The sequence below is a fragment of the Salvelinus alpinus genome, chromosome 28 (genome assembly GCF_045679555.1).
Source record: "Salvelinus alpinus chromosome 28, SLU_Salpinus.1, whole genome shotgun sequence".
In the NCBI taxonomy this organism is placed as follows: domain Eukaryota; kingdom Metazoa; phylum Chordata; class Actinopteri; order Salmoniformes; family Salmonidae; genus Salvelinus; species Salvelinus alpinus.
In genome coordinates, this window is record NC_092113.1 from 5,475,160 (window position 1) to 5,619,338 (window position 144,179).

General features: G+C 44.3%; 5 protein-coding genes and 1 pseudogene across 27 annotated transcripts; 2 read left to right on the plus strand and 4 right to left on the minus strand.

Moving 5' to 3' along the window:
- Positions 1-863: 863 nt before the first annotated feature.
- Positions 864-3,516, minus strand: LOC139558028 (organic solute transporter subunit alpha-like). Its single transcript, XM_071373444.1, has 7 exons — positions 3,434-3,516; positions 2,966-3,117; positions 2,796-2,869; positions 2,495-2,650; positions 2,150-2,261; positions 1,741-1,993; positions 864-1,582 (listed from the first exon to the last, which is right to left on the minus strand). The coding sequence occupies exons 1-7, from the start codon at positions 3,495-3,497 to the stop codon at positions 1,164-1,166; spliced, it is 1,230 nt and encodes a 409-aa protein (XP_071229545.1). The 5' UTR covers positions 3,498-3,516; the 3' UTR covers positions 864-1,163.
- Positions 3,517-4,668: 1,152 nt separating this feature from the next.
- On the minus strand, positions 4,669-19,982 carry LOC139557015 (protein-serine O-palmitoleoyltransferase porcupine-like; annotated as a pseudogene).
- Positions 19,983-39,995: 20,013 nt separating this feature from the next.
- Positions 39,996-81,141, plus strand: LOC139557010 (myelin transcription factor 1-like). 14 transcript variants are annotated; one of them, XM_071371273.1, is made up of 24 exons: positions 39,996-40,078; positions 43,174-43,262; positions 53,948-54,042; positions 54,897-54,951; positions 55,074-55,104; positions 55,360-55,425; positions 55,592-55,839; positions 56,014-57,060; positions 57,162-57,281; positions 57,425-57,515; positions 57,692-57,817; positions 57,947-58,161; positions 64,440-64,648; positions 65,386-65,610; positions 69,549-69,703; positions 69,915-69,977; positions 70,324-70,392; positions 70,879-70,941; positions 71,064-71,147; positions 71,311-71,535; positions 74,079-74,170; positions 79,303-79,406; positions 79,583-79,726; positions 79,917-81,141. In XM_071371273.1, the coding sequence occupies exons 2-24, from the start codon at positions 43,223-43,225 to the stop codon at positions 80,058-80,060; spliced, it is 3,711 nt and encodes a 1,236-aa protein (XP_071227374.1). In that variant the 5' UTR covers positions 39,996-40,078; positions 43,174-43,222; the 3' UTR covers positions 80,061-81,141. The 14 variants fall into 14 exon arrangements, with proteins under 14 accessions (XP_071227374.1, XP_071227376.1, XP_071227375.1 ...); XM_071371275.1 differs by having other exon boundaries at positions 79,920-81,141; XM_071371274.1 differs by having other exon boundaries at positions 55,363-55,425.
- A 24,363-nt stretch (positions 81,142-105,504) lies between these two features.
- LOC139556993 (protein-L-isoaspartate O-methyltransferase domain-containing protein 2-like) lies at positions 105,505-122,488 on the plus strand. 7 transcript variants are annotated; one of them, XM_071371235.1, is made up of 8 exons: positions 105,524-105,709; positions 105,802-105,834; positions 113,459-113,567; positions 116,629-116,948; positions 117,119-117,221; positions 117,637-117,808; positions 118,425-118,548; positions 118,934-122,488. In XM_071371235.1, the coding sequence occupies exons 4-8, from the start codon at positions 116,642-116,644 to the stop codon at positions 119,356-119,358; spliced, it is 1,131 nt and encodes a 376-aa protein (XP_071227336.1). In that variant the 5' UTR covers positions 105,524-105,709; positions 105,802-105,834; positions 113,459-113,567; positions 116,629-116,641; the 3' UTR covers positions 119,359-122,488. The 7 variants fall into 7 exon arrangements, with proteins under 7 accessions (XP_071227333.1, XP_071227336.1, XP_071227339.1 ...); XM_071371239.1 differs by having other exon boundaries at positions 105,542-105,639; XM_071371238.1 differs by having other exon boundaries at positions 105,524-105,834.
- On the minus strand, positions 106,900-110,122 carry LOC139556994 (putative nuclease HARBI1). Of its 2 annotated transcripts, XM_071371241.1 has the most exons (11): positions 109,884-110,122; positions 109,620-109,796; positions 109,468-109,529; positions 109,299-109,385; positions 109,170-109,211; positions 108,928-109,101; positions 108,813-108,848; positions 108,160-108,714; positions 107,975-108,090; positions 107,767-107,878; positions 106,900-107,672 (listed from the first exon to the last, which is right to left on the minus strand). In XM_071371241.1, exons 8-11 carry the CDS (start codon positions 108,629-108,631, stop codon positions 107,302-107,304), a joined length of 1,071 nt encoding a protein of 356 aa, XP_071227342.1. In that variant the 5' UTR covers positions 108,632-108,714; positions 108,813-108,848; positions 108,928-109,101; positions 109,170-109,211; positions 109,299-109,385; positions 109,468-109,529; positions 109,620-109,796; positions 109,884-110,122; the 3' UTR covers positions 106,900-107,301. The 2 variants fall into 2 exon arrangements, with proteins under 2 accessions (XP_071227342.1, XP_071227341.1); XM_071371240.1 differs by having other exon boundaries at positions 108,160-108,848; positions 108,928-109,211.
- A 190-nt stretch (positions 122,489-122,678) lies between the features above and the next one.
- LOC139556990 (polycomb group protein ASXL1-like) lies at positions 122,679-144,168 on the minus strand. Of its 3 annotated transcripts, none has more exons than XM_071371227.1 (12): positions 143,568-144,168; positions 136,062-136,144; positions 135,594-135,714; positions 135,278-135,437; positions 133,623-133,753; positions 133,382-133,466; positions 130,457-130,579; positions 129,433-129,599; positions 129,110-129,206; positions 127,349-127,454; positions 126,203-127,190; positions 122,679-125,890 (listed from the first exon to the last, which is right to left on the minus strand). In XM_071371227.1, the coding sequence occupies exons 1-12, from the start codon at positions 143,622-143,624 to the stop codon at positions 123,179-123,181; spliced, it is 4,830 nt and encodes a 1,609-aa protein (XP_071227328.1). In that variant the 5' UTR covers positions 143,625-144,168; the 3' UTR covers positions 122,679-123,178. The 3 variants fall into 3 exon arrangements, with proteins under 3 accessions (XP_071227328.1, XP_071227329.1, XP_071227330.1); XM_071371228.1 differs by lacking the exon at positions 143,568-144,168 and adding an exon at positions 136,668-140,720; XM_071371229.1 differs by lacking the exon at positions 130,457-130,579 and having other exon boundaries at positions 143,568-144,166.
- Positions 144,169-144,179: the final 11 nt, after the last annotated feature.

Below are 144,179 nucleotides of genomic sequence, written 5' to 3' on the forward strand. Positions count from 1 at the left end.
CCGTCCTGTCTCCCTGTAGCGCTGTCTTAGGCATCTCACAGTACGGACATTGCAATTTATTGCCCTGGCCACATCTGCAGTCCTCATTCATCCTTGCAGAATGCCTAAGGCACATTCACGCAGATGAGCATGGACCCTGGGCATCTTTCTTTTGGTGTTTTCCAGAGTCAGTAGAAAGGCCTCTTTAGTGTCCTAAGTTTTCATAATTGTGACCTTAATTGCCTACTGTCTTGTAAACTGTTAGTGTCTTAACTGTTCCACAGGTGCATGTTCATTAATTGTTTATGGTTCATTGAACAAGCATGGGAAACAGTGTTTAAACCCTTTAAAAATCAAGATCTGTGAAGTTATTTGGATTTTTGAGTTTAGTTTGGTGAATAGGGGTTCTGCAAATGTTATCATAGTGGGGGGGGGGGGGCACCCTCAGCACCCCTACTTCCCGTGGATATGGGTATTATGACTCATACTGTGGTACTCTATTGCTATTCAATGCAGATCCGGTATGCAATTCCCAAAAATTTGAAGTGCCGGTACAGCGCTCCGGCACAAGTCAAGCACTGAGCCAGAGTTAACTACTTAAAATATTTTTTGTTGTAGTTTACAATATGAGACCTATCTTTGGTATCAATGCACTTCAGAGGGAAGGCTAGGCCAGAGGCGTATTGTGTGTGTGGTTTGAGAAGCTCATGGAGCAAATACCATCTACTCCAAGGAACAGATTCTATTAGTGTTTACTTTGTATTCAATATTAGATGAAATGTACCCATTAAGGTAATCAAATTCATTTCAAACTCCAAAGGTTTGTTGTAAGTTTTGAGAGAAGGCATGAGAGACTGATGAATACCTCTGAAAGTATTGTGCAATAGGCTTTAAAAAAATGTATTGGCTTTTTGAGATAACATTGCAAAACAAAATGTACTGAGCATGCTCGATATAAAATGTAGGCAAGCATTATGGGTAGAAAAAAAATATCCTACCACACCATTAGCTACCATCTTCATTCAGCTGAGGAATGAATAAATGCATGATCTCAGTCAATATACATAAAAATAAAAACTGGGCAAGGTACTCCCTCAAGCGGTGTGGTATCTCTCTTCCATTTCCTGGAGGGGACCCATGTTGCTCTCCTGTTAGGAGATTCCAGGACAGTCCATTCCATATTGTCAAACAACAGTAACATCCCTAGACTCCGCAAAGTTGATGTCAGCAGTAACAGTCAGCTTGGACAGCTCCAAAGTGGCACTTTCATCAGTTACCTTCTCTAGCATCATCTTTTGACGTCTGAGTTGAAGAGGGAAAGGGAAGCGATCCAGGGAGGCGTGTTCGATCTTACAGAGGCTGTCCTCACTGCTGTCACTGTTATAGTCGGGATTGGAGACACCAGCGCCACACCAGCCAGGCCAGGGGTTCTCCCTGAGTGGCACCACGTCCTCAGTCTGAACTGCCTTCTCCAGTATGCCTCTGTGGGGCCTCTCCTCCAACCCAAAGGCCTCCTCCGGACTGGGCTCCACCTTACGGAACGTGTGGCGGGCAAAGAGGCATATGCAGAACATCTCCACAATCACAGAGTAGTGGTAAATTACTGAGAGAGGAAGAGAATAAAAAAGATGAGGTTACCACCAATACATGTCACATTGACAATTTCCTAATATGCATTTCTCTCCACTGTTACAATATTGACATGGAGATGATATTGGGAGGGAGATGTATGGGGGATAAATTCCATCACGGTGCACTTACACTGGGAACGCATGAGAACAGAGAAGGGAGGGGAGCAGGGCACCACCTCCAGGGCCCCCATGGTCTCCAGGATTCCATTCTGAAGGCCACACAGCACCAACACTACAATGATACAGACAAACTTGGCCCTCAGCCCATAGCCAGGCAGAGCCTTTTTGGTGGCCTTGTAAAACAGCAAGTGGCCATAGAAAGACAGGAAGGTAGACACGCTTATGATGGCATTCACGTACACATTGGGATTGACAGAATCCACCTGTGAAAAATGACACGGGTATGGTTTAACAAACAGCAGCATCTACTTGTATAATTAACTCATTGACTTATTAACCACGGACTCACCTGGTTAAATTAAGGACAAACAGAATGGTTATAATGCAAATATGTATTGCAGTATATGCTTGCCACTCACACGTCCATAGTCATACTGCTCATCTGTCCAGAGGACCAGAGTGACAAAGAACAGGATGGTTCTGACCACAGACAGTTGAAGCACAGCAGCCATCATCCATCCCAGGCTGGTCCTATGGAGGGGTAGTGGGGTGGGGCGATTACGGCGATATATTGTGTATTTATCATTAATACGATACAGCCGATAATGGCAACTATATTGTGCATTTACCAATATTGCGATATGGGGCAGCTACAGCAATATATTGTGTATATCATTATCACGGTACAGCAATATCTTATGAATCTAACATTATCGCGATATAGATGTGCACACTGGGGAGGAGGACATCCATTGGTAAAGTACCTGTTGATCGCTATCATAGGGAGGCAACAGCAGCAGCAACATGGGAATGGATCTGGAGACACCTGCTCTCCAGCTAAGATCTCCAGCATGCGGGCCTTTCCCCCAAAGAAGTCTGTGATGAGCCCCATAAACTTTAGCAGAGTGATTGAGTGGTACCTTGAGAGAGAGAAACAGACAGACGAAGAGCTAGTTTGTTTTACTGGAGGTTTTAGCACAGAATGACGTGAATAATGTTTCCGTCAACTTTAAGTTTGTACGCAAACATAGTGATGGTGAAAAATTGGTTGTACTCGATACTTACAGAGAAGCTATGAAATTACAAAGTGAGGAGGAGCGAGGAACATACAGCGCAATGATGGAGGTTAAGCCAAAGACCTGACCGAAAGAGAATGAGTGAAGTTGGACAAAATTTACAAATACTTATCCGATTTAAAAAAAAACATGTGTGGCAAAAAGGAGGTGTCCCTTTACCGGGTACATGCCCAGTATCCACAGGTAGAGGCACCGGCGTCTGGAGGAGGGCACATGACGCAGGAAGAAGCCCACCTCTTCTAGGAACAGGGCCAGAATGATCACAGCAAAACCGGCAGGAATGATAAACAACCAGAGCTCATCCTTAACCACTGAGGACAAACACACAATACATGGTCTAGTGGTGGGACAGATCATATACAACACAGACTAGGAGGGCTGGTGTAGCAGAGGATGACTAAGTTATTACTCAGAATCTAAGACGGCAAACACTAATATTGCACATAGACAAAGCATTAAAAAAAGCATTGCGCAGTTTTGGGCATTTTTTCACTTTCTGGTGCCTTCAAGCACAGACCTATCACACTAAGGTGTCAGATCCAATGAACAAAAATAAATAAAATAATCTCTGGCCAGTCAATAACATAACCCATATAGTTTTTGTGAATGCATAAATGCTGGTCTTACCACTGAACAACTCCCATGACAGTGGGATCTCTGCTCCTAACCAGCTGCAATTGTCTCCTCTCATCTTCTCAGGGAGTACAGTTCTTACTACCAACAAACATCACACACGCCAGACTTATGAATATAACAGAATCCAGAGTAGGCTTTCTATAAAACCAGATATCCGTCACATTTTAGGAGGGACAATTAGATTTGAACAAACTGACCTCCTATAGAAAGACTGATTGTTTTTCTGTTCTCCGAAGACGGACACTTGGTGAGTGTCTTGTCAGTTCCGTGTTGAGGTGGTATCATTGTCTGAACGATTCCTTTCCGATAGCAGTGAGTAATGATTGGCTAAACACAGGAAACCGACAGGTAGGGAGCCAAGTCCACTCTGGAATGTGTCAACTTCTGTTGTTTCTGAACCGACCATGAGGGGGATCCAAACAAGCTACGTGGTGAAAATATTGTCTGAGACAAGAAATTATAGTAAATAGTCTTTGTGCGTGACACTTAATTGTTATAAGCATAGTACTCTTTTAAATACTTAAGATTAAAGCTGCAATATGTCATATTTTGGGCAACCCGACCAAATTCACACAGAAATGTGAGTTATAGATCTGTCCTTCTCATTGAAAGAAAGTCTAAGAAGCTGTAGAACTGTTTTATTTCTATGCTTCTGTCTTTCGTTTTTGCGTCTTTTACTTTCAGTTTTGTACACAAGCTTCCAACAGCTGAAAATTAAAAAAAATGGTTATGGAAGATATTTCACAGCGGTTTAGATGGTACAATGATTATCTACGCTATATGTGCTTGTTTTGTCACAACCTGAAATTAGGTGAACTAATCAAATTTGAGCAACCAGGAAATGGCAGAGCCATTTCTGCAGTGCAGCTTCATCTTCTCGATGTACTAACCATAATATTCATGTGGCATTTTAAATTATTCAATTTGCAGCAAAAGACTGTCCAATACTATGCAATCTGCCTGAGCCTTGATGAATAAATGCTGCAACTAGGAGGTGTGTTTTACCACCCATCATCAAATAAACCCTTCATTTATTCAAAAAATTGCCTTTAGTAGAAAAACAGATACAGTAGAAAAAAGTACCTCCATTGAGAACATAATGGATTATATAAACATCACTGGCCAAATATACTGTATAATGAAAAAATATATATTTCATTGTGCTACTGATATACACAGACACATACATATTCCTATAGCATTGTGTGTGATCAAACTACAAAGCCTTGAAAGAACAGTAGCCTTTACAGAAACCACTGATGAATCTTCAGCCTACCGCTGGTTCTCAATCTCAACAGTGTGATACATCATAACATTGAACTAGTGATTGACTGGTTCTTTAGTGTTTACCAAACAAACGAATACAGCAAGACCCCGGTAAACAAAGCAGCATTCTTCCAATCATGATGGAGTGGGACAATCATCCTGGCCCCACACTAAGCTACTCCGTGTCCATTAAGTCTTCACCCACACCAGCCCATACCAGGTAAGATGGCCCACCCGTGAGCTAAGGGTTCTTTTTGAACCAGTCTTCTGTTCAGTCCAGACCTTCTGTCAAATGAGATCACTGAATGAGGCGGTAGAATAACCAGCAGGCGAAGACCAGCCAGTGGCTGGCCCAGCTCAACTCTGACCACTTCTGAATGGTGTGGTTGGCCACATAACCCTGAGGAGGAAGAGGACGACAATGGTGAGTACATTTGTATGAGTAATACATTCATGCAGTTCACTGTTAATTATTATGTTCTCCGTTAACTTGGCCCCAGGCAGCAGTAGCAGTTCTTTGGTGTGTCTTACCTCCTCTGCAGCCAAGTTTTCTATGTCAGCGTCTAACAGGGAGCCAAGGTATGTCAGATGGAAGATGGCCATGGCACTGAAGGTCATGTTGATCCCATACACCCATAGCTCCTACAAGAGAAGCAGACCATTCACTACACCAGGGCGGTGTTCTGAATCCCCAACTTTCTCCATGCTATGTGCACTAGCTAGCTCACTCCCCCCACTTGGACCAATTCAATATAAATGATACGATGGTGCCGAAGAATACGGCTGACGTTTTACAATCTCCAAACCAATTGTGCAATTTGTTATTTTTTTGTGTTTTCTGTAACTTATTTTTTTAACTTGTGTACATAATTTTGCTGCTACCGTCTCTTATGACCGAAAATAACTTCTGGACATCAGAAAAGCGATTACTCATCGCGGACTGGAAGAAACTTCTTTCTTTAACAAGTCCGACGAGAAGGATATCCTGCTTTCACTGGAACAGGCCCAGATCCACGCCTTTTGCGTGAAGAAAAGACGCTGGAAAAGGGGACGCAGATCGGGGATCCTTCTGAGAATCCGGAGGCAAGCGAATGCCTTCCATTCTCCTTGCTAACGTGCAATCGTTAGAAAATAAAATTGATGACCTACTATTAAGATTATCCTACCAACGGGACATTAAACTGTAACATCTTATGTTTCACCGAGACGTGACTGAACAAATAAACTGACAATATAGAGCTCGCAGAATTTTCAATGCCCCGGCAGAACAGAGACGCTACCTCTGGTAAAACGAGGGGTAGGGGTGTGTGTCTTTTTGTCAATAAAAGCTGGTGCGCGATGTCTAATATTAAAGAAGTCAAGGTATTGCTCGCCTGAGGTAGAGTACCTTATGATAAGCTGTCGACCACACAATCTACCAAGAGAGTTCTCATCTGTATTACTCGTAGCCGTCTATTTACCACCATAAAGCGAAGCTGGCACTAAGACCGCTCTCAACCAACTCTATAAGGCCATAAGCAAAGAAGAAAATTCTTACCAGAAGCGGTGCTCCTAGTGGCCGGGGAGTTTAATGCAGGCAAACTTAAAATCAGTTTTACCAGCATGCCACGTGCAACCAGGGAACAAAAACAAAAAAACTCCACACACAGATGCATACAAAGCTGTCCCCCGCCCTCCATTTGGCAAATCTGACCACAATTCTATCCTCCTGATTCCTGCTTACAAGCAAAAACTAAAGCAGGAAGTACCAGTGACTCGCTCAATACGGAAGTGGTCAGATGACGCGGATGCTACACTACAGGACTGTTTTGCTAGCAAAGACTGGAATATGTTCCAGGATTCATCCAATGGCATCGGCTTCATCAATAAGTGCATCGATGACGTCGTTCCCACAGTGACTGTACGTACATATCCCAACCAGAAGCCATGGATTACAGGCAACATCCGCATCGAGCTAAAGGCTAGAGCTGCCGCTTTCAAGGAGCGGGAGACTAATCCCTCAGACGAACCATCAAACAAGCAAAGTGTCAATACAGAATTAAGATTGAATCCTACTACACCGGCTCTGACGCTCGTCGGACGTGGAAGGGCTTGAAAACTATTACGGACTACAACGGGAAACCCAGACGCGAGCTGCCCAGTGACGCAACCCTACCAGACGAGCTAAATGCCTTTTATGCTCGCTTCGAGGCAAGCAACATTGAAGCATGCACGAGAGCACCTGCTGTTCTGGATGACTGTATGGTCACGCTCTCAGTAGCCAATGTGAACAAAACCTTTAAACAGCTCAACATTCACAAAGCCGCTGGGCCAGAAGGATTACCAGGACGTGTACTCAAAGCATGCGCGGACCAACTGTCAAGTGTCTTCACTGACATTTTCAACCTCTCCCTGACCGAGTCTGTTATACCTACATGTTTCAAGCAGACCACCATAGTCCCTCCCTGTGCCCAAGAAAGCGAAGGTAACCTGCCTAAATGATTACCGCCCCGTGGCACTCACGTCGGTAGCCATGAAGTGCTTTGAAAGGATGGTCATGGCTCACAACAGCATCCTCCCGGGAAACCCTAGACCCACTCCAATTCGCATACCGCCCCAACAGATCCACAGATGACGCGATCTCAATCGCACTCCACACCGACCTTTCTCACCTGGACAAAAGGAACACCCATGTGAGAATGCTGTTCATCGACTACAGCTCAGCGTTCAACACCATAGTGCCCACAAAGCTCATCACTAAGCTAAGGACTCTGAGACTAAACACCTCCCTCTGCAACTGGATCCTGGACTTCCTGACGGTCCGCCCCCAGGTGGTAAGAGTAGGCAACAACATGTCTGCCATGCTGATCCTTAACACTGGAGCCCCTCAGGGGTGTGTACTTAGTCCCCTCCTGTATTCCCTGTTCACCCACGACTGCGTGGCCAAACACGACTCCAAAGTCCTGGATGTGACAAACACAACTTCGTTGGGTGTCCACATCACCAACAAACTATCATGGTCCAAACATACCAAGACAGTCGTGAAGAGGGCACGACAAAACCTTTTCCCCCTCATGAGACTGAAAAGATTTGGCATGGGCCCCCAGATCCTCAAAAGGTTCTACAGCTGCACCATCGAGAGCATCCTGACCGGTTGCATCACCGCCTGGTATGGCAACTGCTCGGCATCTGACCGTAAGGCGCTACAGAGGGTAGTGCGAACGGCCCAGTACATCACTGGGGCCAAGCTTCCTGCCATCCAGGACCTATATAATAGGCAGTGTCAGAGGAAAGCCCATACATTTGTCAGAGACTCCAGTCACCCAAGTTATAGACTGTTTTCTCTGCTACCACACAGCAACAGAGCAGCAAGTCTAGGATCAAAAGGATCCTCAACAGCTTCTACCCCCAAGCCATTAGACTGTTGAACAATTTATAAAAATTGCCACAGGAAAATTTACATTGACACCCCCCGCCCACTGCTGCTACTCGCTGTTTGTTACCTATGCATAGTCACTTTGCCCCCACCTACATTGTGACGGCCCTGAATATTTCTGAACCGTCTCAGTGCTTCCCCTTTAATTCCCCATTAAATAGCCAGCATCAGCTGCGCAAAGGTAAAGTTGTGATTGAGACATGAATGAGGATGTGTACTACCTTCAGGTCATGAAGCTTCGCTATTACGTTTGTTTGTTGCCTTACAGTGTGTTTTGTAGCCTTAAAACGAGTTTACCCAGGATTGGATCCACTCTGTGCGTCTGTGGACTACAACTCTCCGTTGGTTTTCGTGGCCTTTTCTCCGCTGGAGATCTGTTGGCGGATTATCTGACTGACCGACTGACTACAACTTTTTGTACACGGTATTTCATTTGTTTGGGGTGATGTATACTGTGATTTATCTAGTTGTTAAGACGTATTATTCTTTGATTAGTCTTTGATACGCTTTATAGTTGTGTTGCAAAATAAGTGTAATTTTGAGTGTATGAATATACTGGGTTTACGCTACGGACAAACGTTGCGTGACTAAGGTCACTTGAGTCACTGAACTTATTTACCGGGCTGGACTCTTTTTATGCCCGAGGTACAGGACATTTCTAAATGAACATAAGTGCATTGATTTGTTATATTGTGTGTGGGGGTGTGTGATCATTTATGTTGTTAATACAACTACGCAAAAGAATACACTTGTTTGAAGTTCTTTCCAATGTTTTAAGGGGTTTATGAAAAGTATATTTCCATCTTGACTTTTATATAAGTCCTTTGTATTGGTGTGACTTGACGGACCAGATGGGACTCATTCCCTCCCAAACTAAAAGGAGAAACCCATGCTTTCTCTGGTAGGCACAACCTACCTGGCACCCCTATAAATAACCTCAAGTCAAAACCGTTACATAAAAAATGGCACCCCAGATGGGACCTCAACATTGAGAACTAACCCAAGCAAATCTTTTGTGTGGAATTAAAACAATGGATTCACCCCAAGAAAATGTGCTCATCCATATTCTACCTGTCAATGGGAATACACAGGGCCATTCTGACCACCGAGCCAACAATACAAATCATAATGTGAATGGAAATAATGGAGTTGATTTGGGCCAGAGCCCTGGGAATCTGAATGCTCGGTCTGGACCACAGGACACAGGAGGTCTAACTAGTAACTCACTTATTGACATGGATCTGTGTGGAAGTACTGAGCTAGCCCTTCCTCTGACGCCCAACCTTCCTCCATTGTCTGGTTTATCTCCAGAGGTTGTAGTCTTACAACTTCAAGGTGACATCCTTGATATTCGTCGGACTCAACAACACCTCCAAACTCTAATCCACAATAAATTCAAATGTCTGAGTGAAGAGCAACAACAGAGTGCCATGGAATTCAGAAACTCACTGAGTACTCTAACCCACACTCTGACAGAGCTCAGTGAGAGTGGAAGACGGGATGTTACTGGTGCCATGGACAAGCAGTTTGACTACCAACAAAGCCAACTCACTGCCACTCTCCAGTGGCGCCTGCAACATCATCACACTGAGGTCCTCAAGGACGTCAATTCTGTTTTTTCTCCCCTGGTAAACACTGTAGACCACTTGCAGACAGCGCTCTCTAATTGTGTTAAAATGTTGGATGATGTGTCTGTTGACATGGCCTCCATTAGGCACCACTCCTTGCACAGAGCTTCTCTGGTGTCCACTTCTGTTCAGACCACTGAGGGCCAAGCTGGCACCTCAGAACAGCCAAGACAAGGCTATGCTGCAGCCACCCCTTGCAGGATGCAATCCACCATGCATCCTGGTGTTCATTTTCATGGTCCGATAACTCCTTCACCCTCTACTTCATCAATCCCTCCTAACTCTTTTGTTCATGGTGATTTGAGTAGACGTCATGTGGGAGCGATGCCCATTAAATTGCATTTCCCACCTTTGGGGAAAAAGGATGACAGTCCTGATCCGCTAATGGATCTGGAAAGATGTGTGGCAGTCTTCTCTGCCGTTGCTCCGGTACCACTAACCCTGGGTAATCCTTCTGATGATCTCCTTTTACAGGCTGTAAGAAGAGCTCAGCTGGAACAGCCAGAGGAGTTAAGGCTGTTGGAACAGCTGCAGAATAATGCTGATGTGTGTACTTCAAAGCTAGGACGCACCGGACTCCTGAAGCACAAAATATTCCTTACACAGGAAATGCCGATCAAGCAAAAGCCATATCGTTTGTCCCCAGCGAAGCTAATCATCCAAAAGGGACTCATTAATGATATGTTGACACAAGATATAATAGAACGTTCCTCCTCTCCCTGGGCTGCTCCTGTTGTCCTCATTCCAAAAAAGACCGGTGGTCTTAGATTTTGTGTGGACTATAGGAAGACCAACAATGTTTCCCAGACTGATGCCTATCCTCTTCCCACCATCCACGAGATCCTGGAGTCATTGTCTGGCGCTGTTGTGTTCACTACCCTTGACCTCAATAGTGGCTATTGGCAGGTTGAGATGGACCAGGAAAGCAAGGACAAGACTGCTTTTGTCTGTGCTGAGGGCTTGTTTTCCTTTAAGGTGATGCCTTTTGGATTAAAGAATGCACCTGCCACTTTCCAAAGACTCATGGAGATTGCGTTAGGTGAGCTCAAAGGGAAGATATGTTTCGTCTACCTGGATGATATAATTATCTACTCCCAGAACAGAGAGCAACACTTTCAAGATCTTCAAGCAGTGTTGGACAAGCTTAGAGAAGCTGGTCTGACATTGAATATGAAGAAGAGCAACTTCTGCCAAACCTCCCTGAAGTTCCTTGGCCATATTGTGTCTTTTGACGGCATTCATGTGGATCCTGAAAAGACCAAGGCTGTACAAGACTTCCCTGTGCCAACCACACTCAAGGCCCTTCAACGGTTCCTTGGGATGGCTGGATGGTACCATCGGTTTGTGTGGAACTTCTCCCAGGTGGCAGAACCCCTCAACGCGTTGAAGCGAAAAGGAGCGAAATTCCGATGGACGGCAGAGTGCCAGACCTCCTTTGAAACCCTGAAACGACACCTCGTCACACCTCCCATTTTGGGTCATCCCAACTTTGATTGGCCTTTTGTTGTTTACACTGATGCAAGTGATGTTGGACTTGGTGCTGTCCTAGTCCAACAGACTGGACTTGGTACTGAAGAAGTGCTAGCGTTCGCCAGTCGGACATTGAATGGAGCAGAACGGAACTACTCCACAACCGAGCAAGAGTGCCTTGCAGTTGTCTGGGCTTTGGAAAAGTGGAGGTACTACCTGGAGGGAAGACACTTCACTGTGGTCACTGACCATTCCTCCCTTGTGTGGGTGTTCAAGACCAACAAACCAAGCACCAGGCTCATCAGATGGGCTCTACGGTTGCAAGAGTTCACCTTTGCAGTAGAATACAGGAAAGGAAAATACAACACTGTTCCAGATGCATTATCCAGAGCTCCTGCTTGTGGTAATGGTGGCCCTCATCTTACATGTGCTACTGTCCTGTCTAGCAGTCGAGACTCACCCAAAACTGACTTTCCCATCTCTGATGAGGTCATTTGGAAAGCCCAACAGGATGATCCAGAAGTACAGGCTTTGTACCAGACTATCCTGGAAGATGGAGAAAAGATGGTCAACCCTACCACAAAGCTGACCATCATTGAAGACAAAGTCTACCGAGTTGTACAACTACCTCACAGAACACTCTACCAAATGTACATACCTGAAACTCTACGCCTTCAACTGCTTCAACATTTCCATGAAGACCCATTAGCTGGTCATTTGGGCAGGTTCAAAACCTACAAGCGTTTGCAAGCATTACTGTACTGGCCCCATCTGAGCATGGATGTGAAGTCACATATCCGAAACTGTCAGGTTTGTCAAATGTACAAACCAGAAGGTAGAAAACCTGCTGGCAAGTTGCAGCAAACTGTGGTTACCCGACCTTGGGAAATGTTAGGAGTGGATTTGATGGGTCCATTTCCTAGAAGCTCCAATCAGAATGTGTACATGCTTGTTTTTGTTGATTACTATTCCAAGTGGGTGGAGCTCTTTGCCCTGCGTCAGGCCACAGCAAGGACAGTCTCTAACATCCTTACGAAAGAGATCCTGACTCGCTGGGGAGTGCCTGACTACATCCTGTCTGATCGAGGTTCCCAATTTGTCTCTGATCTCTTTGAGGAGACCTGCCAAAGATGGAACCTGAGACAGAAGTTGACCACGGCCTATCACCCACAGACCAACCTGACTGAGAGAGTAAATCGAACCTTGAAGACAATGGTTGCTTCCTATGTAGGGACCCAGCACAAACACTGGGACAAGCACCTTCACGAGTTTCGATTTGCCCTGAATTCTGCTGTGCAAGAGTCCACTGGAGTCACACCTGCAGAGCTGAACCTAAGTCGTCCCCTCCGAGGACCCTTGGATATGGTGCTACAGCCCCAGCAGCTTACTCCAGACGCTGCTTGCTATGACCAGGTAGTCCATCTCCACGACTTGAGAGCTCTTGTCTCGAAGAACATGATCCAGGCTCGACTCAAGCAGAAGAGAAACTATGATAAGAACAGACGAGACATGCAGTTCCAGCTTCGTGATCGGGTGTGGCTTCGCTCTCATCCTTACTCGAAAGCTGAACAATTCTTCTCGGCCAAGCTCGCTCCTAAATGGCAAGGACCATATAGGATTGTGGAGCAGATGGGCCCTTTGAACTACCGAGTGGTGAAAGAGGACACAGGTGAAGATATGCGCGTTGTCCATGTCTCACGCCTTAAGGCCTGTTACCCCTCGGCTGAGGAATTGGAGGAGATTGAGCGCCACAAGGTCCTTGATATCTTTGAAGAGGAAAGTGAGGAGACTTTTCTCGGATTCCCAGACCCAGAAGTCTCACGCCTTAATGCCTGTGACCCCTCAGCTGAGGAGCGTGAGCGCCAAAAAGTAATGAATATTTTTGTAGAGGAAAGTGATGAGGAGACCTTTTTCGGTTTCCCCGACCAAGAGGTGCCTTCCCGGGCAATGGTCGGCTTTTTCCAGGGGAGGGGGTGTGTGACGGCCCTGAATATTTCTGAACCGTCTCAGTGCTTCCCCTTTAATTCCCCATTAAATAGCCAGCATCAGCTGCGCAAAGGTAAAGTTGTGATTGAGACATGAATGAGGATGTGTACTACCTTCAGGTCATGAAGCTTCGCTATTACGTTTGTTTGTTGCCTTACAGTGTGTTTTGTAGCCTTAAAACGAGTTTACCCAGGATTGGATCCACTCTGTGCGTCTGTGGACTACAACTCTCCGTTGGTTTTCGTGGCCTTTTCTCCGCTGGAGATCTGTTGGCGGATTATCTGACTGACCGACTGACTACAACTTTTTGTACACGGTATTTCATTTGTTTGGGGTGATGTATACTGTGATTTATCTAGTTGTTAAGACGTATTATTCTTTGATTAGTCTTTGATACGCTTTATAGTTGTGTTGCAAAATAAGTGTAATTTTGAGTGTATGAATATACTGGGTTTACGCTACGGACAAACGTTGCGTGACTAAGGTCACTTGAGTCACTGAACTTATTTACCGGGCTGGACTCTTTTTATGCCCGAGGTACAGGACATTTCTAAATGAACATAAGTGCATTGATTTGTTATATTGTGTGTGGGGGTGTGTGATCATTTATGTTGTTAATACAACTACGCAAAAGAATACACTTGTTTGAAGTTCTTTCCAATGTTTTAAGGGGTTTATGAAAAGTATATTTCCATCTTGACTTTTATATAAGTCCTTTGTATTGGTGTGACTTGACGGACCAGATGGGACTCATTCCCTCCCAAACTAAAAGGAGAAACCCATGCTTTCTCTGGTAGGCACAACCTACCTGGCACCCCTATAAATAACCTCAAGTCAAAACCGTTACAACATGTACAGATTACCTCAACTAGCCTGTACCCCTGCACACTGACTCGGTACCGGTGCCCCCTTATTATAGCCTCGTTATTGTTATTCTTATTGTATTACAGCATACTTGGTAAATCTTTTTTCTTCTTGAACTGCACTGTTGGTTAAGGGCTTGTAAGTAAGCATGTCACGGTCAAGTCTACACTTGTTGTATTTAGCACATGTTGCAAATAAAGTTTGATTTGAATATGCAATTAACAATAGGGTCTCTTATGGAATGCACTGTCAAAATATGAAATACAAACATGGGTGTTAAACAGTCCTGGATGTGACAAGCATGTACCTTCTGGTGCTGATGGCGGCAATCGGTGGGACACTGTTTGGACAGGATACAGGCACTAAAAATGGCTGCCAGCCTCTCCCTCAGAACTGACAGAAGATGGCAAGACAACTAAGGTGATGCCAATGCAAAACCAGTGAGCAGGTGAATGTGAAAAGCAGATAGGAGAAGTAACTTTACCATGTTCCACATAAGTGATGAAGCCCAGAGACAGCAGCACGGCCCCAAGATGGAAACTCAGGCCCTAGAAGAAACAAAATGTCAGATTGGCTTCACAACAGAGGAAGCAGCTCAACCAACACTTCACTTTGGCTTCAGCCAGAGGGATCAGGCAGGGACATTTTCAAAATCGGATAAAATCTTACTAAAAACACAGAGCAGTATTCAAGTGCGATGGTGACCTTTGAGTCATCACATAAGATGAATTCACTGAGTTGGTTGACTCATACTCACATGTAGCAAGGCACTGGCTGTGTAAGTCACAATGATGGATGGAAATGTGCCAAGTTTCAACGCATTTTGAAAACATCTGTATAACAAAATGGGGGAAAGACACAGTAAACAGTTGACATTTTAATATCGCAAAAACATTCTAACCTGGTTTGGTTAAACAGGGCCTATAGTTTTAACATTTCTATCTAATCTAGAGGCCGACCAATTAAATCGGCATGGCCGATTTAATTCGGGCCGATTTCCAGTTTTCATAACAATAGGTAATGGGCATTTTTGGACGCCGATTATGGCCAATTACATTGCACTCTGTGGCGGATGAATCAGAATTAGTTGGGTAACATAGATAAATAAGATGTTTTATCTGCATAATATGCTTATGTGAGATACTTGTCATTAGAATGTATCCTTTTGGACTATAGTGTTGGCAGTTGCACTTTTTTCTTAGCTGGGGCTCAGTCATTTGGGGCCCAGAGAGGGGAGAGGTCAGGCTTGTCTTTTACATGTCTCTGGTGCTATGCAGAATATCAGAAAGGGAAGAGGACAGGATGGAACATTGTCTTCATTGGTGAATGTATCTGTTAAACCATGTGAAGGGATGGCGTGATTAAGGGGGAACCAATTACTTGTCTCCTCTATGTCTGTGCGCAAGTCACTCCCCTCAGTGAGCTTGTCTAGGAGTGGAGTCAAGATGGGGTTTACTTGAGATGGGAGTATCTAGAGTTGACAATTGAGTTATGCCTTGGATGAGGTAATGTTTTTGTACTATGAAGTACCAGGAACGAGATTAGAACCTCGTCTTAGAGACCAAAGTGAACGATATTTTATAGCGAATGCTATCTGGCTATGAGATACTCCTCTCTCAAGTAAAAGTCTTTCTTTGTGAACTGTTCCTAAGATCTGTGGTTCGTCATGTAAGTTGAGAGGGGTGTATCTTGGCTATAAAAGATCTTTGTATTCTTCTGTAGGGAAGGGCTATTGTAAGGGCTATTCAAAGGGCTATTGTAAAGCTCATATTATTAAAGATGAAGTTTAAGTATAACGCTGACTGGTGTGTGGTTTGTAACTCTCCTCATTTGGTAATACAGGAAATTGCCACGACAACTCCACGAGGAGATTGCGTGGCAGGCTGACCACCTGTTACGTGAGTGCAGCAAGGAGCCAAGGTAAGTTGCTAGCTAGCATTAAACTTATCTTAACATAATCACTAGTTAACTACATATGGTTGATGATATTACTAGTTTAACTAGCTTGTCCTGCGTTGCAAATACTCAATGCGGTGCCTGTTAATTTATCATCGAATCACAGCCTACTTCGCCAAACGGGTGACGATTTACCAAGCGCATTCGCAAAAAAAACACTGTCGTTGCACCAATGTACCTAACCATAAACATCAATGCCTTTCTTAAAATCAATACACAAGAGTATATTTTTAAACCTGCATATTTAGTTAAAAGAAATTCATGTTAGCAGGCAATATTAACTAGGGAAATTGTGTTACCTTTCTTGCGTTCTGCGAAAGCATAGTCAGGGTATATGCCGCCTGGCTCGTTGCGGTCTGTGTGAATACCATTTCTTCCTAACAAAGACCGTAATTAATTTGCCAGAATTTTACATAATTATTACATAACATTGAAGGTTGTGCAATGTAACAGCAATATTTAGACTTATGGATGCCACCCATTCGATAAAATACGGAACAGTTCCGTATTTCACTGAAAGAATAAACTTTTTGTTTTTGAAATGATCATTTCCGGATTTTACCATATTAATGACCTACGTCTCGTATTTCTGTGTGTTTATTATATTATAACTAAGTCTATGATTTGATATTTGATAGAGCAGTCTGACTGAGAGGTGGTAGGCAGCAGCAGGCTCGTAAGCATTCATTCAAACAGCACTTTCCTGCGTTTGCCAGCAGCTCTTCGCAATGCTTGAAGCACAGTGCTGTTTATGATTTCAAGCCTATCAACTCCCGAGATTAGGCTGGAAATACTATAGTGCCTATAAGAACATCCAATAGTCAAAGGTATATGAAATACAAATGGTATAGAGAGAAATAGTTATTATAGGACTACAACCTAAAACTTCTTACCTGGGAATATTGAAGACTCATGTTAAAAGGAACCACCAGCTTTCATATGTTCTCATGTTCTGAGCAAGGAACTTAAGCGTTAGCTTTTTTACATGACACATATTGCATTTCTACTTTCTTCTCCAACACTGTTCTTGCATTATTTAAACATTTACATTACATTTACATTTAAGTCATTTAGCAGACGCTGTTATCCAGAGCGACTTACAAATTGGTGCATTCACCTTATGATATCCAGTGGAACAACCACTTTACAATAGTGCATCTAACTCTTTTAAAACTTCTTCAGGCTGCAAGCCCGGCACCGGGCACAATATGACAACAGCCACTTCAAGTGCAGGGCGCGAAATTCAAAATCAATTTTTTTAAAATATTTAACTTTCACACATTAACAAGTCCAATACAGCATTTGAAAGATAAACATCTTGTCAATCCAGCCAACATGTCCGATTTTTTAAATGTTTTACAGAGAAAACACCACATATATTTATGTTAGCTCACCACCAAATAAAAAAAAAAGAGGACAGACATTTTTCACAGCACAAGTAGGATGAAGTAGCATGCACAAGCCAACCTAACTAACCTAGAACCAACCTAAATAACCTAGAACCAACCTAAATAACCTAGAAAAAACTACCTCAGATGACAGTCCTATAACATGTTACACAATAAATCTATGTTTTGTTCGAAAAAGTTGAATATTTTAGCTATAAATCAGTTTTACATTACTGCTACCATCTTAGCCACCATCATAGCTACAGTCAGAAATCGCACGGCAGTAGCCAGAGAAAACAGACACCAACGTCAACTACTAATTTCACATCAGAAAAGATTTCAGAAAAATATATGGTGGATAGCTAATGAAAGAGAAAGATCTTGTGAATACAGACAATATTTCCGATTTCTGAAGTGTTTTACAGCGAAAACACAATATATCGTTATATTAGCTTACTACAATAGCTAACACACAGCAGCATTGATTCTAGTCAAACGCTAGCGATAGCACAGTTCGACAGATATATTAAACCAAACATTCATTATTTATTTGAGGCTAAATTGATCTTTATTGATGTATTATATTAAGTTAAATTAAAAGTGTTCATTCAGTATTGTTGTAATTGTCATTATTACACACAGACATATATAAATAAATAAAAATCATACGATTAATCTTTTTTTGGTCCTCCAATAATCTGTATCGGCGTTGAAAAATAAATTGGTCGCCCTCTAGTCTGTTTATAATAAATTGAGTTGTAATAATGCTTACATATGTTGAGCCAGCGAGACATGGGGATGTTCCAGGAGGTCACCACTAGCCCCATGGACCTGGGCAACTCCACATTGAGAGGCTTAACCACTTTCAGATCCCTAAAGACACATTTTGTGCATGCATGGATATGCACATGCAAGCACACACATTATTTTCACATTACTTACCTAAACTAATATTATAATAGGCACATACACATTGCGTTACTATCCAATCACAATATTGCAATTATAAACATACCCTTAGTTAAAAGGGCAAATTGATAATATACTGACTGAACCATAGATTTTATGTATTGAACTCACCATTTAACATTGTCATTGTCTTCAGTAAAACCTACTCCTGCTAGCACAGTTGTACTTTCGCTAAGGTGGCCTACAAAGTAGTTACTGAAGTGGAAGGATACAGCATTCTCATAGGCGTGGAGCCACCTGCACACAGGGGAAAAACAGACAAGATAACTCTAAGATACTGTTTTTAGCCTTTTCTCATTTCAGCATTATGCACTGACGCCATCTTGAAGTGCGATCTACTAGGCTAGGACTTAACTACGGCCAGTGTTTGTCTAAAGAACTTTCTTTGTCACGATAACCCTTACCTTGCTTTTGTGCCTCTTGGAAGCAGAGAAAGTAAAATAAAATGGAAATCACTAACAAAGTTGTTCTACATTCACATGTCGAAACAGCCCTGACAGAGATGGCATGACCAAGGAATTGCTCAGAGAAATGTGCACTCACGTGCGCAGTCCTCCGCCCCCGTGGATTGGAATGAAGTAGGGGAAGAGGTATGGGGCGATGCAGTTGGATATCACCAAGCACACCTGGCATTTGACCCAGCTCACTGAAAACTTCTGGAGCCAGGCCAAACTCTAGGGGACAGAAAGACCATGTAAAAAATGACAGATTTTAGCAGCCATTTTGACTTAAGCAGCTATATTGATCTAAATATAGTGAAAAGTGGTGTCATCTTTTTGCACAAGCACAAACAATTAGTAAATATGGACCAATATGTTATAAGCCTATATGTGAAACGTAAACTCAGGTACTATCCAGGCATCTAGTTAGCTTTCTTTCAACAAGTTCACTGAGAACACATTTTTTCACCTCTTCAGCTGTGGCTTACCAGCTTGTGGCTCTCAATGGCCTCTTTGTAGCTTGAGTAGCTGACCCAGGGCCCAAAGATGACAGTGCCCACAAAGAGAATGTAGCCTGTGAACTCCAGAGGATTGGGAACAGCAGGCATGGTGCCTCTGTCCAGGTCAAAAGCCAGAGAAATGCCCTTCATGGCCACCACCATCTGAGAACCTGGGGAATTGCAGATGACAGGCAAAGCATGCACAGTGGTTCCATCAGTAAGGTCTCGAATTCAATGCTACAGGAGGATGCCTGTGGCTGAAACTATAAAATCATACTTGTCTCACACTGCCTTGCCATCCAATCATTCAATATATTAAAGTGTGTTATCAAATGTAATGCTTCATAGAAATTCTTGAAAATAAGTTCTGATTTTGGGACAAATATGGTCTTTGCAGGACATTTACCTCTAATTTAATGCCAGGTCACTGTGTCAATCATATGTAGCTCTCTGTAAGAAAACAATATGAGAAAACAGTTAAGTGGAGGATGGTGCCAGCACCAATGCCTATCATACAGTATTAACTATAGATGGAGTTAATTATTCATTACCCCATGAGTAGATAGATGAGGATGGTGGCGGAGAGGAAGATTCCTCGGCTGCTGAAGTAGCGGTTGAGGAACAAGGCAGAGTAGCGGAGCAGTAACACCCACACCATGGACTGCTCAAAGAACAGGTAGAGAGCATATCGACCTGCTGCCACTGAGCCCAGCTGTTTCACAGAGGACGAGAGACCTACTGGGGGACAGGCAATACTAAATACAGGTATACCAGGCCTGCACCAAAGGTTTTTGTAGAAATTGGGCTGCTTATAGGTCTAGGTATGGGACTTCTTTATCTGTCATCATTACATGTGTCCCATACACAGAAGATGGCTTCATGGCAAAGTATAAATTACATGACTCAGTCTTTGGCCGTGTTCCCCCTGCTCAGATGTTGCATGCGTCAACCAATGGTCACGTGCCACTTCATTTACTGAGCCGTTGGGCACCAGACTGCTACAACATAGGTATTTTATTTATCAGCTAAACACATCCTATCCAGGCGTTGTAAAATCTGGCATGCGTGCGTCAGCAATGCCTGGGCTTGAACTGTATTCCCAAAGTTGGGCATATCATCTGTGTTATCCCCCTATTACAGTCACACCCGTTGCTGACGGGTGTATAAAATCGAGCACAATCTCCATAGACATTGTCAGTAGAATGGCCTTACTAAAGAGCTCAGTGACTTTCAACGTGGCACCGTCATAGGATGCCAATTTTCCAACAAGTCAGCTCATCAAATTTCTGCCATGCTAGAGCTGCCCTAATCAACTGTAAGTGCGGTTATTGACAAGTGGAAACGTCTAGGAGCAACAACGGCTCAGCCGCGAAGTGGTAGGCCACAGCTCACAGAACAGGACCGCCAAATGCTGAAGTGCGTAAAAGGCCTCTGTCCTTGGTTGCAGAGCTTACTACCGAGTTCCAAACTGCCTCAGAAGAGTGGAGGCTGTTATAGCAGCAAGGGGGGGGGGGACCAACTCCATATTAATGCCCATAATTTTAGAATGAGATGTTCGACGTGCAGCTGTCCACATACTTTTGGTCATGTTGTGTATCATGTTATTGGTCAAGTGAACTCACCCAGCCTACAGAGAAGTCGACAGAGCAGGCAGAGGAGCAGAAGCTGCCAGACCTGTTCCAGACCTGGGACGTAGGCAGAACACAGCTCTCCCCTAGCTCTTGGAAGAACTCTATCCTGCTGAACTCCATGGTGTAGCCTCAACTATGCCTGGCTCTCACTGGAGAAACATGAAAACAATGTAGCTGTAAGTGAGTGATCAATGTTAAAGTCACAATATGGCACAGCGGTTTAAGGCCATGCATCTCAGTGCAAGAGGCGTCACTACAGACACTCTGGTTCAAATCCAGACTGTATCACAACTGGCCGTGATTGGAGTCCCATAGGGCGGCGCACAATTGTTCCAGCGTCATCCGGGTTTGGCCGGTGTGGGTCGTCATTGTAAATAAGAATTTGTTCTTAACTGACTTCCCTAGTTAAATAAAAGGTTAAATAAAAAATAAAGGTTAAATAAAAAATAAAGTGTAAGATTTCCTACTGTTCAATAGTCAATGTAATTTCAATTAATGCCCTGGCTTTCTTGCGTATAACTTATTATGCATTATAAGTTGGTATAGTCCCAAAATGTGGCAATTCTTTCCATTGTATACAGCATATCCATGCATTTACATAGAAAAAAAACAAAAAGTCCCTTGTCTGTCACAAATGCTGAATAAAGTTATATTTGAACTTACTCTGCCGATTGTCCCGTGGGGTGGGTCCTTCAGCTGGTTGAAATTTTAAACAAAATATACATAGGAAAGTATTATTAAACCGAATTCAAAACATGGGTCTCTGTGTGTGGCAATCACGATGTGTTTGCTCATAACCTAAGGCATGTGCAAAAGAGAAGTACATGTACGCGACGCATGCATACAAACCGAAGTCTTTACATGGTTTTGCACATGTGCCAGGTGATAGACATTTTAACCGCAGTACCGGCACTCTGAAAAATTGGTTAAATTATAATTTCCTGTGGATATTTTGTCTAACATTTCAAACAGCTGAAGGACCAACCGCACAGACAACCCAACCGGTAGATAATTGGTAGCACAGTCTGATCTATTAGGCAAGATACCTCATCCCCAAATTATTACTTACCCTCTTGCACCCCAGTATCTCTACTTGCACATCTATCACTCCAGTATTAATGTTAAATTGTAATTATTTTCGCCTCTAGGGCCTACTCTTCTACATTTGCACACAATGTACATACATTTTTCTATTTTTATTTTGTTTTATTGACTGTACGTTTGTTTATGTGTAACTCTGTGTTGTTTTTGTCGCACTGCTTTGCTTTATCTTGGCCAGGTCGCAGTTGTAAATGAGAACTTGTTCTCAACTGGCCTACCTGGTTAAATAAAGGTGAAATACATTTTTTATTAAAAAACACAACTGCCCCTAGGTTGTATAATCATGTTTTTGTGTTGTCAATAATGTACAATGCGAGTCAATTTTCCCAGCCACATTCCTGTTACAAAAGTGTCAGGGTCAAACTGTTGAAATGAAAAGATTGTTCCTCTAAAAACGTGGTCATTTTTAACCTGTCTAGCCCCGGGGTTCCACTAGCGGAACCCCCCCCCACATTCCACTGAAAAGGCAGCGCGCGAAATTCAAAAAATATTTTTTAGAAATATTTAACTTTCACACATGAACAAGTCCAATACAGCAAATGAAAGATAAACATCTTGTGAATCCAGCCAACATGTCCGATTTTTTAAATGTTTTACAGCGAAAACACCACGTATATTTATGTTAGCTCACCACCAAATACAAAAAAGCACAGACATTTCTTTCACAGCACAGGTAGCTTGCACAAAACCCCCAAATAGAGATAGAATTAGTCACTAACCAAGAAACAACTTCATCAGATGACAGTCTTATAACATGTTATACAATAAATCTATGTTTTGTTCGAAAAATGTGCATATTTCAGGTATAAATCATAGTTTTACATTGCAGCTACAATCACAAATAGCACCGAAGCAGCTAGAACAATTACAGAGACCAACGTGAAATACCTAAATACTCATCATAAAACATTTATGAGAAATACATGGTGTACAGCAAATGAAAGATAAACATCTTGTGAATCCAGCCAATATTTCAGATTTTTTAAGTGTTTTACAGCGAAAACACAATAAAGCATTATATTAGCTTACCACAATAGCCAAAAACACAACCCATTTATCAGCAGCAAAAGTTAGCGATCGCAAAAAAACAGCAAAATATATATAATTTTTCACTAACCTTGACAAACTTCATCAGATGACAGTCCTATAACATCAGGTTATACAATACACTTATGCTTTGTTCGAAAATGTGCATATTTAGAGCTGAAATCCGTGGTTATACATTGTGAAAACGTAGCAACTTTTCCCCAGAATCCCAGAATCCCAGAATCTCCGGATATATTTCTGACACTCACCTAATCTGACCAAATAACTCATCATAAACTTTACTAAAAAATACATGTTGTACAGCAAATGAAAGATACACTAGTCCTTAATGCAATCTAAAATAACTTTAGTACGACATACAGCTTACGTTATAGTGAGACAGCGCCTGCAATGAGGGCGGAAAATAGTACTAAACATTTTCCACAGAAATACGAAATAACATCATAAATGGTTCCTACTTTTGCTGAGCTTCCATCAGAATCTTGTACAAGGGGTCCTTTGTCCAGAACAATCGTTGTTTGGTTTTAGAATGTCCTTTTCTCCTGTCGAATTAGCAACCAAAGCTAGCCAAGTGGCGCGAAGCTGTCCATCATCACCAAACGCAGAGAACGGAAAAAGCCAAAACTCCCGATAAACTTTCAATAATCTGATAAAACTATATTGAAAAAACATACTTTACGATGATATTATCACATGTATCAAATAAAATCAAAGCCGGAGATATTAGCCATCTATAACGAAAGCTTTTCAGAAGGCAATCCAGGGTTCCTTCCCGCGCCTTGCTGAACAAAGGAAATAGTGGTCACGTCATTCCAAGAGCTCTTATTCGACCTCAGATCAAGCTAGACACCCCATTCCACCTCTCACTGCCTCTTGACATCTAGTGGAAGGCGTATGAAGTCCATGTATATCCATAGATTTCAAGCAAATTAATAGGAAGGCCCTGGAACAGAGCCTCGATTTCAGATTTTTCACTTCCTGACAGGAAGTTTGCTGCAATATGAGTTCTGTTTTACTCACAGATATAATTCAAACGGTTTTAGAAACTTGAGAGTGTTTTCTATCCAATAGTAATAATAATATGCATATTGTACGAGCAAGAATTGAGTACGAGGCAGTTTAATTTGGGAACGATTTTTTCCCAAAGTGAAAACAGCGCCCCCCTATCCCAAAGAAGTTCTAGGTTTTTTGCTGTTATGTCAGTGGTTGCGGGGTTGGCAAAAATAGCAAACTTTCTCTGACTTGCAGCATATTTCTCGAGATAATGTTGCAAGGCAGAGGCAGCAACCCATTGAAAAGTAACGTAACCTAGCTAGTAGAGATTTACTCGTGCCAACACTCGATATCTGAACACGTGTTTAAAAAAAAAACACGCCAACATTAACTTAACTTTAAACTTGAATGAGTTGTCTAACGTGGCTAGCGATTGACTATAAAACATGCAGACGCAGTGGAATGCTAGGTTAGCAAGCCAGCCAGAGCTCACCTGAAATGTTTTCACTTGTCTGATACGCGTCGTACTCGCCCTGTAGCCTATATAAATTACTACGACAGCAATGTCCGCGCTCACTCGTCTACTGAACACGAAGCAATTTTATAATAAATATCTTCAAAAACATGTTTTGAAATTATGCAAAGCATCACCTTGAAAAACATTTGTTTACCGTACACTGGCTACACTGTCCAACATGGGACAGTACGTCACAAATTATAGAACAGCAAAAAGGTTTTTAAATCCCAAACCGTCCCTACCAACTCGCTCGGAGGGCCCTCCGTTGTCACGTGTTGCCAACGAAACTGAGGGTGACTTCAAGAGAGTGGCGAGGGCATCAAACATCTCGAAGGGATCAATAAACTCAAACTTCAGTCGTGACTTGAATGATGCAATTCATGTTCCAATTTTAAAGAATAAAACGAGCATGCATTCAAATGAACAAGTCCCCCTTTCGTTGCACAATATATAATCCTCAGTAACAGTTAAACATTTAATTTGGGAGGTATTTCATCTGTTACATGTGTCTCAAAATCAGACAAACAAATGCACGTGGTATATAATAAGGCACACCTCCATTTTTGTAGGCACTAACTCCTCCATGGTTAGTTGGACAAAGCCTATGGGAAAATGAATAGAGTTTTGTAGGGTTTAATTTAGGGATGCATGATATATCAGTGAACATATCGGAATCTGACTATTTTAGCTAAAAAAGCCAACATCGGCTAAAAATGCCAACATTGATATCAGCCCGATGTCTAGTTTAACAGCGATGTGCAAAGCCGATGTTAAAGCTGATGTGCATACCTATATAACGTAGGTACATGAGTAGGTACATGACGTAATGACGCCATGTAACATTTTGCGCTACACGTGCAACACAGCATTCCTAACCTAGCCCACAACGTCTGCTGTGTGGATAGAGCAGTCAACAAGTTGAGCAGTCATTTGAAAGAGTAAGAACATTTCAGCGAGACAACTCATTTGAAAGAGTAAGAATATTTCAGCGAGACAACTCATTTGAAAGAGTAAGAACATTTCAGCGAGACAACTCAAAGACAAAATCCATTAATGGCAAGATAATGGAATTCATTGCCCTTGACAATCAACCGTTCTCTGTCGTGGGTGAGGTCGGCTTTCGCTGACTGGTCGAGCACCGGTATACACTACCAAGTGCGCTATTTTTCAGATGTTGTGTGCGATTTTTCAGATGTTGTGTGCGATTAGCTTCACGACTGACATTTGGACCAGCGATATCAGCCCCATGAGCATGCTGAGTCTGACAGCACAGTGGGTCGTCAAGGATTTTGTACTGAGGAAAGTCGTATAGCATGCTCATGAATGTGCTGGTTGTCATACCGCTGCTGCCATTTCAATGGCATTTGAGAACATGTTTGAAACTTGGAAACATGAACACACTAGCTAGGTCCATTCGAACAACTGACTCAAGAAATAAGCTCATAAACTGCGCCTGCAGCAGACGTGATACCCTCTGTCATGGCATTGAAACGCCTGCTCAACAAAACTGCCGACACAGGCTATGAACAAGCAATTCGGTGGCATTCTCTCTTTACTATGTTGCCACCATGTTCGATGCTATGTACAAGGAACGCTACTTCGATGCAGACAAGAAACAGGGTATACGTGAAATGTTACATACATAGCTGGACAAGATGGAAACGGACACAGTTACAGTGCGCACCGAGGAAGAGAGGCCACGGACAGACAGAGCTGAAACTTCACTGCTTGACATGTATGATGAAATCCTAGTTGAGAATGAAACGACTGAACAAATGAACAACGAAACAACACAGCAAGTAAGTGAAAGAAATAGGTTTTGATTATGTTTTACTGGTAATGGGGACACACGTAAATGCCAACAAAATACATTTTGGGTCGGTGTGCTGTGTGTGTGTGTGTGTGTGTGTGTGTGTGTGTGTGTGTGTGTGTGTGTGTGTGTGTGTGTGTGTGTGTGTGTGTGTGTGTGTGTGTGTGTGTGTGTGTGTGTGTGTGTGTGTGTGTGTGTGTGTGTGTGTGTGTGTGTGTGTTTGTAACATTTATTTAACTAGGTAAGTCAGTTAAGAATAAATTCTTATTTACAATGACAGCCTACCTCGGCCAAGCCCGGACGAAGCTGGGCCAATTGTGCGCCACCCTATGGGACTCCCAATCACGGCCGGATGTGATACAGCCTGGATTCGAACCAGGGACTGTAGTGATGCCTCCTGCACTGAGATGCAGTGCTTTAGGCCGCTATATCCATGTGTGTGTGTTAACTATTTAACTGTACTAGAATGCTTAAAAGGCTGCTAAAATGTTAAATATCGGTTATCGGTATCGTTTCTTTTGGCAAGGAAAATAACGGATATCGGTATCGGCCAAAAATGTCATATCAGTGCATCACTAGTTTTATTAAACTCTGAAAATAAGATATTTGGTAAACACAGGCTTAGGAGATCGTAAATGTTTTGTTCTATGAGAATCTTCATCAGCTAACTTCACTTTTTGTGAATTTTGAAGCATTTATGTACAGTCGTGGCCAAAAGTTTTGAGAATGACACAAATATTAATTTTCACAAAGTCTGCTGCCTCAGTTTGTATGATGGCAATTTGCATATACTCCAGAATGTTATGACGAGTGATCAGATGAATTGCAATTAATTTCAAAGTCCCTCTTTGCCATGCAAATGAACTGAATCCCTGTTTACTGTTTTTGCAGTCTGCACAGGCTCAGTTTTGCATATATGGATCTTGTGTGATGATGTTTTCATCTGATTGTCAAACAAATCACTTCAAAAAGTAGTTACCTGTGCAGTTCGATCCACCATAATAATTTAGCCTACTATAATTCATTTACTATCATTTAAATTAAGTTTCTGCTTGTAATTTCCGACATTTGGTAGGCCATTTGCTTGTCAACTATAGTTTAATACATGCAGCTTCTATTCTGTCATAACTTGTTGCCCCAGAAGACTAAATAAAGTAGTGATCAACAGAATAATGTCTTAAATCGATAGTACGAATGCATTAGTAATCTAGTTAACACTGGTAAAGTTGTCTGTTTTGTTTAGGGACCGGGGATAAAACGCAGAGAGATTGGTCCGATGCAAATGTCCAAATGTCATCAGTTTGACCATTTTAAGGAAATGAAAAGCTGAGAAAACCATGAAACATATTTCTGATAAGACTTTAGTTCATCTTGGGTGCACATGTTGTGTGGTTGAAGTACTATCTGCTTGCATAACAGTGTCAAAGATAACACATTACACGCTTATACCCATTCTCTCAGGAGATGCTGAAAGAAAAAATACGAGCTACTATTCGGAATACGTAGTCATTGATTGTCATCATAGAAATGGCTGAACGAATCAGAGGTAACTAATTTCCGGGTTTTAGGACTACAAATTGGCGAGACAGCAATAGTATTGGCATCCTTTTTCCACTGAAAGATTAGTGGAATCTGTGTGGGTAGCTGGACAGGTAGGATGACTGACAGTGAAGGTGAACAGGTGATCACGGGTCAGGTGACAGAGGAATGGATGAGACTGAGGCAGGAATTCCTTTAACCATAAAGTGGTATATTTACTGGGTAGTCTGTGCTACATAAAAGGAAACCGAATAACATATATCCAATCAAATTCATAATCACCAAGATCAAATCATAACAGTCATTCTGTCACACCCTGACCTTAGTTCCTTTTTTATGTCTCTATTTTGGTTTGGTCAGGGCGTGAGTTGGGGTGGGCATTCTATGTTTTTTTTCTATTTTTTATTTTCTATGTGTTTGGCCTGGTATGGTTCCCAATCAGAGGCAGCTGTCTATCGTTGGCTCTGATTGAGAACCATACTTAGGTAGCCTTTTCCCACCTGGTGTTTGTGGGTAGTTGTTTCCTGTTTTGTGTTGTTTCACCTTTCAGGACTGTTTCGATTTTCGTTGTTTTCACTTTGTTATTTTGTATTTCGTGTTCAGTTATAATAAATTAACATGGACACTTGCCACGCTGCGTTTAGGTCCGATCTATCCTGTTCATCAGATGAAGAAGATCGTTACACATTCATTATTAACGTAATTAGGTAATTCAGAAATTCAGTTCAATAAGAAGTCAATAGGAATCATCCTTGAGTCATTTAGGCTCGTAACTATTCATCATAATCATGAGAAGAATAATACAAATAATTAAATTAGTGATCGGTTATTCAATCTATAATCCCCATCAGTTCGATATCAGAATTGATCAGTTCAGCAAACAATTACGTTTCATATTTCACCCTTTCAAGTTTGTCTTCATATATACAGTTGTAGTCGGAAGTGTACGTACACTTAGGTTGGAGTCATTAAAACTTGTTTTTCAACCACTCCACAATTTATTGTTGACAAACTATAGTTAAGGCAAGTCGGTTAGGTTAGGACATCTACTTTGCGCATGACACAAGTCATTTTTCCAACAATTGTTTACAGACAGATTATTTCACTTATAATTCACCGTATCACAATTCCAGTGGGTCAGAAGGTTACATACACTAAGTTGACTGTGCCTTTAAACAGCTTGGAAAATTCCAGAAAATTATGTCATGGCTTTAGAAGCTTCTGATAGGCTAATTGACATCATTTGAGTCAATTGGAGGTGTACCTGTGGATGTATTTCAAGGCCTACCTTCAAACACAGTGCCTTTTTGCTTGACATCATGGGAAAATCAAAAGAAATCAGCCAAGACCTCAGAAAAAAAATTGTAGACCACAAGTCTGGTTCATCCTTGGGAGCAATTTCCAAACGCCTGAAGGTACCACGTTCATCTGTACAAACAATAGTACGGTATAATTTCCCCCCCAAAAAAGGTTTTATAAACATTTTTTGTTATTGTTGTTCAGAACCCATTGCCGCAAGTCGTCAAGTTCGCCACCCTCACCTGTCCATTGGCTGCACCTGTTGATCTTCCCATCCCAGTCGGTATTAAACTGAACAAAAATATAAACACAACATGCAACAATTTTGTTTATTTTACTGTTACAGTTCATATGAGGAAATCAGTCAATTTAAATAAATTCATTATGCCCTAATATATGGATTTCACATGACAGGAATACAGATATGCATCTGTTGGTCACAGATACCTTTAAAAAAAAATGGGCCTCAGGATCTCGTCATGATATTTTTGTGCATTCAAATTGCCATTGATAAAATGCAATTGTGCTCGTTGTCTGTAGCTTATGCCTTCCCATACCATAACCCCCTCGCCACCATGGGGCACTCTGTTCACAACGTTGACATCAGCAAACCGCTCGCCCACACGACGCCATACACATGGTCTGCGGTTGTACAACAAAAGTTAACTTTTCAACACTGCAGGCTCTCCTCATGCCCCTTTTCGTGATGGTGCTAGCAGCCACGTGAGTGAGTGCTACCAACTGGCTACTGACCTGAACATTAAGTTAGCCAAGACCAACAACACAAACAGACTCTACAGCTACAAGTAGTGAGTGGAGTTACAAACAGACTATACTAAACAAGTTAAATGTCCTACCTGTGATTAAATATTTTTCACACACATAGCTACTTGTAACCTACTTGGACACCAGGTCCCCACTCTCCCATGCCGAATAGCCTGAAGCCACAGGGCTCTTCTCTCAGGCTCTATTTCCCTATGTGGGAGCATTGCGAACCATAGGTCAGGATTTTTCACATTGAACAACACAGCAGCTTTTTGGCATCTTTTGTTATTTCTGTTTTTCCACCATTCATTTTTCCATTGGGGATTGTAGAAACACTTAAAATAAAGGCTGTTTCATGTAGGCTTACCCTGGCATGAAGTTTTGATAACCGTGTAAATCTCTCTAGGACAAGGTGACTTTACATTGTCCTGTTGAAAAACAAATGATAGTCCCACTAAGTGCAAACCAGATGGGAAGGCGTATCGCTGCAGAATGCTGTGGTAGCCATGCTGGTAAAGTGTGCCTTGAATTCTAAATAAATCACTGACAGTGTGACCAGCAAAGCACCGCCACACCTCCTCCTCCATGCCTCACGGTGGGAACCACACATGCGGAGATAATCTGTTCACCTACTCTGCGTCTCACGAAGACACGGCGGTTGGAACCAAAAATCTCAAAGGACAGATTACCACCGTCCTAATGTCCATTGCTCGTGTTTCTTGGCCCAAGCAAGTCTCTGCTTCTCATTGGTGTCCTTTAGTAGTGGTTTCTTTGCAGAAATTCGATCATGAAGGCCTGATTCACGCAGTCTCCTCTGAACAGTTGATGTTGAGATGTGTCTGTTACTTGAGTGATGGTGTGCTGCATCAGATGACCTGGCCTCTACAATCACTCGACCTCAACCTAATTGAGATGGTTTGGGATGAGTTGGACCGCAGAGTGAAGGAAAAGCAGCCAACAAGTGCTCAGCATATGTGGGAACTCCTTCAAGACTGTTGGAAAAGTATTCCTCATGAAGCTGGTTGAGAGAATGCCAAGAGTGTGCAAAGCTTTCATCAAGGCAAAGGGTGGCTACTTTGAGGAATCTCAAATATTTTGTTCAACACTTTTTTGGGTTACTACATGATTTCATATGTGTTATTTCCTAGTTTTGATATATTCACTATTATTCTACAAAATAGTACAAATAAAGAAAAACCATTGTGTCCAAACTTTTGACTGGTACTGTGCATTGATACCCACACATGCAATCAGAGCCAGCCCTAGCCTTTTGGGGTCTCTAAATAAAAATGGAAGTTAAAGAGTTCATTTGCTGCAATTCTAACACATTTTGCCATGGGGCGTAGAGAAAAATTATCTGTTTTACAGCTGATTTCCTGCAATTCTACACATGTTTCCATAGGGTGGAGAGAAATGTTTGCAGTTTTTAATATGATATCTAAGTAAGAGTGACTAACATAATCAATGTGGGGCCCCCAGTCGGTAATTCGACCATGATTACTACAAGTTTAGATAGCTGACTAGGCTAATTTACAAATCACTTTTTTTTTTGCTGACATGTGTGAGTGACTGTCAGTGACTGACAAAACAAAAGAAAAACTGCTGATCCACAACCAAATTTCCAAATTGCCCCTTGTGTATTCTATTTCTTTAACTCCCAACAGTAAGTTGAGACCCAGACTGAGTCTGGGGGAATTGGTCCACGGGCCTACAAAAGTTGGGCCGCGCCGCCAGTTCCCCATCCCTGCCCTACATGACAAGGCTGCTCAACCTGTGAGTTACTGCTGTAACTAATGTTACCGTTACCTGTATGTACCATTTTACCTGTGTGTACCATACCGACAGCACTGGCGGTCTTACCAGAAAATAATAATTTTAAATGTGTAGATATCATTTTGTTGATGGATAATTCTTGTGTGTTGTGTTTTAGTGAACATTTTTAATTTGTTTCAAATAATTCAGTCTTAGATGCTATTGATACTATGTTAATGTCCCCTTATTGAAATAAAACTGAATTTTTCCCTTCATGACAGATTATGAAATGTCTTTGCATTAAATGTTCTACTCAGTAGTGCACTGCACTACCAACCTAAGAAACAATGAAAAACAATATTGTTAGTATGTTAACAAAATTTACTGGAAATGCATCATTTCTATACCAGTGTTCACCACTGTAAGCTTCAGACTTTCATTTTTTTTTTTAGATTAGATTGAAACTGATACAGAAGTGGAGGGAATATAATTTCCCCCTTCATCTCCTCTTTCCTTCTTTGAGCCCTGGGCAGTATTGGTTTGTTTTCCCCTTCTTTGTTTTGTCGTTTTTCTGTCTCAGGAGTAATTCACCAGGCCTTCTGTCTTAATGCCCAGGGCCGATCCTCTTCTTCCATCTCTTCTTATTCTAGGAGCATATGTCACTGAGATTAGGCAGCGCTCTACTAATTAGAGGCTCCTATTGTGTCAGGTTTCTCTTTTCACTGCAGTAGTAGTGTTTGTTATAATTGTGTTGGTGGGGGAACAGTGCAAGGCTTGCTGTGCTGGCAGAAGGTTTTTATAGGACTCTTAGTGAGTTTACCTCCAGGTGGTCAGCCCTGTAGACCCACTCCTTTGCACATGTTTGTTTGTTCTGTGTTTAGTCCACGTTTCACCTTTTACCTCCTCTTTCCTGGTGAGAGAAGTTTGTCAATGAGTGGTAAGAGGGAACATGGCCATGTAACCCTGTCAAGAATACTTCAAATTCACACAGATGCACATACTGTATATACATTCAATATATACTGAGATAATATATGTTTAAGCCTGTTGCTCATGCAATATGTAATAAATTATAAGCAGGCGATGTGTGATTATTAGGGTTGTTAAATTGAGGTGTTCTATGTTGGCAGTGTCTCCCCTCACCCCTTGGGAGAGAGGCACAAGTGCCACATTCATCTCCAGTAAATAATCAAGCAGCCCTTTCATTCTCTTCAAGAGGTCAGCCCTGTTCCAACACCTGAGCTCACTGGATGAGAAAGAGCCCCCCGGGGTGGCGACCTCTGTTATCATGCACCTCTGTGTGGACAAGCAAGGGTCAAAGAAATACAAGTGCGAATGCCCATCGTGACACTGCTTCTCTCTACTCGACCAGAGCATGACCTGGAAGTGCTGCCCAGTGCCCCCAGCACTCTGGCAGAGGTGTACTGTTTCCCTGTGATCTCAAGGGGTGAAACCAGAGGAAAATCTGTATCAGGAAATGGTGGAAAGTGAGTTATGATCAGAAGACAGGCTACGGTGTTTCAAATCTTACATTATTGTATAACGTTAAACATTTTTGAAAGCATTAATACATTTTCTCAATCTGTGCGATCTAGACATAAACATTTATCCACCCATTGTAATACTGTATATGAAAACATTGTATGCAATATTTTTTATTGCGTTTATTGTGTTATTTGAGGGGTTAGATTTGTGTGTAAAAAAAAAATGTTGGAACATGCATGGGGAAACATTTATATTTTAGTCATTCAGCAGACGTTCTTATCCAAAGCGACATACAGGAACAATTAGGATTAAGTGCCTTGCTCAAGGGCACATCGTCAGATTTTTCACTTAGTCGACTTGGGGATTTAAACCAGCAACCTTTCGGTTACTGGCCCGACGCTCTTAACCGCTAGGCTACCTTCTGCCGAAACATTAATAACAAACACACAGAAATGCCTATTTTGGGCCTCACGAGTGGTGCAGCAGTCTAAGGCAGTGCTAGCTGTGCTACTAGAGATCCTGGTTTAGGTTCAAGCAGGGATGTTCTTTTCCCATCGCGCACTAGCGACTCCTGTGGCAGGCCATGCGCAATGCACGCTGACACGGTCGCCAGGTGTACAGTGTTTCCTCCGACACATTGGTGCGGCTGGCTTCCGGGTTAAGCGGCCATTGTGTCAAGAAACAGTGCGGCTTGGCTGGGTTGTGTTTCGGAGGACGCACGGCTCTCGACCTTCGCCTCTCCCGAGTCCATATGGGAGTTGCAGCGATGGGACAAGATACCGTGAAATTGGGGAGAAAAAGGAGTACAAAATAAATGTATAAATAGAAATGCCAGTTTTGAACTACTGTTCAAAATATGTACACAGATTTACTCATTTTAAGTATTTTTTTCATTTGTAACAATTTCATAATCGATATCTTAAAAATGTCAATTGCAAGGGCTTTGCGTCTCTGGATGACAGCCATAGAAAGCTGGTTATAATCTCACACAATTGACCTCTTAGTGCATAAGTATGGGGGAGTCCGTACATCCCCTCACCCTCCATACATGATCTATATACCATTAAAGTCATTTGGATACAGATGCCAACTCAGCAGAGCTAGTTGGATGAGAAGGGGGGATCAGCACCCCTGGTTACCGATCTACGGGTGCCTGATGGCCTATACACCCAGTCCTTTGGCCCTGTGGCATGGCGACAGGAATGTATTATTCAAATTACCATGGATTCTTCGGAGGGTGGGCCGGTGTCACTCAATCTTTGAGGATGTCAGGTCCAACAGTGATAATGTCTGGGCTTGAGCAGTCTGCAAGTAGATTTGATATTTTTCCAGAGGCTTTATTTTTTAAGGAGGGGGAATGGGGGCAGCTGTATTGCCGGGGGAAAGAAACAAAAATGATCAGAACAGGAAGTGAGTGTGCTTAAATAGGGAGGTGTGAATAGGGGTGCAAAGTGGGGTCGGGGAAGTGTGTATGAGGGCAGGTGGCATGAACATCTAGACTAGAGAAGAAGGCAAATTGTCTCCTTGGGAAGCTGAGGGATGAATAAAAAAAGAGGACTGTTGGCACATTGTCATATTCACGCCTAGGGTTGCACATTTTGGGGAATATTCAGAGGTGAAAACTTTACGTTGGAATTAACGGGAATATATGGGAATTAACAGAAATATATGCAAATTAATATTAATACCATTTAAATGTAGATGTTTTTTGCATTGGATATGTTTACTATATCATATGGAGACAGAAACATAAACCTTTTACCTTATCATAAGTAGACATAATTGCAAATTATTAAATCCTTCCAATAGAACTAAAAAACAATTTAGTTACGAATTGAACTTTAATTAAATGAGTTGACTCTTCACATGGGATGATTTCACTGAACAACAAAAGAAAGAGAATATTGAATGATCCCCAATGATCCATCGCATCTCCCAAAAACGTTTTCAACATACATCTGTAAAATGATAGTCTAGAATCTAAAGCTTTGGTTGTCTTCCCCTCAGGCTTCCATGTCTTCTCCCTGGACCTCCTCAATGTCCACCTCTTGAACATCAGACTCCGAGGCCTCATCTTCACTGTCACTTTCCAACCTTGTTGATGGATGGCTCGCTGTCAGGCTCAGAAATCCTCAAATTTTCCCGGATGGCCAACCATATTTCAACCCTTATATTGGTCAGCCTGTTGCGTGCTTTGGTGCGTGTGTTCCCAAACAAGGACCAGTTGCGCTCTGAGGGGGCTGATGTTGGTGGGATTTGGAGGAAACAGGGGATAGAGCCTCAGATCACAAGCCCCTTCCACCAGGTGGCTGATGAGATATGTTGGCACGGTTGACATATTGCATTTCCATCCCAAAGCCCTTGCTTGGAAGTGTACTTCGCCAGACTGTCAAGAACCTTGCCCTCATCCAGGCCAAGGTGGCGAGACACGGTAGTGATGACACCATAGGCCTTGTTGATCTCTGCACCAGACAGGATGCTCTTGCCAGCATACTTGGTGTCCGACATGTATGCTGCAGCGTGTATGGGCTTCAGGTAGAAGTCTTCACGCTTGTTGATGTATTTCAGAACTGCAGTTTCCTCTGCTTGGAGCAACAGTGAAGTGGGCAGGGCAGTATGGATTTCTTCTCTTACATCTGCAAGCAGAGTCTGAACATCAGACAGGATGGCACTATCTCCCTCAAGCCTTGCAATGGCTACTGCTATAGGTTTCAGGAGTTTCAGGCTGCTTACCACACTCTCCCAAAATACATCATCCAGGAGGATCCTCTTGATGGGTCTGTCCATATAAGCAGACTGTGATATGACCATTTCTTGGAGAGACTCCTTCCCCTCCAGGAGACTGTCAAACATGATGACAACACCACCCCAATGGGTGTTGCTGGGCAGCTTCAATGTGGTGCTCGTATTCTTCTCACTTTGCTTGGTGAGGTAGATTGCTGCTATAACTTGATGACCCTTCACATACTTAACCATTTCCTTGGCTCTCTTATAGAGTGTATCCATTGCTTTCAGTGCCATGATGTCCTTGAGGAGCAGATTCAATTAATGAGCCGCACAGCCAATGGGTGTGATGTGAGGGTAGGACTCCTCCACTTTAGACCAAGCAGCCTTCATGTTTGCAGCATTGTCTATCACCAGTGCAAATACCTTCCGTGGTCCAAGGTCATTGATGACTGCCTTCAGCTCATCTGTAACGTAGAGACCGGTGTGTCTGTTGTCCCTTGTGTCTGTGCTCTTGTAGAATACTGGTTGAGGGTTGGAGATGATGCAGTTAATTATTCCTTGCCCACGAACATTCGACAACTCATCAGAGATGATTGCAATACAGTCTGCTTTCTCTATGATTTTCTTGACCTTCACTTGATTTCTGTTGAACTGCATCCAGCAAATGAGTAGATAAAGCATGTCTGGTTGGAGGGGTGTATGCTGTGCGAAGAACATTCAGAAATCTCTTCCAATACGCATTGCCTGTGAGCATCAGAGGTGAACCAGTTGCATACACAGCTCAAGCAAGACATTCATCAGCATTTCTCTGACTACGTTCCTCCATTGAATCAAAAAAACTTCTGGTTCCAGGAGGACCATGAGCTGTTGCTATCGATAAGGTGTTTGATTCATCATTTTCACCTCGAATAGAAGTAGAGGGACTTTTGTCAGAGGTTGCTTGTTGTGAGCGCTGAGGGAACTTTATGCACTTGGACAGATTATTCTGCATCTTTGTTGCATTCTTCACATATGATTTGGCACAGTATTTGCAAATGTACACAGCTTTTCCTTCTACATTAGCTGCAGTGAAATGTATTCACACATCAGATAGTGCCCGTGGCATTTTCCTGTAAATATTAGGAAAAAATTAGTTAAAAATACCCAAATACAATTCCATGTACAGATAAATAGTTAAGCAGTTAGATTAAACAACTCCTTTGTAAGATAAATGTTTTAAAATGAAACATGCATTGAAACAGGTGAATTAACACTCCTCAGTTAGCAGGCTCAAGCAAGCTAAAACCCACATGGTAGCAAAAACTAACTAGCAGAAATTGTTAAGTTAAAAATGATTAAACACACTTTTCTGTAGACTACTATTTACTAGTTAACAAAAATCATGTATGTCAATGTAAAATATATTCACCCCACACAGTATTGTAATCAAAACTTACCAGAAAGCATGTAGTCCTTGGCTCAGACAGTGTAGTAGTGTGGGCTCAATAGCATCTCATTAGTGTGCAAGATCTTGAGAATCAGCTGTACATGTGATGGAAGAGTGCACTGCACATGTGATGGAAGAATGCACTGTGCATGCAGAGGGTTGCAATTCCATTGAATTGGGGGATAGTTTCACCAAAATATGCCACAAGACCTAGAATTGCCTTATGTGTATCCCACACAAAAAGGTTCACTGTTATAAGCTAACTTTGTTGATGAATTTAAGCAAAAGTCCTAAAATTCCCAGGCTTAACTTCCCATGGAAAATTTCAAGAAAAATTCTGGAAATTTACCAAAAAGTTTCAGACCCTTTGCAACCGTATTCACGCCCCCCCCCCCCCCAAAAAAAAGTATACTTTGGGACATCTGCTAAGCTTATTTGGCAGGGCTTGGCAGAATACTATCCACCCACTACTAAAGCTTTGAGAGCAAAACCAAATATGTCATCAATATTTTGTCATTTTAAGTGTGATTCATTTTTTACCAACAGAACATTTGTCATTCTTGTTATATTCTTATCCGAATGTAGGTTTCTGTTTACCACATGGTACCTTTTTAACCTATAGCTTATAGAACAGTCTTCCGACTTTGAGTCACTTCATAGATTCATACGCACAAAATCCAAAAACAGACATTTTTAAAATACTCAAAGTTTTATTTTTGGGTATGTGATCTTCAAATAATAATTGAATTGTTGCAGGGATATTGATGCAGTCCTTATTTTTACATTACATTTAGATAGACTAGACTGATATTACACTGGAGTGACAGCTGTGGCAAAGGGCCTTTTTAGCACTATTCACATACACATGCCCGGCACACACACGCTCATTAAGCAGCCTCATGCTCAATGGCCTGGAAATCATCCTGCTGGCTCCACCCCAAAGTGTGAGCAGCCTTTGTTATGGTAATCAGACTCTTACTTGAGTGTGTGTGCAGGGGGCAGGGGGTGCATGTGCGTGCAGTATAACAGGACTTGGCCATCAGTCATAAAGCCTCCTCACAGCTCCCATCCATAGGCCCATACAACATCAGATAAAAAAAAGTATATTGATGAAAAACATAAATACAGTTTATTTACTACAAAATAAAAACAAGTTAATTTCAAGGTAATCATAATCAGGTCTCAGCAATACATGTCTCAACTCTCAAAAGTTTGAGCTTGCAGAATGCCTTGAGGACAACCAGAAGCCCTGTCAGAAAGGAGGTGGGGGAAGGGGGGCTGCAGCCTGCAGTCATCAATATCTGCAGGCCATCTGTCATAGGGGTATATGGGGGGAGGGGGGGCACTCAGTCTCAACTCACAGAAGAAGGACAAATTCATCCCTATTTGAGTGAATTTCAACACCTTTCTGTAGCATGTTGCAGTGCTATAGTACAACATTATGTGGTGTATTACCTTGAAAGAAGAACATAACTACACTGAATGTAAGGGTATAGGGCCTATGAGTAGGCCTACTAGACCTATAACTTGTTCCACACAATTGCCATGTTATAACCACAAGTGTTACCAACATTATTTTATTGACTAAATTAATCTGATTGTGCATTTTTGCACACTACTTGAGTATTATAATCAGTTTCATTACATACTGCAGCAAAAGGGTGCCTAGCTTTCACCTGCTGATACAATTCTGAGGGAGTCATTCTGAGAAATGAAAGCTTACTTTCAGTCAGTGGTGGAAAAATTACCCAATTGTCAAACTTGAGTAAAAGTAAAGACACCTTAATAGAAAATGACTCAAGTAAAAGTGAAAGTCACCCAGTAAAATAATACTTGAGTAAAAGTCTAAAAGTATTTAGCTTTAAATATACTTAAGCATCAAAAGTAAATGTAATTGCTAAAATATACTTAAGTATCATAAGTAAATGTATAAATAATTTCAAATTCCTTATATTAGTTTTTTTATTTACTTACGGGTAGCCAGGGCCTACACTCCAACACTCAGACATAATTTACAAACGAAGCATGTGTGTTTAGTAACTCCGCCAGATCAGAGGCAGTAGGGATGACCAGGGAGGGATGTTCTCTTGATAAGTGTGTGAATTGGACCATTTTCCTGTCCTGCTAAGCATTCAAATAGTAACAAGTACTTTTGGGTGTCAGGTAAAATGTATGTCATTTTCTTTTGGTATGTAGTGAAGTAAAAGTAAAAGTTGCCAAAAGTATAAGTAGATAAGTACAAATACCCCCAAAAACGACTTAAGTAGTACTTTAAAGTATTTTCACTTCAGTACTTTACACCACTGTTTTCAGTAACACTTTGAAAGCTAAAGCATATTTAAGGAGTTGCAATGAGAGAAAGGGAAGAAGTCGGATTAGACTTGTGACTTGCTGGGGTCCGCGACCCCTTTGTGTTCCTTTTCAATGAGCATTGTTTTGGAACGCTGACAGTGTGCGCCGCTCTCATTGGCTGTTTTAGGAAACAATAACAGGACCGGTGGCCTCTGATTGGTTCAACCCGACAGCTGCCCAATACACCCTCTCTGACTGATAAGTTTCTCTAACCAACTTTATTTAGTATGAAGTCAAGTTGCTTGTGTTTTGAAGCAGTGTGCAGAGGGAAATTTCACCGCAAAGATGAAGCTGTGTAAAACGTTTTTACGTGAGTAGCCTATGTATTATCTGTTTTTCTCTCTCTCTTCAGTAAGATATGTGTTGATGGCTAACTGGACTCAGGTTAGGAGCAGAAGTGACGGTCTAAGCATCGTTCACTAATTTATCTGTTAGGATAGGACTTGCTCTTTTGTTGTAGCATAAACTTGCATGTTTTTTATTCAATAATTTGAATTATGTTATAGTCTGTTTATGCTGCAATATTTGATATAGGCTATAGATGTTTAATCCAATACTTACTTGTTAATTTCGTAGGCTGTATAGCCAAGTGACTAATTTAAAGACACAGTAGCCTATTGGTTGTAAGGAAAGTGTCAGTATTTGCATTGGTTTATCACTAGGATAGATAAACGGGTTGGTTGTTTAGCAACAAAACCGACGCGTGCGGAACAATGGGGAGAATACAGACAGGGTTGGCTTAGAATGTTGCCAACATGTAAACTAGTGAATATTTAGTCTCCACTGTTTATTGAAAACATAAATACATTTGCACAATGGGCACTTGTAGTCTCTCGAATACATCTTTACAGCTGTTGTTTAGCTAGCTAGCGAATTTCATTCAAAACACCTCAAAACAAGACATGATGGTATCAAGAACAAGATTAAACGATCCAATTCCTCACATGGCAGTTTGTAATTCCTGCTAGCAAACTGGTCATCCAAGAATCACAACAAGCTGACTTCTGCCCCATGGATGCGCGCACATCAATTTCGTGAAGTTGTCAGCTAACCCATCTATTGGCTAGCATCTTCCAGCCACTAGGCCTACTAGACACAAACAGGTGGCGTCCACTTTATTTAAACAGTCTAATTATGTCAAGGTGACTGCTTTGTATTTCATTTACAATAACTCATGAACTCTACTTACACAATGTAATTTTAACCCAAAATGTATGGCAGCTATAGAGTAGTGAGGAGGAGTCTACCATGTCAGAAAGGGACTTCACCATTCATTTTCTCTATTCAGGGTTCACGCAAACATGTTTTAAGCTTTGTTGTAATATTGACAGTTACAGCTGATTTCAGTAGTGTATATTGATTCCCTGTCCTTAAATATAGGTCATCTGATTTAATTCAGTCTCTGAATCATTTAATCAAAGTTTTCGCCTCCAGTTCCAGATATCAGGGCATGACAACCACAATCTGTCTCCTGAATTGTGCATTAAACCCGAACTATTTTTCTCTGCTTTTCCCTCGTTTACAATATTTACCACATCTACAAAATCAAAATTGTCTCTATCGTAAACATTCAGGGAAACAAAACATTTGCTTTTTGGTCTTAATTTAAGGTTAGGGTTAGGTATAAGGTTAACACGCAGTGAGGTTAGCGTTAAAGTTAGGGTTAGGTTTGAAATCATATTTTAAGAAGATACATTGTAAATGGGGTTTATGACTGTGGTAACTAGTGACGACCGTTTTCCCTGGCTAAACTAGCTGGCTAGCTGAACTGTGCTAGTTTTCGTTCTAATTTCCAAACGTCATAAACTTATACAATCATGTAACAAAAAAAATCGCTGGGAATAAACTTAAATTATTTATTGTTGTATTGTTTTGATGAAGCGTCATGATTGGTTGGAGATATCTGTCGTAAAACGACAGTGGCGAAGGTAGCCTAGTGGTTAGGCCAGTAACCGAAAGGTTGCTAGCTCGAATCCTCGAGCTGACAATGTAAAAAGCTGTCGTTCTGCCCATGAACAAGGCAGTTAACCCACTGTTCCTAGGCCGTCATTGTAAATAAGAATTTGTTCTTAACTGACTTGACTAGTTAAATAAAGATGAAATAAAACGAATAAATATCACTGGTACTTAAATCGGAACCAAGTTCAGATTTTAGATCCACCGGCGTTATTGGCTTAGCCGGTTAGCTGGACGTTTCTGACTGTTCTTGGAACTGTGGCAACGGGCAGCCTCTCCCCGCTTGGCTCGACGGGATATGTAGTGATTTTGCCAACACAGCTTGAAATGTAGGCCTACGCAGTCTTGTACTGAGGAATGAAGTGCTGCCAGAGCGCGAACCTCACCTTTTTCAAGGTCGCGCCAATAGACAATATACATGCTTCGATTTGTTTGTTAACACCATCTGCTCTAACTTGCTCACGAAACAGTAATCTAAATGCATATTCCCATGAAACTGATTGAGATCAAATGATTGGCATGCAGACGCAGTTTGGGCATTCACTGGTAAAATGTGAAGAATTGTCATTGACAGTGATGATGGCCTATTTTGAAATTAAGTAGACCTATGCCGAACTTGCTGTTTAAAGGTTTTAAACATATAACATTTCTTGAGACAATATATGTGGGTATAGGCAGACATTGCAATTGGAGGATGCATTTTATGCATATTCTATAGGCTAATAATATTCAATGCTACATCTGTCAGTACAAACTTTGATTGAGAAATTATGATGTAATAAATAAATTAAAATCGCACTACACCACTGCTTGTAACCTTAACCTTTTTTTAAACTGGCTATCGCATTTGTTGATTAAATCGGACTGTATTAATATCACGAGTAATCCAGGAATTTCACGAGTTAATCGACATGAGAAAATAGCAACTCGACAGAGTGCATTGACTACAATGAATGGCTAAATTACTTCCGGACACGAGGGGTCAGCGGAGCTCCTCCGTCTCCTCACCACTCTATAAAACTAGTCGACAAGGTCAATTAAAAGTTTTTTTTTAAATTGCACAGTTGCTGAATTTCAGCTGTTTATGAAAAGTGTTTCTGTAGCCTACATGACCGAAATTATATCAACAGAAAAACAATGTTGACTCCTAACCACACAAGGCCCTTTGTGCTGACCAAAGATTTCCTGAACTCACATTCCGTCCAGACACTTTGTTAGACAAAGGAAAGTTGTGTCCCTTCAGGGATTAGTGGCTCTTAACTCTGTATAGGGGACGTCAGGCTGCAGGCGTATTAAAAAAGTTTTGTGCGGGGTGGGGGAGTCTGTCAGATTGGTCCATCTGTTGGTGGGGAGTTGAAAGTGTAGCCTACCCTCTCGTCGGTCGCCCCCTATGTAATATTTATACAGCCGGTCCTAGTCACAGCAGATCCAACGCTGATTGTATTCCAGAGCAGGGCTGTCCATCTGCACTGGGGCTTTAAGAAGTGCCTGAGATTAGATGGGGGAGAAAAAGGCCCCAGCTGGTAACCGAAGAGGAGGTGAGTCTCTTTAAATATGCAAAACTCATTCGAAGTTACTTCATTTTTAACAGTGCCAAAATGTGGATGATTTTTGCAACCGGACGTCTGATGGATATAAACTAGGCCTGCTAGGCTATAGACCTATGCCCAATAAGTAAAAACATTTAGTTACATGCACTCCAAAGTGTAAACTACTAATTCATTTTAGCCTATTCGTATTGTTTAAGTTATTGATTGGGTTTCTAAATTTGTATAGGCATAGGCTGCATGATTTGATGATTAGACCTAGATTACTGTCATATATTCGTGGCTATGTTAGCATTTATTAACATGTATTTAAACCTTCTTCTGAAGTTGATGTATTTTTTGCTGTTACATTATATTATTTTCATCAAAACAAAAGTTTTTCTTTTGATACTTTGGATGCCTACATAACGTGCTACGAAGACGTTGTCTATAACAGACCCCATGCAATTCGAATCACGTGTTCAATGAACAAGTGGCGCATCGGTCTAAGGCACTGCATCTCAATGCAAGAGGCATCACTGCAGTCCCTGGTTCGAATCCAGGCTGCATCACATCCGGCCGTGATTAGGAGTCCCATAGGGCGGCGCACAATTGACCCGGGTTTGGCTGGGGTAGGCCGTCATTGTAAATAAGAATTTGTTCTTAACTGACTTGCCTAGTTAAATAAATGATAACGTCAAAAGCCGATGTTTTTTAAAATTTTACTTTGAAGGGTTTTCTATCGGTGTGCATTGGAAAGTGGTTTATATTGAGCTGTAAGAGTAATTATCACACTTATAAGACCAAATGTCATGTTTATGGACGGCAGTTTTAGCAGAGTGGTCTAGCTACTGTCCATGGTGCTGAAACTAAGGCACGCGCCACCCAAGCGCTATCCGGGACACTGAACTGTTCAAGATCCTTGCACGGTGCTTAGATTTGCCTCAATACTGATGTTTATTGAGGGTGTCAAGATAATTTATGATTGATGCAGCATGATAAGTGATATCAAAAATTAACTGGAGTACCCGAAGCCCTGCCCCTCTTAGCCTATGTTGTGGGGTTTGCTATGGTGATGTCAGAGTATGGGGGAGGGGTGAACAAGGGACCATGAGCGAAAGGTAAGGCAATATTACGTATTCTCGCTGACAAAGGCAAATGAAGCCATGTTTTTTTGCTTATGCATTTTGGAGTAGGGTATTCTAAATTTAAAGTTGGAGTAATGCCGCATTTGTAAACTGGAGACTGTCGGAAGAGCACTCAGCTCCGGATTATGTTTGATGTCTCTAACGGTCAATGAGGGCGGTGCGGGGATGTTGTGGACGTTGTATCCAATGCTGAGCAGAAGTTGTTGAAATAGGGATCAGAAAGCCCGTTTTGCCTACTTGAAAACAACGAAGCAACCAGAACCATTCAAGAATGGTAGGCTATTTATAAATCATATTACGTTTACAATTCTGCAGTATATAGTTACATTATTGTGTTCCCCGAATTCGTTTGAAATCAGATTGTAAACCTATCCTTTCGCGAATATATTTTGGTTTCTATAATGGACGTCCCGGTCATAATTCTTAAAGATGCAGTCTCTTTAGGCTGCTCATTTATATAAAACACTCATCTTATTTCACATAACCTTCAGTATCATATACATTATGGACTGAAAAAGCAGAACACACAGTTATGTTAATCCAAAGGTAATCCAAAGGTAATCCAAACGACCAGAGAATGTCAATTCGGACAAATGACGGAACTCTTTTGAATATTTCCCTTGAAAAAAACGTTTATCGTTTTGATATGAGTTTCAGAATAAGCTATAATGTTCACAGTTTGTAAAAACATTAATGTGTGATTTGTAGCCGATTTAGTGTTGCTTAGGGTTACTGAAACTTGGAGAAAAGCATAATGTTGATAAGTTTGAAAGCTGTAGGCCTTGTACAGTAGCCTATGCCATTGTATTTTGTGGTTTACCCTTTCTTTCCTTTATGAAGAGCCTATAGAAAAAGTAGGAGATATGAAATACTATTTGAAGCTAGGCATATTTGTTTCGATTTAGGGTGCTATTGTGAAAGTCCTTTATGTTTTTGCAACCCGGAGAGGCATAGGCCTTTAATAAACGCAATGTTGCCTACTTTTCTTGTTCCTATCTCTTCTTCAGTTTTTTGTCTTTGTAGTTCAGTTGTATGTGGATGTTCACTCGATGACCAATTAAGGCCCAAACCTGCATGTTATTTTGTTACAAAGTGGCTTTGCAATGGGCCTACTTGCTGCGTTACTATATAATTTGCCTAGTGCTTTGCTACTCGGCTCGCAGGAGGTTGTGTGTCGATGACTGTAAAGTGTGTCGGTAGGAGACGGGGGAGGTGGAGCTACATTTCCGAGAGCCGATGCGCCCCTCAAATGTCACCATCTCCCGGGGCTAAGTGCGCTCGGAGTGCCATTTATAACGAGTTTATTAATATAGTAGCACTAGAAAAACCCACCCAAGCTTGATATTTGAAGGCTCTCTCGCTCTCTCTCTACAGCAAGGACTGATTAAATCGAAGGCGTGGTGCCATAGCCTCTCATACAGAGTGAGTGTGTTAGGTCGTGTTAGCACCATGGACAGCGAGCGCCGTGGTGTTTTTGTTCAATAACGATAAACAAAGACACGAAGCCCCGTTCTCTTTAAACCCACAATCATATTTTTTAAAATCTATTCAAATGTGTCCTACAGTATGCTTTTAGGTCTAATTCCATTATGTGCAATACAGAAGAAAAATAGCATGGTCGAGGGCTATGCTTTGGGTAGGTTAGCTGCTCTGGTAAGCGGATATGCATTTCCGTTGTACAGTTAAATATTTTAGCATATATGCTTCATGGCCGGTTTATGAAAGGCTATTCCTCAAATAACACAATTACCACCAGTTACAGGGCTAACCGTCCATCCATATAGCAGGCGTAATCATAGGTAGGCCTAATATGGTATAAAATTATACATGTTGTTTTGCACATTGCTGCATGTTTTACGCAACATGATCTTAGAACACTGTAGGCGATCCCTCAATATCAGTGATTAACTGAGAGCTCTAGTGATAACACACGTGCAGGCCTTCTGTATTGTTCTCTTATATTTCTCTGGGAGAATCCCACACACAGCCCAACCCTGTTCGCGGAGAGCTACCCTCCTGTAGGTTAGACATTTTTTCATTTATCAGACGCGATTTACAGTAGTAAATGCATACATTTTTCGTACTTTCAGGTACTGGTCCCCCGTGGGAATCCAAAGCACAACTCTGACGTTGCAAGCTGCATGCTCTACCAACTGAGCCACACGGTTGTAAATAACAGATTTAATTAACCTGATTTCATTTATCAGCCAGCTAATTATTAGAAATAGGTGCGCTAGATTAGGGTTGGAGCGAAAACCTACTTGATGGTAGCTCTCCAGGCACAGGGTTGAAGAGTCCTAATGTATGAGGAGCTCTAAGGTACCAGGTGCCCACATGAGGCAATAGCTGTGTGGATGTAGTTCGTAATGTATAATAGGCCTAAAATTAAACAGCTGGGTCGAGTGCCCATGCTATACAGCACCAGTCAAAAGTTTGGACACACCTACTCATTCCAGGGTTTTTCTTACATTTTTACTATTTTCTACATTGTAGAATTATAGTGAAGACATCAAAACTATGAAATAACACATATGGAATCATGTAGTAACCAAAAAAGTTTTAAACAAATCAAAATATATTTAATTTTTGTGATTCTTCAAAGTAGCCACCCTTTGCCTTGATGACAGCTTTGCACACTCTTGGCATTCTCTCAACCAGCTTCATGAGGCAGTCACCTGGAATGCATTTCAATTAACAGGTGTGCCTTGTTGAAAGTTCATTTGAGGAATTTCTTTCCTTCTTAATGCATTTGAGCCAATCAGTTGTGTTGTGACAAGGTAGGGGTGGTATACACAAGATAGCCCTATTTGGTAAAAGACCAAGTCCATATTATGACAAGAACGAACAGCTCAAATAAGAAAAGAGAAACGACAGTCCATCATTACTTGAAGATATGAAGGTCAGTCAATCCGAAAAATTTCAAGAACTTTTAATGTTTCTTCAAGTGTAGTCACAAAAACCATCAAGCGCTACGATGAAACTGGCTCTCATGAGGACCGCCACAGGAGAGGAAGACCCAGAGTTACCTCTGCTGCAGAGGATAAGTTCATTAGATTTACCAGGCTCAGAAATTGCAGGCCAAATAAATGCTTCACAGAGTTCAAGTAACAGACACATCTCAACATCAACTGTTCAGAGGAGACTGCATGAATCAGGCCTTGCAAAGAAACCACTAATAAAGGACACCAATAATAAGAAGAGACTTGCTTGCTCCAAGAACCACAAGCAATGGACATTAGATCAGTGGAAATCTGTCCGCACGTGTGGTTCCCACCATGAAGCATGGAAGAGAATGTGTGATGGTGTGGGGGTGCTTTGCTGGTGACACTGTCAGTGATTTATTTATTATTCAAGGCACACTTAACCAGCATGGCTATCACAGCATTCTGCAGTGATTCACCATCCCATCTAGTTTGCGCTTAGTGGGACTATCATTTGTTTTTCAACAGGACAAGGACCAAAAACACACCTCCAGGCTGTGTAAGGACTATTTGACCAAGAAGGGGAGTGATGGAGTGCTGCATCAGATGACCTGGCCTCCACAATCACCTGACCTCAACCAAATTGAGATGGTTTGGGATGAGTTGGACCGCAGAGTGAAGGAAAAGCAGCCAACAAGTGCTCAGCATATGTGGGAACTCCTTCAAGACTGGTGGGAAAAAGCATTCCAGGTGAAGCTGGTTGAGAGAATGTCAAGAGTGTGCAAAGATGTCATCAAGGCAAAGAGTGGCTACTTTGAGGAATCTCAATTTTTTGTTTAATAACTTTTTGGTTACCACATGATTCCATGTGTTATTTCATAGTTTTGATGTCTTCCTATTATTCTACAATGTAAAATAAAGAAAATCCCTTGAATGAGTAGGTGTGTCCAAACTTTTGACTGGTTTTTGTACATTGTTCACAGGTGTAACGCTGTGTCATCGTAGAATTAGAATATCGTTCTATAGCCTAGTGGGTGCAATAACAATAATAATAATTTAATAAGAGTCATGGTTATTTATCTGTGACAATACAGAGGCGGATGCAAGATGCAAGCAACGATGGTTTAATGAATACAGTTTACAGCAGCAACAGGACAGACAGACTGTACTCAGACGGAATCCGACCCAGGGACTAGGGCGCATCTTCCGATGATAGCGTGCTGAGAAATCCAGAGGAGTGTGTCCGGATGGGTAGGAAGGAGCACAGAAGATAATCCACACAAGGGCGGCGAGAGAATGAGCACGGACACACGACACAACCTCAGGGAAGTAACAACGATCTGACAACAAGAAACACTGGTTACAGAACATATAAAGGGAAGATAAGTGATTCCAGCTGGCGCAGACAATCAGGCCGAGATTGGGAACCACGCCCACACAAACACGGGAGAGAGAGAGAGAGAGAGAGAGAGAGAGAGAGAGAGAAAAAGAGAAAGAGAGAGAGAGGCAGTGGATTCATGAACCGTGACAATACCCCCCCCCCCTAGGAACGCCTCTTGGCGTTCCCAGGCGAATTTACCTGTCGATTGAAATCATCGATAAGGGAGTGATCCAGAATGTCCCTAGCAGGTACCCAACTTCTCTCCTCCGGACCGTAACCCTCCCAGTCCACCAGGTACTGGAATCCGCGTCCCCTCCTTCTAGAGTCCAAAATACGATTGACAGAAAAGGTGGGTTCCCCATCAACAACTCGTGGCGGCGGGGGAACCGGGACCGGCGGGTTAATGCGTGCCTGAAACACAGGTTTTATTTTAGACACATGAAAGGTAGGATGAATTCTCCTATACGCCGGAGGAAGCTTGAGCCGGACCGCCACCGGACTAATGATCCTGGTGACTTTGAACGGGCCGATAAATTTGGGGGCAAGCTTGTTCGAAACGGATCGGAGTGGAATGTTCTTAGTAGAAAGCCACACTCTTTGGCCAACGACGTATACCGGAGGCTTCGACCGGCGGCGATCGGCCTTAGCCTTGGTGCGCGCCCCCACCCGGAGAAGAGTCTCACGGGCTCTGCTCCATGCGTGACGGCACCTCTGGATGAAAGCGTGAGCGGAGGGAACAGTGACCTCGGACTCCGTACTGGGAAAGATAGGTGGCTGGTAACCTAAACTACACTCAAACGGAGAGAGACCCGTGGCTGCCACTGGCAACGAATTGTGAGCGTACTCAACCATAGAGAGTTGTTGACTCCAGGAAGAGGGATTCTTAGAAACCAAACATCGCAACACTCTCTCCAAATCTTGGTTGGCCCTCTCCGTTTGACCGTTGCTCTGGGGATGAAACCCTGAAGACAGACTGACACTCGCTCCCAGTAACCTACAAAACTCTTGCCAAAACTTGGACACAAATTGGGGCCCCCTGTCAGAAACTACGTCCATCGGCAGGCCATGTAAGCGAAAGACGTGATCCACGACAGTTACCGCTGTCTCCTTGGCAGATGGTAATTTAGGCAAGGGAATAAAATGAGCCGCCTTCGAGAACCGGTCCACCACGGTCAAAACAACCGTCTTGCCCTGGGAGGGCGGGAGGGCGGTAACAAAATCTAGCGCGATGTGGGACCAGGGTCTCGAAGGGACCGACAGCGGTTGGAGTAACCCATCTGGGGGTCGATTAGAAGTCTTCCCAGTGGCACAAACCGAGCAAGCCAAGACAAAACTGTGAATGTCACGAGCCATCAGTGGCCACCAAAAGCGTTGCTTAACCAAAAAGCTAGTGCGGCTGACTCCTGGATGACACGCTACGTTGGAGCAATGCCCCCACCGAATAACATCGGACCGACACCCCTCCGGCACAAACAACCGATTAGGCGGGCAACCGGGCGGAGGCTTTACCCCTTCTAAGGCCGTTTTGACCCTCGATTCAACCTCCCATGTGAGTGTGGAGACCACTAGGGTCCCGGGTAGGATGCACTCGGGAGTGGATGGGCGTTCGGAATGGTCAAAAATGCGAGAAAGGGAATCGGGTTTGACATTCTTGGAACCCGGGCGATACGAGAGAGAGAAGTCAAAACGTCCGAAAAAGAGTGCCCACCGCGCCTGCCTGGAGTTGAGTCGCTTGGCGGTTCTGATATATTCCAAATTTTTGTGATCGGTCCAAACTATAAAAGGTACCCCCGAACCCTCTAACCAATGGCGCCACTCCTCCAGTGCTAACTTCACTGCCAACAACTCTCTGTTGCCAATGTCGTAGTTGCGTTCCGCAGGTGATAACCGATGGGACAGGAACGCGCAAGGGTGCATCTTGTCGTCAGAAGAGGAACGTTGGGAAAGTACCGCACCTACCCCCACCTCTGAAGCGTCCACCTCCACCACGAACTGACGCGAGGGATCGGGAGCTATAAGGATGGGGGCCGAAACAAAGCGGCTCTTGAGTTTGGCGAATGCAGCCTCGGCTGTATCGGACCACCTGAACGTCACTCTGGGGGAGGTTAAGGCGGTAAGAGAAGCGACTATCTGGCTAAAGTTGCGAACGAAACGCCGGTAGAAATTGGCGAATCCCAGAAACCTCTGTAGGGCCTTACGGGAATCTGGGCTTGGCCAATCCACCACAGCCTTAACCTTGTCAGGATCCATGCGAATACCTTCAGTCGAGACGATGTAACCTAGGAATGGAACGGATTGTGCATGAAAAATGCATTTCTCCGCCTTGACAAAAAGTCCATTCTCCAACAACCTCTGAAGCACTCGTCTGACGTGCTGAACGTGTTCCTGGAGAGAAGAAGAAAAAATCAGTATGTCATCCAGGTAAACATATATGAACTGATCAATCATATCTCTCAGCACGTCATTGACGAGTGCCTGGAAAACCGCTGGGGAGTTGGATAGCCCAAAAGGCATGACCAAATATTCGAAGTGCCCTCTGGGGGTGTTAAACGCGGTCTTCCATTCGTCCCCCCTCCTTATGCGAACCAAATGATATGCATTACGTAAATCCAACTTAGTGAACACGGATGCTCCCTGTACCCTTTCAAAGGCTGAGGACATCAACGGTAAGGGATAGGTATTCTTCACTGTGATGTTATTCAACCCACGGTAATCAATGCAAGGACGCAGAGATCCGTCCTTCTTCCCCACAAAGAAGAACCCCGCCCCCGCTGGAGAAGAGGAAGGACGAATGAATCCAGATGCCAGAGAATCAGAGATGTATCTCTCCATAGCCTCCCTCTCAGGAACAGAGAGTGAATATAACTTGCCTTTAGGCGGAGACTCACCTGGCAATAATTCTATTGCACAGTCATAGGGACGATGCGGAGGAAGAGAAGCAACACGGGACTTACTGAACACCTCCTTCAGGTCGAGGTATTCAACGGGCACGTTAGACAAATCCACTGCCTCCTCTAGAAACACAGAATCAGACACAGATGAACAAGCAGACACTAAACAGGACTCAAGACACTTGTTACTCCACATGGATATAGAGTTATGACCCCAGTCAACTCTGGGGTTGTGTTGGGTGAGCCAAGGGTGGCCGAGAACTAATGGTGCAAGGGGTGAGTCCATGAGTAGAAATGATAGTGTCTCAGTGTGATTGCCAGAAGTGATGAGTGTGATAGGTTCAGTGGTGTGAGAAATGTTGGGGAGTTCTTGACCATTGAGAGCGTTGACGGATATCTTGTGCGTGAGTGAGGTGATAGGAATCTGGAGTTTGTGAGCGAGCTTGAAGTCCATGAAATTACCCTCTGCTCCTGAGTCCAGTAAGGCTTGGGTGTCGTGCGTGTGGGTGGCCCATCTTAGTCTTACCGGGAGGAGAGTAGATGATGAGGTCTTCTCTGTGGTGACACCACCCGATAGTAGCCTCATACTTACTACCGGGCCTGATCTTTTACCGGGCAGGAGTGGATAAAGTGGCCCGCTCTACCACAGTAGAGACAGAGTCCTTGGGATCTCCGCCTCTCCCTCTCTTCCCGGGAGAGGCGAGCTCTCCCCAGCTGCATGGGTTCGTAAGCGGAGGCTGAACTGGCCGTGTTCCCGCCGCTGGCATGCCAGCCCTCCGTGTCGTTATACGGTCTGTTAGGGCATGCTCGGCGGCCAATACGACTCAGACGAGCGTCGACCCTCAAGGCTAGTTCCACTAGTCCATTTAAACTCCTGGGAAGGTCCAGAACATAAATCTCCTTCTGGATCCGGTCCTCCAGCCCATGCAGGAACATGTCCCACTGCGCCTCCTCGTTCCACTGACACTCTGCGGCCAGAGTGCGGAATTGGATGGAGTATTCCGATACTGAACGGTCTCCTTGGCGAAGGTCAGCGAGTAGTCTGGCCGCCTCCCTACCCGCCACGGCCCGATCGAAGACCCTTCTCATCTCCTCGGAGAGTGTCTGGAAAGAGGTGCAGCATGGGTCCTGGTTCGCCCACACCGCCGTTCCCCAAAGAGCCGCTTTGCCTGATAGCAGTGTGAGTACGAATGCTACCTTAGACTGTTCACGGTTGAAGGTCCGTGGCTGCAACGAGAAATGCATGGAACATCTCGTAAGAAAAGCTCTGCAATAGTCAGGATCACCTGAATAACCCTCTGGTGTCGGTAGCCGTGGCTCTAGCTGGGAATCCGGCTCTGGCGGGGCGGGTTGAACTGCCGGTGTAGGTGGCGCAGCGAGACCCCTCAGATGTTGTAATTGTTGGGTCAGCTGGGATACCTGGGTCGCAAGGGCTTGTACTGCCCGACCTGTGCTTGAGATGTTCTCCTCTTGTTGATCCATTCTCGTGATACTGCGGGAAATGAATTCGGTCAGACTCGTTGAACTCGCTGCATCCATGGTCTGGTCAGATCGTTCTGTGACAATACAGAGGCGGATGCAAGATGCAAGCAACGATGGTTTAATGAATACAGTTTACAGCAGCAACAGGACAGACAGACTGTACTCAGACGGAATCCGACCCAGGGACTAGGGCGCATCTTCCGATGATAGCGTGCTGAGAAATCCAGAGGAGTGTGTCCGGATGGGTAGGAAGGAGCACAGAAGATAATCCACACAAGGGCGGCGAGAGAATGAGCACGGACACACGACACAACCTCAGGGAAGTAACAACGATCTGACAACAAGAAACACTGGTTACAGAACATATAAAGGGAAGATAAGTGATTCCAGCTGGCGCAGACAATCAGGCCGAGATTGGGAACCACGCCCACACAAACACGGGAGAGAGAGAGAGAGAGAGAGAGAGAGAGAGAGAGAGAGAGAGAGAGAGAAAAGGAGAAAGAGAAAGAGAGAGAGAGGCAGTGGATTCATGAACCGTGACATTTATCACCCTCTTATGAACCATCCACCTTTTTTTACCTATAGCTCTGCCCAGATTGAACATGAGATGATTTCTGGGGTGCTTTACAATTATCATTTTGTGTACATGTTTTAAAAAAAACATTTTGTACACAAATAAGTTCAACAACAAACAACACCGCCAATCAAATTTACATTATGTAATGAAATGAACTTGCCATACATGGAAAAAATATAGTACGTAACGGGTTAGGATGTCACCAGTGCAGACAGTACAGGCCTGTCTAAGTATTTATGCTTTATGCTGGTGATGTATAACCATGACTTTGTGTCCAATGTCTCTCCTCTCCAATAGAAAATGAGTTCAGAGGCCAGCTGCTGAACCAGAGGTGGACACGAGGGGACAGAATAAGCAGATTCTGTGAGACCAAGAGGAGCCTGCGAATCAAAGTGAGAAGCTGTGTGTGTTTGTGTGCGTGCCTGTGTGTGCCTGTGTCTGTGTGAGAAAGAGCGAGAGAGAAATAGAGAGTTAATGCTTCGTGATACCGATGAGTAGTGTCAGAAACAGTGACCCTCCCATTTCACACAAATCTATCTCACTCTGCTCCTCTCTCCCGCTCTCTTCCTTCCCTCCCTAAACGGAAGGAGATCATACATTTTTCCGTTTAAAAGCTTTTATTAGAGTTGATAAGGACTCTGCTTTTGTAACCAGATCTTGCTCCATTGAGGATGAGGGGAGGTTCCACCTCAATTTGAAATCAGTATGAATGTTATGTGTATGTGTTTGGATATGGGTGTATCTGTGCTTTAAAATACTTGTATGTGGGAAGAGGAAGACAGGGGGAAAGATAAATTGATACTGCTATGGTACTTGCAATGAGGTACTGTATGGATTGATGATGTAGAATAATTGTAGAGAAGTCACTCAAAAAGTGAAGCTGTGTGTGTGTGTGTGTGTGTGTGTGTGTGTGTGTGTGTGTGTGTGTGTGTGTGTGTGTGTGTGTGTGTGTGTGTGTGTGTGTGTGTGTGTGTGTGTGTGTGTGTGTGTGTGTGTGTGTGTGTGTGTGTGTGTGTGTGTGTGTGTGTGCGCGCGCGTGCGTGTGTGTATGAGCATCAATATGTGTACCTGTGTGCCTATGTAGTATATGTGTGTTTATGTGTGTGTTTGTGTGTGTGTGTGTGTGTGTGACTGACAGAGAGAGAGAGAGAGAGAGAGAGAGAGAGAGAGAGAGAGAGAGAGAGAGAGAGAGAGAGAGAGAGAGAGAGGGGTAGTGAGTGCACTGTCATGACACTTTGTGTTTCAGATGAGTCAGGAAGCAGCAGAGACAAGAACACGGACCCGCTCAAAAGGTATTAGAGGTGAGCTGGGGCCACACACATGCACGCACAAACGCATGACACTAATTGAAACAGCTTAATTTGGAGTGCATTTAGGATAAGTGAGTGTTTTGATGTTCACTGTTTGTCTTTTTACTCCACAGTACCCAGTGAACTCGTGGGAACAGAGTTAAGGTGAGAGAGGACGATGTTTTATGCTACGGTATTAAATTCACAGACACAGTTTTCCTATTACTGTATACATGTAGCCCAGTCCTGATAAATGTAATATTGGTTTAGACCGGCCCAGTGCACTTAAACCAGAGCATGCAGATATTCAGAGCAAAGAAACTGGGCTGGTGATGAACTGGAAAGCACATACAGAGTTTGAACGTATCCATTGCGCAACATGAAGAAAACAAATGTTTGTTTCCTGTTTGTATCACTAAGTAGCTGCCCCACCCCTGGATGTGATGGTTCAGGCCATGTCAGTGGGAGATATTCACGACACAAAAGGTATGATATACTAACTATACTAACTACCACTAACTCTTAGCACTCAAATTCCTATGCTAACACAGTTTTTTTAAAAGAGCCATAACAAATTCAACGTATAGTGTAAAATATACATTTGAAGGGGAATTCAATAGTCTCTTACCATCTCCTCACCTTGCACCCACAGCGTTCTCGGATGCCCAATAGTGAAGAAGAGGAAACTTGCGGAGGCGGAAGCAGAGGCAGAAGAGAATCAGCCCGCCCCTAAGAAAAAGTCCCCGTCCCTGAAGTTGGCCATGGACGAGGGTTTCAACGCAGCAGACAGTGATGCTGGCAGTGAGGCGGAGCATGAGGAGGAGGAGGAGGAGTCAGAGGATGAGGAACAGAAAGAGAAAGAAAATAACAAAACGCCAAACCCACTGGAGTCGATGAAAGGTGAGTCAAGAGAAGACCAGGATCCAAGGAAAATATTACATTTATCATGGATTGTTATTAGCTATTACAGTGGTACATATTTATAATGATACTAAAGTAAGTAATGATGGAAAGACAAATATAGGGAACAGCTTTCTCTTTAGCAATAACCTATCAACTCTGCACTGTACACAGACAATTGCGCACAGGTGTTACCCGAAGACACAGAAAAAAAGACGTCTGTCGAGTTCGTCACCATAGCTGCACCTGAAGCAGAGGCTCTGCAGGAGGACACAGAGGCAGCCACCACAACCCAACAGCAGGCTTTCACAGAGGCAGAAGCAGAAACAGAGGCAGAGACAGCGACAGACAGACGCGAAGAGGAGGTGCAAGTAGTGGCAGAGATACAGGCCGCAGAGGAGGAGGAGGAGGAGGAGGAGGAAAATGAGGGGACAGTTGATGAATACAGAACAACAGAGAAGCCCAAAGGCAACGATGAAACAGGGAGAGCAGAGATTGAGGAGAAGCAAAAGGAGGAGGTAGGATACGAGGAAGAAGAGGAAGAAGAGGGGGTGGAGGAAGAGAAAGAGGATGAGAGGCAATGTGTGGGTCAGGAGAACTCAGATCATCAGTACTCCAGTGGTGACTACAGCAGGCATCAGGCAAAAGTGGAAGGAGATGAGGAAGAAGAAGAGGAAGAGAAGGAGGGAGAGGAGACTGAGAAGAAGGTAATGGAAGAGAAGGAGGAGGAAGAGGAGGAGGAGGTGGTCCACGTGGAGCCTGTCATCTCTCTTGCCTCTAGTACGCTTGCTCAGGGATGTGAGGATACAGAAGCGGCACCGGAGGAGGTAAAGATTGGTACCCCGTTGACAGAAGAGGAGGAAGAGGAGGAGGAAGGAGAGGAGGAAGCAGAAGCAGGGGAGGTGGAAGAAGAAGACCAAGACTCTCACAAAGCCTCACCTACCACAGTGGTCATCGAGATACGATCTGAGGAGGAGGAAGAGGAGGAGGAAGATGACTGTCTCTCACAGGGTTCAGGCGTGACAGATGACTCTGAGACCTGGGATATGACCCGGGGGAACTTGGGGCTGCTGGAGCAAGCCATCGCCCTGAAGGCCGAGCAGGTGAGAGGGCCGCACGACGACCAACAGTCTCCCGAGGACCAGCACTACCACAGCCCCGACGACAGGGCCAGCAAACCCATGGACCCAGCCGTGCGACACAGAGGACACCACAGCAAAGGTAGGACAGTTTATGGTTTATCAGGATGTCTTTTAACCCACCATAGGTTCATCTTCCAATTATTATCCTGCTCACTCAACTTCTCTCCCCTTTCCATCCAGACAAGAAAGAGGTGAAATGCCCCACCCCTGGGTGTGATGGGACGGGCCATGTGACTGGGCTGTACCCCCACCACCGCAGCCTCTCTGGGTGCCCTCACAAAGACAGGATCCCACCTGAGAGTGAGTACTTTTGTTTGTAGTACTAATAGTAATACAGTACTACCAAAGTGCTAACAGGAAACATTACTCCTTTGAACAATATGCAGACTTGTCACACATACATACATCTCTCTGTCTATGTCTCTTTGCCTCCATTTCCCTAGTCCTGGCCATGCACGAGAACGTGCTGAAGTGTCCAACTCCAGGATGCACAGGCCAAGGGCACGTCAACAGCAATCGCAACACGCACCGAAGGTATTATACTGTCCAACGATTATAACCTCACATTTACCTTTTATCCCTACACTTAAAGACTATCATTGAGTGTATGGTAAATGAGCTGTTGATAAGCTGTAGTTCTAGTCACAAAGTTAGTCAATCAAAAGTGAAACAATTGATTAATTATCACTATCTCTCTTTGTCTGTCTCAGTCTGTCCGGTTGTCCCATCGCAGCTGCAGAGAAGCTCGCCAAGGGGGGCCAAGTCACCCTCAGTCACCCCCAGCCTTCAGTCAGCGAGCCCCAAACTGGGAGCCCCCACTCAGACAGAGTTCTCAGGTGAGCCCTCTCTCCTCCTCCCTTTCTCCCCTTACTTAAATAGCTGTCCGTCTCTGATGCATTTTACTCATATTTTACCCTTTCTCTTGCACATAATGTTCTGACTCTCTCTCTCTCTCGCTCCAACAGACCAATGTGTTTTGTGAAGCAGCTGGAGATCCCTCAGTACGGCTACAGACCCAACATGGTGCCTGCTACACCCCGCGCCAACTTGGCCAAAGAGCTGGAGAAATACTCCAAGGTCTCCTTCGACTATGCAAGCTTCGACGTCCAGGTGTTTGGGAAGCCTATGCTGGTTCCAAAGATACCCGTCACCAGTCAATCCTCACCCAAAGCCATCAAATGTAAGATGATCTTGGCAGAAATAATTAAAAACTATGAGAATGCAGGGAAAGCAGGTATAATCTTTATAGCACATTAATAACAAGGTTGTTTATTATGGTAATTGAACGGTCATCAGATCTGATAACATTAAGGGGCTAAAAATGTATGGATTAGAGACAAAAGTTCTCGAGTTCTCAATCTTCAACCTTGAAGGGCCTTAAGATAAGATAAGATAGTACTTTATTAATCCCCCAGAGGAGAAATTTGATTGCACCAGCCAATACATACATTATCAATAAATATGCCATAAAAACACAACAAAAGACACACAGACATTAAAAGCAACACATCATCAATGGATATAAAAACTGAAGTGTTCATGTTAAAAGCGGCAGGGAAGCCTAGTGGTTAGAGTGTTGGACTAGTAACCGAAAGGTTGCAAGTTCGAATCCCCGAGCTGACAAGGTACAAATCTTTTGTTCTGCCCCTGAACAAGGCAGTTAACCCACTGTTTCTAGGCCGTCATTGAAAATAAGAATTTGTTCTTAACTGACTTGCGTAGTTAAATAAAGAAAAAATAAATAAATAAAAAGCCTCATAGCATATGGTAAAAAGGATCCGTGGAAACGCTCTGTTTTAGGAAAAAAATATCTGTCTGCCATCTCACTGCGATGCTCCAGCCAGGTACTGTAGCTAGTGTTGGCCTCTATACTCCTGAGCTTCTTGAGGTTCCGCTTATCTAGGGTGGGCTCTAGATTGTTTTTAAAAACAATAGAGGTGTTCTCTTTCCACTGTAGCTTATCGTCAATCACCACCCCCAGGTATTTGTACAAGCCCACCCTTTCCACAGTGACCCCATTGGTGACCACAGCAGACGCACTCTCCTTCCTCCTGAAGTCTATCACCAGCTCATTGGTTTTAGACCCATTCAGCTCCAGGTGGTTTCAGCTGCACCATGCCACAAATTAAGATATTTCCTCCCTGTATAGGGAATCATCATCCTTTGTAATGCAGCCTACAATGGCTGAATCGTCTGAAAACATTTGTAGGTGACAGGAGGCTTGGGCGTGCCAGCCGTCTGCTGTGTAGAGGGTGAAGAGGAATGGTGACAAAACCGTCCCTTGTGGGGCATCTGTGTTAGTGATGATGTTGTCTGAGACCGAGTGGTTCTGTAGTCTGACCCACTGCGGCCTGTCAGTGAGGTAGTCCATGACCCAGGTGATGGTGGAAGGATGTAACTGCATGACCTGGAGTTGGCGGGCTAGAAGATGGGACTGGATGTTGTTGCACAGTCCTTGAGCACCCGGAGTCTGAATCCATAGGTCCTGCCACCTTCCTGGCATTGGTCAGTTTGAACTGTTTCCTTACAAACAGTCAGAGTAATAGCAGGACTGGTCCCAGACTGTTGTAACCTCTCCATAGACCCCCTACCAAGGACTGTGGGCTCTCGTTCTGCGTGGCCGACATGAGTAAGACATTTAAGCGTGTTAATCCTCGCAAGGCTGACGGCCCAGACGGCATCCCTAGCATTGTCCTCAGAGCATGTACAGACCAGCTGGCTGGAGTGTTTATGGAGACATTCAATCTCTCCCTATCCCAGTCTGCTGTCCCCACTTGCTTCAAGATGTCCACCATTGTTCCTGTACCCAAGAAAGCAAAGGTAACTGAACTAAATGACTATCGCCCCATAGCACTCACTTCTGTCATCATGAAGTGCTTTGAGAGGCTAGTTAAGGATCATATCACCTCTACCTTACCGGACAGCCTAGACCCACTTCAATTTGCTTACCACCCCAATATATCCACAGACGATGCAATCGCCATCGCACTGCACACTGCCCTATCCCATCTGGACAAGAGTAATACCTATGTAAGAATGCTGTTAATTGACTATAGGTCAGCCTTCAACACCATAGTACCCTTCAAGCTCATCATTAAGCTTGGGGACCTGGGTTTGAACTCTGCCCTGTACAACTGGGTCCTGGACTTCCTGACGGGCCGCCTCCAGGTGGTGAAGTTAGGAAACAACACCTCCACTTCACTTATCCTCAACACACGGGCCCCCACAAGGATGCGTGCTCAGCCCCCTCCTGTACTCTCTGTTCACCCATGACTGCGTGGCCACACACTCCAACTCAATCATCAAGTTTGCAGACGACACAACCATTGTAGGCCTGATTACCAACAATGACGAGGGAGGAGGTGAGGGCCCTGGCGGAGTGGTGCCAGGAAAATAACCTCTCCCTCAACGTCAACAAAACAAAGGAGCTGATTGTGGACTTCAGGAAAAAGCAGAGGGAGCACGCCCCTATCCACATTGACGGGACCACAGTGGAGAAGGTGGAAAGCTTCAAGTTCCTCGGCATACAAAACACTGACAATCTGAAATGGTCCCCCCACAGAGACAGTGTGGTGAAGAAGGCACAATAGCACCTCTTCAACCTCAGGAGGCGGAAGAAATTTGGCTTGGCCCCTAAGACCATCACAAACTTTTACAGATGTACAATTAAGAGCATCCTGTTGGGCTGTATCACCGCCTGGTACGGCAACTGCACTGCCCGCAACCGCAGGGCTCTCCAGAAGGTGGTGCGGTCTGCCCAACACATCACCGGGGGCACACTGCCTGCCCTACAGGACACCTACAGCACCGGATGTCACATGAAGGCCAAAAAGATCATCAAGGACATCAACCACCTGAGCCACAGCCTGTTCACCCCGCTATCATCCAGAAGCCAAGGTCAGTACAGGTGCATCAAAGCTGGGACCAAGAGAATGAAAAACAGCTTCTATATCAAGGCCATCAGACTGTTAAATAGCCATCACTAGCCGGCTACCACCCAGTTACTCAACCCTGCACCTTAGAGGCTGCTGCCCTATATACATATACATGGAATCACTGGTCACTTTAATAATATAACACTAGTCATTTTAATAATGTTTACATACTGCTTTATTAATTTCATATGTATATTCTGTATTCTATTCTACTGTGTTTTTGTCACGTTCCTGACCTGTTTTATGTTAGTTTTTGTATGTGTTAGTTGGTCAGGACGTGAGTTTGGGTGGACAGTCTATGTTTTCTGTTTCTATGTTGGTTTGGGTACCTAATATGGTTCTCAATTAGAGGCAGGTGGTTTTCATCTCCTCTGATTGAGAATCATATTAAGGTAGGTGTTGTCACACTGTTTGTTGTGGGTGGTTGTCTCCTGTGTCTGTGTCGATGTTGCACCATACGGGACTGTATCGTTCGTTCGTTTTGTTTGTAGTCAGTACTTGTTCGTTCGTTCTTCGTTACATGTAAGTTCTTACGTCCAGGTCTGTCTACGTCGTTTGTTGTTTTGTAATTATTCAAGTGTTCGTCGTATTTTCTGTTTTGTTTAATAAATATCATGTCAAATCGCAAAGCTGCATTTTGGTTCAATCCCTGCTCCTCCTCTTCGGATGAAGAGGAGGAGGAACACCGTTACAGTTTTAGTCAATGCCACTCCGACATTGCTCGTCCTAATATTTATATATTTCTTAATTCCATTATTTTACTTTTAGATTTGTGTGTATTGGTGTGAATTGTTAGATATTACTGCACTGTTGGAGCTAGGAACACAAGCATTTCGCTACACCCGCAATAACATCTGCTAAATATGTGATAATTATTTTTTATTATTATTTGATTTGTCGGGTCATTGTCCTGTTGAAAAGCAATGATAGTCCCACTAAGCGCGAACCAGATGGGATGGCGTATCGCTGCAGAATACTGTGGTAGCCGTGCTGGTTAAGTATGCCTTGAATTCTAAATAAATCACACAGAGAGTGTCACCAGCAAAGCACCTCCACACCATCACACCTCCTCCTCTATGCTTCATGGTGGGAACTACACATGCAGAGATCATCCGTTCACCTACTCTGCGTCTCACAAAGACACAACAGTTGGAAACAAAAATCTCAAATTTGGACTCATCAGACCAAAGGACAGATTTCCACCGGTCTAATGTCCATTGCTCATGTTTCTTGGCCCAAGCAAGTCTCTTCCTCTTATTGGTGGACTACCTCATGAAGCTTGTTGAGAGAATGCCAAGAGTCTGCAAAGCTGTCATCGAGGCAAAGGGTGGCTACTTTGAAGAATCTCAAACATAAAATATATTTAGATTTGTTTAACACTTTTTTTTGGTTACTACATGATTCCATATGTGTTATTTCATAGTTGTGTTGTCTTCACTATTATTCGACAATGTAGAAAATAGTAAAATAAAGAAAAACCCTGGAATGAGTAGGTGTGTCCAAACGTTTGACTGGTACTATATGTACATTTTCAAAAATGTCTATATACAGGTTTTCACTTTGTCATTATGAGGTATTGTGTGTAGATGGGTGACAAAAAAAAACCAATCTAATCCATTTTGAATTCAGGCTGTAAAGCAAGGTGTATGAATATTTTCGGAAAGTATTCAGACCCCTTGACTTTTTCCACATTTTGGTACATTACAGCTTTATTCTAAAATGTATTACATAGTTTTTTCCCCCCTCATCAATCTACACACAATACCCCATACCGACAAAGCAAAAACAGATTTTTAGAAATGTTTATTTTTATAGAAAATTAAAAATGGAAATATTAAGTTTACATAATCATTCAGACCCTTTACTCAGTACTTTGTTGAAGCACCTATGGCAGCGATTACAGCCTAAATTCTGCTTGAGTATGACGCAACAAGCTTTGCACACCTGTATTTGGGGAGTTTCTCCCATTCTCTGCAGATCCTCTCATGCTCTGTCAGGTTAGATGGGAAGTGTTGCTGCACAGCAGTCTCTCCAGAGATGTTCATTCGGGTTCAAGTCCGGGCTCTGGCGTGGCCACTCAAGGACATTCAGAGGCTTGTCCTGAAGCCACTCCTGCGTTGTCTTAGCTGTGTGCTTAGGGGTTGTTGTCCTGTTGGAAGGTGAACCTTCGCCCCCAGTCGGAGGTCCTGAGCGCTCTGGAGCAGGTTTTCATCAAGGATCTCTCTGTACTTTGCTCCGTTCATCTTTGCCGCGATCCTGACTAGTCTCCCAGTCCCTGCCGCTGCAAACATCCCCACAGCATGATGCTGCCACCACCATGCTTCACCGTAGGGATGTTGCCAGGTTTCCTCCAGACGTGACGCTTGGCATTCAGGCCAAAGAGTTCAATCTTGGTTTCATCAGATCAGAGAATTTTGTTTCTCATGGTCTGAGGGTCTTTAGGTGCCTTTTGGCAAAGGCAGTGGCTTCCGTCTGGCCACTCTACCATAAAGGCCTGATTGGTGGAGGGCTGCAGAGATAGTTGTCCTACTGGAAGGTTCTCCCATCTCCACAGAGGAACTCTAGAGCTCTGTCAGAGTGACCATTGGGTTCTTGGTCACCTCCCTGAACAAGGCCCTTCTCCCCTGATTGCTCAGCTCTAGGAAGAGTCTTGCTGGTTCCAAACTTCTTCCATTTAAGAATGATGGAGGCCACTGTGTTCTTGGGGACCTTCAATGCTGCAGACATTTTTTGGTACCCTTCCCCAGATCTGTTCCTCGACACAATCCTGTCACGGAGCTCTACGGACAAATTCTTCAACCCCATGGCTTGGTTTTTGCTCTGACATGCACTGTCAACTGTGGGTCCTTATATAGACATGTATATGCCTTTCCAAATCATGTCCAATCAATTGAATTTACCACAGCTGGACTCCAATCAAGTTGTAGAAACATCTCAAGGATGATCAATGGAAACCAATGGAAACAGGATGCACCTGAGTCTCATAGCAAAGGGTCTCAATACTTATGTAAATAAGGTATTTCTGTTATTTAAAAAAAAAAAAAAATTAGCAAAAAAAAATTAAAACCTGTTTTTGCTTTGTCATGGGGTATTATGTGTAGATTGCTGAGGAAAAAAATGTTCTAATCAATTTTAGAATAAGGCTGTAATTTAACAAAATGTGGAAAAATTCAAGGGGTCTGAATACTTTCCGAAGGCACTGTATATACAGAATTGTTTTCCACCAAGTCCAACAACCAGGGGATTAGATATTATGCAAGTAATGTTATTTGATAGAGACTCCAATTCTATCTGCTAATTTCATAGGTGATCTATCCCCTATATAAAAAAAGATGATCTTGGCATTTGTTGAATTTCTGTTGGAAACCATTCCTTAACTACCAAAATATAACTTTCATTTGTTACGTCAGTGCTCATGAGAGAAATTGGTTGGTTATAGGGAGAACTGTAATGGTAGCTTGGTGCATGTTCAACTGGGAGGATGAATTCTCATTTGGACTCCCACCCTCTCTCTCCTCCACAGCTAAACCATTCCCTAAGGCCTCGTCCCCGAGCCATAGCTTGTCAGGAGGATATGCAAAGAGCAGCTCCTCCTCATCCTCCAGCGGCTACGATTACTCCCATGATGCTGAGGCTGCTCACATGGCTGCCACTGCCATCCTGAACCTGTCCACGCGCTGCTGGGAAAGGCCAGAGAACCTTAGCACCAAACAGCAGGACGCAGCTGGCAAGGTAGGCCTCTTTGCTACCCAGCCATCCTATCCTTTTGGTGTTGGTAGTTGACTTTACAAAGTCTTTCCCTCTTGAAAATATTTATTAGACACACTGCATTACTTGACCATGCACTTTCTGGCGAATCAACCTGATCTTGAGTACTTCTAACTTTTGTCATCAATGTACATAAATATACAGGTGTAGGATCTAAATTTGACCTATATTGTCACAGCAGAATTATCCTGCAGCAACAGGATTTGAACGTTTAGTCCATAATGTTGCTTGATCTGTGGTTAGGCTCTTAGCTGGCCAAAAGTAGGCTACATGAAAAGTTCAATACTGTTAATATAACCATGTATTAGTGTTTCTTTTGTGTGAATTTATGTAAATCAGAAGCTCATCTGCAGGAATTTTACTGAGCTTCTGCGAGAAGCCCAGAAAAAGTCTCATTAACAAAATAGTGATCAGATTAGGATCCTACATCTGTACACACTAGAGGAGGTTGGTGGTACCTTAATTGGGGAGGATAGGCTCATGGTAATGGCTGGGGTGGAATCAGTGGAATGGTATCAAATGCATCAAACACATGGATTCCATGTGTTTGATCATGGATATCATGGATTCCATGTGTTTGATGCCATTCCATTTACTCCAGTCCAGACATTATTATGAGCGGTCCTCCCCTCAGCAGTCTCCACTGGTACACACACACACGCACACTCACACACATGCTAACATAGTCCTTGTACCTTCAGGAAATTGATATTGAAGTGGATGAGAATGGGACACTGGACCTGAGCATGAAGAAGCCCATCAAGAGGGAAGGGATGCAATCACCAGACCCATCTTTATCCTCCTCCTCTTCCTCGCAGCACCCGGGAGGTGTTCCCTTGTCCCAGGCCCACCTGCAGGAGGAGTGGGAAGGGCCTCTGGACTTCACCAAGCCCAACTGTCCCAAAGAGGAGGAGGAGCAAGATGAGGTAACCGCATAACGCCAAGTCTGCAAATAACACCAAACCATTGGAATTATAATAATGTTATAGTCTTGAGAGAGGTTACCCACTGGGCACAAACTGGTTAAATCAACGTTGTTTCAACGTAATCTGTCAACGTATTGTGATGTGGAAAATACATTGGATTTGAAAAAAGCTATCAACCTTTTTTTTTTACCCTTATTTTACAAGGTAAGTTGACTGAGAACACGTTCACATTTACAGCAACGACCTGGGGAATAGTTACAGGGGAGAGGAAGGTGGATGAATGAGTCATTTGGAAGCTGGGGATGATTAGACGGCCATGATGGTATGAGGGCCAGATTGGGAATTTAGCCAGTACACCGGGGTTAACACCCCTACTCTTACGATAAGTACCGTGGGATCTTTTGTGAACACAGAGAGGACACGCGTTTAACTTCCCATCCAAAAGACAGCACCCTACACAGGGCAATGTCCCCAATCACTGCCCTGGGGGAAAGGGATATTTTATTTAGACCAGAAGAAAGAGTACCTCCTACTGGCCCTCCAACACCACTTCCAGCAGCATCTGGTCTCCCATCCAGGGACTGACCAGGACCAACCCTGCTTAGCTTCAGAGGAAAGCCAGCATCAGGATGCAGGGTGGTATGCTGCTTTTGAGGAAAACATTTTAAACCACAGGATTATGTCATCATGGTAACCAATTTTCAACATAGACAAACCTTGTATTAAATATGTTGAAGTTGTACCTTTGAAAGAACGTCAGATCTTCAAGGTAATATGCACTATAAGAAAAACCTATAGGCTGGGCAGCACCTCCTGCTGGAGAGTTGATCCATCTACAGCCATCCTTTCAGTCTCCCATCCAGGATTTTAACAAAGCCCAACCCTGCTTAGCTTAGATTTTGTCACCGACTAGTACCAATGTGCTATCATGAGAATAATTGTTGCTATTGTGTTGTGCTATCGTGAGAATGATTATCGAAGTCATTCCATAGGGTAGGTTCAACAGCAAATAAAGTGTAACCATACTTTATCAATCATACATCATCAATGATGCTATTTAGGCCTGTATAGTATTTGTGAAGTAATCAACAACTACATATAGGCCTAGAGTTTGGTTAATTTCAAATGGAATCTACAAGTTGATAATAAATATGTTGTATTCACGTCTCCTTCTCAACCAAAAACAAAAGTTAAAGAATTTGATTGAATCAAATCAAACTGCATTTAAAGTTTGATTTGTTTTAGTCCTATTCTTTAACTTAGATTTCTGGTTGAAATGGAGACCTGAATCCAACATGTAAATTATTAATATATAGACAAACTGGAATTAAGCCAGACTCAGTGGCACAGATGGATTCGGAAAATATTCAGACCTTTTCCACCTTTTGTTACTTTACAGCCTTATTTTAAAATGTATTAAATCTTTTTTCCCTCATCAATCTACACACAATAACCATAATGACAAAGCAAAAACAGGTAAAAAAAATAATTTGTGCAATTGTTTTTTATTTTTATGAAATATCACATTTACATAAGTAATCCAAATCAAAACCAAATTTTATTTGACACATGCGCCAAATACAAATACAACCTTACAGTGAAATGCTTACTTACAAGCCCTGAACCAACAATGCAGTTTTAAGAAAAATACCTAAAGAAAAATAAGAAATAAAAGTAACAAATAATTAAAGAGCATCAGACCCTTTACTCAGTACTGTGTTGAAGCACCTTTGGCAGCGATTACAACCTTGAGTCTTCTTGGGAATGACGCTACAAGCTTTGCACCCCTGTATTTGGGGAGTTTCTTCCATTCTTCTCTGCTGATCCTTTCAAGCTCTGTCAGGTTGGATGGGGAGCGTCGCTGCACTGCTATTTTCAGGTCTCTCTAGAGATGTTCGATCGGGTTCAAGTCCGGGCTCTGGCTGGGCCACTCAAGGACATTCAGAGACTTGTCCCGAAGCCACTCCTGCGTAGTCTTGGCTGTATGCTTAGGGTCGTTGTCCTGTTGGAAGGTGAACCGTCGCCCCAGTCTGAGGTCCTGACGCTCTGGAGCTGATTTTCATTAAGGATCTCTCTGTACTTTGCTCCATTCATCTTTCCCTTGATCCTGACTAGTCTCCCAGTCCCTGCCGCTGAAAAACATCCCCACAGCATGATGCTGCCTCCACCATGCTTCACTGTAGGGATGATTCCAGGTTTCCTCCAGGCGTGACGTTTGGCATTCAGGCCAATCTTGGTTTCATCAGATCAGAGAATCTTGTTTCTCATGGTCTGAGAGTCCTTTAGGTGCCTTTTGGCAAACTCCAAGCGGGCTATCCTATGCTTTTTACTGAGGAGTGGCTTCCGTCTGGTCACTCTACCATAAAGGCCTGATTGGTGGTGGTTTTCCACCACCAATCAGAGATGGTTGTCCTGGAAGGTTCTCACATCTTCACAGAGGAACTCTGGAGCTCTGTCAGAGTGACCATTGGGTTCTTGGTCACCTCCCTGACCAAGCTCCTTCTCCCCCGATTGCTCAGTTTGGCCGGGTGGCCAGCTCTAGGAAGAGTCTTGGTGGTTCCAAACTTCTTCCATTTAAGAATGATGGAGGCCACTGTGTTCTTGGGGGACCTTCAATGCTGCAGAAATGTTTTGGTACTCTTCCCCAGATCTGTGCCTTGGCACAATCCTGTCACGGAGCTCTATGGACAATTCCTTCGACCTCATGGCTTGGTTGTTAATCTGATATGCACTGTCAACTGTGGGCCCTTATATAGACAGTTGTGTGCCTTTCCAAATCATGTCCAATCAATTGAATTTACCACAGGTAGACCACAATCAAGTTGTAGATACATCTCAAGGATGATCAATGGAAATAGGATGCACCTGAGCTCAATTTCGAGTCTCATAGCAAAGGGTCTGAATACTTATGTGAAAAACGTATTTATGATTTGTATTTTTAAGACATTTGCAAACATTTCTAAAAACCTGTTATTGCTTTGTCATTATGGGGTATTGTGTGTAGATTGATGAGGGGGAAAAACATATTTAATCCATTTTAGAATAAGGCTATAATGTGGAAAAAGTCAAGGGGTCTGAATACTTTCTGAATGCACTGTATCCAAGCAGAAGATACATCTGCTTCAAAAGTTGATATTTGGGTGCGTTGTCAACCAAACACAATTCAATATTACTTTTGTAAGACAGCCCATTAGGCTATTTACTATCTTACAAACTAATGTAACAGTATTTATTCAACCTTAAAATGTGTAACATCCATAGCCACATTTTCAGCTTACTGTAACAATAAATTACTTCCTATGTAAACATAGAAAGTGTGCATGTTCAGGGTTGCAGGTCTGTGGAAATCTTCACAATTGCTATAATAATCTGCACAGAATTTCAAAAGGCATTGATCACTTGCACCATGTACTTTAATGTAATCTCAACTAACTACAATCCAGGTCATTTAGTTGTGCTATTAGATGATGCACAGTGGTAACAGATTGTTGTTGTTTAAATAAACAAAATATCTGACATTGTATTCCCATTTGAACTTTGGTGTGCTTTTAGATGGTTGAAAGCATAGTGATAACACATTGGGAATTCAACAAACTTGTGGCTGTCTTTTTGAGTGGGTGAAAATATGTTGGAATCTCATTGATCAACATATCTACCAACTATTACCTAATTCTCCACGTTCAAATTATGTGATGTGCCCAGTGGGTGGTGTGTGTTCTAGCCCCAGCTTCCAGTGATGAACAAGAATTGGAAATATGGTGAGGCGAGACTTGTGTGACTATGTTCTGATTGCATGATTCTTTTATGCTGGAGCTGCAATCTTTGTAAAATTGCCTTTTTGTCTCAATGGAACATCCTGGTAATGAATCAGGGATGGATGAAATGATAAACTATAATCTCTCTCCATCCTTACCTGTGTTTGTTTGACCTTCCCCCAGGTGGACTTTGTGGCCCACTCCTACACCTCCTCTGATGCAGAGGATGATGACATCGCTCAGGAGAGCATGGAGGACAGGAAGTACCCAGGCGAGGTCACCACGTCCAGCTTCAAGGTCCAGTTCTCGCCCAAAGACTGCAAGAAAGAGGTTCTACTGTAAGTCTGCTCTAAAATAACTTCAATCCAGCATTCATAACAACATTATAAGAGAAAAAGCATCCCAATTTTAATCTTAAAATTTCTATCTATGGAGAACTCTAATCTCAAGGCTGACACATAACTATTATAAAGGACATAGTTCAAAGTAGTACTGCCATCCACCCTCACTATGTTTTCAATTAATTAATTAATTTCCAATTATCTCCAGATGTCCCACCCCAGGTTGTGATGGCAGTGGGCACATCACTGGAAACTACGCTTCACATCGGAGGTATGACACAGCCCCACTCCCCTGCATTTCAACCAATGCAGTCGGTAGCGCTGTTTCACATTTTCCGTCTTACAACGACATACAACTGCATTTATAGTGTTTTCCAGGCACTGATTCTGAATGTCAACTAATCTACACATCTGCATTACAAATCCAGAACTTTCAATAATGACTATACTCTATTGCTCTCTTATCCTGTGCTACGATGAATCCTGTAAACAATATTCATTGTTATGATTGGGATCGAGCCCTTTCCTTTGTTCTGCCCCTTATTAAATGACTTCACAATATCCTCTCCATCGCTCTCCTTCCCTCTCTCTCTCTCTATATTTTCCGTATCTTCCAGTCTGTCAGGCTGTCCTCTTGCTGATAAGTCTCTTCGGACCCTCATGGCAGCCCACTCTGCTGAACTTAAGTATGTCTGTGCTTGTATTCCCCCTTCCGTCCTTCCTTCCTTCCTTCCTTCCAACCCAGGGGTAACTCTGCTCATGGAGTGTTGCATGTGTGTGCAGGTATTGGTTCCAGTTCAGCTCCAACACATCTACAAACCTAACTGTTGTCTGACTTGAAGATCATGGTTAGTCAAGGATTTGAATTAGGTGTGTTAGTGCTGGGCTGAAATAAAAGTCTGCACACACTGTGGCCCTCCTGGACCAGAGATCCCTATCCCTGTTCTAACCCTACTTTATACTGACATGACTGAACCCTGCTGATCTTTGTATTGTCACCACAATGTGCAGGGATGTGTCTTCCTCTGCTGCGATCTCCTATATCAAACAAATTGCTATCCTATAGAGAAAGAGTGTTAGCTACTTTTATGAGTAACGCTTTCATATGTTCTTTACATTTGCTATGCTATGCTCACATGACTTGTGCTGACCTCTGTCTGGTTGACCCCCAGGTGTCCGACCCCTGGATGCGATGGATCAGGTCACATCACTGGAAACTACGCCTCCCATAGAAGGTACACACAGATAGTTTATTGCTTTTGTTTCTATTTTTATTTCATCCTAGACAATCCTACTGCAAGATAGTCTAAAAATGACTGTATTTGAATCCTTATTTTTCTCTCTATGTCTCTGTCAGTTTGTCTGGATGCCCTCGTGCAAAGAAAGGTGCTGTCAAGACAACACCCACCAAGGACGACAAGGAAGACTCTGAGCTTTTAAGGTTGGTCCACAACAAACCATTTGTTTTCTTTTCTTCACGATCCACACAATGGATTGCCCTTTATTCGGCCCTCTAGCTCTCAAATGAAATACTGATTGCTTTCCTCTCTCTCTCTCGCTCTCCTTTCCTTCACTGTCGACCCTGGCTTCCCCACCTCCATTAGTAGATGCCCGGTGCCCGGCTGTGACAGCCTGGGCCACATCAGTGGGAAGTATGCCACCCACCGCAGTGCCTACGGGTGCCCCCTGGCAGCGCGGCGTCAGAAGGAGGGGCTCCTCAACGGCTCTCCTTTCTCCTGGAAGGCCTTTAAGACTGAGGGACCCACCTGTCCCACCCCCGGCTGTGACGGATCAGGACACGCCAATGGCAGCTTCCTCACACACCGCAGGTATTACACTCAATCAAATTCAAATAAAGGTTTTTGTTTGTGTTCTTACTGTTAAGGGTGTGTACTGGAGGCGAAGTCAGGTGCAGGAGAGCAGAGTGTAGTGAACAGGCGCACTTTTTATTCCGGTCCAACGAAAGCACAAAAGTACATAAATGTGCCCAAACACGGAACAATAGACAAAAAGTATGGCGCATAACAATACCCACATAACATAAATACAATTTCACACAAAGACATGGAGGGGAACAGAGGACTAAATACATGCAGTGTGATTAGGGAATGAAAACCAGGTGTGTATGGAACAAGACAAAACAAATGGAAATATAAAAAATGGAGCGGCGATGGCTAGAAAGCCGGTGACGTCGATCGCCAAACGCCGCCCGAACAAGGAGAGTATCCGACTTCGGCGGAAGTCATGACAGTACCCCCCCCTTGACGCGCGGCTCCTGCGTCACGCCGACACCAGCCTCGGGGACGACCCGGAGGGCGAGGCGCAGGGCAATCCGGCCGGCGACGGTGAAAGTCCCGCAGCAGTTCAGGGTCCAAAACATCCGCAACCGGGACCCAGCACCTCTCCTACCCCTCCCACTCCACGAGGTACTGAAGGCCCCCCGCCCGATGCCTCAAATCCAGGATGGAACGCCGGGACCCCCTCGATGTCCAGAGGGGGCGGAGGAACCTCTCGCACCTCAGATTCCTGGAGCGGACCAGCCACCACCGGCCTGAGGAGAGACACATGAAACGAGGGGTTAATACGGTAATCGGAGGGAAGCTGTAACCTGTAACACACCTCGTTCACCCTCCTCAGGACTTTGAATGGCCCCACAAACCGCAGACCCAGCTTCCGGCAGGGCAGGTGGAGGGGCAGGTTTCGGGTCGAGAGCCAGACCCGGTCCCCCGGTGCGAACACCGGGGCCTCACTGCGATGATGTTCCGCGCTGGTCTTTTGGCAGCAGAAACCTGCCCACATCCTGGTTGACTCTCTCTGCCTGCCCGTTACTCTCGGGACACCCAGACGTTCCATGAATGTCTTCCAGACTCTCGATGTGAACTGGGGACCCCGATCAGACACTATATCCTCAGGCACCCCGTAGTGCCGGAAGACGTGAGTAAACAGGGCCGTAGGAAGACCGGGCAGAGGGAGGAGACGACAGGACTTAGAGAAACGATCCACAACGACCAGGATCGTAGTGTTTCCCTGTGAAAGAGGAAGATCGGTTAAAAAATCTACCGACAGGTGTGACCAAGGTCGTTGTGGAAAGGGTAAGGGATGTAGCTTACCTCTGGGCAGGTGTCTCGAAGCCTTACACTGGGCACACACCGAGCAGGAGGAAACATAAACCCTTACGTCCTTTGCCAAGGTGGGCCACCAGTACTTCCCAGTCAGACAGCGCACTGTCCGACCGATCCCCGGATGACCAGAGGAGGGTGACGTGTGGGCCCAATAGATCAACTGGTCACGGACAGCAGACGGAACGTACATACGCCCGACGGGACACTGGAGGGGAGCGGGCTCTGTACGTAACGCCTGCTCAATGTCCGCGTCCAGCTCCCACATGACCGGCGCTACCAGGCAGGAGGCCGGGAGTATGGGAGTCTGATCCATGGGCCGCTCCTCTGTGTCATACAGCCGGGACAGTGCGTCTGCCTTCATATTCTGGGAACCTGGTCTGTAGGACAGGGTAAACACAAAACGGGTAAAGAACATGTCCCACCTTGCCTGACGAGGATTCAGTCTCCTCGCTGCCCGTATGTACTCCAGGTTGCGGTGGTCAGTCCAGATGAGGAAATGGTGTTTAGCCCCCTCAAGCCAATGTCTCCACACCTTCAACGCTTTAACCACAGCCAACAGCTCCCGGTCCCCCACATCATAGTTAGGCTCCGCCGGGCTGAGCCTCTTCGAGAAGAAAGCACAGGGGCGGAGTTTCGATGGCGTACCCGAGCGCTGTGAGAGCACGGCTCCTATCCAACTCCCTGCCACTGAAAAGCATCCCCATAGCATGATGTCACCACCATGCTTCACAGTAGGGATGGTGTTAGACGGGTGATGAGCTGTGCCTGTTTTTTTTCCAGGCAGTGCTTTGCATTCAGGCCAAAGAGTTCTATTACATCATCTTTTTCCTTATGCTTTCAGTCTTTCACGTGTCTTTTTGCAAACTCCAGGCATGTGGTCATGAGCATTTTTCTCCGTTTGGCCACTTTCCCATAAAGCCCAGACTAGTAAAGTGCTGTAGAGACTGTTTTCCTTCTGGCAGGTTATCCCATCTCAGCCAAGGAACTCTGTAGTTATGTCAGAGTGGTCACTGGGTTCTTGGTCACCTCCCTGACCAAGGTCCTTCTTGCCCGGGTTTGATCAGATGGACCGCTCTAGGCCGATTTTGACATCTTGACAGGTTTCTAAAGCATGGCAAAACATATTGTGGAAAGAGAACTGATAGCATATTCAAATAAAATAAACAAACTAGTAGTTAGTTACATTGGCCCTATTCTAGCAGCGCTCCATCACCAGCCTCATTTCTCTTTTTCTCTTCTGTTGCTCCTAGTCTCTCTGGTTGTCCCAGAGCCTCTGCTAATAAGAAGAGAAGCAGGTTTCCTGGAGACGAGTACATTACAGCAAAGTTCAGGGCCAGCGATGGTAAGTTAAAAGCTTCATCTGACAGTAAAAAAAAAACATTAAAAAAAAATCAACTCATCGTCTTCGGAGGACAAATATTGCTTTTTTTGTTTATACAGATTTTTAGTTAAATATACATCTTACATATTACATTTTACATACTACATAAATACTTTTATATATAGCATTCACCTAACAAAGCATGTACCTGACAAAGATAATTACAGAAAGATATTTACAGTTGAAGTCTGAAGTTTACATACACTTAGGTTGGAGTCATTAAAACTCGTCTTTCAACCAATTAACAAACTATAGTTTTGGCAAGTCGGTTAGGACATCTACTTTGTGCATGACACAAGTCATTTTCCCAACAACTGTTTACAGAGATTATTTCACTTACAACTCACTGTATCACAATTCCAGTGGATCGGAAGTTTATATATACTAAGTTGACTGTGCCTTTAAACAGCTTGGAAAATTCCAGAAAATGATGTCATGGCTTTAGAAGCTTCTGATAGGCTAATTGACATCTTTTGAGTCAATTGGAAGTGTACCTGTGGATGTATTTCAAGGCCTACCTTCAAACACAGTACCTCTTTGCTTGACATCATGGGAAAATCAAAAGAAATCAGCCAAGTCTGGTTCATCCTTGGGAGCAATTTCCAAACGTTCATCTGTACAAACAATAGTACGCAAGTATAAACACCGTGGGACCACGCAGCCATCATACCGCTCAGGAAGGAGACACGTACTTTGGTGCGAAAAGTGCAAATCAATCCCAGAACAACAGCAAAGGACCTTGTGAAGATGCTGGAGGAAACAGGTACAAAAGTATCTATATCCACAGTAAAACGAGTCCTATATCGACATAACCTGAAAGGCCACTCAGCAAGGAAGAAGCCACTGCTCCTAAACCGCCATAAAAAAAGCCAGACTACGGTTTGCAACTGCACATGAGGACAAAGATCGTACTTGTTATGTTTGGAGGAAAAAGGGGGAGGCTTGCAAGCCGAAGAACACCATCCCAACCGTGAAGCACGGGGGTGGCAGCATCATGTTGTGGGGGTACTTTGCTGCAGGAGGGACTGCTGCACTTCACAAAATAGATGGCATCATGAGGGAGAAAAATTATGTGGATATATTGAAGCAACATCTCAAGACATCAGTCAGGAAGTTAAAGCTTGGTCGCAAATGGGTCTTCCAAATGGACAATGACCCCAAGCATACTTCCAAAGTTGTGGCAAAATGGCTTAAGGACAACAAAGTCAAGGTATGGGAGTGGCCATCACAAAGCCCTGACCTCAATCCTATAGTTTGTGGGCAGAACTGAAAAAGCGTGTGCGAGCAAGGAGGCCTACAGACCTGACTCAGTTACACCAGCTCTATCAGGAGGAATGGGCCAAAATTCACCCAACTTATTGTGGGAAGCTTGTGGAAGGCTACCTGAAATGTTTGACCCAAGTTAAACAATTTAAAGGCAATGCTACCAAATACTAATTGGGTGTATGTAAACTTCTGACCCACTGGGAATGTGATTAAAGAAATAAAAGCTGAAATAAATCATTTTCTCTACTATTATTCTGACATTTCACATTCTTAAAATAAAGTGGTGATCCTAACTGACCTAAGACAGGGAATTTTTACTAGGATTAATTGTTTTTTGTCTTTGTCAGGTGAATGCTGTGTGTGTGTGTGTGTGTGTGTGTGTGTGTGTGTGTGTGTGTGTGTGTGTGTGTGTGTGTGTGTGTGTGTGTGTGTGTGTGTGTGTGTGTGTGTGTGTGTGTGTGTGTGTGTGTGTGTGTGTGTGTATATATATATATATATATATATATATATATATATATATACACACCGTACCAGTCAAAAGTTTGGACACCTGCTCATTCAGGGGATGGCAGATAGCCTAGTGGTTAGAGCGTTGGGCCAGTAACCGAAAGGTTGGTGGATCGAACCACAAAGCTGACAAGGTAAAAATCTGTCGTTCTGCCCCTGAACAAGGCAGTTAACCCACTGTTCCTAGGCCATCATTGTAAATAAGAATTTGTTCTTAACTGACTTGCCACTTCACAAAAACGCAAGTGTTAAACAAATCAAAACGTATTTTATATTTGAAATTTTTCAAAGTAGCCATCCTTTGCTTTGATGACAGTTTTGCACACTCTTGGCATTCTCTCAACCAGCTTCATGGAGGTAGTCACCTGGAATGCATTTAAATTAACAGGTGTGCCTTGTTAAAAGTACATTTGTGGAATTTCTTTCCTTCTTAAGCACTTACACTGCAACGGTGAAGTGTAAGTGCGTTATTGTGAAGTGGAAACGTCTAGGAGCAACAATTGCTCAGCTGTGAAGTGGTAGGCAACACAAGTTCACAGAACGGGATCGCCGAGTGCTGAAGTGCGTAAAAATCGTCTGTCCTCTGTTGCAACACTCACTACCGAGTTCCAAACTGCCTCTGGAAGCAACGTCAGCATAAGAACTGTTCGTCGGGGGCTTCATGAAATGGGTTTCCATGGCCGAGCAGCCACACACAAGAACAAAGATCACCATGCGCAATGACAAGCGTCGGTGGAGTGGTGTAAAGATCGCTGCCATTGGACTCTGGAGCAGTGGAAACACGTTCTCTGAAGTGATGTATCACGCTTCACCATCTGGCAGTCCGATGGACGAATCTGGGTTTGGCGGATGCCAGGAGAACGCTACCTGCCCCAATGCATAGTGCCAACTGTAAAGTTTTGTGGAGGAGGAATAATAGTCTGGGGCTGTTTTTCATGGTTCGGGCTAGTCCCCTTAGGTCCAGTGAAAGGAAATCTTAACGCTACAGCAAACAATAACATTCAAACAATTCTGTGCTTCCAACTTTTTGGCAACAGTTTGGGGAAGGCCCTTTCCTGTTTCAGCATGACAATGTCCCCGTGCACAAAGCAAGGTCAATTCAGAAATGGTTTGTCGAGATCGGTGTGGAAGAACTTGACTGGCCTGCAGATCCTGACCTCAACTCCATCGAACACCTTTGGGATGAATTGGAACTCCGACTGCGAGCCAGGCCTAATCTCCCAACATCAGTGCCACTAATGCTCTTGTGGCTGAATGGAAGCAAGTCCCCACAGCAATGTTCCAAGATCTAGTGGAAAGCCTTCCCAGAAGAGTGGAGGCTGTTATAGCAGCAAAGGGGGACCAACTCCATATTAATGCCCATGCTTTTGGAATGAGATGTTCGACGAGCACCACATACTTTTGGTCATGTTGTGTACACACATACACATTCGATTTTACTCCGGTATACATTATATGTAGTGTTTTCAATAATAATAATTTATCTGACAGTTTCTGCATAACGGCACAAATCCTAATTTCCATTTAAGTCAAATTTCCATTGATGTCAATTGGAGACTAAGTGAAAATTCCACTTACAGTGGGGAGAAGAAGTATTTGATACACTGCCGATTTTGCAGGTTTTCCAACTTACAAAGCATGTAGAGGTCTGTAATTTTTTATCATAGGTACACTTCAACTGTGAGAGACGGAATCTAAAACAAAAATCCAGAAAATCACATTGTATGATTTTTAAGTAATTAATTTGCATTTTATTGCATGACATAAGTATTTGATACATCAGAAAAGCAGAACTTAATATTTGGTACAGAAACCTTTGTTTGCAATTACAAAGATCATACGTTTCCTGTAGTTATTGACCAGGTTTGCACACACTGCAGCAGGGATTTTGGCCCACTCCTCCATACAGACCTTCTCCAGATCCTTCAGGTTTCGGGGCTGTCGCTGGGCAATACGGACTTTCAGCTCCCTCCAAAGATTTTCTATTGGGTTCAGGTCTGGAGACTGGCTAGGCCACTCCAGGACCTTGAGATGCTTCTTACGGAGCCACTCCTTAGTTGCCCTGGCTGTGTGTTTCGGGTCGTTGTCATGCTGGAAGATCCAGCCACGACCCATCTTCAATGCTCTTACTGAGGGAAGGAGGTTTTTGGCCAAGATCTCGCGATACATGGCCCCATCCATCCTCCCCTCAATATGGTGCAGTCGTCCTGTCCCCTTTGCAGAAAAGCATTCCCAAAGAATGATGTTTCCACCTCCATGCTTCATGGTTGGGAGGGTGTTCTTGGGGTTGTACTCAACCTTCTTCTTCCTCCAAACACGGCGAGTGGAGTTTAGACCAAAAAGCTCTATTTTTGTCTCATCAGACCACATGACCTTCTCCCATTCCTCCTCTGGATCATCCAGATGGTCATTGGCAAACTTCAGACGGGCCTGGAAATGCGCTGGCTTGAGCAGGGGGACCTTGCATGCGCTGCAGGATTTCAATCCATGACGGTGTAGTGTGTTACTAATGGTTTTCTTTGAGACTGTGGTCCCAGCTCTCTTCAGGTCATTGACCAGGTCCTGCCGTGTAGTTATGGGCTGATCCCTCACCTTTCTCATGATCATTGATGCCCCACGAGGTGAGATCTTGCATGGAGCCCCAGACCGAGGGTGGTTGACCGTCATCTTCAACTTCTTCCATTTTCTAATAATTGCGCCAACAGTTGTTGCCTTCTCACCAAGCTGCTTGCCTATTGTCCTGTAGCCCATCCCAGCCTTGTGCAGGTCTACAATTTTATCCCTGATGTCCTTACACAGCTCTCTGGTCTTGGCCATTGTAGAGAGATTGGAGTCTGTTTGATTGAGTGTGTGTACAGGTGTCTTTTATACAGGTAACAAGTTCAAACAGGTGCAGTTAATACAGGTAATGAGTGGAGAACAGGAGGGCTTCTTAAAGAAAAACTAACAGGTCTGTGAGAGCCGGAATTCTTACTGGTTGGTAGGTGATCAAATACTTATGTCATGCAATAAAATGCAAATTAATTACTTAAAAATCATACAATGTGATTTTTGGGATTTTTGTTTTAGATTCCGTCTCTCACAGTTGAAGTGTACCTATGATAAAAATTACAGACCTCTACATGCTTTGTAAGTAGGAAAACCTTCAAAATCGGCAGTGTATCAAATACTTGTTCTCCCCACTGTAAGTGGAAGTTAGGATTTGTCCCAACATGAAAAGTGGGTCAAGTCTTGTCGAGTAAAACTGGATGATCTTCAATTATGTTTGACTGTTGCTAGTTGTTTTATTGTTTCTAACTGGTTTGCTATTAATTATTCAGTTCTGGATAATGATGAAGATATCAAGCAACTGAACAATGAGATCAGGGAACTCACCGAGTCCAATTCAGAGATGGAGGATGACATGATGAACCTGCACACACAGGTTAGTCTGCCACTTCTTAACAATAACCACTAAATACTGTCTTGACGTTCCTAATTCGATTAGAAATATAAAAAAATATTGTATAGAGAGTTTGTGGTGGACTGATAAGCTGTTATTGACTTGTTTGTGGCTAACTGAAGAAACATGGTTGATTGGTGTGTGGTTCTCTGCTCCAGATCTCATCCATGGAGAATAACCTGAAGAGTATGGAGGAAGAGAACAAGCAGATCGAGGAGAGAAACGATGCCATGTACATGGAGCTGTCTGGCCTGAGCCAAGCTCTGATCCGCAGCTTGTCCAACATCCGGCTGCCACACATTGTGAGTTACACATAGGGATGGATCACTCAGAGCATGCGCACGCACGCACGCACGCACGCACGCACGCACGCACGCACATACACAAAAAACAAAATGTTGACATAACCTCAGTTTTACACATCTACATGCATAAACGCGCATTTTCTAATTACACACACTTTATCTAATGTGTTACTTGTGTTTACTTCAGCAGGAACCTATGTCGGAGCAGAACTTCGATACCTACGTGGACACCTTGACCCATATGTTCTCCAATAAAGATTGCTACCAAAACCCGGAAAACCGCGCTCTGTTGGAGTCAATCAACCAAGCAGTAAAAGGTATCGAAGTATAGTCTCTCAAAGGGAGATGAAGAGGCTAAATGGAACATATGAAAGAGAGAGGGAAAAGAGGAAAGAGAGCAGGGTGACATGGTGTGTGGGTATACAAAACCCAACAACTATAAATAAATACATTGCTTTTGGAATATACTGTAGACCAGATTTTTCTTGTAATTTGTTTTGGAGAAAATGTGTCCATTTCACATTGCTCCCCCTCCCCGTTTGCATGAAGGTTATCAGGATCAATGGACACACTTGTGTATGGATGAGTACGGAAGTTTCAATTATGTCTTGAGTGTTCTTGAGTGCATTGGAGTAAAACTGTGTTGGTGTGGGTGTTTTGGAACGTTTTGAGGGGTATAATAAAAAAGCCACTTTAATGGTTCAGAATGGACTAAGAATGCAGTATACTGGCTCCAATACCCCATCATACAATATTCTCCTAAATAGTGTACATGTATTCCAACCCCATTGAGTAATGTTGATAGTATTTATGAGCGTAGATGTTGCACTTCCAGGGGATAGTTTTTAGTTTCATTACTATTGTTGTGTATGAATTTGAGTCTTAAAAATGTCTGTTTAATGTATTATTTATTCATGTTGTGTTAATTTAGCTTATTTATTCAGCATTTATTTATTGACCTATTTATTTATTTTTACAAAACAAAATGATACTGAAGACATTTTTAAACAGCGATTGAGAGGAGTTTTCCTCTGCATTGTTGAAAAATAGGAAATATTTTAAAATATCAACTATAAATTGTTTTATATATCTTATTATTTATTTGAAATACTGGGATCTTTTTTAAGTGCAAATATTTTATAACCGACAAGTTTTGATAATTTTTTAAAGATTTTTCTTTTGTTTATATTATTTATTTTATTCCATAAAGTATTTTGAGACACCTTGCAATGAACTGGGAGAAATGTGTACGTATTTAATATTTATTTGATAATGAAGAACAAAGTGAATGGAGATGTTGGTGTATATTTATTTTGTATTGTCTATGTGTTAGTGATGATGGCTGTGTATGGATTAGTCTTTGCCCATATGTTGATATTGAAATAAAGAAAACCTGTGCTAATATAACTAAGCATCATGGAATATGTCACAATTAATTATGATTGTGAGTAATTATTGTAAAAGTGTATATGAATATTGTTTATGGCTACAGATATTTTGTGGAATGGTTGTGGGATACAACAATTGAAAGGACGAGGACTGAGCCAGATATACTACGCTGAACAAAAATATAAACCCAACATGCAACAATTTCAAAGATTTTACTGAGTTCCAGTTCATATAAGGAAAAAAGTCTATTTAAATAAATCCTGTGAATGTTGTCCCACTCCTCTTCAATGTGCGAAGTTGCTGGATATTGATGGGAACACGCAGTCGGTCCAGAGCATCCCAAACATGCTCAATGGGTGACATGTCTGGTGAGTATGCATGCCATTGAAGAACTGGGACATTTTCAGCCTCCAGGAATTGTGTACAGATCCTTACAACATGGGGCCGTGCATTACGATGCTGAAACATGAAGTGATAGCAGTGGACGAATGGCACGACAATCAGGATCTCGTCAAAGTATCTCTGTGCATTCAAATTGCCATCGGAAAACTGTCGTTGTGTTCATTGTCTGTAGCTTATGCCTGCCCATACCATAACCACACCGCCACCATGGGGCACTCTGTTGACAATGTTGACATTAGCAAACCGCTTGCCCACACCACGCCATACACACTGTCTGCCATCCCGGTACAGTTGAAACTGCAGTCCGGTCAAGACCCTGGTGAGGACGACAAGCACGCAGATGAGCTTCCCTGAGACAGTTTCTGCAGAAAGTCTTTGTTTCAACAGCTGTCCGGGTGGCTGCTCTCAGACGATCCTGCAGGTGAAGAAGCCGGATGGAGAGGTCCTAGGCTGGCATGGTTACACGTGGTCTGCGGTTGTGAGGTCGATTGGACATACTACCAAATTATCTAAAACAATGTTGGAGGCAGCTTATGGTAGAGAAATTAACATTAAATTCTCTGGCAACAGCTCTGGTGGACATTCCTGCAGTCAGCATGCCATCTGTGGCATTGTGTTGTGACAAAACTGCATATTTTAGAGTGGCCTTTTATTGTCCCCAGCACAAGGTGCACCTGTGTAATGATTATGTTGTTTAATCAGCGTCTTGATATGCCACACCTGTCAGGTGGATGTATTATATTGGCAAAGGAGTGGTGTAAACAAATTTGTGCACAACATTTGAGAGAAATAAGCTTTTTGTGCATATTGATAATTTCTGGGATGAGAAACATGGTAGCAACACTTTACATGTTGCGTTTATATTTTTGTTCAGTATAAAAACCATTCTGTACTATATCTTTGACTAAGCTACTTTCTCTGTGCCTCTAATGATATCTGTTGGTAGGTTCAGGAAATAAGAACCAAATATACTGAGTTTGTTCCACTTTATGATAAAAGTATCAAACCTGGTACACTAATACTAGATACCTTAAGGAACATTTTAAAGACTGGAGGCCATCTGGATTTCCTGTTCGAAGAAAATAGAGTAAAATCATTCCAAACAATATACTAATTATTTTGTAATGTTATCTACCCACTAACTAAACCCCACAGATAATATAGACAATAATTCTGAGCACAAAAAATACCCTTAAGACCTTAATGGGCGTCATATTGAGGAAATGTTGACCATAGTCCAATGGTTACAGGAAAAACTAGTGGACTTTGTGATAGAGCAACCAAATTTCATAAACAGTTGGGGCATGTCTAAAGAAGTATTTTGGGCTATAGTGCCATCACAGATTTTTCCATTACCCCCCTGGCAGCAGTTTCTAATATGGGCACCAACCAACTGCATGGGGCCATATTTAACTAGATTCACTTGGCCATATCTTCATAAATAATTGCTACATACAGCCCAATGATGGCTTAAAATTTTTGAACGGAAAATGTAAAAAAATATAATCTTAAAATGTCTGGAAAACACAATAAAATGGCCCAGAAATGCCATATATGCATATACTTTAAACTTTTTGTAGAAAATTGGTGAAAAGGCGTGGCAAATTAAAAAAAATTGTAACGTTTTCATGGCTGGGAAACCTGTCTTGTACATGTTACTTTAGGTAAAATTACATAGGAATGTATTATGTCCAGCAGAGAGACAGGTAACCCATTCAGCCTTTACACAAAGTAATCAAAAGTCTGAACAAAGATGTCTAGATATAGAACCATTGAGATTTAACCTATTATACTCATTGGTGTAGTGCTGTTTTTTTTAGGTGCCGTAGGGCAAAAAAAGAAAATGACGTCATAATTTCTCAATCAACGCTTGCACAGTAGCTTGTTGAATAATATTACTTTAATATGCATAAAACACATCATCCAAATGCAACGTCTGCCTATACCTACACACATTGACAATGTTTGTATATTTTACTCTTAATAACTATTTAATCAAACTCTGTATTTAACACGTTTACCAAGGTCTTAGTTTTGTCCTTACACGACTATTTTAATGACACTTTTTCACCCTGGATGTTTATCTGGACATAGATCTGCAGGACCTCTTCTGGCCATAAAAAAGAAAGCTAAGTAACATAATGCCTTCTCATTGCAGTAGCTGTACTCTTAATATACAGAAGAACTATCACCTTAAGGTAAGGATAGCCAAGTTGCAAGCTCGGCTTCAGACGTAATCGTTAGGCAAAGGCAATTTAAATGTAGGAAAGAATGATACAGCGTCTGTGCCATCGGGAATACAGGTAGTAGTGTTAAACCCCCTACACAGTCCCCGCAGCCAGACAATTTTCTCATTGCTTCTGGAAAGATATGCTTTTGGCATGCTCAACCGGTGTCGCTCATTCAGCCGATAGAAACTGTCAACCGGTTTTCCTCACTAAGCAACGAGTCGGAGTCAAAGCCCGAGCTTTCTCAGGTCTCTCCTCCAACCGTTACGAGGTCTGAGCTGCCGAAGCCTCCCACCATTAGCTCTGACAAATTAAAAACAGTCATTGGCGACTCCATTACCCTCAATATTAGACTTAAAAATAATCATCCAATGATCATACATTGTTTACCAGAGGGCAGGGCTACCGACGTAAAGAGTCATCTGAAGATTGTGCTGGCTGAGGCTAAAACTGGCTAGTGTAGATGGTATAGGGATATTGTTATCCACGTCTGCACCAACAATGTTAGGATGAAACAGTCAGAGGTCACCAAGCGCAACATAACTTCAGCGTGTAACTTAGCGAGAAAGATGTGTTGGCATCGAGTAATTGTCTCTGGCCCCCTCCCAGTTAGGGGGAGTGATGAGCTCTACAGCAGACTTGCACAACTCAAATGCTGGTTGACAACTGTTTTCTGCCCCTTACAAAAGATAGAATTTGTAGATAACTGGCCCTCTTTCTGGGACTCTCCAACAAACAGTACCAAGGCTGGCCTGCTGAGGAGTGACGGACTCCATCCAAGCTGGAGGGGTGCTCTCATCTTATCTATCAACATAGACAGGGCTTTAACTCCTCTAGCTCCACAATGAGATAGGGAGCAGGTCAGGCAGTAAGCTTTTAGCCAGCCTGCCAGCTTAGTGGAGTCTGCCACTAGCACAGTAAGTGTAGTGAGCTCAGCTTCCCCCATTGAGACCGTGTCTGTGCCACTATCTAGGTCGGGCAAAACTAAACATGGCGGTGTTCGCCTTAGCAAACTCACTGGAATAAAGACCTCCATTCCTGTTATTATTGAAAGAGATTGTGATAATATCTCACATCTCAAAATAGGACTACGTAATGTTAGATCCATCACTTCCAAGACAGTCATACTCAATGAACTAATCACTGATCATAACCTTGATCTGTTTGGCCTGGCTGAAACATGGCTCAAGCCTGATTCATTTACTGTGTTAAAACTCTCCTCCTGGTTACACTAGTACCATACCCCCCTGCGTTTTTGTCTTTTGAGCTTCTACTCATGAAATATACAGTGCACATTCTGTTACATCCTTTTTCTAAAATGTATTAAATAAAACAAATCCTTATCAATCTACACACAATACCCCATAATGACAAAGCAAAAACATGTTCTTAGAAGTTGTCGGAAATGTTTTAAAAACAAAAAACAGAAATACCTTATTTACATAAGTATGCAGACCCTTTGCTATGAGACTCGAAATTGAGCTCAAGTGCATCCTGTTTCCATTGATCATCCTTGAAATGTTTCTACAACTTGATTAGAGTCTACCTGTGATAAATTGAATTGATTGGACATGAGTTGGAAAGGCAAACACCTGCCTATATAAGGTCCCACAGTTGACAGTGCATGTCAGAGCAAAAACCAAGCCATGAGTTCGAAGGAATTGTCCGTAGAGCTCCGAGACAGGATTGTGTCGAGGCACAGATCTGGGGAAGGTTACCCAAACTTTTCTGCAGCATTGAAGGTCCCCAAGAACACAGTGGCCTCCATCATTCTTAAATGGAAGAAGTTTAGAACCACCAAGGTTCTTCCTAGAGCTGGCCGCCCGGCCAAACTGAGCAAATGGGGGAGAAGAGCCTTGGTCAGGGAGGTGACCAAGAACCCGATGGTCACTCTGACAGAGCTTCGGAGTCCCTCTGTGGAGATGTGAGAACCTTCCAGAAGGACTACCATCTCTGAAATACTCCACCAATCAGACCTTTATCGTAGAGTTGCCAGACGGAAACCACTCCTCAGTAAAAGGCACATGACAGCCCGCTTGGAGTTTGTCAAAAGGCACCTAAAGGACTCTCAGACCATGAGAAACAAAAAGATTCTGATGAAACCAAGATTGAACTCTTTGGCCTGAATGCCAAGTGTCACGTCTGGAGGAAACCTGGCAACATCCCTACGGTGAAACATGGGGGTGGCAGCCTCATGCTGTGAGGATGTTTTTCAGCGTCAGGGGCCCTGGGAGACTAGTCAGGTTCAAGGGAAACATGAACGGAGCAAAGTACAGAGAGATCCTTGATGAAAACCTGCTCCAGAGCGCTCAGGACCTCAGACTGGAGCCAAGGTTAACCTTCCAAGAGGACAACAATCCTAAGCACACAGCCAAGACAACGCAGGAGTGGCTTCGGGAGTGCCTTCGGGACAAGTTTCTGAATGTCCTTGAGTGGCCCAGCCAGAGCCCGGACTTGAACCCGATCGAACATCTCTAGAGAGACCTGAATATAGCTGTGCAGCAACGCACCCCATCCACCCTGACAAAGCTTGAGAGGATCTGCAGAGAAGAATGGGAGAAACTCCCTAAATACAGGTGTGCCAAACTTGTAGCGTCAAATCCAATAAGACTCGAGGCTGTAATTGCTGCTAAAGGTGCTTCAACAAAATGTGGAAAGTCAAGAGGTCTGAATACTTTCCGAATGCACCGTATGCAGCTACAGTTTACAAGTCTCCTGGGCCGTTTACAGCGTTCCTCATTGAGCGTTCCTGAATTCCTATCGGACCTTGTAGTCATGGCAGAGAATATTCACATTTTTGGTGACTTCAGTATTCATATGGAAAAGTCCACAGACCCATTCCAAAAGTCTTTCAGAGCCATCATCGACTCAGTGGGTTTTGTCCAACATGTCTTCGGACCTACACATATCCACAGTCATTCCCTGGATCTAGTTTTGTCCCATGGAATAAATATTGTAGGTCTAAATGTTTTTTCTCATAATCCTGGACTATCCGACCACCATTTTATTATGTTTGCAATCGCAACAAATAATCTGCTCAGATCCCAACCAAGGATTATCAAACGTTGCGCTACAAATTCTCAGACAACCCAAAGATTCCTAGATACCCTTCCAGACTCCCTCCGCCTACCCAAGGACGTCGGAGTACAAAAATCTGGTCACCACCTAACAGAGAATCTAAATGTATAATTTGAACCTCTAAAAATAAAAACAAAACATTTGTCACAAGAAATTAGCTCACTGGTATACAGAAAATACCCGAGCCCTGAAGCAAGCTTCCAAAGAATTGCGCTTCCCAAACTGAGTCTTCCGACTAGCTTGGAAAGACAGTACCATGCAATATCGAAGAGCCCTCACTACTGCTCGATCTGCCTACTTTTCAACCTAATTGAGGAGAATAAAATGATCCAAAATGTATTTTTGATACTGTCGCAAAGCTAATTAAAAAGCAGCATTCCCCAAGAGAGGATGGCCATCACTTCAGCTGTGATGAATTCATGAACGTCTTCGTCTTCACGAAAAGATCATGATCATTAGAAAGCAAATTACGGACTCCTCTTTGAATCTGCGTATTTCTCCAAAACTCAGTTGTCCTGAGTCTGCACAGAACATCCAGGACCTAGGATCAATGGAGACACTCAAGTTTTTTAATCCTGAATCTCTCAACACATTCACAAAAATAGTCATGGCCTTTGAACCTTCCAGCAACCTACTGGCCACTATTCCAACTATACTACTGAAAGAGCTACTTCCTGTGCTTGGCCCTCCTATGTGGAACATAATAAACGGCTCCCTATCCTCCGGATGTGGACAAACCCACTAAATGTGGCAGTAATAAAGCCTCTCCTGAAAAAGCCAAACCTTGACACGGAAAATCTAAAACACTATCTCGCATCTCCAATTAATAAAAAACAAAATAATATGAAAACGCTATTGCGCAGCAACTGATTGTCTTCCTAAAGACAAATAATGTATATGAAACGCTCCAGTCTGGTTTTAAACCCCATCATAGTACTGAGACTGCACCCCTGAAGGTGGTAAATTACCTTTTAATGGCGTCAGACCAACGCTCTGCATCTGTACCCGTGCTCTTAGACCTTAGTGCCGCTTTGGACACTATCGATCACCACATTCTTTTGGAGAGATTGGAAACCCTAAATTGGTCTACACTGACAAGTTCTTGCTTGGTTTAGATCTTATCAGTTGTAAAATATATCAGTTTGTCTCTGTGGATGGTTAGTCCTCTGACAAATCAATTGTACGTTTCGGTGTTTCTCAAGGTTCCGTTTTAGGACCACTATTGTTATCACTATACAGTATATTCTACCTCTTGGTGATGTCATTCGGAAACACAATGTCAACTTTCACTGCTATGCGGACAACACACACCATGTTTCAATGAAAATGAAATCCCAAAATTGCCTACCCTGGAAGCCTGTGTTTCAGACATAAGGAAGTGGTCGGCGGCAAATGTTCTACTTTCAAACTCAGACAAAACAGAGATGCTAGTTCTAGATTCCAAGAAACAAGGAGATCTGCTGTTTGATCTGACAATTAATCTTGATGGTTGTACAGCCATCTCAAATAAAACTGTGAAGGACTTTAGTGTTACTCTGGACCCTGATCTCTCTTTTGACGAACATATCAAGAATTCGTAACATTGCAAAAATTATAAACTTTTTGTCCAAAAATTATGCAGAAAAGCTAATCCATGTTTTTGTCACTTCTAGATTAGACTACTGCAATGCTCTATTCTCCGGCAATCCGGAAAAAGCACGAAATAAACTTCAGTTAGTGCTAAATACGGCTGCTAGAATCTTGACTAGAACCCAAACATTTGATCACATGAATCTAGTGCTAGCCTGTCTACACTGGATTCATGTTAATGTTAGAGCTGATTTCATGGTTTTACTGCTAACCTACAAAGCAATACATGGACTTGCTCCTACCTATTTCTCAGATTTGGTCATGACGTACATACCTACAGTTGAAGTCACAAGTTTACACACACTTAGGTTGGAGTCATTAAAACTTGTTTTTCAACCACCACTCCACAAATTTCTTGTTTAACACACTATAGTTTTGGCAAGTCGGTTAGGACATCTACTTTGTGGATGACACGAGTCATTTTTCCAACAATTGTTAACAGACAACAGACGGATTATTTCACTTATTTACTGTATCACAATTCCAGTGGGTCAGAAGATTACATACACTAAGTTGACTGTGCCTTTACACAGCTTGGAAAATTCCAGAAAATTATGTCATGGTTTTAGAAGCTTCTGATAGGCTAATTGACATAATTTGAGTCAATTGGAGGTGTACCTGTGGATGTATTTCAAGGCCTACCTTCAAACTCAGTGCCTCTCACATCATGGGAAAATCAAAGGAAATCAGCCAAAAAATTGTAGACCTCTACAAGTCTGCTTCATCCTTGGGAGTAATTTCCAAACGCCTGAAGGTACCACGTTCATCTGTACAAACAATAGTAAGCAAGTATAAACACCATGGGACCACGCAGCCTTCATACCACTCAGGAAGGAGACGCGTTCTGTCTCCTAGAGATGAACGTACTTTGGTGCGAAAAGTGCAAATCAATCCCAGAACAACAACAAAGGACATTGTGAAGATGCTGGAGGAAACATGTACAAAGTATCTATATCCACAGTAAAACGAGTCCTATATCAACATAACCTGAAAGGCCGCTCAGCAAGGAAGAAGCCACTGCTCCTAAACCGCCATAAAAAAGCCAGACTACGGTTTGCAACTGCACATGGGGACAAAGATCATGCTTTTTGGAGAAATGTCCTCTGGTCTGATGAAACAAAAATATAACTGTTTGGCCATAATGACCATCATTATGTTTGGAGGAAAAAGGGGGAGGCTTGCAAGCCGAAGAACACCATCCCAACCGTGAAGCACGGGGGTGGCAGCATCATGTTGTGGGGGTGCTTTGCTGCAGGAGGGACTGCTGCACTTCACAAAATAGATGGCATCATGAGGGAGAAAAATGATGTGGATATATTGAAACAACACCTCAAGACATCAGTCAGGAAGTTAAAGCTTGGTCGCAAATGGGTCTTCCAAATGGACAATGACCCCAAGCATACTTCCAAAGTTGTGGCAAAATGGCTTAAGGACAACAAAGTCAAGGTATTGGAGTGGCCATCACAAAGCCCTGACCTCAAACCTATAGAAATGTTGTGGGCAGAACTGAAAAAGCGTGTGCGAGCAAGGAGGCCTACAAATCTGACTCAGTTACACCAGCTCTGTCAGGAGGAATGGGCCAAAATGAACCCAACTTATTGTGGGAAGCTTGTGGAAGGCTACCCGAAACGTTTTACCCAAGTTAAACAATTTAAAGGCAATGCTACCAAATACTAATTGAGTGTATGTAAACCTCTGACCCACTGAGAATGTGATGAAAGAAATATAAGCTGAAATAAATAATTCTCTCTACTATTATTCTGATATTTCACATTCTTAAAATAAAGTGGTGATCCTAACTGGCCTAAAACAGGGAATTTTTACTGGGATTAAATGTCAGGGATTGTGAAAAACTGAGTTTAAATGTATTTGTCTAAAGTGTATGTAAACTTCCGACTTCATCTGTACATATGTATGTACAGTACAAGTCAAAAGTTTGGACACACCTACTCATTCAAGGGTTTTTCTTTATTTTTACTATTTTCTACATTGCAGAATAATAGTGAAGACATCAAAACTATGAAATAACACATATGGAATCATGTAGTAACCAAAAAAGTGTTACACAAATCAAAATATATTTGACATTTTAGATTCTTCAAAGTAGCCACCCTTTGCCTTGATGTCATCTTTGCACACTCATGGCACCCATGGAATGCTTTTCCAACAGTCTTGAAGGAGTTCGCCACATATGCTGAGCACTTGTTGTTTTCCTTCACTCTGCGGTCCAACTCATCCCAAACCATCTCAATTGGGTTGAGGTCGGGTGATTGTGGAGGACAGATGCAGCACTCCGTGACTCTCCTTCTTGGTCAAACAGCACTTACAAAGCCTGGTGGTGTGTTTTGGGTCATTGTCCTGTTTAAAAACAAATGATAGTCCAACTAAGCCCAAACCAGATGGGATGGCGTATAGCTGCAGAATGCTGTGGTAGCCATGCTGGCTACGTGTGCCTTGAATTCTAAATAAATCACCAACAGTGTCACCAGCAAAGCACCCCCACACCATAACACCTCCTCCTCCATGCTTCACGTGGGAACCACACATGTAGAGATCATCCGTTCACCTACTCTTCGTCCCACAAAGACACGGCGGTTGGAAACAAAAATCTCAAATTTGGACTCATCAGACCAAAGGACAGATTTCCACCGGTCTAATGTCCATTGCTTGTGTTTCTTGGCCCAAGCAAGTCTCTTTTTATTATTGGTTTTCTTTAGTAGTGGTGTCTTTGCAGAAATTCGACCATGAAGGCCTGATTCACGCAGTCTCCTCTGAACAGTTGATGTTCAGATGTGTCTGTTACTTGATCTCTGTGAAGCATTTATTTGGGCTGCAATCTGAGGTGCAGTTAACTCTAATGAACTTATCCTCTGCAGCAGAGGTAACTCTGGGTATTATTTTCCTGTGGCAGTCCTCACGAGAGCCAGTTTCATCACAGCGCTTGATGGTTTTTGCGACTGTTTTGATGAAACTTTTAAAGTTCTTGAAATTCTCCGGATTTACTGACCTTAATGTTTTAAAGTAATGATGGACTGTGATTTCTCTTTTCTTATTTGAGCTGTTCTTGCCGTAATATGGACTTGGTCTTTTACCAAATAGGGCTATCTTCTGTATACCACCCCTACCTTGTCAAAATACAACTGATTGGCTAAAATGCATTAAGAAGAAAATGTATTCTACAAATTAACAAGACACACCTGTTAATTGAAATGCATTCCAGGTGACAACATTTACATTTACATTTAAGTCATTTAGCAGACGCTCTTATCCAGAGCGACTTACAAATTGGTGCATTCACCTAATGACATCCAGTGGAACAGCCACTTTACAATAGTGCATCTAAATCTTTTAAGGGGGGGGGGCAGAAGGATTGCTTTATCCTAGGTATTCCTTGAAGAGGTGGGGTTTCAGGTGTCTCCGGAAGGTGGTGATTGACTCCGCTGTCCTGGCGTCGTGAGGGAGTTTGTTCCACCATTGGGGTGCCAGAGCAGCGAACAGTTTTGACTGGGCTGAGCGGGAACTGTACTTCCTCAGTGGTAGGGAGGCGAGCAGGCCAGAGGTGGATGAACGCAGAGCCCTTGTTTGGGTGTAGGGCCTGATCAGAGCCTGAAGGTACTGAGGTGCCGTTCCCCTCACAGCTCCGTAGGCAAGCACCATGGTCTTGTAGCGGATGCGAGCTTCAACTGGAAGCCAGTGGAGAGAGCGGAGGAGCGGGGTGACGTGAGAGAACTTGGGAAGGTTGAACACCAGACGGGCTGCGGCGTTCTGGATGAGTTGTAGGGGTTTGATGGCACAGGCAGGGAGCCCAGCCAACAGCGAGTTGCAGTAATCCAGACGGGAGATGACAAGTGCCTGGATTAGGACCTGCGCCGCTTCCTGTGTGAGGCAGGGTCGTACTCTGCGGATGTTGTAGAGCATGAACCTACAGGAACGGGCCACCGCCTTGATGTTAGTTGAGAACGACAGGGTGTTGTCCAGGATCACGCCAAGGTTCTTAGCGCTCTGGGAGGAGGACACAATGGAGTTGTCAACCGTGATGGCGAGATCATGGAACGGGCAGTCCTTCCCCGGGAGGAAGAGCAGCTCCGTCTTGCCGAGGTTCAGCTTGAGGTGGTGATCCGTCATCCACACTGATATGTCTGCCAGACATGCAGAGATGCGATTCGCCACCTGGTCATCAGAAGGGGGAAAGGAGAAGATTAATTGTGTGTCGTCTGCATAGCAGTGATAGGAGAGACCATGTGAGGTTATGACAGAGCCAAGTGACTTGGTGTATAGCGAGAATAGGAGAGGGCCTAGAACAGAGCCCTGGGGGACACCAGTGGTGAGAGCGCGTGGTGAGGAGACAGATTCTCGCCACGCCACCTGGTAGGAGCGACCTGTCAGGTAGGACGCAATCCAAGCGTGGGCCGCGCCGGAGATGCCCAACTCGGAGAGGGTGGAGAGGAGGATCTGATGGTTCACAGTATCGAAGGCAGCCGATAGGTCTAGAAGGATGAGAGCAGAGGAGAGAGAGTTAGCTTTAGCAGTGCGGAGCGCCTCCGTGATACAGAGAAGAGCAGTCTCAGTTGAGTGACTAGTCTTGAAACCTGACTGATTTGGATCAAGAAGGTCATTCTGAGAGAGATAGCAGGAGAGCTGGCCAAGGACGGCACGTTCAAGAGTTTTGGAGAGAAAAGAAAGAAGGGATACTGGTCTGTAGTTGTTGACATCGGAGGGATCGAGTGTAGGTTTTTTCAGAAGGGGTGCAACTCTCGCTCTCTTGAAGACGGAAGGGACGTAGCCAGCGGTCAAGGATGAGTTGATGAGCGAGGTGAGGTAAGGGAGAAGGTCTCCGGAAATGGTCTGGAGAAGAGAGGAGGGGATAGGGTCAAGCGGGCAGGTTGTTGGGCGGCCGGCCGTCACAAGACGCGAGATTTCATCTGGAGAGAGAGGGGAGAAAGAGGTCAAAGCACAGGGTAGGGCAGTGTGAGCAGAACCAGCGGTGTCGTTTGACTTAGCAAACGAGGATCGGATGTCGTCGACCTTCTTTTCAAAATGGTTGACGAAGTCGTCTGCAGAGAGGGAGGAGGGGGGGGGGGGGGGAGGAGGATTCAGGAGGGAGGAGAAGGTGCTTGGAATTTAGAGTGGTAGAAAGTGGCTTTAGCAGCAGAGACAGAAGAGGAAAATGTAGAGAGGAGGGAGTGAAAGGATGCCAGGTCCGCAGGGAGGCGAGTTTTCCTCCATTTCCGCTCGGCTGCCCGGAGCCCTGTTCTGTGAGCTCGCAATGAGTCGTCGAGCCACGGAGCGGGAGGGGAGGACCGAGCCGGCCTGGAGGATAGGGGACATAGAGAGTCAAAGGATGCAGAAAGGGAGGAGAGGAGGGTTGAGGAGGCAGAATCAGGAGATAGGTTGGAGAAGGTTTGGGCAGAGGGAAGAGATGATAGGATGGAAGAGGAGAGAGTAGCGGGGGAGAGAGAGCGAAGGTTGGGACGGCGCGATACCATCCGAGTAGGGGCAGTGTGGGAAGTGTTGGATGAGAGCGAGAGGGAAAAGGATACAAGGTAGTGGTCGGAGACTTGGAGGGGAGTTGCAATGAGGTTAGTGGAAGAACAGCATCTAGTAAAGATGAGGTCAAGCGTATTGCCTGCCTTGTGAGTAGGGGGGGAAGGTGAGAGGGTGAGGTCAAAAGAGGAGAGGAGTGGAAAGAAGGAGGCAGAGAGGAATGAGTCAAAGGTAGACATGGGGAGGTTAAAGTCACCCAGAACTGTGAGAGGTGAGCCGTCCTCAGGAAAGGAGCTTATCAAGGCATCAAGCTCATTGATGAACTCTCCAAGGGAACCTGGAGGGCGATAAATGATAAGGATGTTAAGCTTGAAAGGGCTGGTAACTGTGACAGCATGGAATTCAAAGGAGGCGATAGACAGATGGGTAAGGGGAGAAAGAGAGAATGACCACTTGGGAGAGATGAGGATCCCGGTGCCACCACCCCGCTGACCAGAAGCTCTCGGGGTGTGCGAGAACACGTGGGCAGACGAAGAGAGAGCAGTAGGAGTAGCAGTGTTATCTGTGGTGAGCCATGTTTCCGTCAGTGCCAAGAAGTCGAGGGACTGGAGGGACGCATAGGCTGAGATGAGCTCTGCCTTGTTGGCCGCGGATCGGCAGTTCCAGAGGCTACCGGAGACCTGGAACTCCACGTGGGTCGTGCGGGCTGGGACCACCAGGTTAGGGTGGGCGCGGCCACGCGGTGTGAAGCGTTTGTATGGTCTGTGCAGAGAGGAGAGAACAGGAATAGACAGACACATAGTTGACAGGCTACAGAAGAGGCTACGCTAAAGCAAAGGAGATTAGAATGACAAGTGGGCTACACGACTCGAATGTTCAGAAAGTTAAGCTTACGTTGCAAAAAAAATAAATAAAATAAAAGATCTAATTGACTAAAATGATATAGTACTGCTGGCTGGTGAAGTAGCCTGGCTAGCAGTGGCTGCGTTGTTGAAAGTGAAGCTGGCTAGGTGACCTCGACAATTTCTCTAAATTTCTCTAAACTACACAATTATCATGGATACAAGGACAGCAAAGACAACTAGCTAACACTACGCTAATCAAGTCGTTCCGTTGTAATGTAAGTTTCTACAGTGCTGCTATTCGGTAGAAGTTGGCTAGCTAGCAGTGTTAGCTAGCAGTGTTGGCTAGGTAGGAGGACGGCAGCGCGGCAGGCGAAAATAGCTGGCTAGCTAACCGATAATTACTCAAAGCTACACAATTATCTTAGATACAAAGATAGCAAAGAAAACTATGTAGCTAGCTAACACTACACAAATCAAGTCGTTCCGTTGTAATGTAATCGTTTCTACAGTGCTGCTAATCGGTGGCTAGCTAGCAGGGTTGACTACGTTACGTTACGTTAGGACGAGAATACCTGGCTAGCGAACCTCAGCGAACCTCGATAACTACACAATTATCCTTGATACAAAGACGGCTACGTAGCCAGCTAAGTAGCTAGCTAAGATCAAACAAATCAAAGATAGCAAAGACAACTGTGTAGCCAGCCAACACTACACTAATCAAGTCGTTCCGTTGTAATGCACTCGTTTCTACAATGCTGCTATTCGGTGGCAAGCTGGCTAGCTAGCAGTGTTGGCTACGTTGCGTTACGTTAGGACGAAAATAGCTGGCTAGCGAACCTCAATAACTACACAATTATGTTTGATACAAAGACGGCTATGTAGCTAGCTAAGATCAAACAAATCAAACCGTTGTACTGTAATGAAAATGAAAATCAGACCGTTGTACTATAATGAAATGTAATGAAAAGTTATACTACTATTGGGTAGACGGTGGACGTTTGCTAGCTGGCTAGCTGCTGGGCAGATAGCAGTGTGGACTACGATAGACGACGAAATACGATAATTACGCAATTATCTTTGATACACAGACGGCTATGTAGCTAGCTAAGAAGAAATTGCTAAGGTTGGACAAATTAAACAAATTAAACCGTTGTACTATAATGAAATGTAATGAAATGTAATGAAAAGTTATACTACCTGCAGAGCGAATGCAAATGCGACCGCTCGCTCCAAACCGGATGTTATGCCATCCGGTTTGGATGGCATAACCTCATGAAGCTGGTTGAAAGAATGCCAAGAGTGTGCAAAGCTGTCATCAAGGAAAAGGGTGGCTACTTTGAAGAATCTAATATATAAAATATATTTTGATTTGTTTCACACTTTTTTGGTCACTACATGATTCCATATGTGTTATTTCATAGTTTTGATGTCTTCACTATTATTCTACAACGTAGCAAATAGTAAAAACAAAGAAAAACACTTTAGGTGTGTCCAAACTTCACTGGTACTGTATGTATATATGGGATGGGATGTATAAACAATATGGACAGTATATGGATTAAATATGTAGTATATCTGAAGAATAATATATGTACAACAATAGATAAATAGGATAGGCCTTGACTAGAACACAGTATATACATATGAAGTGGGTAAAACTGTATGTAAACATTATTAAAGGCTATTTAACAGTCTGATGGCCTTGAGATAGGAGCTGTTTTTTAGTCTCTCGGTCCCAGCTTTGATGCACTTGTACTGACCTCGCCTTCTGGATGGTATTGGTGTGAACAGGTCGTGGCTCGGGTGACTGAGGTCCTTGATGATCTTCTTGGCCTTCCTGTGACACCGTGTGCTGTAGGTGTTCTGTCGGGCAGGCAGTGTGCCCCCGGTGATGCGTTGGGCAGACCACACCACCCTCTGACGAGCCCTGCGGTTGCAGGCAGTGCAGTTGCCGTACCAGGCGGTGATACAGCCCGACAGGATGCTCTCAATTGTGCATCTGTAAAGGTTTGTGAGGGTCTTAGGAGCCAAGACTAATTTCTTCAGCCTCCTGAGGTTGAAGAGGTGCTGTTTGTTGCACCTTCTTCACCTCACTTTCTGTGTGGGTGGACCATTTCAGATTGTCAGTGATTTGTACCTTGAGGAAATTGAAGCCTTTTACCTTCTCCACTTTGGCCCCATCGATGTTTGAGTTTGAGGTTATTTTATTTTTACAGGTACAGTGCACATTAATCAATGTTTCAGTAAAAGTGCCGGTTTTAGCCAGCCGGCTAATTTTCAACCGCAGTCCCTGGGCAGGTTATTAAAAACAATTACAATATAAACAATCATTGAGCAGTGAGCACACGCAGAGCAACATAGGACAAGCAAGACATAGCATACAGACAGAGCAACATAGGACGAGCAAGACATAACATACAGACAGAGCAACATAGAACAAAAAGCAGTAAGAAAAAATGTTGATGGGTGAGTTCTCCCTCTGCTTTCTCCTGAAGTCCATGATCAGTGCATTCATTTTGTTGACGTTGAGTGAGAGGATGTTTTCCTGACACCACACTCCAAGCGCCCTCACCTCCTCCCTATAGGCTTGTCTCGGCATTGTTAGTAATCACGCCTACTACTGTTGTGTCATCTGCAAACTTGATGATTGAGTTGTTGACACACATGCCCACGCAGTCATGGGTGTACAGGGAGTACAGGAGGGGCTGAGCATGCACCTTTGTGGGGGCCCTGTGTTGAAGATCAGCGTAGTGGAGGTGTTGTTACATATTTTCCCCACCTGAGGGCGGCACAACAGGAAGTCCAGTACCCAGTTGCACAGGGCAGGGTTGAGACCCAGAGCCTCAAGCTTAATGATGAGCTTGGAGGGTACTATGGTGTTGAATGCTGAGCTGTAGTCAATGAACAGCATTCTTACATAGGTATTCCTCTTGTCCAGATGGGATAAGGCAGTGTGCAGTGTGATGACAATTGCATCGTCTGTGGACCTATTGGGGCGGTACGCAAATTGAACTGGGTCTAGGGTGACAGGAATGCCGATGTCTCTGGATTTCTGACCCCTGCCTGCCTTTGATCTATCGTTTGCTTGCCCCTGTATTAGAAATAAATGTTTGTTTCTTCGACAGTGTCTGCATCTGGGTCATACCTGAAACGTGATAGTACGAACTGACACCGACCGATGACAGTAACCTCCCAGTCCTTCAGTTACCCGGCTGTTAGCAGCTCCGCCTCCCCGGTCACCCCAGTTTCCCGGGGACCCCGCTTTCCATCGAAGCGCTCCGGGGGAGGTGAGTCGGGCACCTGTCAGGCGTTTCTCACTCATCATCGAGCTGCAGCCCTCCTCCTTCCCCTCGGACCTCTCTAATATAGCATACCTCATCACGCTGATGTCCGAGAGGGCCCTCGTCTGGGCTACGGCAGTATGGGAACAACCGTCGGCCGTATGCTTCAGTCTGGAGGAGTTTGTGGCAGAAGTAAAGAAAGTTTTCGATGCTCCATTGTCCGGGAGAGAGGCTGCCTGGAAGTTACTCCAGCTTCGCCAAGGCTACCGCAGAGTGGCAGACTATGCAGTGGATTTCCGCAAGTTGGCAGCTGAGAGTGTCTGGAACCCGGAAGCACTGTTCGACATGTTCCTGCACGGAGTATCGGAGGAAGTAAAGGATGAGCTTGCTGCCTGGGAACTACCGACAGATATCGACTCGCTCATCGCCTTGACCATTTGGATCGATGGGCGACTACGGGAACGAAGGAAGGAGAGGAGAGAGAGCCCGTCCATGGATTCCACCTCACCTCCAAGTTATCCCTAAAATCCCCAACGGCTCCATTGCCGAGAGAATCCGAGCCTACCCGAGTTCCCCCGAGAGTCTCCGAAGACTGCCGATTCACCTCTTCTCAAGCTCATGCAACTAGGCAGAGCTAGGCTGTCTCCAGCTGAACGGCTATACAAGCTTCACACTAAGAGCTGCCTGTATTGCGGGACTACTGCTAATTTTGTCTCCACCTGTCCACTAAAAGCGAGGACTCCGGTGGGCCATACGGAGAACTTTTCCTCTCCCCTTACTCGCACCCCTTTTCATGCCATGTTGCTGTGGGGGAACCAGTCGAAATCTCTCGATACCGAAATCTCTCGGTATTCATCGACTGGGGCCGATGAGAGCTGTATGGACGTTACCCTGGCTTTCGAGCTGGATACTCCCACTCAGCCCCTCTCCATTCCCATGGACGTTAGAGCTTTGGACGGGCGATCTATAGGCCGGGTCACCCACAATACCACCCCCATCAACCTACGTGTGTCAGGGAACCACCACGAGACGATCCTGTTCCTGCTCATGAAGTCTCCTCAGGTTCCCGTGGTATAGGGATTCTTCTGGCTTCAGCGACACAATCCCCTCATTGACTGGTCTGCTGGTGCCATCATGGGCTGGAGCCCATTCTGCCACGCCCATTGCCTGAAGTCAGCACAGCCTTCCCCGGGACATTCGCTGCCACCGCACCGACCATATGATTGCGGGATTGACCTTCTCCCAGGCACCACTCCGCTCCGGGGTCGACTGTACCCTCTGTCGGGCCCGGAGACCAAGGCTATGGAGACCTACATTGAGGACTCCCTAGCTGCTGGGTTCATCAGTCCTTCTGCCTCCCCCTGCTGGCGCAGGGTTCTTCTTTGTGGAGAAGAAGGACAAAACCCTGCGCCCGTGCATCAACTACTGAGGTCTCAACGACATCACTGTGAAGAACCGCTACCCACTACCTCTCATCTCCTCAGCCTTTGAGCTGCTCCAAGGGGCCACTTTCCAAGCTGGACCTACGGAATTTCTACCACCTGGTGCGGATACGGGAAGGGGACGAGTGGAAAACTGCCTTTAACACGGCCAGCAGTCACTATGTGTATCTGGTCATGCTATTTGGCCTTATCAATGCTCCTGCTGTGTTCCAGGCTCTGGTTAATGATGTTCTCCGTGACACGTTGAACCGGTTCGTCTCCGTCTACCTCGATGACATCCTCGTCTTCTCCCGCTCCACCCAAGAACACGTGCTCCACGTCCGATAGGTTCTCCAACGCCTCTTGGAGAACCAGCTTTTTGTAAAAGCAAAGAAATGCGAATTCCATCGCTCCACCATCCCCTTTCTGGGTTACATCATTGCTGCAGGGAGTGTACAGATGGATCCCGGGAAGGTGAGAGCGGTGGTGGATTGGCCCCAGCCTACGTCCAGAGTACAGCTGCAACGTTTCCTGGGATTCGCCAACTTTTATCATCGCTTTATCCAGGGCTACAGCACCCTGGCTTCCCCCGTCTGCACTCACCTCTCCCAAGGTTCCGTTCACGTGGTCCCCAGCTGCTGACCGGGTGTTCCGGGATCTCAAACACCGCTTCACCACAGCTCCCATCTTGGTTCATCCTGACCCGTCCCGCCAGTTCGTGGTGGAGGCCGATGTTTTGGATGTCGGAGGGGGGGCTGTCCTGTCCCAGCGGTCTGCCCTGAACCTCAAGTTACATCCCTGCGCCTTCTTCTCCCACCGCCTCAATGCCACAGTGAGGAACTACAATGTGGGGAATCGTGCTTCTCACGGTGAAGATGGCGTTGGAGGAGTGGAGGCACTGGCTGGAGGGGGCGGAAAATCCATTAATTGTGTGGACCACAAGAACCTGGAATATCTTCCAGGCAGGCTAGGTGGGCTCTACTGTTCACCCGTTTCAACTTCTCCCTCTCCTACCGGCCAGGATCCAAGAATGTCAAGCCGGATGCGCTGTCACGCCGCTATAGCCCCACAACTACTACCGCAGAACCTGAGACCATCCTTCCCACCTCATTCCTGGCGACGGCACTCAGCTGAGGAATAGGAAAGCAGGTTTGGGAGGCGCAGCGTTCCTAGCCGAACCCCGAGGGTGGGGGAGGGGGGGGGGGGTCCAGATAACCAGATGTTCTGGCCTGATGCAATCTGCTCTGCGGTCCTGTAGTGAGCCCACTCCTGACGCAGTCTGCTCCGCGGTCCTGGAGTGGGCCCACTCCTCCAGGCTTGCCTGCCACCCGAGCTCCCGTCGGACCCTGGCTTTTGTGCGACAACGCTTCTGGTGGCCTACCATGGTTCCTGACGTCTCCGCATTCGTTCCTGCTTGCACGGTCTGTGCACAGACCAAGACTCCGCGGAAAGCTCCGGCTGGTCTCTTCAAACCTCATGCCGGTCTTTCACCGTCCCTGGTCTCACATCTCCCTGGACTTTGTCACGGGTCTTCCCCCATCTGATGGCAACACCGCCATCCTGACCATGGTGGATCGGTTTTCCAAAGCCGTCCACTTCATTCCTTTCCCCAAGCTACCCTCTGCCAAAGAGACGGCCCAGCTTATGGTGCAGCACGTCTTCCGGGTCCATGGACTACCAATAGACATGGTCTCTGACCAGGGTCCTCAGTTCTCGTCTCGGTTCTGGAAGGCGTTCTGCACCCTCATTGGGTCATCGGCCAGCCTGTCCTCCGGGTTCCACTGCCTGGTCTCCACCAATCCCACCACCTGGAGCCAGCAGCTTGTGTGGGTCGAGTATGCCCGCAACACCCTTCCCTGCTCTGCCACGGGCCTATCATCTTTTGAGTGTTCCCTGGGGTATCAGCCCCCACTCTTCCCTAAGCAGGAAGAAGAGGTCGGCATACCTTCTGCCCAGATGTTCGTCTGCCGCTGTCTTCGTACCTGAAGGAGAGCCCGGTCGGTCCTCCTGAAGACCACCTCCAGGTATCGACGACAAGCGGATCGCCACCGGACCCCAGATCCCCAGTATTGTCTCGGGCAGAAGGTATGGCTGTCCACCTGGGATCTGCCCCTCTGAGTCAAATCTCGCAAACTCTCCCCCCAGTTTATCGTCCCACTTCCCATCTCCAAAGTCATTAGCCTCTCTGCTGTTCATCTTCTGTTGCCCCGTACCGTTCATATACATCCCACCTTTCATGTGTCCAGAGTTAAACCCATGTCTCACAGCCCTTTGTCTCCTGTTTCTATACCTTGCCCCACCTCACTGGATGCTTGACCCTTGCCTGCCCTGACCCTGAGACTGCCTGCCGTTCTGGACCCTTTGCACCTTGTCTGGATTTCTGACCCCTGCCTACCTTTGACCTGTCGTTTGCCTGCCCCTGTATTTGACATAAACTTTTGTTTCTTTGACACTGTCTGCATCTGGGTCATACCTGAAACGTGATAAAACTGGTCTTTTATAGTATAATAGGTTATTAAAACTGCAATGGCACTATAGCTAGACATTTTTATGCAGTAGTTTACTTACTTTGTGTAAAGGCCGAAAGGTCTCATCATAATGGGTTACCTGTCTCTCTGCTGGACATAATGCATTCCTAAGGGATTTTACCTAAAGTGACGTGTACTGGGCAGGATTCGTATAACATTTCTTAAAATTGACACAAAAGAGGATATCATATTATATCATTGCAATCAGTAGACATCAGGGAACACCCATATATCTTTTAGTGTTTACATGTAAACTATTGGAACTAGCAATTTTATTGTCTTTTCTAGACCACCTCGAACATTTTAAGCCATAGTTTATTGAGATATGGACATGTGAATCGTGTCTAATACGGCTCCATGCAGCTGGTTGGCGGCTGTACAAAATCCCTCAGATTGGAGCAGCATACTACTGAGATGAACTTGATCAAGTTGATTTCACCTGTAGACCATCTCTCAATGCCACACACTTGTCACTAATTATCAGGTCTGCCCTGATAGGCTCATTCACACCTTTAGTTTGTATTTAAATCCTGTTCATTTTGCACAAGTTGGACATCCATGAATAAGAATTTGTTCTTAACTGACTTGCCTAGTTAAATAAAGGTAAAATGAAATAAATAACAAATCCTATTAGCACTCTGAGATACATTGGAATAAAAATGGTCAAGATGTCACGCAAGGGAGGGGACATTGAGAGGAAACTACTTCAAAAGGGAATCTTTCTGGCTCAACACACTGTCTCCTCTTGGCCTTAATGAGGAGTTTGACTTTAAACTTTATAGTTCTAAAAATGTCCAAACTACTGTTCTTACCCTAATTGAATAGTGTATGTACATTACTTTAAATATTTCTCACATTCCTCATGTATGGTTATATATTTTGATATATTGAATGTTGATATTGTGAACCGATAAAATATATTTTTACCTCCTGTTTCAGGACGTGATGTCACTGAGCACCTCTCCTATATATAGGACCTTCCACCCCCACCTGAGATATGGATGCCTGATGAAGACCTAAGGGTTGAAACGCTGTAACAATTATATCACCTGGGAGCATGAACAGCAGTGTGTGGTGCTTTTGTTTTTCATGTATTTAAATCCTGTCAAGACTTTCCTAAGTTTCTTTCCAGTTGTATGCGTCCAAGTTAAAAGTAAGTTTGTTTCATATTTTCCATGTATAATTTAGTTGTCATGTAATGTCCTTATTTAAGGTATATTGGTTTTATAGATTCATCCTTATGATCGTTACCTTTTATTTATGCAACCTACTTATAATGTCTCTCCTTTGTTGCAGAACCACACACAAATCCAACTTTACCATGTCCAACCACAAGCCCTCAATAAATATGTGAACTTTGGCACTGTCTCTGTTGTCTGCTTGCTCTCTGAACAGAGCCTAATTACCTATATTGGGTTTTTTAGTATATTTTTCAGCAGCCATATTGGAAATGACCTCCAGGGGGGTAATTTACATTTACATTTACATTTAAGTCATTTAGCAGACGCTCTTATCCAGAGCGACTTACAAATTGGAAAGTTCATACATATTCATCCTGGTCCCCCCGTGGGGAATGAACCCACAACCCTGGCGTTGCAAGCGCCATGCTCTACCAATGCTCTACCAACTGAGCCACACGGGACCACATGGACAAAATCTGTGATGGCACTATGTGATGGCACTATAGTCTAAAATACTTATTTAGACATGCCCTAGCTGTATGTGAAATTTGGTGGCTCTATCTCAAAGTCCACAATGTTTTCATGTAGCCACTGGACTATGGTCAAAATGACCTCAATTGGACCCCCATTAAAGTCTTGAGTACTTTATGATCAGAATTATTGTCTATATTATCTGTAGGATTTAGTTAGTCGGTAGATAACATTACAAAGTAATTTTTATATTGTTTGGAATGATTTTACCCTATTTTCTTCTAATAGGAAATCCGGATGTCAGCAATTGACTGACAGGCTTCCCAGTGTCACACAGCCAGGAGTGGTAAGTGCAGAGTCAAGCGCAGAGAGCAGAGGATAATGGGGGAAACCGAACTTTATTGCTGTATCCAAAATAAACGCCCAAAACAACAGGCGATAATCAAAAGTGTCCAACCCAAAACTGGGCACAAACAGACAGGGAGCACAACACTCAACAAACCTCGAATAACAGAAAACAAGCCCGCACCAAAGCAGGCGGGCCTTACAGGCTTAAATAGTCCCGAATCAAAACTCAAACACGAAACAGGTGCAACCAATAAGACATAACAAACAGAAAAGGAAAAGGGGATCGGTGGCAGCTAGTAGACCGGCGACGATGATCGCCGAGCGCCGCCCGAACAGGCAGGGGAGCCACCTTCGGTGGGAGTCGTGACACCACCTTCGGTGGGAGTCGTGACACCACCTTCGGTGGGAGTCGTGACACTACCTTCGGTGGGAGTCGTGACACCCAGGCTGCCTCCAACCTTTAAATGTCCCTTAAGGTATATAGTATTAGTGTACAAAGTTTGATACTTGCATCATAAAATGGAACAATTATTTCACCTATGTGCTGGACTATACTATTACTACCACACTGTTAGAGTTTTGTTTACCATCAAAGAGTGGGTCCACCAGTCAAAATCTCAATAAACGTTCTGAAGTGCATTCCATGATAATTTCACATGCAAATAGCAATTGATTTCTATGATATAGGCATAAGGGTTACAATTGGCATATTACAGGCGTACAGCCCACATACTGCTTTATGTTTCATGTCAAACAAGTTCAAAAGCTTTGGGGTGATATTCCAAAATTGCATTCAAAGCCTAATTTCTAAACTAGGTCAAATTTGTTTCATATCGGATGTTTGTGGATATTTCGTTTACTCTCGTCAATAGCTATTGAACCAAGCATGCCATAACTATGAAGATGGTATATTCTGAATCAGGGGTGGATGGAGAAATATCCACACCTTTTTTTGTTCCTTTTTTAAAACTATTTTTAAATAAGATCTCAGATTTCATTCTTCAATAGCTCTTAGGCAAAGCATGCCATGACTATGAAAATGAGATATTCTGCATCAGTGGAGGATGGACGCTTTGTGTAAGAGCTATTGAAGATTGAAAGCAAAAAAATGAAAAAGTGCATTTTTGTCCATCCTCCGCAGATTCAGAATATATCATTTTCATAGTCATGGCAAGAGCTATTGAAGTTTGAAAGCCCCACTAAAAATAAAATCACAATTTCAACAACAACAACAAAATGATTTTTGTTCATCCTGCTTTGCCTAAGAGCTATTGAAGATTGAATGCTAAAAAAATATAATAATAATAATATATATATATATAAACAGTGGATTTTTGTACACCCTCCCCTGATTCAGAATGTATCATTATCATAGTCATGTCACTCTTTGTCTAACAGCTATTGGCTACACCGAATATCCAATGGAAAATCATTTTAAAAAATAATCTCCAATCTCCATTGGAGATTTAACATTTCGGCCAATGCAAGATGAGTACAACTTTCCCTCTCCACCGGGGTACTGACTGATCAGTTTGGTGTTTGTGTGACGTCAGTGTCAGCTGGTTAATGTTTACGTCCAGAATTGTGGCGACATCTATTGAATGTTTATGGGGGAAAACGAGAAGGTAACAACATATTTTTTCGAAATACAATTGACACTATAAAGCAGCGTCAATTAACCGTCACATCCATAAGGTAAAGACCGCTGCTTCGTATTTCTTATGGCGAGTGTCTTTGTTAGATCCAGCCAGACAATAATTTATCTTCTCTCCCGTGTACCCCTGCAGAGCGCTTCGTTGACGACATCAACAGAGACTAAGGTGATGCATATTTATTTATGTATCTCGCGTTGAAGCAGTAGTTCGATAACATGTTTTGTTTGGTTGTTAAATATCAAATTCCAATATCAAACTATTTGAAAGAAGATTAAGAAAAACACTATGAATGCGCAACAAATGCTTACCCAAATGTTGGCTGCAGTTTATGTAAACACATACTGTTTTGTTATTCAGTGGCGCAGCTGTATTTTGTGTGTGCGTTGATTGGTGGGAAATATGCATCACTGAGAGGATTCGATTATCTGGTCCGGGCGTCCTGTTAGGCGTGTTTTTCATTGGGTGAAAGTAGTGGCATTTGTTTTGGAACCGGGCTGCCTCCAGGGGCCTGTTGCACAAAACTAGGATAAGGGATTAAGCCAGGATATCTTGGTGATCCTGGCTCAATTGATCCGTAATCCGGTTGCACTAAAGATGGATAGGGGGCAGGAGGATATGTTATGGTATAAATTACCATGGAGATTTATTCTGTGGAGCTAGCCTGCTCCAGACCAGGCTAAATTCCAGGATCTATTTAATCTCATCCCTAATGTCAGTCAGCAGTCACCACAAATGGAAACCAATAGTTATTTCACTGCTCACTATACATTGTTATCACATATAACTAGACCCACTGTTATTATTTAAACGTTTGTGATCATTAATTTCAATGATTTTGGATAAAAAATGATTTTTAGATGATGTTGCTATCATTAGATAATTTACAGTTTCCCATAGACTATAAGGCTATATATAAAATGATAGAATATTAGGGCCACAGAGGGGAAAAAAACACAAGTCATAATATTGTAACCAGTTGTTTTAAAGGAGGACAGTTGTTAAAATGACAGATGTGGGGCATTTCGTGAAATTGTACTTCAGTATGGTTTCATAAACAAAGACATGCTGATGTGCCAGAATATTAAGTATCACATTGTCATAAGTATCAAAACTGTAAAAACAATATGTAGCTTTTCTGCAGAAAGAACCAGCCTCATAAATTTATGACTTTATCCTTTTTCTTCAGTGTGGCCCTAGTACTCTGTCATATAAACAAATACACATTCCATATGAATATAAAAACACAATGTGTAACATTATGTTCCTTTATTGAATAAGGACAAAACAAAGCAGGTAAACCATCAGCTCCTTTCGAAACTGAAGTCACAGTGACTCTACAAGATGGAAAGCACAGAATCCAAGCATATTATACAAAATGATACATACACATTCAAAGGTCTGTATATAACACACCCTGCATGTCTGCACACTAAAATAAATGCAGGACAAATCCATACACATCAACTGAACAGACAAATGAATGGATGCAGTAGCCTCCCTGCAGCCTTGTATTACACACAGTATACCGCACAATCATCATAAGAGGCCAAATTCGTCAAAAAACGAACCTAAAAAAACCCAAATTCCTCTGCCACCGCAGGACATATTTAACCAAAATTGAAAGCACACATACTAACTAAAATAATTCAACACATATTGGTCCCTCAGCAGCCGATCACTGTCGTCATCAGGGAAGATTGCCGGATTGTCCCAGTCCATGGCTGGTGGCACTCTGGGGGCCCTCTCCTTCCTCAGGCAGGCCACATTGTGGAGGACAGCACAAGCCACAGTAATATCACATGCCCTAACAGGGCTGACCCTTAATTTGTGAAGGCAGTGAAAGCGTGCCTTCAGGAGGCCAAAGGTCATTTCAACTCTGGCCCTGGTCCTGGCATGGGCATGGTTGTAGGCCTGCTGTGCTTCCTGGGGGTCTGTGAAAGGTGTCAGGAGAAAAGGCTGGCAGCCATACCCCCTGTCTCCCAGCAACACACCAGAGAATTCACCTGTCAACACAAAATCTCATCATTACTACCTCATAAACACAGTGATATTCTTGACACAGCCATGATGGTTATAAATAGGGGTTGTGTGGCTTACCTTGTGATAGGCACTGATAGATTTCAGAGGCCCGAAAGATTCTGGAGTCATGGACTGAGCCAGGCCATTTTGCCACAACATTGCTGATCACACAGTCAGCATTGCAGACCATCTGAAATCATAAGATGAGGAATATTACACCAATCAATGCACATCACTGGCAATGCAGAGTGTTCGTCAATGGACAATATCAAAAAGTTATGTTCACCTGAACATTAATGCTGTGAAAGGATTTCCTATTCACAAAATCGGCCTCATGGGCACCTGAGGGGGCTTTTATCCTTATGTGTGTGCAGTCCACTGCACCAATGACATTGGGGAAACCTGTCACACAAAGTAATGAGTATCCTACTATGTGTTAACAGTTGTCCTGTAATTTGTAGATCCTCTTACCTGCAATCCTATAGAACTCCTCTTTGATGTCACAGAGTCTTCTGTGGCCAGGGAAGGAGATGAAGACATCTGCTAATGCTTTGATAGCCAGACACACACTCCTTATTGTGCGGCAAATTGTGGCCTTGTTCAGCTGTTCTGCATCCCCCACTGAGTACAGGAAGGCTCCACTAGCAAAAAAGCGCAAGGCCACACAAACCATTTGCTCCACACTCAGTGCATGGCTCCGTGCAGTGCGGTGCTTAATCCTGGGACCCAGTAGTCTGCATAGATACCTGATGCCATCTGCAGAAAACCTGTATCTTTCATATAGATGGTCATCAGGGAAGGCCAGTGGGTCCAACCGGTCCCTGAAGACCCTTTCTCGCCTGAAGGCTCTCCTCAGCACAAGTGCTTCTTCATCCACCACATCTCGCACGAATGGGCATGCCATTGTCAGAGCAGAAAGGAACACACAATTTTGGGCCTTCATATAGGCTAGTGGCCACACCTGGTGCTGGGGGGGTGGGCAAAAGAGGGCGATGCCTTATAACGATGACTTGGTTGTACTGATTGCTGGGAAAATAAAAAAAACCTTAGAAAGATGCCACCGTCCTGTGTGCTCACAATAAGAGCTCATATGTCATGGCTCACTTGACTTTACGAGAATATACCTAATTTTTATTTTGAGCTGTGTCATCTTCTTGGAGCTGGGGGAGGAAAGAAAAATAATGATTAATACATTTGTGTTACAGTTAGCATACAGTGTACATTGAAGGCATATCTCACCTCCCTCTCAAGTTTTTTTATTTCAAGGTCCAGTTTCCTAATTGTCCTCTTTTTTATTTCGGACTCCAGTGCAAGATTTTCCATCTTTTTCTTCTTGTACTGAATGTCTATGTCTGCCAGTTCTATTTGGCGCCGGAGGTGGTTGCCATACAACTTTCTGATAGCTTGTGAGCTCTGTGAACACAATACAATTAGCGCAGCTGGAATTTGGCAGGATGTGGTGTCCTTTTATTAATACGCACTATGTTGCCAGGCTGGTTTTCCCACTGTATAGCATCTGGGTCCTGTAAAAGAAATTAGATTTTTTGATTTTGATGAGGACTCCTCACCATTGTAGAGTAAATAGTACTTTCACAGTCTTAACATGATACCTCATGCCTTCTGGAATCCAGAGAGATGGTCTCCTCCTCATCATCGTCTCCATCATGTGCTGTTGCTGCTGCACTGGGGCCTTCACCCTATCACATTTAATCGGATTCATATTGAAGCTAGTAGAAAAGACATGCCAGGCCTACAGTATGCCTTTGATGGAGTACTCACTGGATCAGCATCGTCTGGTGCTTGTGCTGGTGGCTCTAACAGGAACACAGTGCTGCCAGACACTGCAAGGCAATAGGTAAACCAAAGTCAGACAGTCCAAATTGATTCAATATGAATGTGGTTGTATCCCATGTAGAGATGGAAGGACATACCTTGAATGAAGCGGGTGGCATCTTGGGAGGAACCTATGCTCGTCTCTTTCCCCCCAGGGATCCCCTCTAAGACGGGCCTGCCTTTATTTAGCTCCAAGGCCATGTCCTCTGCTGGGGTAAGGTCAGCCTTTGGTGACCCACCACCCGTGCCTTGTCTGTGGGTATTCTTTTTCACTGCTAAAACAGTACAGACAATGTGTGAGCAGGCACCTTCTGGGTACAATATATGCTTGTGCTTTGTTAAATATTAGTCAGGGACCATACCATTCTGCAGAATGTTCTTGTATTTGATTTTGACCTGCTGCCATGTCCGTTTTGGCCCGTTCATGTTTAATCTACACACACACACACACACACACACATTTAATGGAGTCACACTGCAAAAAATTACTTGGTATTTTTGTCTTGTTTTCAGTAAAAATATCAAAAAATTTATCATAGCTTTATACAGTGTGATGGAGTTACTTTACACAATTTCACTCATATCTGCAGTGCATTTCAATTAAAAATTTGACCGTTTCATAATTACAGTACAACTGCATTTTTGGAGATGTGAATTAAATATTTGAATTGTAATTGTGATGTTTCAGCGGAGCGGTGAGTGTGTAATTGTGCACTACTTACGCATTCAGGCGGTCTGCAATACTTTGCCACGCTTTTTCTCTTTGCTTTATCACTGTGGCGGTGTTGCCTTTCTTCTTAATTATATCTTTTACCTCCTCGTATGCCTCCATGAGGATTTGTGCTTCCGACGGGGAAAAGTACGCGGCTCTAGTTGCCATGGTAAATCAGTTAATCTGTGATCTGTGGCGGGGTCTATTTGAGTGAGCCGTGAGCGCGCACCTATCCAGGATTGGTTTCACCTGGCTTAATGAATCCGTGTCTGCTCATCCTGGCTTGGTCTTTGTGCAACCAATTAAGCCTGGACGCACATGTTTTGGCTTCATTGAGCTCAGCTGAGTCATTTATCCCGGATGTCTTAATTCTACTTTTGTGCAACAGGCCCCTGGGTGTGAGCCAGGTACCTGGTTCAAAGCACACGGCGAAATCGGTTCAAAACAAAAGTGATGTAATTAATCACGTTGAGTAACGACTAGGATTCTGTGTTCTCACATGCACAAATTATTGCTTTTGATATAAACGCCCCATCTGCCTTACAATGAAACTAGTTTGAAAATGCAAAGGTATATTACACGGTAAAGAGGTGTATTTCTGGATGATACACCATGTTTTCTTGTTGCCAACATGACCGAGCGTCCGAGATTATGCCGCGTTCATCTGCTAGTCAGAATTAGGAAAATCTGACATTTTGATTTTCTAACTGGTTCTAGTTATACACGTGCCACGTTCAACTATTCAGGAAATCGAACATTTCAGCTTTCTAGTACCGACTAGCAGATGAACGCGGCATTGATGTTCGATTTCAGAAGGGTGCTCCTCCCTCACCGCTTTTGCCCGGCACGTCACGGGACATGAGACAGGTGCCCCACGGCTCAGCATAATCGAATCGGCCTACTCCCGCAGTTACAAAGAAGGCGTCTCCACCATCACTACGATTATCGTGTGCTGTGGCAGTGACACCGCCCGGCTACTTGTGAAAGCAGAACACAATACGAGTTTATTTGACTGGTTTGTTATATAAGAACTTCATTAAAGGCCCGAAGAAAGAGGTTCTAAAACAGGCCTGTCTTTTACACACACCTTCAGAACCAAAATGACATGTTCAAAGCTCATTCTTTCTCCAACAAAGTCAAGGTATTGGAGTGGCCATCACAAAGCCCTGACCTCAAACCTATAGAAATGTTGTGGGCAGAACTGAAAAAGCTTGTGCGAGCAAGGAGGCCTACAAATCTGACTCAGTTACACCAGCTCTGTCAGGAGGAATGGGCCAAAATGAACCCAACTTATTGTGGGAAGCTTGTGGAAGGCTACCCGAAACGTTTTACCCAAGTTAAACAATTTAAAGGCAATGCTACCAAATACTAATTGAGTGTATGTAAACCTCTGACCCACTGAGAATTTGATGAAAGAAATGTAAGCTCAAATAAATCATTCTCTCTACTATTATTCTGACATTTCACATTCTTAAAATAAAGTGGTGATCCTAACTGGGATTAAATGTCAGGGATGGTGAAAAACTGAGTTTAAATGCATTTGGCTAAAGTGTATGTAAACTTCCGACTTCCACTGTACATATGTATGTACAGTACAAGTCAAAAGTTTGGACACACCTACTCATTCAAGGGTTCTTCTTTATTTTTACTATTTTCTGCATTGCAGAATAATGGTGAGGACAAACAATGAAATAACCCATATGGAATCACGTAATAACCAAAAAGGTGTTAAACAAATCAAAATATATTTTATATTTGAGATTCTTCAAAGTAACCACCCTTTGCCTTGATGACAGCTTTGCACACTCTAGGCATTCTCTCAACCAGCTTCATGAGGTAGGCACCTGGAATGCATTTCAATTAACAGGTGTGTCTTGTTAATTTGTGGAATTTATTTTTTTAATGCATTTTAGCCAATCAGTTGTATTTTGACAAGGTAGGGGTGGTATACAGAAGATAGCCCTATTTGGTAAAAGACCAAGTACATATTACGGCAAGAACAGCTCAAATAAGAAAAGAGAAACGACAGTCCATCGTTACTTTAAGACATGAAGGTCAGTCAATCTGGAAAATGTCAAGAACTTTAAACGTTTCTTCAATTGCAGTCGCAAAAAGCATCAAGCACTGTGATGAAACTGGCTCTCATGAGGACCGCCACAGAAAAGGAAGACCCAGAGTTACCTCTGCTGCAGAGGATAAGTTCATTAGAGTTACCAGCCTCAGAATTTGCAGCCCAAATAAATGCTTCAGAGTTCAAGTAACTGACACATCTCAACATCAACGGTTCAGAGGAGAATGCATGAATCAGGCCTTCGTGGTCAAATTGCTGCAAAGAAACCACTACTGAAGGACACCAATAATAAGAAGAGACTTGCTTGGGCCAAGAAACACGAGCAATGGACATTAGACCAGGGGAAATCTGTCCTTTGGTCTGATGAGTCCAAATTTTCGATTTTTGGTTCCAACCACCGTGTCTTTGTGAGACGCAGAGTAAGTGAAGGGATAATCTCCGCATGTGTGGTTCCCACGTGAAGCATGGAGGAGGAGGTGTGATGGTGCTTTGCTGGTGACACTGTTGGGGATTTATTTAGAATTCAAGGCACACTTAACCAGCATGGCTACCACAGCATTCTGCAGCGATACGCCATCCCATCTGGTTTGGGCTTAGTGCGACTATCATTTGTTTTTCAACAGAACAATGACCCAAAACGCACCTCAAGGCTGTGTCAGGGCTATTTGACCAAGGAGAGGGATGGAGTGCTGCATCAGATGACCTGGCCTCCACAATCACCTGACCTCAACCCAATTGAGATGATTTGGGATGAGTTGGACTGCAGAGTGAAGGAAAAGCAGCCAACAAGTGCTTAGCATATGTGGGAACTCCTTCAAGACTGTTGGAAAAGCATTCCAGGCGATGTTGGTTGAGAGAATGCCAAGAGTGTGCAAAGCTATCATCAAGGCACAGGGTGAAGAATCTAAAATATATTTTGATTTAACACTTTTTTATTCGTTACTACATGATTCCATATGTGTTATTTCATAGTTTTAATGTCTTCACTATTATTCTACAATGTAGAAAATAGTACAAATAAAGAAAAACCCTTGAATGAGTAGGTGTGTCCAAACCTTTGACTGGTACTGTGTGTGTGTGTGTTTACAATTTAATTGCACAAGAAAAATCTACATGTAAAGTGTTACCAAGTAAAAGGTGCATTGTGTCCCCAGAGGATCCAACAAGACTGAAATACTAAAAGCTTAGTTAATATCTAAGATCCTTCTCATCAATCTCATCAACACGTTCTACTTTACCAGAGGGACGTCAAGGAAATCTGAGGTAACACTTTCTCTTCCAATTTAGAAATCAAATTTTATGTGTCACATACACATGGTTAGCAGATTTTAATGCGAGTGTAGCGAAATGCTTGTGCTTCTAGTTCCGACCATGCAGTAATATCTAACAAGTAATCTAACCTAACAATTTCACAACAACTACCTTATACACACAAGTGTAAAGGAATGATAGCAGGGTGAACAGGTAGTGGCTCGGGTGGTTGTTGTCCTTGATGATCTTTTTGGCTTTCCTGTGACATCGGGTGATGTAGGTGTCCTGGAGGGCAGGTAGTTTGCCCCCGGGGATGCGTTGTGCAGACTGCACTACCCTCTGGAGAGCCTTGCGGTTGAGGGCGGAGTAGTTCCGTACCAGGCGGTGATACAGCCCGACAGCATGCTCTCGATTGTGCATCTGTAAAAGTTTGTGAGTGTTTTGGTGACAAGCAGAATTTCTTCAGCCTCCTGAGGTTGAAGAGGCGCTGCTGCGCCTTCTTCACCACGCTGTCTGTGTGGGTGGACCATTTCAGTTTGTCCATGATGTGTATGCCGAGGAACTTAAAACGTTCCACCCTCTCCACTACTGTCCCGTCTATGTGGATAGGGGGCTGCTTCCTCTGCTGTTTCCTGAAGTCCACAATCATCTCCTTTGTTTTGTTGACATTGAGTGTGAGGTTATTTTCCTGACACTACACTCCGAGTGACCTCACCTCCTCCCTGTAGGCCGTCTCGTCGTTGTTGGTAATCAAGCCTAGCACTGTAGTGTCGTCTGCAAACTTGATGATTGAGTTGGAGGCGTGCACGGCCACGCAGTCATGGGTGAACAGGGAGTACAGGAGAGGGCTGAGAACGCACCCTTGTGTGGCCCCAGTGTTGGGGATCAGCGGGGTGGAGATGTTGTTACCTACCCTCATCACCTGGGGGCAGCCCGTCAGGAAGTCCAGGACCCAGTTGCACAGGGCGGGGTCGAGACCGAAGACCCAATTACCATTAATTGCGGAGAAGGTTAAAGAGTGGCCTACTGTGCTTTCACGTACCTCAGGTAATCCAATCAGGAGCTAACTTGACAATGCATCCTATGTGATTCAGGCTACACTGCAGTGTCTGAGATTGGATGTCACAGTTAATGATAGCTGCTTCACTTAGGTTGTTATTCACATCAAAAAACAAACAAATGTACTATAACTTGTATACACTACCGTTCAAAAGTTTGGGGTCACTTTGACATTTCCTTGTTTTTGAAAGAAAAGCAAAAAATTTTGTTCATTAAAATAACATCAAATTGATCAGAAATACAGTATAGACATTGTAAATGTTGTAAATTACTATTGTAGCTGGAAACGGCTGATTTAAAATTAAATAATTATGGAATATCTACATAGGCGTACAGAGGCCCATTATCAGCAACCATCACTCATGTGTTCCAATTGCACGTTGTGTTAGCTAATCCAAGTTTACCATTTTAATAGGGTAATTGAACATTAGGAAACCCTTTTGCAATTATGTTAGCATAGCTGAAACCTGTTGTTTTGATAAAGAAGCAATAACACTGGACTTCTTTCGACTAGTTGAATATCTGGAGCATCAGCATTTGTGGGTTCGATTACAGGCTCACAATGGCCAGAAACAAAGAACTTTCTTCTGAAACTCCTCAGTCTATTCTTGTTCTGAGAAATTTAGGCTAATCCATGCGAGAAATTGCCAAGAAACTGAAGATCTCATACAATGCTGTGCACTACTCCCTTCACAGAACATCGCAAACTGGCTAGAAAGGGGTAGAATAGAAAGGGGAGTGGGAGGCCCCGGTGCACAACTGAGCAAGAGGACAAGTACATTAAAGTCTAGTGTGAGAAACAGATGCCCCACAAGTCCTCAACTGGCAGCTTCATTAAATAGTACCCGCAAAACACCAGTCTCAACGTCAACAGTGAAGAGGCAACTCTGGGATGCTGACCTAGTCGGCTCGGGAATTCGAACCAGTGCCATGTGATAACCTTCCAGAAGGACAACCATCTCTGCAGCACTCCACCAATCAGGCCTTTATGGTTGAGTGGCCAGACGGAAGCCACTCCTCAGTAAAAGGCACATGACAGCCCGCTTGGAGTTTGCCAAGAGGCACCTAAAGGACTCTCAGACCATGAGAAACAAGATTCTCTGGTCTGATGAAAACAAGATTGAACTCGTTGGCCAGAATGCCAAGTGTCATGTCTGGAAGAAACCTGGCACCATCCCTACGGTGAAGCATGGCGGTGGCAGCATCATGCTGTGCGGATGTTTGCGCTCAGGACCTCAGACTGGGGCTGAGGTCTTCAAGTCTCTTGAAGAGAGACCTGAAATAGATGTCTAGCAACGCTCCCCATCCAACCTGACAGAGCTTGAGAGGATCTGCAGAGAAGAATGGGAGAAACTCCCCAAATACCAGTGTGCCAAGCTTATAGCGTCATATCTAAGACTCAAGCCTGAAATTGCTGCCAAAGGTGCTTCAAAGAAGTACAGAGGAAAGGCTTTGAATACTTATGTAAATGTAATATCAGTTTTTTTATATAAATTAGCAAACATTTGTAAACCTGTTTAGTATAAGGCTGTAACGTAGCAATGTGAAAAGTCAAGGGGTGTGAATACTTTCCGAATGCACTGTAAATTATGAACGTCCTTTGTCAAGTATGACTTTTTACAGATATAAGTTGGATAGTGTCCTGTTCGCACAGTTGAATAAATAGTATATAATAGAACAGCAGTGTTGACTGTGTGAGTATGTGTGTGTAAGGGTTGTATGTGTATGAGAGTCAGTGCATATAGTCTGTAAAGTGTGGATAGTCTCTGAGGTACAAATAATCTCTCAGGAGCAGGTCTGAGCAGGTAGACGGCAAGGGTTAGCTGTTCAGCAGTCTGATTGCCTGGTGGTTGAAGCTGTCTCGGAGCCTTTTGCCCTGAGACCCGATGTTCCGATACCGTTTGCAAGATGGTAACAGTGAACAGTCTTTGAGGGGGATGAATCAATCTGAATCAATAGATCAATATTTTTAGACACCTTTTTGTCTGACTCTATCCTCATCTCTCTTTCTCAGCGAGTCCGTGAGGATGGGAGGAGCCGTGAGTGCGGGGGAGGATAACGATGAGTTGATTGACAACCTGAAGGAGGCTCAGTACATCCGCTCGGACCTGGTGGAGCAGGCCTTTAGGGCCATAGACAGGGCCGACTACTATCTGGAAGAGTTCAGAGACAGTGCCTACAAGGACCTGGCCTGGAGGCACGGCAACATCCACCTCTCAGCACCCTGCATCTACTCCGAGGTGATGGAGGCCTTGGATCTCCAGCCTGGCCTGTCCTTCCTCAATCTGGGCAGTGGTACGGGCTACCTCAGCACTATGGTGGGACTCATACTGGGTGAGTCAGGATGGCACCAACCTCACCTGGCCAGGTGAAACAAAATAAAACAATTTTATAAGGGCAAGAGTGGCTTAAAAATCATTTTTACCATTGCTTTACATAAGAAAATGGAAAATAAGATGGAAAGTGCAAATGTACTCACACCTTGTTTCTCCCCTTTACTGTAGGTCCATTTGGAGTGAACCATGGGGTGGAGCTGCACCAAGATGTCATTGAGTATGCATACCAGAAACTGGAGTTTTTCATCAAGACCAGCGACAGCTTCGACAGGTAGGAGTTTCATGATGAAAATGACAATGTAGGAATTATACCAGAGTTATGAGCTATCAGGAGAATCCAGTTAATTGGCATTATACCAGAGTTATAGGAGCTATCAAGAGAATCCAGTTAAATGGCTATAACTCTGGTTTAATGCCATTTAACTGGATTATCCTGATAGCTTCTATAACTCTGGCATATCAGGAGAATCCAGTTAAATGGCATTATACCAGAGTTATAGAAGCTATCAGGAGGATCCAGTTAAACAGAATTATTCTGTAACAAGCTAGTAAGATAACATACTGCAGTTATGGTGGGTAGGCTGATTCTCTGATGAAACTGTGTCGGGAGTGCTACAGGTATCCAAGAAACATCAGACGTGGCTCTGGAATGGGGGAATCATAGGGGTGTGTGTGTGTGTGTGTAGGTTTGAGTTCTGTGAGCCCTGCTTCGTGATGGGGAACTGTCTGGAGATAGCCCCAGAGAGTGGTCAGTATGACAGGGTGTATTGTGGAGCTGGGGTGCAGCAGGAGCAGGAAGACTACATGAAGAACCTGCTCAAAGTGGAGGGAATCCTAGTGCTGCCATTGGAGGAGAAGGTCAGTGCTCGCACATGAACACCCCCAGTGGTGGCTGCTGAGGGAAGGACGGCTCATAATAATGTCTGAAATGGAGTGAATAAAATGGTATCAAACACATGGAACTCCACTCCAGCCATTAACACGAGCCCGTCCTCTCCAGTTAAGGTGCCACCAACCTCCTGTGACCCACACACAGACACAAAATGTGAAGTGAAACAGAATGGTGAACGTAGCAATCAGGATGGTTTCACAAGACTAAATTGTGACTGTAAAGACATGGCCACTTTTAAAACCAGAATAAACTTAGATAAACTCCCCTCTTAACCCAGTGCTATTTCTAGCACTTTGATATATTCTGGTGTCTTGTGGTGTCATCTTCCCTGTTATACAACTCCGTTGTAGACTTTGTTGTCTCATCTTTCTTGGTCCCGCTCCTAGAAATTGTTTGTATACCTTCTATACACATTGAGACATTTTGATACTCATTTCCTTTGTGTGTAGCTAATGCTCTGTGCTCCACTTGTGACTTGGGTTTAGAGAAAGATCTGTATATAAATACATATTTCTTAACTACTGCTTACTACAAAAAAAACTCCAGTACACAAACATATTATTGCCCTTCCTCTCTCCTTAGTTGACCAAGATCACTCGAACAGGCTACAACAGCTGGGAGACCAAAAACATCATTGCTGTGTCCTTTGCCCCACTGGTGTTGCCCAAACACAGAGATAACAGTAAACCCAAAGCAGTGCCTTTACGTAAGTACTGTACTAGCACATCTGTCTATGTAACGGAGGTTGTTTTCCAAGTGAGCCTTTGTGTGATGAGTAACCCTATCGGAGATCTGGGCCGGCATTCGCAAAGCATCTCAGAGTAGGTGCTTATCTAGGATAAATTTGGCCTTTTAGATTATAATAAATGACAGGGGGGGACCTGATTCTAGATCAGCTATCCTACTCTGAGGCTTTGTGAAAACAGGCCCTGGAGACTCAGAACCACTGGGGGAGGTGACAGTTGTTGAACACTATGTTGTCTCAAATGCATGTTGGACTAGTTACAAAATGGGAAGGCAGAACTTCCATCACTTACTATGTGGGAGAGTGTGAAATGGTTTCCTCTTGTCATTTGTGTGTACCTCCTCAGCGACCATGTTTGAGGTGCGGACTCTGCAGGACTTGGCTCGCATCTCTATCCGTCTGACGTTAAAGAAGACAGTGGCGGGGCCAGGGCCGTTGCCCAGGAGGAGGTTGGCCCACAACGGGGAGCAGCTCCGGCGGGCCCAACACTGTGGCTCCACCCTGCTTTCCAACCGCTACGTATTCATGAGCCGCCTCATCCCCGGGCCGATGGACGACAACAACCGCTCAGACACAGAAGAGGAGGAAGAAGAGGGGAACTGCAGGATTCTAGGAGAACCTGAGGAGGAGCAGGAGGAAGAGGGGGAGGAGAGTAGGGAGGGCGGTGCCCTTCTACATGAGGCTCCAGTGAACCTGCTAAGAGAAAGGATCCTGGGCCTGCCGCTCCCTGAGCCTCTGAAGATGTACATGCTCCACTACAGAGAGAAGTAGAGAGGGACAGGAGACAAGAAGCTGTGCTCCCATTCTCTAACTTGTTACCATCCTTATGCTCTTGACTCCCCTTTCTGTATACAAAAGTAATTAATGTGTAAGAAATAGGCTGATAACTCCACGGGAATGGAGAAACTTCATGTTGAAGTGAATAACTAGAAGAATTGGATAAGTAGAAGCAATATGGTAATAGCTCCATCTCCCCCTTCCCCGATAGCCTAGGTACGCCTATCTAATCTACAGAGGTGCTTAAGGGGTAGAGGTCGAGGTTGAAAAAACAAGGATTTAGGGTTTGGGAGCTTCCTTAGGGTCACCCCTACCCCCAGAAGCCCTCACCACCACCAGCAGCCCCTTAGGACTATTCCAACAACCCCTCTGAACACTAGACTCATCTCAATCAATGCCCCACCCATGAACTTTATCTCCCCCTCTTTTGGGGTATCTTGTCTCGTGCCTGACACTGGCACCCAGTCTCGAAGACCTTCTTTCCACCCTCTTTGAATTTTGTAAATGCCATTTTTCTGAGAATGATGATTTTGACTGTGACCGAACAATTCAGGGGAGCTTTTGAGATCAACTTACAAGAACTGAAAGCCCCAAATGGTGTGGAAATATTTGCTCATTCTGTGTTCACATCTGTAAGATCTTCTCATATCTTACTGTGCTCTGCATTGAATATACTTGTTGAGAGCAGGGGTGACAAATAAAAGTAATTTAACTGAAGAGACCATTTCTGTTAAGGCAAATGTCAAGAGGGCTACAGGCATGAAACAAGTATATTAACACATTTTTACACAGTATAGCAAAGAAATTACCACATTGACAAACAGCATTACCCGAATTCACTCTCGTTTTGTGAATTCTTATTTCTTCAACATCAAATAATGGGAGACTGCAAATGCCTTTGGACCGTAAGAACACCTTTGGATTAGGGGTAGAAAGTGAGTGTGGGAAAGCTATTTACTATTAGGTTCTCAAAGCAGATCTGTAATTAAAGTAGTAAATAATGTACAGTGAGGTCCAAAGGTATTTGGACAGTGATACATTATTTTGTCTCTGTACTCCAGCACTTTGGATTTAAAATTTTACACTATATATACAAAAGTATGTGGACACCCCTTCAAATTAGTGGATTTGGGTATTTCAGCCACACCCGTTGCTGGCAGGTGTAGAAAAGCTCTCAGAACGGGCCCGCCGAGTACTGAAACAAGTAGCGTATAAAAATCGTCTCCTCGGTTACAACACTCAGTACCGAGTTCCAAACTACCTCAGGAAACAACGTCAGCACAATAACTGTTCGTCGGGAGCTTCATGAAATGGGTTTCCATGGCTGAGCAGCCACACACAAGCCTAAGCTAACCATGTGCAATCAAGCGTCGGCTGGAGTGGTGTGAAGCTCGCCGCCATTGGACTCTGGAGCAGTGGAACGCGTTCTCTAAAGTGATGAATCACACTTCACCATCTGGCAGTCCAACTGACAAATCTGGGTTGGAAAATGCCAGGAGAACACTACCTGCCCCAATGCATAGTGCCAACTGTAAAGTTTGGTGGAGGAGGAATAACAGTCTGGGGCTGTTTTTCATGGTTCGGGCTAGGCCCCTTAGATCCAGTGAAGGGAAATCTTAACGCTACAGCATACAATGACATTTTAGACGATTCTGTGCTTCCAACTTTGTGGCAACAGTTTGGGGAAGGCTCTTTCCCGTATCAGCATGACAATGCCCCAATGCACAAAGCGAGATCCGTACAGAAATGGTTTGTCGAGATCGGTGTGGAAGAGCCCTGACAACCCCAACGAACACCTTTGGGATACATTGAAACGCCGACTGCGAGCCAGCCCTAATCGCCCAACCTCATTAATGTTCTTGTGGCTGAATGGAAGCAAGTCCCCGCAGCAACGTTCCAAGATCTAGTAGAAAGCCTTCCCAGAATAGTGGAGGCTGTTATAGCAGCAAAAGTGGATCAACTCCACATTAACTCCCATGATTTTGGATGAGATGTTCGACAAGCAGGTGTCCACATTCTTTTGGTATGTAGTGTACATTGAGGTTAAGGTGCGGGTTGTCGGCTTTAATTTGAAGGTATTTTCATCCATATCGGGTGAACGGTTGAGAAATTAAAGCACTTTTTGTACATAGTCCCCCCAATTTTAGAGAACCAAAATATTAGGACATTCACTTGTGTATTAAACAGTCAAAAGTTTAGTATTTGGTCCCATATTCCTAGCACACAATGATTACATCAAGCTGTGACTCTACAAACTTGTTGGCCTCATTTGCAGTGTTTTGGTTGTTTCAGTTTATTTTGTGCCATATAGAAATGAATGGTAAATAATATATCATCATTTGAGTCACTTAGAGTAAAGAATATATATTTTCTGAACCCTTCTACATTGTGGATGCTACCATTGACTACAGATAATCCTGAATGAGTCGTGAATGAGTGAGAAAGTTAGTGGCAAAAGATCATAACCCCAAGACATGCTGACCTCTCGCTATTTCTAATAACAGGAGAGGTTAGCATTTTGTGTGGTGGGTGTATATTTATGCGTAACTTTCTCACTCATTCATGGGCACACAATGTGAAACCAAACAAAAGTGCAAATGCATCCAAAAAAAGAGTCACAAGCCTGATATCATTGCGTGCTAGGAATATGGGACTAAACTTTTGACTACTTTAATGAGTGAACTTTCCATGTTTGGTCCGCTAAAATGGGGGGGGGGCGGAGGGAAACGTATGAACATAAAGTCCTGTAATTTCCAAACAGTTCACCCGACATGGATGAAATTACCCTAAAATTAAAGCTGGCAGTCTGCACTTGAACCTCAGTCACTGTATAATTTTAGTACAGAGATATGTCACTGTCCAAATACATTTGGACCTCAGTGTGTGTATCCACCTGTGAAGGAATTTAAGCACTTATTTGTCTACATTGGAACCAGTGTGATGGACTGTGTGTGTTATGCTCCAATGCTGTTGAGGTATAAAAAGAAAAATCTAAATAAATGTTTTGTCTGATGTTCTCAGTGCCAAACCTATCCAGCACTCGACGGGTCCAAATGTGTCTTGCTGTTCAGTTCTACATGTGAAATTGTTAATCGAATAAAAAAATAAATCATGTGTATTTAGATTAAATATCTACGTGTGACAAAAGATGTAAGTTGAACTATACTGCCAGAAAATCCTAAATGAGTGCCATTGCTTAACACCAGACTGCTCAATCTTAGTTATTAATTTTGAATACTGTGCTTAGCTTGCAGAGTACAGACTTGATCTTGTGCAGGGAAAAATGGAATGAAAGCACGTACAAAAAAACGGAACAAGGTATTTATGCTTGCTTTAATGATTAAAAAAATATTTCTTTGCAAGAAAGAGACGAGAACAAATCCCCCTCCAAGCCCTCCATGCAGGGCCAGAGGAAAACAAACAATAACAGCCACCATTTTCACACTGAACTGATGACAGGTGTGTCAAGATAAGATGAGGTAAATGTTTTGAGGAAAGAATAAAAAAAGGCACAATTTACAATCAACCGTGCCAAATAAATTCACAATATTAATAATTATAACAAAATAATAATTACATCAACATAACGGCATTAGAAAAAATATGCAACAAAAAATACATACCGATTTTATAATACAAGGCAACACTTCCTAAGGTTATGTACATGTCAAAGCCTGAAGTCCCACACCCTTGTTTCTCTCAAGTTCGGGGTGTGTTAGGTTAGTTAACAGTTTATACATGGAGCAGGTATGCTGAAGGTGGCACAGCATATAACATCAAACCACCAACACCGTGGCAACGTCAGAGAAAGCTCCTATCTGACCACCAGACAGGAGACACACAGTTTGGAGGGGCCGATGCAGTCGTCGTGGCAGAAAGCCCCGCAGCCCTGGCACATGATCATGGCCTTGAGGCGGCACGAGCACTTGAGCGCCACTTCCTCAGCGGCGCTGTCGGCGAACGCCTGGATGCTGAGTGTGGCGCTCTGGCTAGCGCTGTGGCGCTGACGCAGCTGCAGGACGCCGTCAGCGATGCTCCTCGAGAAGCCGCTGCCGTCCACCACAGACACGTTGGCCGTGTAGCTAAAACCGGGCACCGCCACGCCGCCCTGCTTAGGCAGCTTTCCGTAGAGCTGGAAAGGGAGGGAGGGGGAAGATGAGTAATGAGCTTTGCTCTGCGCCTCCTTCTTAGCCATGCGGGCTAAGGACATCTCCATGTTCAGCAGTCCTTCCATAGCCCCTCCTCCAGTCAGGTAACCGTCCATAGAGTTCACTGCCTCCTTTTTGGTGACCACCACACCTGGCCCACCGCCTGCCATGGGGCCAGAGGGGGAGGTTTTGGCAAGAGTTTGGCAAGAGGGCCGGGAGGTGACCTCGCTCTTCACAGGCGAGAGCTGCTGTTGGTGTGGAGGGTGGGGTTTGGAAGGGTGCCAGTTGATCTTGACGGTGGGGACAACATCAGAGAGGCCGAGGTTGCTGTGCGGGGGCGATGGGGCATCCGGGGTGGTCCGCGGCTGAGTGAAGTTGTGGTGCCTCTCCGGAGACTCTCTGATGACGGCCGACTCCTGCGAGTTGCGTCTGGAGGAAGAGGACGAAGAAGAGAGGGATGTAATGACGGGCACGGCCCCGGGGGGCACGGCGCCAGCTGGCTGCTGGGAGAGATACTGCTGCATGGCTGTGGCCCGAGAGGAGGCCTCCTCCAGCAGGCAGGCCATGCGGGAGGGTACTGTGCCTGGGGGAGAGGACGCAAAGCTCCGGCCTGCTCCAGGAGAGCCTCCTCGGCCAGCAGGGGACTTCTGCTGGTTCTGAGAGGACAACTCGGGGACCAGCGACTCCATCGTACCAGACTCTGGTGGACCCCTGAAGCGAGTGCCTGGGATCCTGGTCTGCTGCTGCCGGCTGAGCTGGGACTGGGGGCCTGACTGAAGCCCCTCTGGCAGGCGGTTGATCTCCAGCTTGCTAGCCGAGTGCGTCTGCGGCAGGACTTTCTCCAGCGGGAGGCTGCCTTGGAGCAGCTGGGTGACCAGAGGGTTGTTGGCCTCCACTGTAGACACAGACCGGGCTGAACTAGGGAGCCTCTTGCAGCTAGCGGTGGGAGAGGGATTCAGCCCCAGCCTACAGTCCTCATCAGCCAAGCACCGGCTAGATGCTTTGTAGTCTTCCATGGGGTCTGTTTTGTGCCCCCTCTGGGCTTTGGGGTGTGGCGCAGCGATAGCTTGTTGGTCTGGGTGGGGAGTGCGTCCAGGATTCTGCTTTTGTCCCGGCTGCATGAGACTCTGGCTGGGCAGGCCGTTGGGGAAGCAGGGCTGGATGACCGTCTGGCTGTGGCCATGCTGGTTGGACACATGGGCCTGGATGACCGGCTGCTGGTTCTGCTGTGAAAGGGGACTGCAGATCACAGGCTGGCCATGGGCCTTCTGAGACAGCCTTTGGAGGTGCTGGATGTTGCCGTTGCACTGAGCGGGCAGGTGGTGGCGCCATGTGCTCAGGTGGGGCTCCTCCTCCTGGCTCTCGTTCTCACAGTCGGAGGCCGTCTCCGTGGAGTCGCTGTGATGCCCTGCGTCGTCCTCTCTGACTGAGGGTGGGAGACGAGGGAGGGAGGCTGTCTCTCTCTCCCTTCCCGGGGGCTCCGACTGCTGCCTTTCGCCCTGGATGCGGCCCTCTCTAGCTGGGGTGGGGGGGTTCTCCTGTGGACCCACGTGGTGGGAACCATGCTGGATGACACCCCCTCCTCCCCCTCCTCCCCCCCTGGCCTGCTCGGTGCCAGCCAGGGACCTGATCACATCCACTCCCTGGGCCCCGAACCTGGGCAGAGAATCTGGGATGGAGGTGGGTGCCAAGGGACCGCTTTGGGTCGTTGTCCTGTCACAGTCAGCCCCCTCGCTTTGCCCTTGGAGGTGGCTGGACACAGACTCCAGCAGCTCTGCCTTGTCTGAGAGTCCGTTGGTGGTGCCTTTGACTGGTGGTGGTGTTAGTGTAGCCTCTTCCTCCCCACTCAGCTCCCCCAGCCGCTCCTCCTGGGTGGGTAGGGGTGGAGTGGGGGTCTGCGGGGGCTCTGAAGAGGACAGGGAGGGGTTGGAGGAGGTAGACAGGGAGGGGGATGAGGCAGCTGTGTGGGGGGTGGGGGTAGAGGAGGGCTCTACATTGGACAGCTGTAGTTGTGTTCCAGGCGGATGAGAGCCCGCAGGCGATCCCTGCTCCTCCACACCTCCTGCTCCTCCTCCTCCTCCTCCTCCTCCTGGCTCGACGGGTCCTGGGTGCTCTCGAGTTCGTCTTCCACTGCTGCGATCCGGTATCCCAGAACCAGCCCTGCCCCCGCCGGGCCCTGGCCCGTCCCCAGTGGCTGCAACAGCAGCAGCGGCCTCGCGCTGGGCCCGGGCCTGCTGGGCGCGAGCTTTGATGTCCGCCAGGGTGCGCGCCCCCGTCCCCGTGCGCCGCAAGCCCTCGCCGGGGGGCACAATGCGGGGACAGATCTGGTAGGTTGGCGGCCCTTTGACCCAGGGCGGTTTGATTCTGGAGAGTTGAATCTGGAGGGACAGAGACAAGGAAAGCATGTCAAATAGGGAATTTACCGAGGCCATATACAGGACATTAGCATGCATTGCTTGGCTAATAATCTCACACCGAAACCCAGAGTCAATCTCTATTGATTTACCATCTTCAGAGAAAGAAGTTGGTCTTTGTCAAGTTGATTTGAAATGTTTTGTGGAGACAGAAATCACAAAATAATCAAACTTACTTTACAGATTGTGGACTCCAGGTCTTAGGAAATTGGGTGCCTGCCACTGCACCACTACAGTCACAATAAAGACTTACAATTACAAATGGTGACTTCATACCCGGATAGGTGGGACCTTGGGCTCCTCTGCTGTCGGCTGCGGCTTTTCCGTGTGGACCCCGTCGATTGTGGTACGAAAGGACTGACGATCTTCTATTCGCGGCCTCTTCTCGGGGAAGCTGGAGAAGGCCTGGGTCTCGTCTGGCCTCCTCTTCTGCTCCTTGGTCTGGGTGGAGGTGGCGGCAGTGGGGGTGGGGGCGGGGCTGGCTGCAGGGCTGCTCTCCTGGCTGCTGGTGGCCGTTCCCCCCGTGACCGAGGTGACCACAGAGGCCCCATCGTCCAGTGGATCGGCGGTGGCGGCGGCCGTGGAGGAGGAGGAAGAGGAAGAAGAGTCCAAGCCGGCGGTGAACGCCCCCTGCCTCTCGGAGGTCGAGGAGGGAGAGGAGGAAGGGGAGGAGGACGAGGAGGAGGAGGAGGACGAGGAGGAGGGAGAGGAGGTTGAGGCGATGGCAGGTGCAGGCTCTTCGGGGAGCAGGCGGGCAGTGACTTCAGGCTCGTCGGTGGCACTGACGGATGCAGGGCTGGGGCTGGGACTGGGGTTCGGGGTGGGCTCAGGCTCAGGCACGGTCACAGACAGGGGCGTGGGCACAGGGGAAGGGCAGGGCGTGGGCTCTAGGGAGGCAGACTGGGCCGGGGTCTCCAGTCCAGATTCGGCCTGTAGCACCACCTCTCCCTGCACCATGGTGGCCTCTGGGACGGGCGAGGGCGCAGAGACAGAGGCAACAGCGTCTAGAGTGAGTGTGCCCTCCGGCTGCTCGGGGGTCTGCATGGCGGGGGAGTTGGTCTTGCAGAGGGTGCGTCGCGCCCTGCGTCTCAAGTCTGCACGCGTTCGCCGTCTCATCCTGCCGTCCCGCCGCCGCCTGCCCACACCACGGCGCTTGGGCGTTCCTGCAGCCACAGATGCCACCTCACTCTCCAGGACGCTGGCGGCAGCATCGGCCTCTTCACTCATCGTCAACTTCAGAGACTCTTCCCGGGTCAGGCCAGACCTGCAGCCATAGATTACAACGTTAGTGCACAGAGTATATACCATTTATAAGACACTTTCACCCAATTGAAATAATTAAAGTAATTTTCTAAAATGGTGCACGGAATAAGAGCGAGCTTAAAAAATACCGATGTGACAGGGGGTGTTCAGGAGACTTACTTTTGACCGTGGTACTCCTCAAAGAACTTCTCCTTCCATGCCTCCACTTTCTTCTCTTTCTCCATCTCCTGGCGAAATCGCACCTGCATCTCGTGAGTGAACTCCCCTGAGTAGATCAAACAATATTGGACAAGATTAATCCACAGGTATCTGGCTATAGTGTTTTAAATAATACATGAATTTGTGTATTGACTGATTGTTTCCCCTGGTATTTACTAGGAAGCTATGTTGTAGTATCAATGGGCACTTTCTGGTACTGAATTCCCAAGAGAGTTACCTGCCACCCTAGACCCACTTTATTTGCATACCGCCCCAATACGTCCACAGACGATGCAATCGCCATCACACTGCCCTATCCCATCTGGACAAGAGGAATACCTATGTAAGAATGCTGTTCATTGACTACAGCTCAGCATTGAACACCCTAGTACCCTCCAAGTTCATCATTAAGCTTGAGGCACTGGGTCTGAACCCCACCCTGTACAATTGGATCCTGGACTTCCTGACGGGGCGCCCCCAGATGGTGAAGGTAGGAAACAACATCTCCACTTCACTGATCCTCAACACTGGGGCCCCACAAGGGTGTGTGCTCAGCCCCCTACTGCACTCCCTGTTCACCCATGACTGCATGGCCATGCACGCCTCCAACTCAATCGTCAAGTTTGCAGACGACAACAGTAGTAGGCTTGATCACAAACAACAACGAGACAGCCTATAGGGAGGAGGGGAGGATACTCGGAGTGTGGTGTCAGGGAAACAACCTCTCACTCAACGGCAACAAAACAAAGGAGATGATCGTGGACTTCAGGAAACAGCAAAAGGAGCGCCCCCCCTATCCACATCAACGGGACAGCAGTGGAGCATCTCAGGAGGCTGAAGAAATTTGGCTTGTCACCTAAAACCCTCAGACTTTTACAGATGCACAATTGAGAGCATCTTGTCGGGCTGTATCACCGCCTGGTACGGCAACTGCACCGCCCACAACCGTAAGGCTCTCCAGAGGGTGGTGCGGTCTGCACAACGCATCACCGGGGGCAAACTACCTGCCCTTCAGGACACCTACAGCATCTGTTGGCACAGGAAGGCCAAAAAGATCATCAAGGACAACAACCACCCGAGCCACTGCCTGTTCACCCCGCTACCATCCAGAAGGCGAGGTCAGTACAAGTGCATCAAAGCTGGGACCGAGAGACTGAAAAATAGCTTCTATCTCAAGGCCACCAGACTGTTAAATAGCCCTCACTAGCAAACAGAGAGGCTGCTGCTACATACAGACTTGAAATCATTGGCCACTTCAATAAATAGATCCCTAGTCACTTTAATAATCTTTACATATCTTGCATTACTCATCCCATATGTATATACTGTATTTTAAACCATCTATTGCATCTTGCCTATGCCGCTCGGTCATCCATATATTTATATGTATATATTCCATCCCTTTACTTAGATTTGTGTGTATTAGGTAGTAATTGTGGAATTGTTAGATTACTTGTTAGAGATTACTGCACTGTCGGAGCTAGAAGCACAAGCATTTTACTACACTCGCAATAACATCTGCTAACCATGTGTATGTGACCAATACATTTTGATTTGAGTTATTATTTTACACCGTGTTATTTCTGGAAATGTTCCTGGTCAAATAAATTGTTAGCCAATTAAACCCTGAAGGGAAGGCGTTCACTATATGTGTAGCCAGTCAATAACCCCCTCAATCACATTATCTATGTATATTATAACTAACTACAGGTAGGTACTAACCCTCAGCGAGCCTTTCCTTCCAGCTCTGGGAGGCGTGAGTGAAGAATTCATTGTTGAGAGCCGAGTTACTGAGGCGAGCCAGACCGTCAGGTCCCACCTAGAGAAGAGGGAAGACAGAACATACTGGGTTACATTCCAGACGTTGTTGAACAGAGAAATACCAAAAACAATATGGCACAGAAATTACGAGACATTATGGGCTGGAATAAAAGGCACGCTCCAATAGGGAATCTCCATTGAAAAAGCTTTTTATTCTAGGGAAAACTGTCCCTAACCGTTATAAATTATGAGTATAATGATCAATTCTGAGCGTGCGCACTCACCTGGCGGTCAACTTCAGGGAGGAGCTGCAGGAGTTGCTGTTGGTACTGGGCTGGGAAGGCAGAGAAGGTGCGCATGTTGATGAGGGCCCTGATGTTTGTGTTGACCAGGATGGAGCCAGGCGTCTCAAAGTCCACCTCCACCCCACCTCGGCTCCTCTTCATGGGCCCTGCAGACAAACACAACCCATAGGCCTGCACGGGTTAGCAAGTGGCTAATGCTATCCAACCCTGGGTTTAAACACATTCATTCAACCAACAGCAAGCACAGCGTGGCCATTCCATTGCCAGCCAGCACAACTCCAGTTAAGAGCCAGCAGCAGCACAGTAGGTGTTTAGCTTAGCAGCCAACACAACCACAACAGCTGTCAGTCAGTGAGCGGTTAAGTAAGTCCTGGCCGGATGGCTAGTGTTGGGATAGCTAGCCGACCCTGGCATTCAGTTAGCAACCTGCAAAGCACTGCCTGTTAGCATTAGCGACCAATGCAATCCTGACAATGTTAGAGACCAGTGTACCATTAGTTAGCTACCAAATCACCCTGTCCACGTTTGGTGCTTATTTGTAGACGGCTGACCTGCGCAACGTCTATATAAATCTAATAGTTCTACAGATAGTGTACTATATCCAGACTATGATGTTTGGCCTTTTCCTTTGAGATAGCTAAATTCAAGTCATAAGATATAGATTTGTCAAGTTGTTTACAGTTCAGGTTCCATCAGGCATATCTCTCTGCCAAAGGTGTCCTGAACAATGATGGGAGAGAAAAAAAACACTTCACAGCTGAACCCTCCCCCCTCCCCACTGAATTGGACTAAATAAAAATGGGACAGTCAATGAAGTGAGAAAGATATTTTGTTGAATTCAACCACAGTCCAACAGACTACGCTTCCACAAATGGGTTGGGTTGCTAATTGTTTAGGGTTTGATAATTGGGTAGACTGAGGGGGAGAGAGGGGTTTGGCGTTTTCGTGGTTACTGAGGGGGATGTTGGTTGGGGGTGATTATATCCGGGTCTAACCCCTGTACCTGAGTGGTGGCCACGAGTGCTCTTGAAGTGCTGGGGGCGTTTCCAGCTAGCCAGTTCAGGGCGGGCACGGAGCGTGGGGCCTGGACCCCCCCTAGAGCCTTCCCTGCGCCTCCCCGCTGCTCCTGAGGGGGAGAGGTGGGGAGGAGGGGGAGCCTGGTGAGACACTCCCATCACGTGTGTAAGGGGGGGGGGGGGGACTTACAAGCGGGGGTGGGCGGGTCAGGCAGACAATCCAAAAGGGGGGACAGCAGAGCCAATAGCACGGGTGGGATGGGGGGTTGGGAGGGGTGAGCAGCACATAAAGCAAGAGGAGCAGTTACCCAGGCCCACAAACACAAGAGAGGAGGGTGGGGGGTAGGGTGCAGCAGACATCTGAGAAAGTGCTCACCTCACCCTCTCTCATACAGAGCAAATCAGGTTTACTGGGCAGCTAAACGTAAGGCAGAAGGGAAGGACTGATATTCCAGGTACACACAGAAAGAAGGAGGGAGGACAGATATTGGAAATTGCACTCAGACAGTGAGGGCAAGGGAAGGTTATTCTGCACGCAGAGACTGACAGAACCACAAGAGGGGAGGATTTTCTGGGGAACCTCAGAATGAGAGAAATACTCTGGGTGTGCACATGAGGAGCACAGTCAAACATGAGCAGCTCACTAGGGTTGGGCGATGTCTGGAATGACACATCGTCCCATCGTCCTGTCCAAACATCGTTGATCTACGATTTGATCGCACATTATTTTGCGCACGGAGGAGAGAACGCAATATTAAGGACACATTCTGAGGCCTAGTTATTTTATCTAGTCTAGGCTGCTGAATGATTTTCAAATTGGTAGGGCTATGATTCTCTTGTACATAAAAATACACAGATATCAGTTATATTAGCCTACCTTTAAAAAAAGTATATTATAAACTGGGTGGGTCGATCCCTGAATGCTGATTGGCTGACAGCCGTGGTATATCAGACCGTATACTACATGGATGACAAAACATATATTTTTACTGCTCTAATTACGTTGGTAACCAGTTTATAATAGCAATAAGGCACCTTGGGGGTTTGTGATATATGGCCAATATACAGCGGCTACGGGTTGTGTCCAGGCACTCATGCATAACAGCCCTTAGCCGTGGTATATTGACCATATACCACACCTCAGGCCTTGTTACTTAATTATAGCTATCAAGTGTAGTTTCTTCCATAGGGATACTTTCCGACAGTAAAAAAAAAAAAAGAAAAAAAAAAAGTGACAGGATTTCAATAGTATAGCTTAAGCTAAATCCCGGGAAAAAACGATGGTGACTTGGTGGGAAAGAAAAGCATGTCGACACCAAGTTGGAAGTTCTTCGGTTTCAGGCCAAATGATAAAGGTGAGCCAGCAGACCTGACGAAGTCACTTGCAGCATATGCAAAAAGATTATTAGGGCAAAAGACTGACAGACCACAAACCTGTGTTCTGAGTTCACTAGAAAAGGTAAACATTGCCAGAAACCTTTAGGTAGGCTTGAGACATGGTAAAAAACAACTAGACCTAATGGTTCTTCATTTAATTTAAAAAAATGTAGCCTATATTCAAATCCAGATGCATCTTATTCAAAAAACAGAATATTTCTGCTTTTTTTTTGTTGTATTTTGTTAAGGCTACTTTGATTTATTTTTTAACATGTAGGTCTATATTTAGGATTTGTACAGGTAAAAGGCATATCCTAATAGGCCTATTAGTTTAAAAACGTAAGCCATGTTCATTCAAGTGTTATAAAGAATGTTATAGGAAAGATGAGCTGAGGTCCACACTCCAGTCGGTGGTAATGCACCTTAAAGTTGGTTGCCAATCGACAAAAGTCCACAGAAGAAGACAACTACTGCTACTGAAGGCGAAGAGATTACTAGAAACAAACTATGTTTCCCCTTTTCTCAGTGGATTAATTGTTGGTGAAGAGAACATACAATTTTGTGAAACTCAAAATTCTACAAAGACCCAGGGGGAAAAAAGGACCTTATGCATTTCAGGTAAAATAACAAACCAATGTTTATATCCCAGGACAAATGAGCTAGCAACAGCAAGCTAGCTAAATGTTCATGAATGTTTCGACCTGTCTCCAAATTAACATAGTTGATTCAGAGTTCCTTTTGATATTTCAACCTGCGTGTCTGGATCACATCTGGTGTGGATGTACAAAATCAACATGCGCGCAATGGCGCACACCCGATCTAGACAGGATGTTAGGCCCCATCTGACATTATGCGCTGCTTTGGTGCTCTCCGCTCTTTCTACAATTTGCATTGTTCTCTTGCAATATGTTAATAGTCTAACTACCACATATGTATTGAACATTTATGCTATGGCAAATAGGGAATGGGCCATTTGGCAGGTCACCCTGCTGTGTGCTCACTGCGCTGCGCTCTTGTCCACCGCCAGACTACAATTCAAACCATCATTTGTGACATCAAGAACAACGATGGCTGTCAAACATCGTTGATAGTCGATCCAATTGTAAAATCGCTCAACACTAGAGCACACAGGTCATCTTTTGGTGGTGCTGTGGTGACATTTGTCAACACGGCACCTGCAGGAACACCAGCCATTTCTACACTCTTCCCATAGATTGTACTAATGAGAAAACAGTTTGAAGGCCATTCAGACGGGTGTTTGTTAAACCCCAAGTTTGATGAGGAACTTGAAGAGCTCAGAGGTTACTGTCTAAGAATGCTGCTGCAACAGTAAATAGGCAACATATAAATGACAAGACTGGTAAAAGGAGCAGAGGCCAATGCTGGGTGAGAAATGGTCCAAGACCACCGTAGGAATATGACTCAAAAGGTGTTGGTGTGTAATGCTACCACAATTTGCTGCCCAGGAAGTGTGTGTGTGGGCACAGAGAGATGGAGTTAGGGTAGCAAAGGGACTAGTAGAGAGCAGTGCTAACCTGATGGGACGTGGTCACCATTGACCTTGAGTGGAGTGAGGACCACGCGCGGCATCATCACAGCCTTCTTCCTCTGTCTGCCCGACTGCAGCAAAGGAGAGCAGGGGACATGGTGAGAGGTAATAGAATGCTAAGACTGATGTTATCACTAAGTCAGAGATAAAGGGGATCTTCAATACGCAATTATTTCTTATACATCATATCCAAACCTCTTCAGAGAGGGTGGGGGGGTAAAGCATACCTGTCTGGATCGGCTTAGTCGGGTCTGTGCCTGGGCCTCGGAGCGCACCTGTCCAGAGACTCCAGACCTACTCAGCCTGGTCTGGGGCTCTGTGGAGCAGGACGCACTGGACGAGCTCTCATCTACTGATGCTGTGGTGGTGGTGGTGGTGGGGGCAGAGAAGGGTATGGTCAGATATCAAAATTGTTACTCTTTACTGGGTTCCAACTGGCATAGTTGATGACAAATGGTCCATGGATCACATACACTGACTAGAAGGCTTTTCACACTGCACATGTTTCGGTTTCCGTTATCACAATTGGTGATGGTGCGTTTATCATCTAGAATTTTTCAGCCATGCATTCAGCGACTCGCATAAACAGCAGCTCCCATACAAATAAACAATAAATGCTTCTCTTTAATAAAAAAAAGCACACAAACAAACACACAGATCTAGGCCAGGGATGGCAGTGTCATGTGTGCCTGTAACCATGGCAACAAACACATGCTTGGGGGGTGGGGGGGGGGACCTGTCTCTGATTTCCAGTTTTTGTTCAAAAAGCACTCTCGTGGGCATGCTCCTTCCGCCTTTATCACAATACATATTCCGGTGTTGTTTCGAAAGCACCTTTGAACCGACCAGTCACAGTAATTAAATAGCACTTGATTTTTGTGCTTAATAAAAAGACCAGGGATGTAGTGGTAAAAACAAAATGGTGGATAAACAGTAAACGGTGGTTGAGAAAATGGGCAGTGAGTCAGGTTGCACGTTGTAACCAAACTTGTAAAACGGTCCATAACTCCAATGTGTTACTTTCGGTTCTTCTGTCAAATGTGTCTCATGTCGTATACTGACAGAGGATAAAGTCCGTCTAGTAATTTGCCTGAAAAAGATGAGTAATGAATAGCAAATCAGATATCAGAACCTCATAGTGGAATAGTTGACCTATTTACCTAGTCAGCTTGTTGTTGTGCGTGCCATAAGCAGTCAATGATGCACAACATTGGTTAATGCAATCGTGGGGAAAACACATTTGAAAGAAGTTTTGATGGCCTTTGTTTATAAAAAAATAGGGAATCCCAGCTTTCGATCGCTACCACAACTCCTAAAAATTAGCGCAAACGGCACAGTTTTAAAACGGAGTACATCAGCATGGTTAGGTGTGCTAGCGCTCCTCAATTCACAGCGGGTGCATAGGGGAAACTGGGGCTAAATGTAACACTGGACAATTCTAACAGACACCTACATTATATTCACTGTGTTTATGGGGACATTAAAGTCATCAATAAGTTGCTAACTAGTAACAAGATCATGTTAAGAGTTTGGGATCCAGCTAATGATTAGCCCAATGGGGTATGCATATATGCAATCCTGTGCTTCAGCCTATTTATTTAGCCATTATGCTGCATCGGTTGGGCTACAGCTGATAATGCTTATTGGATTATGTATAGGCTATGGTAAAAGTAAGCCCTAAAACAAAATCTGGTATTGTGACAGCACTAGAGGCAAGTAATGTAAACTCTAACACTAATTTACAGTAGATGTAAAAAAAAATATATATATATAAAAAAAAAATAATAATAAAAAAGGGAATAAAAAAGGAATTTGTGTACATTAACCCTCCACTACATTATATCTGATGATAAAAGCATGTGGTGATCATGACCATACACACCGTCATTCTCTCCGCTGGCCGCAATCGTTTCCATGGAGTCACAGCTCTCTTGCTCCCCCCCTTCCGTTGGCCCTGCTGTTGCAGTGGAAGCGGTAGCCTGTGTAGTGGTGTCCGCTGTCTCCGCCTCTGTCGAACTCTTGGTCCACTGCAGAGCGTTCTTCTGCAGAGGGAGAGTCAGAAAAGTGACTCCTATCAGAAACGTGTGTGCATGTGCATTCTAGGTAGAGGTTTGTATGACGTTTATAAGGGGTAGGGATAAGAGTTGTGTGTGCGCATGTTCAAGAGATTTGGTGAATGGAGTGGGCTTGTTCTATACCTTTAAAGTGAACAGACTCATCCTGCCAGGAAGCTTGAAGAAGATGCTGTTCTTTACTCGGTCCCCCCTCACCTGGGAGTGCAGCATGGTCACCAGACAGGCCAGAGGGGCCGTGCCACTTATGGATAGAAAAGAGCGGAGGAGATGAGTGTGAGAAGCAGCACAAGTGTGAGAGACAGACAAAAAAAATTGAACTTGCAAGGTAATACTATGGTATGCAAAGAGACAGCGCAACAAAAAAAATTATAATAATAATATTTTCCCTTTGTTATTGTGCCATCTCACCTTCTGTTTTTGTGGAACACATTGTGTATCCGACCGGGTAGAGATCATGGGGGAATGGTGAAAAATGAAAAAGTGAGTTAGACTAATTTGACATAAAACGAGCGATATTATCCTTGTAAATACGTTACATATTACAGTAGAGATGTGCGTTAATTAAAAAGGTGTGGGTGTGTGGTTGTTTACCTCATTTCCTTGAGTCCCTTGGTCTGGATAACATGCAGGATCTGCTTGGGCGTCATGGGGGCATCAGAGAAGTTCTCTAGAACCTGAAAAATACATTACAATAAATAATGAACATGTTAGAGCACACACAGAACATTTAAGAGTTGGGCCTAATCATAGCTCTCGAAAAAGGTGGTTAGGTTAGCTTCGCTCACGATTGGCTGCGTGTGAACTAGGACTGACCATTTATTCGACTGGTCGATTGTTTAGTAGATAGGCTGTTGGTCGACCGAGATTTCTTTAGCCGAGCAGTAGTAAAAATATTTCGCAAATAACGTTGTATAAGACACCTGTCTGAGTGGACTGAACCATTGTGGAGGCCGTGGGGATGGCACAGTCCATCACTCTAAGACATGTTACTGAAATTGTACACTACCATTCAGAAGTTGGGTCACTAAGAAATGTGCTTGTTTTTGAAAAGAAAAGCCAATTTTTTGTCCATTAAAATAAACAATTTATCAGAGATACAGTGTAGACATTGTTAATGTTGCATTTGTGGGTTAGAGTGTCTAGTTTGAGAAACAGATGCCTCACAAGTCCTCAACTGGCAGCTTCATTAAATAGTACCTGCAAAACACCAGTCTCAACGTCAACAGTGAAGAGGCGACTCCGGGGTGCTGGCCTTCTAGGCAGCGTTGCAAAGAAAAAGCCATCTCTCAGACCGGCCAATAAAAAGAAAAGATTAAGACGGGCAAAAGAACAGACACTGGACAGAGGAAGATTGGAAAAAAGTGTTATGGACAGACTAATCTAAGTTTGAGGTGTTCGGATCACAAAGAAGAACATTCGTGAGACGCAGAAAAAATGAAAAGATGCTTGCCGCCATCTTTATGTAATACATGTACCACTAGCCACTTTAAACTATGCCACTTTATGTTTACATACCCTACAGTACTCATCTCATATGTATATACCGTACTCTATACCATCTACTGCATCTTGCCATGCCGTTCTGTACCACCACTCATTCATATATCTTTATGTACATATTCTTTATCCCTTTACACTTGTGTGTGTGTATACGGTAGTAGTTGTGGAATTGTTAGGTTAGACTACTTGTTGGTTATTACTGCATTGTCGGAACTAGAAGCACAAGCATTTCGCTACACTCGCATTAACATCTGCTAACCATGTGTATGTGACTAATAAAATTTGATTTGATCTGTCTGGAGGCAATGTGATGGTCTGGGGTGCTTTGGTGGTGGTAAAGTGGGAGATATGTACAGGGTAAAATGGATCTATCACTCCATTTTGCTACACCATGGCATACTCTGTGGACGGCACTTAATTGGAGCCAATTTCCTCCTACAACAGGACAATGACCCAAAGCACAGCTTCAAACTATTTAGGGAAGAAGCAGTCAGCTGGTATTCTGTCTATAACGGAGTGGCCAGCACAGTCACCGGATCTCAACCCTATTGAGCTGTTGTGGGAGCAGCTTGACCATATGGTACATAAGTGCCCATCAAGCCAATCCAACTTGTGGGAGGTGCTTCAGGAAGCATGGGGTGAAATCTCTCCAGATTACCTTAACAAATTGACAACTAGACTGCCAAAGGTCTGCAAGGCAGTAATTGCTGAGTAAAGGATCTGAATACTTATGTAGTTTATCACATTCTCTGCATTCATTTTGCAGTCACATGTGTTACGGTGTTCAGAGTTTGTTATAACCAATTTATTGATGTGATTATGATATGCTATAGGTCAGGCCCTATTGGTCACGTGCATGCAATGCATACATGTGTCTCTTAAAGAGATATGGAGAAAGGGTTGAGGAAATCGGGAATGTTTTTCCTAAACAAATTATGGATTTTGCTAACAGAACTTTTCGGTCATAAATGGCTGTAATTATGTTGCATCTTCAGCAACACAGACAGCGTGATACACTGTTGATATTCTGTGGTGGTTGCTGCAGCAGGGACGAGAGAGAGCCAACGGGTGCTAGGCACAGTTGCTTGCTGTCTTACTTTTCTTACTTTTCTATTTACATTTTCTTTTACACAGCACGTCTGAGTCCGGCCCAACACAATCAAATCAATTGCGGTCGGACTTCCTCTAGTCATGTGTGTCTTAACTATTTCAAACACTGAGCTTGTCTGATGCTTTAAACGCACTGCTAGTTGATTTGACTAAGACACCGGATGTATCTATATATGGAAAGATGCGCATATAAAAATGTTGACCAATCGATTGGTCGAAAGAACAGACAACTATCGGTTGACCAAGGTAAAAAATAAATTAAAAGGTCGGGGACAGCCTCGCTTGCGAAACGGTTTTCGAAACTGATATATGCTGATATTCCCCTTATCTTTCATATCAGCAAGAAAGAAACTTTCAAATAAAAAGATACACTTACTGTAGCTGATTAGCACGGATCCATATGCTGTGTGCGCCTCCAGTTGACGAACTACACTTCCTCTCCATTTACGCTGACACACAGGTGTTCAGAGCATGCTAGATAGCCAATTAGCACAGGTGTCCGTCTACATCTTCCTTAATAAACAAGCACTGCAACATGGAGATATGGCTGTGTGGAAACACTAACCTCATAAAAAGGTATGTTGTAATTTTACCTTTATTAAATTACTTCTCGATGTTGAAAGACACGGTTTTGGAAACATAAGGAACGTAACGCAAGCTTTGTGTTTTAACGTTCAGAATGAGCATCAGGGCTCTAAACAAAACTCCCCCGGCCAGAAGATACTATCTTCAATAGGTGCTATAGGTAGTTAGGAGAAAGCTAACCCATTCATAGAGGCTAACTATAAATCTGTACCATACATCCAAAAAGTGAATACAGAAGCTTCAGAAATATCGGGTGCAAACGAGAAACAAAACGTGAACTCCATACCTCAAGAATGGAAGACTCAGAAAGGCAGTGCCTAAAACTTTAAAAAGCATGTATTAAAATGCTTAAAACACCCGAGTTAACCACTCAAGCTTTGTCAGCAGAAAGTGGAAATTGAAGCAATACGCTAAGACAGAAATAGTACACAACACAATAAACCCACAACTAGGTCCATCACTCTAGGTGAACCAATTCATATCTATCAGGCGATGTAGCTTAATATTTTTTCTAAAGTGACATCACTATATAAACCACAGGTTACTGGGCTAACAGCCATCTCCACTCACTTAAAAATACAGTGAATTATTGATTAATTGCAATGCTGAAGATGAAAAGACGAGAGACAGATAGGTGCTTGGGATTGTGAGATCGATCCAGCGCCTCTCCGCGTGTCACCATGACAGGATGCATGAGAAGGAACAATACATAATACAGACTGGGTAGTAGAGCGCTGCTTCAAATGAACCCAAGGACATACAAGCAGGAAATGGAACGGAGAGGAAGGGTATTTTGGTCAGGGAGAGACAAGCAGACAAAGCCTCCAAGCACTTCACCAACCACGCATGCACCCTAAAGATGCAGATCCCAATAGAGAAACAGTATGCTCCATGATTAGGTGAGTCATTGGTGAATAACAGAATGCTATGACATGTGGCAATCACTGTAACATTTCTCTTGTCCTTGTCCCAGAAGAAAATGTAAAAATAGAAAACAGTCCCTGAGGAACCAGATGGTCAATAAGATAGAGAACCCTGATAGGTCTGCAATCTGTGGAGAAATAAAAGAACCTGCTCAGTTATATATATATATTTGGAACTGGTAAAGTGTGTGTCCCTATCTTGTTGAAGATACAACCACGTGTCCACTGCCCATTCCCATCTATCTGAATGTGTGAGCGTGCAATGTATTTCTGTGTTTCCAGCCTCTGTTTGTCTTGTGACACTAATTGGTCAGTCATTTCTGTATGCCTCAGTGAATGACAAAAGTCCTTAATTTGAACATGCTTATTTTACACACAAACCTAGCATGGCATAGCACAAGTTTCAGAACACACTGGACTCCTGTTATTAGTCTCAGCCTATACATATTGTTTATGCTCCCAAAAGCTACACATTCTCCACAAGGATGGGCAGTGACACATGGGCCGTAGCTTATAAATATGCATTCTCCGCACAGTCAAAACCAAAAATGGCACAGAGCTTTGTAGCACTTCCATGGCGTGCAGGGATGCAGATAGGCACAGAACAGTAAAATAGGGTCTGGCAACTGAACAGAGCCACATTCTAAAATGCAGGCCTGTGCATCTAAGGAACTTCCACACCCATATTAAGGAAGGAGAAATGAGCTGAAGTTGAGCTATAACGCATCTGCAGTATGCATGTACAATATAAAACATGGTAGGATTTATAGCATTGTGAACTGAATAAAATTAAATGCGTCATTAACTGCATCCAGTTCAAGATCCTCAAGAAGCACCAATGATACTGATATGAAATTCTATTTGTCACATGCGCCAAATAAAACAGGTGTAGACCTTAGTGAAATGCTTGCTTACAAGCCCTTAACCAACAATGCAGTTTCAAGAAAATCCCTAAAAAAGTAAGCGATAAGAATAACAAATAATTAAAGGGCAGCAGTAAATAACAATAGCGGGGCTATATACAGGGTGTACTGGTGTACAGAGTCAATGGGTCAATGTACGAGGGGCACCGATGTTGAGGTAATTATGTACATGTAGGTAGAGTTATTAAAGTGACTATGCATAGATAATAACAGAGACTAGCAGCAGCGTTCTGGGGGGGGGGGGGGGGGCTATGCAAATAGTCTGGGAAGTCTTATGGCTTGGGGATATAAGCTGTTTAGAAGCCTCTTGGACCTAGATTTGGCGCCGGTCAGGATGCTCTCGATGGTGCAGCTGTAAAACACTGAAGATCTGAGGACCCATGCCAAATCATTTCAGTCTCCCGAGGGGGAATAGGTTTTGTCGTGCCCTCTTCACAACTGTCTTGGTGTGCTTGGACCATTAGTTTGTTGGTGATGTGGACACCAAGGAATTTGAAGCTCTCAACCTGCTCCACTACAGCCCGCCGATGAGAATGGGGGAGTGCTCGGTCCTCCCTTTCCTGTAGTCAAAAACCATCAGGTCTCCAGGTCTCTGACCTCCACCCTATAAGCGGTCTCACTGTTGTTGTGATCAGGCCTACTGTTGTTTCATCAGCAAATGTAATGATGGTGTTGGAGTCGTGCCTGGCCGTGCAGTCATGGGTGAACAGGAAGTACAGGAGGGGACAAAGCACGCACCCCTGAGGGGCCCGTGTTGAGGATCAGTGTGGCGGATGTGTTGTCAGGAAGTCCAGGATCCAGTTGCAGAGGGAGGTGTTTAGTCCCAGGGTCCTTAGCTTAATGATGAGCTTTGAGGGCACTATGGTGTTCAACACTGAGCTGTAGTCAATGAATAGCATTCTCACATAGGTGTTCCTTTTGTCCAGGTGGGAATGGGCAGTGTGGATCTGTTGGTGCGGTATGCAAATTGAAGTGGGTCTAGGGTTTCTGGGATTGATGTGAGTCATGACCAGCCTTTCAATGCATTTCATGGGTACAGACGTGAGTGCTACAGGTTGGTAGTCATTTAGGCAGGTTACCTTAGTGTTCTTGGGCACAGGGACTATGGTGGTCTGCTTGAAACATGTAGGTATTACAGACTCAGACAGGGAGAAGTTGAAAATGTCAGTGAAGACATTTGGTTAGCGCATGCTCGGAGTACACGTCCTGGTAATCCGTCTGGCCCAGCGGCCTTGTGAATGTTGACCTGTTTAAAGGTCTTACTCACATCGGCTGCGGAGAGCGTGATCACAGTCTTCCGGAACAGCTGATGCTCTCACACATGTTTCTGTGTTACTTGCCTCGAAGTGAGCTAAGTTATTTAGCTCGTGTGGTAGGCTCGTGTCACTGGGCAGCTCTCTGCAATGCAACGCAGCCTCGTCTGGCAGTCACAGAAGAGTGGACTGCCTCCCATTGAAATTAATGGACTTTTGCCAGATGCAGACTGTTTATAGCAGTAAATGTGCACTGTGTTAGGGCTCTGCATAACTAATGTAGGGCCTGATCATGCTGCTCAGCATAAAGTCAATTCTGAGTGGCATGACATGAACAACCTCATGACATTAACAGTCATGTATCCCTTCTCTCTCTCTCTCTCTCTCTCTCTCTCTCTCTCTCTCTCTCTCTCTCTCTCTCTCTCTCTCTCTCTCTCTCTCTCTCTCTCTCTCTCTCTCTCTCTCTCTCTCTCTCTCTCTCTCTCTCTCTCTCTCTCTCCCTCAATATAAATTAATTTTATTTGCCTCATTTAGTAGACCTGGATATTTAGACCCCTCTACAAAGCACAGAGAATAGTGTGTATTGTAGCAGATGAAACCATGACCGAAAAATTAATGACAAATCTAGAATTTTAAATGGTTAAGTACGAGTTAAGGTTAGGTAAGGACGTCCCAAACAGCACTAACCATAGAAAAAACCTGTGTCTGTGGTGCATTTCCACACATTATTTACCCGTGTTTACCCAAAAGGCTCAGACTTTTCTGTTTCCATCTATGGTCCAGCACCTGCGTCTCATTGGTCCATGGCTCTTGTAGATCTGACTGAACTTGAACACATTCTCACAACTGTTTTGATTATGCGGAGGTTGTTGCTGCTCTTCACATATCCTCACTGTTAGCCCTAGCTAGGGATATAATTTCCCTGGTATAACATACGGGTGTATACACTAGTGTAACATTGGTGTTACAGTAGAAAAGCAGCATTGAGGATTTGCAGTACACAAAAACACAGACATGATTTGTATACCATTACAGTAGCCTACAAGCTACTTCTTATCTGGCTTATTTATCAACATGGCTACATAAAAACATTTGCACGCATGCACCCGGTTAGCTATCCAAAACTATGGTGATGGCTACATAAAGACGGCTTTATCCATCTTTATATGGTTGTAGCTAGCTGCCACCTAGCTACCTAACATTAACTAAACTGGGGGTGGAAACGTTAACGTTATACAGCCCTGACCCTTGTTGACTCCAGCCACAGAGGGGCCTGGCTAAATGTGTTAAAATACGAACAGCTAACGTTAGTGTAATTAACGTCAGCTGGGAAACAGTTTTGGTGGTTAACTAGGAAATATATATGTAGTTACATGTTCAATAGATGGTGGTAGTCTGGCTAACGTTAACTTGCTAATACAGTGAGTTATGCTAGCTAGCAAACAAAGGGTCAAACGGGAAGGCAGACGTACCCCTTAACGTTAGCCAGCTAGCTATGCGCCTGTCAACAATGAGGGTTCGTTTAGCCACAGCCACACGCGGAATGGCAAATCAAGATAATAAAAAACGGTATTTCGTTATTAGGGGCTCAATGCATGTATTTATTCCATTGTTAACATGTTGGCAATTTAATGTTGGAGTACTCCCTGCCAGCTAGCGTTAGCGGGCTGCGTGCAGTGCCAACCAGACATACCAGACTCGGGAACAATCTTTGTTCGGTTGCCGACAGTTGTTCGTCTACCCTGTCTCACAGGGGCTGTCAGTACATTACAAAATTACAACTAATAATTAGTAGTATATTACCATGCGAGCCGCCTCAGCCCACGTGCGTTCCTTCTTTCTCTTCTGTTTGTCCTTCATTTCCTCCCTCTAGTAGCTAGCTATCCTCTCTCAGTTGCTCCTCCAGCAGCAGTTGCGATAGCTTCAATGGGTCAGGAAACCCCGAACTAGCAAGCTACGTTAGCTGAGCGGTTTCTCTCCGTTTCACTAACTTAGCCTTCCCACCACGCAGTTGCTCGTTTTCTCGTTCGTCCTGTGCTCGGTAGGCACGTCCCTTGTTGAGCTAATTCATTTATATAAACTATTGTTGTTCTACTCTATTGCACTGTAACGCGACAGAAGGCTAATGAGAAGCTATCTAGTAAAAACGTACGGGGAGCGCAGTAACGAGCGAACCCTAGCAGCTACGAGCGCCTCTCGTCTGTTGAAGCTACATCTGCTGCAGGAAAACCTCACTTTGGAATGCAAGGCGGAGAGAACACAACAACGAGGTCAAGGGTCAAACACACTGCAGGAACGCAACACAAAACAACTCTCCCCACCCCCTCTCTATCTAGCCACTCTGCTACAAACCAACGCCAGTGGGAAGGAAATGACGGAGGACAAGGCATTGTGGCTCTACTATCTGCAAAATGA

Bases quoted from the DNA above. Each gene is read 5' to 3' on its own strand.
- LOC139558028 (XM_071373444.1), bottom strand. From the start codon at position 3,497: ATGAGAGGAGACAATTGCAGCTGGTTAGGAGCAGAGATCCCACTGTCA. The intron at 3,118-3,433 runs GTAAGACCAGCA...GTTTGTCCTCAG, and splicing joins GTCATGGGAGTTGTTCAGTG to TGGTTAAGGATGAGCTCTGG. The intron at 1,583-1,740 runs GTAAGTGCACCG...TTCCTCTCTCAG, and splicing joins TGTTCTCATGCGTTCCCAGT to TAATTTACCACTACTCTGTG.
- LOC139557010 (XM_071371273.1), top strand. From the start codon at position 43,223: ATGGGGGAGAAAAAGGCCCCAGCTGGTAACCGAAGAGGAG. The intron at 43,263-53,947 runs GTGAGTCTCTTT...CCTCTCCAATAG, and splicing joins AGCTGGTAACCGAAGAGGAG to AAAATGAGTTCAGAGGCCAG. The intron at 55,840-56,013 runs GTGAGTCAAGAG...CACTGTACACAG, and splicing joins CCCACTGGAGTCGATGAAAG to ACAATTGCGCACAGGTGTTA.
- LOC139556993 (XM_071371232.1), top strand. From the start codon at position 105,581: ATGTTTACGTCCAGAATTGTGGCGACATCTATTGAATGTTTATGGGGG. The intron at 117,809-118,424 runs GTCAGTGCTCGC...CTCTCTCCTTAG, and splicing joins TGCTGCCATTGGAGGAGAAG to TTGACCAAGATCACTCGAAC. The intron at 118,549-118,933 runs GTAAGTACTGTA...GTACCTCCTCAG, and splicing joins ACCCAAAGCAGTGCCTTTAC to CGACCATGTTTGAGGTGCGG.
- LOC139556994 (XM_071371241.1), bottom strand. From the start codon at position 108,631: ATGAAGGCCCAAAATTGTGTGTTCCTTTCTGCTCTGACAATGGCATGC. The intron at 107,879-107,974 runs GTGAACATAACT...TTATGATTTCAG, and splicing joins TTCACAGCATTAATGTTCAG to ATGGTCTGCAATGCTGACTG. The intron at 107,673-107,766 runs GTAAGCCACACA...TTGTGTTGACAG, and splicing joins CTATCAGTGCCTATCACAAG to GTGAATTCTCTGGTGTGTTG.
- LOC139556990 (XM_071371227.1), bottom strand. From the start codon at position 143,624: ATGAAGGACAAACAGAAGAGAAAGAAGGAACGCACGTGGGCTGAGGCG. The intron at 135,715-136,061 runs GTAAACAACCAC...TTTTCTATCCAT, and splicing joins AAGGGACTCAAGGAAATGAG to AAGTGGCACGGCCCCTCTGG. The intron at 127,455-129,109 runs GTTAGTACCTAC...TGATCTACTCAG, and splicing joins GAAGGAAAGGCTCGCTGAGG to GGGAGTTCACTCACGAGATG.